The 141,797-nt window shown below is 58.3% G+C and overlaps 2 long non-coding RNA genes and 5 gene segments (V, D, J or C); all 7 read left to right on the forward strand.

The window, feature by feature from the left end:
- Positions 1 to 24,174: 24,174 nt before the first annotated feature.
- On the forward strand, positions 24,175 to 113,992 carry LOC138999217 (Ig alpha-1 chain C region-like). The segment is given in 5 exon segments: positions 24,175 to 24,187; positions 26,143 to 26,277; positions 112,539 to 112,841; positions 113,016 to 113,354; positions 113,545 to 113,992. Coding segments are annotated over 5 exon segments (1,185 nt in total).
- LOC139008765 (immunoglobulin gamma-1 heavy chain-like) lies at positions 27,506 to 83,514 on the forward strand. The segment is given in 5 exon segments: positions 27,506 to 27,582; positions 81,972 to 82,256; positions 82,532 to 82,585; positions 82,677 to 83,006; positions 83,093 to 83,514. Coding segments are annotated over 4 exon segments (933 nt in total).
- On the forward strand, positions 28,055 to 38,927 carry LOC139008751 (immunoglobulin heavy constant mu-like). The segment is given in 7 exon segments: positions 28,055 to 28,131; positions 34,076 to 34,393; positions 34,472 to 34,810; positions 35,079 to 35,393; positions 35,671 to 36,003; positions 38,501 to 38,616; positions 38,702 to 38,927. Coding segments are annotated over 7 exon segments (1,473 nt in total).
- On the forward strand, positions 28,138 to 61,145 carry LOC139008756 (Ig delta chain C region membrane-bound form-like). The segment is given in 5 exon segments: positions 28,138 to 29,954; positions 53,859 to 54,113; positions 54,439 to 54,546; positions 55,952 to 56,368; positions 60,695 to 61,145. Coding segments are annotated over 4 exon segments (1,050 nt in total).
- Positions 84,767 to 87,531, forward strand: LOC138998802 (uncharacterized). The gene is made up of 2 exons (XR_011469271.1): positions 84,767 to 84,892; positions 86,430 to 87,531. It is a non-coding gene; the product is annotated as an uncharacterized lncRNA (long non-coding RNA).
- Positions 98,953 to 101,276, forward strand: LOC138997882 (immunoglobulin heavy constant epsilon-like). The segment is given in 5 exon segments: positions 98,953 to 98,962; positions 99,612 to 99,911; positions 100,034 to 100,357; positions 100,442 to 100,762; positions 100,837 to 101,276. Coding segments are annotated over 5 exon segments (1,296 nt in total).
- An 87-nt stretch (positions 113,993 to 114,079) lies between the features above and the next one.
- On the forward strand, positions 114,080 to 117,318 carry LOC138998860 (uncharacterized). Its single transcript, XR_011469277.1, has 2 exons — positions 114,080 to 116,891; positions 117,201 to 117,318. It is a non-coding gene; the product is annotated as an uncharacterized lncRNA (long non-coding RNA).
- Positions 117,319 to 141,797: the final 24,479 nt, after the last annotated feature.

The raw sequence follows: 141,797 nt of genomic DNA on the forward strand, positions 1-141,797 counted from the left end.
ATGTTCAAGAAGCAAGAAGAAACAGATGAAAAACTCAACTACTTATGCAAGAAGCTAGAAGAAACAGATGAAAAAATCAACAACTTAAGTAAGTCCCAAGAAGAAATGAAGAGTGACATAGCTTCAATAAAAAACTCCATTGAAAGTATCAACAGTAGACTGGGAGAAGCGGAGGACCGAATTAGTGAATTAGAAGACAAGGAAGCAAAACACACTCAAACTGTACGGCAAATGGAGAAAAAAATTAAAAGACAGGAGGAGAGCCTAAGGGAGCTTTGGGACAACATGAAACGAAACAACATACGAATAATAGGGGTGCCAGAACAACAGAAAGATGAACATGGATTAGAAAACCTATTCGAAGAAATAATATCAGAAAACTTCCCTGAGGTGGGGAAGAAAAAAGTCACACAAGCCCAGAGAGTCCCAAACAAGGTGAACCCGAAAAGACCCACACCAAGACACATCATAATTACCATGGCAAATGTTCAGGATAAAGAGAGAATCTTACAGGCTGCAAGAGAGAGACGGAAAGTAACATACAAGGGATCTCCCATTAGATTATCAAATGATTTCTCAACAGAAACACATCAGGCCAGAAAAGAATGGACGGAAATCTACAAAGTGATGCAAAGCAAAGGACTGAATCCAAGAATACCCTATCCAGCAAGGCTATCATTCAAAATTGAAGGGGAAATAAGAAGCTTCACAGACAAAAAAGGGCTAAGGGAGTTTATCACCACCAAGCCAGCCATGCAAGAAATGCTAAAGGGACTGGTGTAAAAAGAAGAAATATCAAGCTCAGAAAGAAAACAGCCACACACACACACACAAAAAGAAATGGCTACAAACAAATACCTTTCAATAATAACTTTAAATGTAAATGGACTAAATGCTCCAACCAAAAGACATCGAGTGGCTGAATGGATAAAAAAACATGACCCATACATCTGCTGTCTACAAGAGACCCACCTCATTAGAAGGGACTCACACAGACTGAAAGTGAAGGGATGGAAAAATATCTTTCACGCAAATGGAAAGGAAAAGAAAGCTGGGGTAGCAATACTTATATCTGACAAAGTACATCTCAAAGTGAAGGCCATAACCAGAGATAAGGAAGGCCACTTCATAATACTAAAGGGATCAATACAACAAGAAGATATAACCCTGGTAAACATATATGCACCCAATGCAGGAGCACCCACATACATAAGAAAACTTCTGGAAGATATCAGGGGAGAGATCGACAACAATACAATCATAGTAGGGGACTTTAATACACCACTGACATCACTGGATAAATCCGCTAGACAAAAACTCAGCAAAGAAACAGCAATCCTAAATGACTCACTAGATCAGATGGACTTAATTGACATCTTCAGAACACTTCACCCCACAGCTGCGGAATATACATTCCTCTCAGGTGCTCATGGGACATATTCAAAAATAGACCACATATTGGGTCACAAGCAAAGTCTCCACAAATTCAAGAAGATTGAAATCATAAAAAGCTTCTTCACAGACCACGATGGCATAATGTTAGAAATAAACTACAATAAAAACAACCCAAAATACTCAAACACTTGGAAGCTGAATAGCATGTTATTAAATATTGATTGGGTTACCGATGACATCAAAGAAGAAATTAAAAACATCCTGGACACTAATGACAATGAAAACACAACAATCCAAAACCTCTGGGACACAATGAAAGCAGTCCTGAGAGGGAAGTTTATAGCTCTACAGGCCTATCTCAAAAAACAAGAAAAAATGGTAGTCAATCATCTAACTCTACAACTCAAAGAATTAGAAAGAGAGCAACAAGAAAACCCCAGAGTGAGCAGAAGGAAGGAGATAATAAAGATTAGAGCAGAAATCAATGAAATAGAGACCAAAAAAACAATACAGAAAATCAATGAAACCAAGAGCTGGTTCTTTGAAAGGATAAACAAGATTGACAAACCCCTAGCCAGGCTCACCAAGAAGCAAAGAGAGAGGTCCCAAATAAACCAAATCAGAAATGATAGAGGCGAAATAACAACAGACCCCACAGAAATACAAATGATTGTTAAACAATACTACGAGCAACTCTACTCCAACAAACTGGACAACCTGGAGGAAATGGACAAATTCCTAGAAAAATACAACATTCCAAAACTCAATCAGGAAGAATCTAAAAACCTCAATAGGCCAATAACTATGGAAGAAATTGAAGCAGTCATCAGAAAGCTTCCAGCAAACAAAAGCCCAGGGCCAGACGGCTTCACAGGGGAGTTCTACCAAACATTCAAGGAAGAACTAAAACCTACCCTCCTCAGACTACTACAAAAAATTCAAGAGGAAGGAACGCTTCCAAGCTCATTCTATGAAGCCAGCATCACCCTAATACCAAAACCAGGTAAAGACATCACAATGAAAGAGAATTACAGGCCAATATCCCTCATGAACATAGATGCCAAAATCCTCAACAAAATCTTAGCAAATCGGATCCAGCAGTACATCAGAAGGATCATACACCATGACCAAGTAGGATTCATCCCAGAGATGCAAGGATGGTACAACATCCGTAAATCAATAAATGTGATACATCACATAAACAAATTGAAAGAAAAAAACCACATGGTCATATCAATTGATGCAGAAAAAGCATTCGACAAAATCCAACACCCATTTTTGATAAAAACTCTCAGAAAGGTGGGAATAGAAGGATCATACCTCAACATAATAAAAGCCATATATGACAGGCCCACTGCCAACATCATACTCAATGGACAAAAACTAACACCATTTCCCCTAAGAACAGGAACAAGACAGGGATGCCCACTCTCACCACTCCTGTTCAACATAGTACTGGAAGTATTAGCCATTGCAATTAGGCAAGAAGAAGGAATAAAAGGCATCCAAATTGGAAAAGAGGAAGTAAAACTGTCCTTATTTGCAGGTGACATGATATTATACATACAAAACCCTAGAGACTCCATCAAAAAGCTACTAGACTTAATACATGAATTTGGCAATGTAGCAGGATACAAAATTAACCCCAAGAAATCTGAGGCATTTCTATACACCAACAGTGAACTTTCAGAAAGGGAGATCAGAAAAACAATCCCATTTACCATCGCACCAAAAAAATTAAGATACCTAGGAATAAACTTAACTAAAGAGGTTAAAGACCTCTACTCAGAAAACTACAGGACGTTGAAAAAAGAGATAGAGGAAGACATAAACAGATGGAAGAACATACCATGTTCTTGGATTGGTAGAATCAACATCATTAAAATGTCCATACTACCCAAAGCAATCTATACATTCAACGCACTTCCCATTAAAATACCAATGGCCTTCTTCAAAGATCTAGAACGAACTCTCCAAAAATTCATCTGGAATAAAAAAAGACCCCGAATAGCTGCAAGGATCCTGAGAAAGAACAAAGTAGGTGGGATCTCAATGCCAGATATCAAGCTGTATTACAAAGCCACTGTTCTCAAAACTGCCTGGTACTGGCACAAGAACAGACATATAGATCAGTGGAATAGAATAGAGAGTCCAGAAATTAGCCCGAACCAATATGCTCAATTAATTTTTGACAAAGGAGGCATGAACATACAATGGAGCCAAGATAGTCTCTTCAATAAATGGTGTTGGGAAAATTGGACAGACATATGCAAGAAAATGAAACTAGACCACCAACTTACACCATACACAAGAATAAACTCAAAATGGATAAAGGACTTAAATGTACGACAGGAAACCATAAAAATTCTAGAAGAATACAAAGGCAACAAAATCTCAGACATATGCCAAAACAATTTCTTCACTGATACAGCTCCTAGGGCAGTTGAAACTAAAGAGAAACTGAACAAATGGGACTACATCAAAATAAAAAGCTTCTGCACAGCAAAAGAAACCATCAACAAAACAACAAGAAAACCCACCTCGTGGGAAAACATATTTGCCAACGTCATATCGGATAAGGGCTTAATCTCCAAAATTTATAGGGAACTCATACAACTTAACAAAAAGAAGATAAACAATCCAATCAAAAAATGGGCAAAGGATCTAAATAGACACCTTTCAAAAGAGGACATTCAGAAAGCCAAGAGACATATGAAAACATGCTCAAAGTCACTAATCATCCGAGAGATGCAAATCAAAACAACAATGAGGTACCATCTCACACCTGTCAGAATGGCCATCATCAACAAATCAACAAACGACAAGTGCTGGAGAGGATGTGGAGAAAAAGGAACACTTGTGCACTGCTGGTGGGAATGCAGACTGGTGCAGCCACTATGGAAGGCAGTATGGAGGTTCCTCAAAAAATTGGAAATGGAACTCCCATTTGACCCTGTGATCCCACTACTAGGAATATATCCCAAGAAACCAGAAACACCTATCAGAAAGGATATATGCACCCAGATGTTCATAGCAGCACAATTCACCATAGCTAAGATCTGGAAACAGCCTAAGTGCCCATCAGTAGATGAATGGATTAGAAAACTGTGGTACATCTACACGATGGAATACTATGCTGCTGTTAAAAAGAAGGAACTCCTACCATTTGCAACATCATGGATGGAACTGGAGAGCATTATGCTAAGTGAAACAAGCCAGTCAATGAAGGAAAAATACCACATGATCTCACTCATTCATGGATAATAAAGACCATTACAAACTTTTGAACAATAATAGATACAGAGGCAGAGCTGCCTCAAACTGATTGTCAAACTGCAGTGGGAAGGCCAGAGAGAGTTGGGGGGCAGGAGGGAGGGGAGTAAGAGATCAACCGAAGGACTTGTATGCATGCATATAAGCATAACTAATGGACATAAGACACTGGGGGGTAAGGGAGGGTAGTGGTTTGTCAAGGGCGGGGGGGGGAAAAGGATACTTATGTAATACCCTTTGTAATACTTTAAGAGGAAAATAAAAAAAAAAAAATAAAAAAATAAAAAAAAAAAAAAAAAAAAAAAAAAGAACGAAAGACTCCAACACAAAACATGCCCACTTAGTGTAAAACTTGGAACTCACACTGTGGGGTGCATGAGATGCCTACAGACAGACACAAGCTGGCAGCCAATAGGGGCTGGGGACTGAGATATAGGAGCTGGGGATGGAGGCTAAGGATGAGAGATGAAGGCTAAGGATGAGGGATGGAGGCTAAGGATGCAAGATGGAAACTAAGGTTGGGCGATGGGGGTTAAAGATGAGGGATGAGGGATAAGGATGAGGAATATGGGCTAAGGATGAGGGATGGGAATAAAGATGAGGGATGGGGCTAAGGATGAGGGATGGGGATAAGGATGAGGGATGGGGGCTAAGGATGAGGGATGGGGATAAGGATGAGGGATGGGGGCTAAGGATGAGGGATGGGGATAAGGATGAGGGATGGGGATAAGGATGAGGGATGGGGATAAGGATGAGGGATGGGGTAAGGATGAGGGATGGGGATAAGGATGAGGGATGGGGCTAAGGATGAGGGATGGGGATAAGGATGAGGGATGGGGGCTAAGGATGAGGGATGGGGATAAGGATGAGGGATGGGGTAAGGATGAGGGATGGGGATAAGGATGAGGGATGGGGGCTAAGGATGAGGGATGGGGTAAGGATGAGGGATGGGGATAAGGATGAGGGATGGGGGCTAAGGATGAGGGATGGGGATAAGGATGAGGGATGGGGGCTAAGGATGAGGGATGGGGATAAGGATGAGGGATGGGGGCTAAGGATGAGGGATGGGGATAAGGATGAGGGATGGGGGCTAAGGATGAGGGATGGGGATAAGGATGAGGGATGGGGTAAGGATGAGGGATGGGGATAAGGATGAGGGATGGGGCTAAGGATGAGGGATGGGGATAAGGATGAGGGATGGGGCTAAGGATGAGGGATGGGGATAAGGATGAGGGATGGGGCTAAGGATGAGGGATGGGGATAAGGATGAGGGATGGGGATAAGGATGAGGGATGGGGATAAGGATGAGTGATGGGGCTACGGATGAGGGATGGGGTAAGGATGAGGGATGGGGATAAGGAGGAGGGATGGGGATAAGGATGAGGGATGGGGCTAAGGATGAGGGATGGGGCTACGGATGAGGGATGGGGTAAGGATGAGGGATGGGGATAAGGAGGAGGGATGGGGTAAGGATGAGGGATGGGGATAAGGATGAGGGATGGGGATAAGGATGAGTGATGGGGCTATGGATGAGGGATGGGGTAAGGATGAGGGATGGGGATAAGGATGAGGGATGGGGGCTAAGGATGAGGGATGGGGATAAGGATGAGGGATGGGGTAAGGATGAGGGATGGGGATAAGGATGAGGGATGGGGCTAAGGATGAGGGATGGGGATAAGGATGAGGGATGGGGCTAAGGATGAGGGATGGGGATAAGGATGAGGGATGGGGCTAAGGATGAGGGATGGGGATAAGGATGAGGGATGGGGATAAGGATGAGCGATGGGGATAAGGATGAGGGATGGGGGTAAGGATGAGGGATGGGGATAAGGATGAGTGATGGGGCTACGGATGAGGGATGGGGTAAGGATGAGGGATGGGGAAAAGGAGGAGGGATGGAGGCTTAGGATGAGGGATGAGGCTGAAGCTGGAGGCTAGGCCTGGGGCCTGGGGCTGAGCTGGAGGAAAGGACCCGGCAGGGCAGGGTGGGCACCTCCCCTCCCCCATCAGGCACCAGAGGCCTGGGGAGCCCCGCAGGTACTTCCTGAAGGGGCTGGAGTGGCCCTACCCCTGGTTCCTGAGAGTGAGTCAGGAGACCCCAGAGCAGGGGCCACAGCAGGAAGAGCCTGCAGAGAGGGGCTGAGGGGCTGAGGAAGCCTCCGTGTGCTGTGAGCCACCCCCACAAGTCCTGGAGGTCAGGACTCCCGCCCCCAAGGACAGCGCAGGCTGTACCTCCCCCATCACCCACCCGGGGCCCAGAGGCCAGAGCCTGCACCTCAGCCTCGTCCCCGACCCTGGCTGTGCCCCTCGCTGCATCTGCAGCCCCACCCTCAGGGGCCCCTCCATCTCTCCAGACCCGGGATCCTGGGACCCCGCTCTGCCTGAGTCCTGGGAGTGCGGCCCAGGACCCTGCTCTCCCTGCCCCCATGGGAGCCCCGTGGTCCTGCTCACCATCCCATGGGCTCCCTAACCCTCTCTCTGCACCAGGCCTCCCGACCCACATGCCCCCAGCCCAACCCAAATCTGTCCACACTGGACCAGGCAGAAGCTTCTAGAGTGAGACTTTATGCAAAGCCCCCGTCATGTTCAGCCCCCTCACTGGGCCCTCAGGTCACCTGTAAATGCAGCTCATCCAGCCACCTGGGCTCTCCAGGCACCAGGCCAGCCTCTGGGCCTCCACTGGGCGGTTCCTCTGCCTGGAGTGACACACGTGTACACTCACACATCCACTCATGCCCACTTGTGTACACGGACACTCATATATTCATGTACGCATGCACACACAGGTACACACACCTACACGCATGCACACACACACACACACACACAGCACCCCCAGTGACACCCAACCCCAGAACTGGGCTCAGGCTGCCCCTCTCATCCAGGGCGTCTCTGCCGCAGAGCCCATGGGACATGGGGCTCCTTCCCACGGGGGCCAGGCTGGACCGCCTGCCAAAGCCGCACACACAGGGACCTGGGGCCTCCGGAGCTAAGGAAATGCACCCAGAGAGCAAGGACGCCACCCCCATTCCTGGCTAAAGACCACAGGGGTGTGCTGAGCCCCGCACAGGCCAGGAGGTTTCTGGTCCTGCCTGTGTCACCGTGGTACAGTAGCAGCTGATCCCACAGTGACACTCGCCCGGCCTGAAACCCTCCCCGGAATGCGGCCCAGCAGCCCTGGGGCTCTGAGGTGCAGCGCCGCCCTTCCCTTCCGGCCAGGAGGTGCTCCCCCACTCACTCCCCTCCCCAGGGACGGCCACAGCCTGAGGGGGCTCCTGGGCCAGGACTTGGGCCACCGCGGCCCGGCAGGGCCCCTACACTGCCCTGGGTCCTTACAGAATTTGTGCGGGACTCAGACAGTGTGGGTATAACTACGGTGACTCACAGTGCCACAGGCCACTCATAAAACCTGCCCGTGGCCACCCAGAGCCCACGTCAGCTGGCCCAACCCTGCCCGACAGGAGGCCACGCCCGGAAGCCCAGCCCGAGGGAGCAGGCCAGGCTGAAACCTGCCCTCCAGTGCTCCCCACCAGGGGAGACAGGGGCCCAGGCCAGTCCTCAGGGTAGCCCAGCACCTCATATAACTGGCAGAGGGTCCCCCATCCAAAGACCCACGGACCCCTGGACCCTGGATCCTGGACATCAGGGGCAGACTAGATGCCCACCCAAACCCGAACCCCGAGCTCAGCCCAGACCCCCACAGGCAGGGCCCAGCAGCCAAGCCTGGTCACCAGGCACCGGCTCCACCCCGCCCGGGTCGACAGCATGAGACCCTGAATCTCCACGTTTCACCTGCCCGGCTCCCCCGGGGTGGAGGCCTGGGCTGTTCACCTTGAGCCGACCCCAGCGCCCTGAGCACTCCTCCCCGCTCCCAGCCCTGGGGTCTGCAGACCCGCCCCAGCGACTGGGAACCCGTCTGGGTCCCAGGGCAGCTCTCGGCCTCCTCGGGAGCCCTGGTGGCCCCTGGCGCGTGGGCCCCGCCTCCAGGCCCCGGTTATTGTCACAGGGTCACGGGGCACCAGTTACAGTGACCACAGTGACACCACCCATAGCAACAGCCAGGGCCAGCTCAGCACCGCCCCCAGGTGCCACCAGCACCCTCAGGCCCTTGAGCCTGGGGCCCCGGGGCCACGGTCCTCTGACTCTGGCCAGCGGACGGATGGGCTCCCCAAGCCCGAGGTCTCTGCTTTAGAGGGGGACCCAGGCCGACTCGTCTAAATGGCCCCACGGAAATCACCCGCTGCTGGGGCCGAGCAGCGTCCAGCGTGGCAGAGGGGCAGGGCGGGGCTGGGCGGACAAAACGGGGGGCACAGACCTGGCTCAGGCAGGCGAAGGCTGAGGGGCCAGCACCTGCCAGCTCGGGGCCGGGCTCAGGATCAGCGTGTGGCCCGCTCCTGACCACGAGGGAGCCCAGGGACTGCTGGGCTCAGGCCTCCTGCAAATTAACCGCCGTCCTCCCATCAGCCCCTCCTCACAGTGGAGAGACTGAGGCATAGAACAGGCCCACCCAGCCACCGATGGCAGGCAGCCCAGGCAGGCAGCCCAGAGCCCTTGGCCTGCAGGGCACCCTGCCCACCGGCCCCAGGACCCTCAGCCTGCAGGGCACCCTGCCCACCGGCCCCAGGACCCTCAGCCTGCAGGGCACCCTGCCCACCAGGCCCCAGGACCCTCAGCCTGCAGGGCACCCTGACCACCGGCCCAGGGACCCTCAGCCTGCAGGGCACCCTGCCCACCAGGCCCCAGGACCCTCAGCCTGCAGGGCACCCTGCCCACCGGCCCCAGGACCCTCGGCCTGCAGGGCACCCTGACCACCGGCCCAGGGACCCTCTGCTGAAGATGAACCTGCAGGTGAAGCTCATCTTGGCTTGTCCTTGGGAGGAAGGCTGGAGGGGTCATGACCCTGGCCAGAACCAGGAGGCAGCTGTGAGCTGTGTGCCTCCAGCCCGGCCCTGGGACAGGCCATATTGTCCCAGCATCTGTCACTGTGGGTATTGGAGTAGTAGTTACCACAGTGACTCAGCCTGTGCTCAGAACCCACCCACTGCCCTGCTCAGGGCCGGGCCGCCCTCCTGCCATCCTCCCACCTGTCACAGGGGGCTGGTGACTCCCAGTGGGCTCTGAGAAGATGCAGGAAGCCACAGAGGGAGAGGCCACCCCACCTCCCTGGTGTCCAGCACCCCAAGTGTCCACCCCTCCAGCCCAGGCCCTGCCCAGGAGGCCCCCCTCGAAGCCCATGCCCTATCCAGAGGCCAGGGCACAGGACGGAGCTCGGCCCCAGGGGAGACCCTCCCGGCCCTCGGCCTCAGACCTGGACCCATGGACAGGGAGCCAACCCAGTGCCCTCCCCAGGGCCCAGCCTCACCTCCTCCCCGCACCGACCACCCCTCCTTTTCCCACTGGACGTACCGGGACCCCTCATCGGGGGAGGGGGTGCAGTGGGTCTGGAGCTGAGTTGGTCCCCCAAGAGTGCCGTGACCCCACTCCCTTTCCCACCAACCTCGGGGTGCTGTTCCTGCTCTCAAGTCCCAGCACCCTGGCAACTCCCCGCAGCAGGACAGGCCCAGGTGCAGGGCAGGGGCTGGGTAGCAGCAGGCGGGGGGAGCTCAGCTGGCGAAACCCCGTCCGGCCCCACCCCACACAGCCTGAGGGGGATTCTGCAAGGGACCCTCTCACAGTGCGAATACCCCCACAGTGGCTCAGGGCAGACCTAAAAACTCCTCCTTGAGCTCTGCTCCTCGCCACCCCCCCGCCCACACACACACACACACAGCGCCCCCAGTGTCGCCCAGCCCCAGACCGTTGTTCAGGCTGCCCCTCTGATTCAGGGTGTCTCTGCCGCAGAGCCCATGGGACATGGGGCTCCATCCCAGGCGGGCCGGGCTGGACCGCCTGCCAAAGCCGCACACACAGGGACCTGGGGCCTTCGGAGCTAAGAAAATGCACCCAGAGAGCAAGGACCCCGCCCCCCGTCCAGGCCAAAGACCACAGGGGTTGCTGAGCCCCGCACAGGCCAGGAGGTTTCTGGTCCTGCCTGTGTCACCGTGGTACAGTAGCAGCTGGTACCACAGTGACATTCGCCCGGCCTGAAACCCTCACCGGAATGCGGCCCAGCAGCCCTGGGGCTCTGAGGTGCAGCACCGCCTTCCCTTCCGGCCAGGAGATGCCCTCGCACTCACCCCCCTCCCCAGGGACGGCCACAGCCTGAGGGGGCTCCTGGGCCAGGACATGGGTCACTGCGGCCCGGCGGGGCCCCTACACTGCCCTGGGTCCTGACAGAATTTGTGCGGGCCTCAGACAGTGTGGGTATTACTACAGTGACTCACAGTGCCACAGGCCACTCATAAAACCTACCCGTGGCCACCCAGAGCCCACGTCAGCTGGCCCAGCCCTGCCCGACAGGAGGCCATGCCCGGAAGCCCACCCCCAGGGAGCAGGCCAAGCCGTGACCCGACTGGGGGATTCTGAGCAGCCCTGAGTCACCGTGGGTATACGGTAACTACCACTGTGAGACAGGCCCTGCATGAAACTGTCCCATGGCCTCGGGGAACCAGCCCGGGTCTGAGGGCGAGCCCGGCTCCAGGCCAGGCAGTCCCAGGCTCCACGGCCGCCCCCACAGCCCGGGCGCCCCTCGGTGTCCCGCTCCATGGTGAGTCGGGGTCTGGGCCGGCCAGGGGAGGGAGGGTCCTCTCCTCACCCTCTGGACGCCGCTCTGGGGACCCTGGCCAGAGCTGGCCTTGGAGGTGAGCATCCAGGTCCTGCCAACAGCCAGCAGGCACGACCCCGCCTGTGTCATCCAGAGCCCAGAGCAGGAGCACAGACACCCCAGGCCGGGGACCCACACCCAGGAGGCCCGGAGCCCCACTGGCCCGCGCCCACCGGGACCACAGACTCCCCGCTCTGAGCTTCGCCGGGGCCGCTGGGCGGGAGCTCACAGGAGGCTCACCGGTCTCCACTCTTTCAGAAAGCCAGGCCAGGCGGCCAGCACAGAAGCTGCCGGTCAGGGGTCAGCAGAGCGGACGGCCCTTCCCTCATGGGGTCGGTCACCCAGGGGACGACCTCCACGAAGCCCTCAGGACACCGCCCTTCCCGCGTCCTCACAGGGCCTCTGTCCCGGCTCTGGGAGCTTGGCCACACTGGGCAGCGGTGCCCCAGCCCACAGCTGGGCCCTAGGAGCCTGGACCCACCACTCCACTGGCAGGAGCTCAGGGCTGCACTCACCGGCTCCCTTCCTAGCCACAGGCGCCTCACGCCCAGGTCCCAGCGGGCAGCATGGGCAGCCCCAGGCAGCTGTTCTCCAGCGGTGACCTGGGCACTGAGAGGGGGACGGCCCAGCAGGCAGGAAGCAGATAAGCTCCCCGCCAGCTCAGTCTCCAAACCACTAACCCTGGAGCCCCTTCCTGCCCCCACCGGTCCCCACACGCAGCCTGGGAGGGTTCACACTCTCTCTCACGGAGCTGCCCTTGCTCTGGGTGGGTTTCTCTGCAGTTGCTTCTGGTCAATATGTTTCTTCATCCCCTCCCAATGCCGAAAAGCTTCGTTCACCCACAAACTCATTCATCCGATGGCCTGAGCCTGGCCCTGCGTGTGACCTCGTGAGGCCCTGAGGGAGCCGCAGGGCGGGAATGGAGGGTGGGTCACCTGGTCCAATCCAGGCTGGGTCAGTCAGGGTGGCTTCCTGGAGGAGGTGTCACTTTAGCTGCAGTTGGAGCGAAGGAGCCTCCAGGGCTTGTGATGCCCTGGCTATGTAGGGACCAGAGACTCAACTGGAAGAACCGAAGGTCTGAGGTCCCTGCAGACCTGCCCTGGCACGCAGGAACCAGCTGGAACCGGAGCCAGGATCCACGATGGAGGGGGCAGAGGGCATGCAGGGCCCAGCGACACCAGCAAGGCAGTGAAACACAGCCCCCCTCTCGGTCCCTCAGCTCAGTGCGTTGCACTTCAATGCCCAGTGTCACCGGGGAATCTTCTCAGACTTGGATCCGGCAGTTCTGGGGGCGGCCCAGGCCATGCTGATGCCACGGGTCCAGAAGGACAGGATAGGGATCGGGGGCGGGGCCAGGGAACCCTTCACACAGCCCAGCCCAACCCCAGCTGGGCCTGGACAAGGATGCCGTCCCCGCCAGGACACTCCGCTCAGACAGGGCAGTGTGGCGGGAGGGGGCTGCATGGGCACCACTCCCCACTCCCCCCACCATCGGCCAGGCCACCTTGCCATCTGCCCACGTGTCCCCTGCGGTGACCCCATAGCCACCCTGAGGGCTTTGGCAGACTTTTTGTTTCCTCCTCTGTGGAGCATGGCTCCAGCGTTTGGACAGGTTCAAGCCTGGGATTGATACAAGAGGGCACAGTCCTCTCGTGGCCAAGCCCTCCCAGCACATTACAGCCAAAGGCTGTGGCTGTGAGCTTGACCTTATGGTCCAACCTTATAGTCCCAGGTGGCTGTGATGTGAGCTGTGGGAGGTGCAGCAAGTGCTGCCAAAACAAAGCCTGATAGAGTTCAGGTGCTTGTAATTGAGTAGATTCGAAACTAGAGAGAACATTGTAAACATCTTGGCCACACCCTCGCTTTGCCTGGTGGGAATCTGGCTATAAAATAAATGCACGGCTTTCAGGCTGTGGCCCTGTCTCTCCATCTGAGAACAGTGTCCCACCTTCCCCGCCCGCCCCCTCAGCTTCACCCCTGGCCGTACTAGACTTGGTTCACTCTTCCCTCCCAACTGCCCTCAGAGCCTCGGCCCCAGAGTGACACAGGCACACTCACACTCACCACACTCACACTCACCACACTCACACTCACACTCACACTTACACTCCTCACACACTCCTCACACCAGACCACACTCACATTCGTCACTCTTCACACACTCCTCATTCTCACCACAACCACACTCACTGCACTCACACTCACACTCCTCATACTCACACTCACACTCACAATCACACTCACTCACACCAAACAGTGGGCACCGCCTTCCTCCAAGTCCTGCCCCTCATCTGTGGAAGGTGCACCCTCTCCCCGATCCCTGTCACCTGATGGGCACCCTCAGGTCCTTGGGCCTCTTCCTCCTCCAGCCCCTTCTCCCAGGCCAACATTTGGGCTCCTTGGCTCCCACCACTCACCTCCAGAAGCACGGTTTGCAGCATCCTCCCACCCTCACTTCCTCCCAGCTCACTCCCTGCAGCATCCGTGCCCCTCGACCTGCCCCTTTGCCCTCCCCCAACCCTCCCCCAGGCCCTCACTTCTCTCCTTGATGTTTTGAATTGGCAGCCACAGGCAGAAGTGGGCTGTGGACCCTCAAGGCCACTGTTACAGCTCCTGCTCCAACCCTCTCTGGCAGGCCATGCAAGTGCCCCAGCACCCATGGTCCCCACACCCTTCACACACAGCCAAGGTGCCCTGGGACCCACGTCTGCCCAGTGAGATGTGAGCGGGGTCAGCAGGTGGGGCGTCCAGATTGTGGCTCGCCATTTGCAGCCTGCCCATCCTGCGCCCACCTGGGAAGGACAGCAGACCACAGTACAGACGGGCCTTCACTGCTCACCGCTGGCCAGTCTCAAGGAGAGGCAGCCACGGACCCAGAACCAACGTTCCCAGACCTGGCTCAAAACAACATCCCATAATTTCTTTAAATTCCCAGAAAAAATAACAACCCAGAGCAGTCAGTAGCAAATATGTTTTATTCGAGTCACTGGACTTTGAAACAAGCAGATGGGCACATAAGTAAGGAATCCAGCTCATTTATAAGATAGAAACGAACCTGGCCTGATTTCTAAAAACAAAAACAAAACCTTTGCCAGCACCTATAAAACACGCTTGGAGGCAAAACGTGATCTGAGCACTTCATGCCCTGCACAGTGGCGCTCACTCATGTGAACACGGGGATTGGCACCATGTGCTTCCTTACGGAGCCACCATATATACACGCACATACATTAGTATTTCATTATAAATAAGTGTACCTTCAATAGCCTATAGATACATACTGAATGTTGAACATGGGGGTATACATGTACGTGTGGGTATATGGACACATTCAGTATTCAATATGTATAATACGGACTGTTGGGGATAACATTATTTATTTAAATAAACATAAACTTTATCCAACCAAGAGAAATGGAAAGATTCCAACAGGGCCCTGGCTGGTGTGGCTCAGTGGATAGAGTGTTGGCCTGAGGACCGAAGGGTCCCGGGTCCTATTCAGATCAAGGGCATGTAACTTGGTTGCAGGCATCTCCTTGGCCTGAGCCCTGATCCGGGCATGTGCAGGAGGCAACCAATCAATGTGTTTCTCTTACATCAATGTTTCTCTCTGTCTTTTCCTCTCTTTTTCACTTTTCTAAAAAAACAATGGGAAAATATCCTTGGGTGAGGATTTTTAAAAAAAGAACGAAAGACTCCAACACAAAACATGCCCACTTAGTGTAAAACTTGGAACTCACACTGTGGGGTGCATGAGATGCCTACAGATAGACACAAGCTGGCAGCCAATAGGGGCTGGGGGCTGGGATATAGGAGCTGGGGATGGAGGCTAAGGATGAGAGATGAAGGCTAAGGATGAGGGATGGAGGCTAAGGATGAGAGATGGAAACTAAAGTTGGGCGATGGGGGTTAAAGATGAGGGATGAGGGCTAAGGATGAGGAATATGGGCTAAGGATGAGGTATGGGGCTAAGGATGAGGGATGGGAATAAGGATGAGGGATGGGAATAAAGATGAGGGATGGGTGCTAAGGATGAGGGATGGGGATAAGGATGAGGGATGGGGCTAAGGATGAGGGATGGGGATAAGGATGAGGGATGGGGATAAGGATGAGGGATGGGGGCTAAGGATGAGGGATGGGGGCTAAGGATGAGGGATGGGGTAAGGATGAGGGATGGGGATAAGGATGAGGGATGGGGGCTAAGGATGAGGGATGGGGATAAGGATGAGGGATGGGGTAAGGATGAGGGATGGGGATAAGGATGAGGGATGGGGGCTAAGGATGAGGGATGGGGATAAGGATGAGGGATGGGGGCTAAGGATGAGGGATGGGGATAAGGATGAGGGATGGGGTAAGGATGAGGGATGGGGATAAGGATGAGTGATGGGGCTACGGATGAGGGATGGGGTAAGGATGAGGGATGGGGATAAGGAGGAGGGATGGGGGCTTAGGATGAGGGATGAGGCTGAAGCTGGAGGCTAGGCCTGGGGCCTGGGGCTGAGCTGGAGGAAAGGACCCGGCAGGGCAGGGTGGGCACCTCCCCTCCCCCATCAGGCACCAGAGGCCTGGGGAGCCCGACAGGTGCTTCCTGAAGGGGCTGGAGTGGCCCTACCCCTGGTTCCTGAGAGTGAGTCAGGAGACCCCAGAGCAGGGGCCACAGCAGGAAGAGCCTGCAGAGAGGGGCTGAGGGGCTGAGGAAGCCTCCTGTGTGCTGTGAGCCACCCCCACAAGTCCTGGAGGTCAGGACTCCCGCCCCCAAGGCCAGCGCAGGCCGTACCTTCCCCATCACCCACCTGGAGCCCAAAGGCCAGAGCCCGCACCTCAGCCTCGTCCCCGACCCTGGCTGTGCCCCTCGCTGCATCTGCAGCCCCACCCTCAGGGGCCCCTCCATCTCTCCAGACCCAGGATCCTGGGACCCCGCTCTGCCTGAGTCCTGGGAGTGCGGCCCAGGACCCTGCTCTCCCTGCCCCCATGGGAGCCCCATGGTCCTGCTCACCATCCCATGGGCTCCCTAAGCCTCTCTCTGCACCAGGCCTCCCGACCAACATGCCCCCAGCCCAACCCAAATCTGTCACACTCTGGACCAGGCAGAAGCTTCTAGAGCGAGACTTTATGCAAAGCCCCCGTCATGTTCAGCCCCCTCGCTGGGCCCTCAGGTCACCTGTAAATGCAGCTCATCCAGCCACCTGGGCTCTCCAGGCACCAGGCCAGCCTCTGGGCCTCCACTGGGCGGTTCCTCTGCCTGGAGTGACACACGTGTACACTCACACATCCACTCATGCCCACTTGTGTACACAGACACTCATGTATTCATGTACACATGCACACACACGTACACACACGTACACTCATGCACACACAGCGCCCCCAATGACACCCAGCCCCAGACCGTTGTTCAGGCTGCCCCTCTGATCCAGGGTGTCTCTGCCGCAGAGCCCATGGGCCATGGGGCTCCTTCCCACACGGGCCGGGCTGGACCGCCTTCCAAAGCCGCACACACAGGGACCTGGGGCCTTCGGAGCTAAGGAAATGCACTCAGAGATCAAGGACCCCGCCCCGCATCCAGGCCAAAGACCACAGGGGTGTGCTGAGCCCCACACAGGCCAGGAGGTTTCTGGTCCTGCCTGTGTCACCGTGGTATATAGCAACTGGTACCACAGTGACATTCGCCCGGTCTGAAACCCTCGCTGGAATGCGGCCCAGCAGCCCTGGGCCTCTGAGGTGCAGCGCCGCCTTCCCTTCCGGCCAGGAGGTGCCCCCCCACTCACCCCCCTCCCCAGGGACGGCCACAGCCTGAGGGGGCTCCTGGGCCAGGACATGGGCCACCACAGCCCGGAGGGGCCCCTACACCGCCCTGGGTCCTGACAGAATTTGTGCGGGCCTCAGACAGTGTGGGTATAACTACGGCTGGGGCTCACAGTGCCACAGGCCACTCATAAAACCTGCCCGTGGCCACCCAGAGCCCACGTCAGCTGGCCCAGCCCTGCCCGACAGGAGGTCACTCCCCGAAGCCCACCCCCAGGGAGCAGGCCACGCCGGGACCCGACTGGGGGATTCTGAGCAGCCCTGAGTCACCGTGGGTATACGGTAACTACCACTGTGAGACAGGCCCTGCCTGAAACTGTCCCATGGCCTCGGTGAACCAGCTGGGTCCGAGGGCGAGCCCGGCTCCAGGCCAGGCAGTCCCAGGCTCCACGGCCGCCCCCACAGCCCGGGCGCCCCTCGGTGTCCCGCTCCATGGTGAGTCGGGGTCTGGGCCGGCCAGGGGAGGGAGGGTCCTCTCCTCACCCTCTGGACGCCGCTCTGGGGACCCTGGCCAGAGCTGGCCTTGGAGGTGAGCATCCAGGTCCTGCCAACAGCCAGCAGGCACGACCCCGCCTGTGTCATCCAGAGCCCAGAGCAGGAGCACAGACACCCCAGGCCAGGGACCCACACCCAGGAGGCCCGGAGCCCCACTGGCCCGCGCCCACCGGGACCACAGGCCTCCCCGCTCTGAGCTTCGCCGGGGCCACTGGGCGGGAGCTCACAGGAGGCTCACCCGTCTCCGCTCTTTCAGAAAGCCAGGCCAGGCGGCCAGCACAGAAGCTGACGGTCAGTGGTCAGCAGAGCCGACCGCCCTTCCCTCATGGGGTCGGTCACCCAGGGGACGACCTCCACGAAGCCCTCAGGACACCGCCCTTCCCGCGTCCTCACAGGGCCTCTGTCCCGGCTCTGGGAGCTTGGCCACACCGGGCAGCGGTGCCCCAGCCCACAGCTGGGCCCTAGGAGCCTGGACCCACCGCTCCACAGGCAGGAGCTCAGGGCTGCACTCACCGGCTCCCTTCCTAGCCACAGGCGCCTCACGCCCAGGTCCCAGCGGGCAGCATGGGCAGCCCCAGGCAGCTGTTCTCCAGCGGTGACCTGGGCACTGAGAGGGGGACGGCCCAGCAGGCAGGAAGCAGATAAGCTCCCCGCCAGCTCAGTCTCCAAACCACTAACCCTGGAGCCCCTTCCTGCCCCCACCGGTCCCCACACGCAGCCTGGGAGGGTTCACACTCTCTCTCACGGAGCTGCCCTTGCTCTGGGTGGGTTTCTCTGCAGTTGCTTCTGGTCAATATGTTTCTTCATCCCCTCCCAATGCCGAAAAGCTTCGTTCACCCACAAACTCATTCATCCGATGGCCTGAGCCTGGCCCTGCGTGTGACCTCGTGAGGCCCTGAGGGAGCCGCAGGGCGGGAATGGAGGGTGGGTCACCTGGTCCAATCCAGGCTGGGTCAGTCAGGGTGGCTTCCTGGAGGAGGTGTCACTTTAGCTGCAGTTGGAGCGAAGGAGCCTCCAGGGCTTGTGATGCCCTGGCTATGTAGGGACCAGAGACTCAGCTGGAAGAACCGAAGGTCTGAGGTCCCTGCAGACCTGCCCTGGCACGCAGGAACCAGCTGGAACCGGAGCCAGGATCCACGATGGAGGGTGCAGAGGGCATGCAGGGCCCAGCGACACCAGCAAGGCAGTGAAACACAGCCCCCCTCTCGGTCCCTCAGCTCAGTGCGTTGCACTTCAATGCCCAGTGTCACCGGGGAATCTTCTCAGACTTGGATCCGGCAGTTCTGGGGGCGGCCCAGGCCATGCTGATGCCACGGGTCCAGAAGGACAGGATGGGGATCGGGGGCCGGGGCCAGGGAACCCCTCGCACAACCCAGCCCAACCCCAGCCGGGCCTGGACAAGGATGCCGTCCCCGCCAGGACACTCTGCTCAGACAGGCCAGTGTGGCGGGAGGGGGCTGCATGGGCACCACTCCCCACTCCCCCCACCATCAGCCAGGCCACCTTGCCATCGGCCCACGTGTTCCTTGCGGTGACCCATAGCCACCCTGAGGGCTTTTTTTTTTAATTACATCTTTATTGTTCAGATTACATTTGTTCCTCTTTTTTTCCCCTCATAACTCCCCTCCTTCCAGCTCCCACCCCACCCTCCGCCCTCACTCCCCACCCACTGTCCTCATCCATAGGTGTGCGATTTTTGTCCAGTCTCTTCCCGCATCTCCCACACCCATTTCCCCTCCAAGAATAGTCAGTCCATTCCCTTTCTATGTCCCTGATTCATTATAATCACCAGTTCATTCTGTACATCAGGTTATTTATTCACTTGATTCTTAGATTCATTTGTTGATAGATGCATATTTGTTGTTCACAATTTGTATCTTTACCTTTTTCTTCTTCCTCCTCTTCTTAAAGGATACCTTTCAGCATCTTCACTAATAAAAGAGAAACATGGTAATTAGTGTACGACCGCTACCCTTTTCATTGGCTAATCAGTGAGTATATGCAAATTAACTGTCAGCCAAGATGGCGGTTAATTTGCATATATCCGCTGGGAGTGTAGCAAGCCAGGTGGCCGAAAACAAGCTGGGCGGCGGAGGTGGGAGCAAAACAAGCCAGCCGGGCGGCTGAGGGAGGCGGGAACGAACAACCTGGGCCCGGGCTGAGGGAGACGGGGGAGACGGACCGAAACAACCCGGACATCCCCTGTGGGGTCCCAGACTGCGAGAGGGCACAGGCTGGCCTGAGGAACCCCCGCCACTCCCCCCCCCGCTTCCCCAAGTGCACAAATTGTTGTGCACCGGGCCTCTAGTTTCATATAATACTGGTTTAGTGGTGATGAACTCCTTTAGCTTTTCCTTATCTGTGAAGCTCTTTATCTGACCTTCAATTCTGAATGATAGCTTTGCTGGATAAAGTACTCTTGGTTGTAGGTTCTTGCTATTCATCACTTTGAATATTTCTTGCCACTCCCTTCTGGCCTGCAAAGTTTCTGTTGAGAAATCAGCTGACAGTCGTATGGGTATTCCCTTGTAGGTAACTGAGTTTCTTTCTCTTGCTGCTTTTAAGATTCTCTCTTTGTCTTTTGCTCTTGGCATTTTAATTATGATGTGTCTTGGTGTGGTCCTCTTTGGATTCCTTTTGTTTGGTGTTCTCTGCGCTTCCTGGACTTGTAAGTCTATTTCTTTCACCAGGTGGGGGAAGTTTTCTGTCATTATTTCTTCAAATAGGTTTTCAATATCTTGCTCTCTCTCATCTTCTGGCACCCCTATAATTCTGATGTTGGTACGTTTGAAGCTGTCCCAGAGGCTCCTTACACTATCTTCGTATTTTTGGGTTCTTTTTTCATTTTGCTTTTCCGGTTGGGTGTTTCTCGCTTCTTCTCATTTCAAATCTTTGACTTGATTCTTGCACTCCTCTGGTCTGCTGTTGGGAGTCTGTATAATATTCTTTATTTCAGTCAGTGTATGCTTACTTTCTAGATGGTCCTTTATCACACCATCGAGGGTCTCATTAGATTTCCTGTACATCTCATCAAGTTTATCGACAGACTCTAGAAGCCTCTTGAGAGACCTCAAAAGTGTGGTTCTGAACTCAATATCCTCCCTTGATAGTTTTGTCCAGTTTCTTTGTCTCTGAATTTTTTATGCTTTCTTGGTACACCCCCTAGTGGTCTTTGTGCACAGTCTTGTTGTAGTTAAGGCTTAATTGTTGTAGTTAATACTAGAGGGATTTGACCTTCAGGCTGACTGGCTGTGATAATCAGCTGTGTCTGCAGTGGAAGAACTTGTGTCCTCTAGGGAGGTGCTAATCTAGCCTTTGCCTGAGGCTATCCGGCAAATGCCTCTGTGCAGGGCTTGGGCGGGGTGGGTCCCACGGGATCAACAGGGCGGAGGAAGGAGCAGTTATGGCTGCTCTCAGTCCATCCCCAGGGGCTCTGCCTCTCTGTCCCAGCAACCGCTGCAAACCTTGGAGGGACCGTAGCCAGACAGTCCTGCTTCTCCCGTTTGAGTCTGGGTCCCTAGAGACTCACCCGGCTCTGGAGCTCAGAGTCTGAGGCTCCCTCCAGATTGAAACAGACAACCGCGCCCTCAGCCACCAGCCCGCGCCGCACGCACTCCGCACCTTAGTATTTTACTTCAGCACTGCGCCTCCTCTGATTCTCGGTTCCTCCTAGTTGTAGAACTTCCACTCAGCCAACCTTCCTGTGGTTCTGGATGATGTCCGTTCCGTCTTTTAGTTGTATTTTTGAAGTGGTTGTTCGAGGCAGCAAACTCCGGCGTTAACCTATGCCGCCATCTTGGTTTCTCACCCTGAGGGCTTTTTGCTGGATTTTTTGCTTCCTCTTCTGTGGAGAGCAGCTCCAGCTTTTGGACAGGTTCAAGCCTGGGATTGATATGAGAGGGCACAGTCCTCTCCTGGCCAAGCCCTCCCAGCACAATTACAGCCAAAGGCTGTGGCTGTGAGCTTGACCTTATGGTCCAACCTTATAGTCCCAGGTGGCTGTGATGTGAGCTGTGGGAGGTGGAGCAAGTGCTGCCAAAACAAAGCCTGATAGAGTTCAGGTGCTTGTAAGTAGATTTGAAACTTGTGAGAACATTGTAAACATCTTGGCCACATCCTTGCTTTGCCTCGTGGGAATCTGGCTATAAAATAAAGACTCGACTTGCAGGCTGTGGCCCTGTCTCTCCATCCAAGAACAGTGTCCCACCTTCACCGCCCGCCCCCTCAGCTTCACCCCTGGCCGTACTAGACTTGGTTCACACTTCCCTCCCAACTGCCCTCAGAGCCTCGGCCTCAGAGTGACACAGGCACACTCACACTCACCACACTCACACTCACACTCCTCATACTCACACTCACACTCACAATCACACTCACTCACACCAAACAGTGGGCACCGCCTTCTTCCAAGACCTGCCCCTCATCTGTGGAAGGTGCACCCTCTCCCCAATCCCTGTCACCTGATGGGCACCGTCAGGTCCTTGGGCCTCTTCCCCCTCCAGCCCCTTCTCCCAGGCCAACGTCTGGGCCCCTCGGCACCCACCGCTCACCTCCAGAAGCATGGTTTGCAGCATCCTCCCACCCTCCCTTCCTCCCAGCTCACTCCCTGAAGCATCCGTGCCCCTCGACCTGCCCCTTTGCCCTCCGCCAGCCCTCCCCCAGGCCCTCACTTCTCTCCTTGCCATTTTGAATTGGCAGCCACTGGCAGAAGTGGTCTGTGGACCCTCAAGGCCACTGTTACAGCTCCTGCTCCAACCCTTTCTGGCAGGCCATGCAAGTGCCCCAGCACCCATGGTCCCCACACCCTTCACACACAGCCAAGGTGCCCTGGGACCCACGTCTGCCCAGTGAGATGTGAGCGGGGTCAGCAATGGGGCGTCCAGAGTGTGGCTCGACATTTGCTGCCTGCCCATCCTGTGCCCACCTGGGAAGGACAACAGACCACAGTACAGACGGACCTTCACGGCTCACCGCTGGCCAGTCGCAGGGAGGGGCAGCCAGAGACACAGAACCAACGTTCCCAGACCTGGCTCAAAACAACATCCCAAAATTTCTTTAAATTCCCAGAAAAAAAAAAACAACCCAGAGCAGCCAGTAGCAAATATGTTTTATTCTAGTCACTGGACTTTGAAACAAGCAGATGGGCACGTAAGCAAGGAATCCAGCTCATTTATAAGATAGAAATGAACCCGGCCTGATTTCTAAAAACAAAAACAAAACCTTTGCCAATGCCTACAAAACACGTTGGAGACAAAACGTGATCTGAGCACTTCATGCCCTGAACAGTGGTGCTCACACATGGGAACACGGGGATTGGCGCCATGTGCTTCCTTACGGAGCCATGGCATATACATGCACATACATTAATATTTCATTATAAATAAGTGTACCTTCAATAGCCTATAGATACATACTGAATGTTGAACATGGGTGTATATATGTACGTGTGTGTATATGTACATATTCAGTATACAATATGTATAATACGGACTATTGGGGATACCATTATTTATTTAAATAAACATAAACTTTATCCAACCAAGAGAAATGGAAAGATTCCAACAGGGCCCTGGCTGGTGTGGCTCAGTGGATAGAGTGTTGGCCTGAGGACCGAAGGGTCCCGGGTCCTATTCCGATCAAGGGCATGTAACTTGGTTGCAGGCTTCTCCTTGGCCTGGGCCCTGATCCGGGCATGTGCAGGAGGCAAACAATCGATGTGTTTCTCTTACATCAATGTTTCTCTCTGTCTTTTCCTCTCTCTTTCACTTTTCTAAAAAACAATGGAAAAATATCCTTGGGTGAGGATTTTAAAAAAAAAAAGAAAGACTCCAACACAAAACATGCCCACTTAGTATAAAACTTGGAACTCACACTGTGGGGTGCATGAGATGCCTACAGACAGACACAAGCTGGCAGCCAATGGGGGCTGGGGGCTGGGATATAGGAGCTGGGGATGGAGGTTACCAATGAGGGATGAAGGCTAAGGATGAGGGATGGAGGCTAAGGATGAGGGATGGAAAATAAGGATGGGCGATGGGGGTTAAAGATGAGGGATGGGGCTACGGATGAGAGATGGGGGCTAAGGATGAGAGATGGGACTAAGGATGAAGGGTGGTGATAAGGATGAGGGATGGGAATAAGGATAAGGGGTGAGGATAAGGATGAGGGATGGGGATAAGGATGAGGGGTGGGATTAAGGATGAGAGATGGGGCTAAGTATAAGGGATGGGAATAAGGATGAGGGGTGGGGATAAGGATGAGGAATGGGAATAAAAATGAGGGATGGAGCTAAGGATTAGGGGTGGGAATAAAGATGAGGGATGGTAATAAGGATGAGGGATGAGGATAAGGATGAGGGATGGGAATAAGGATGAGGGATTGGAATAAGGATGAGGGATGGGGATACGGATGAGGAATGGGAATAAAAATGAGGGAAGGAGCTAAGGATAAGGGATGGAAATAAGGATGAGGGATGGAAATAAGGATGAGGAATGGGGGTAAGGATGATGGATGGGGGTAAGGATGAGGGATGGGGATAAGGCTGAGGGATGGGGATGAGGATGAGGGATGAGGTTGAAGCTGGAGACTAGGCCTGGGTCCTGGGGCTGAGCTGGAGGAAAGGAGCCTGCAGGGCAGAGTGGGCACCTCCCCTCCCCCATCAGGCACCAGAGGCCTGGGGAGACCCGCAGGTGCTTCCTGAAGGGTCTGGGGTGGCCCTACCCCTGGTTCCTGAGAGTGAGTCAGGAGGCCCCAGAGCAGGGGCCACAGCAGGAAGAGCCTGCAGAGAGGGGCTGAGGGGCTGAGGAAGCCTCCGTGTGCTATGAGCCACCCCCACAAGTCCTGGAGGTCAGGACTCCCGCCCCCAAGGCCAGCGCAGGCCGTACCTCCCCCATCACCCACCCGGGGCCCAGAGGCCAGAGCCTGCACCTCAGCCTCGTCCCCGACCCTGGCTGTGCCCCTCGGTGCATCTGCAGCCCCACCCTCTGGGGCCCCTCCATCTCTCCAGACCCAGGATCCTGGGACCCCGCTCTGCCTGAGTCCTGGGAGTGCGGCCCAGGACCCTGCTCTCCCTGCCCCCATGGGAGCCCCGTGGTCCTGCTCACCATCCCATGGGCTCCCTAACCCTCTCTCTGCACCAGGCCTCCCGACCCACATGCCCCCAGCCCAACCCAAATCTGTCCACACTGGACCAGGCAGAACCTTCTAGAGCGAGACTTTATGCAAAGCCCCCGTCATGTTCAGCCCCCTCGCTGGGCCCTCAGGTCACCTGTAAATGCAGCTCATCCAGCCACCTGGGCTCTCCAGGCACCAGGCCAGCCTCTGGGCCTCCACTCGGCGGTTCCTCTGCCTGGAGTGACACACGTGTACACTCACACATCCACTCATGCCCACTTGTGTACACGGACACTCATGTATTCATGTACATGCGCACACACACGTACACTCATGCACACACACACACACACACATTCACACACACACACACACACACACAGGCTTCTCAACACACTGGGCTCTCACCCTCCCCCAGCCAGCGGTCAGGGCACCATCGCGCCCTCCCGAGCCTCAGGGCTGTGAGGCTGTGTCTGTGTCGCCCCCTAACCCTCCCCCGCCCCCAGGCAGAGCCTGCCCCTGAGCACACCTGGCACTTGGCCCAGGCAGCCTGTGTTCTACCTCCCCACACCTGGGCCCTCTGAGTGCCGGTACCAGCCCCTCTGACAGGAGCTGATGCAGTCCTCCCTCCCCCCCCCCTGTGGCCTGGAGTTGGGGGACAGCAGCCTGCCAGGTGTGGGTGAGGGACCCTCTCCCTGCACTGCCCTCCGGTGACCCCTCCCCAAGGACCAGCCGTCCCAGGGGACGGGGCGGGAACCACCCTGTGGAGCCCGCACCTGTGGGGGCAGCGAAAGGTAGAATTAACGAGATGTGACCAGAGAGAGAAAGCAGCCTCTGGGCTGAGACTCTGACAGACCCCGGGGGTCCCCACAGATCCGCGATGGACTGGGGGTTCCACCAGCCCCCCTCCCCCCAGCACGAGGCCTTTCTCCACTGAGAGCAGCCCAAATGCAGGGGCGGGCCATGAGAGGGTCTCGGCACAGCCTTGAACCTGCTCTTATTCCAAAGAAAAGGGAAAAGCAGGACGGGGTGTCGGGATTTCCTCTGCTCTGTGCCCCCCCGCCCCCCAACCGGGCCTGGCCCTTAGGGGGAGACCTGCCTCCACCCACCTGCCCTCACCCGCCTGGGGGTTTTGGCTAAGCCAGGAACCACAGTGCTAACTGGGTGGGGCACAGTGATTGACAGCTCTACAAAAACCTGGCACCGGACACGGACGCCTTCCTGGCCAAGGGGTGCCGCTGGGCGCTGGGGATCAGCCCGGGCAGGGTCGGCAGGGGTGAGCCAGGTGTCAGGAAGGACGTCCAAACCCCGCCCTGGGGCCTGGGGCCAGGGGCCCCGGTGGGTGTGTCTGTGAGCAGAGCAGCCTTGGTGTCTCCCCGTCTCCCCGGGGACCCGGCCGCGGGGATTTCTGCGGCCTCGGCTCAGGGCCCACTCACTGTGCTATGCTTACTTCGAGCACTGGGGCCAGGGCACCCTGGTCACCGTCTCCTCAGGTGAGTTGGCGTCTACTGTCCGACCGGACAGGTGGGGGTGGGGAGCAGGCTCAGGGGTGCCGGAGCCAGGTGTCCCTTTGGTCTCAGACGTGGGACAGGAGGAAGGGGTGCGTTTTTGGGAGGCAGGAGGCTGTGCTGTCCGCCTGCCTCCTCCCAGCCCGGGGTCCACTCGGCCATGGGCAGGGCAGCAGCCTGGGGTCCGGGGCCCGGGCAGGTTTATGTCTGGGCGGCCCGGGAACTGTGTCCCCGTGTGATGCTTTTGATGTGTGGGGCCCAGGGACCCTGGTCACCGTCTCCCAAGGTGAGTCCCCTCCTCTCTCCTCTCCTCTCCTGTCTCCTCTGTCCGGGGTAGGAAAGGACTTTCCGGAGATTTAACTTTTTTCTCTGTGTGGGGCCCCTCCGGGGGCTGCCCCTGCGGCCACTGGGCTCTCCGCTCTGCAGACGGCCTCCCGAGGGGGACGGGGCGGTGGAGGCAGAGAGGGCTGCGAGCCTCGGGGTGCGGAGTCCTGAGGAGATGGGTTTGCGGGGGTGGCTGGTGCCAGGCGGCCAGGTTTTTGCACGCGGCCTCAGGGGGCCTGGGGCAATGTGATGACTTGGACTACTGGGGTCCGGGGACCCTGGTCACCGTCTCCTCAGGTGAGCCGGCTTCCTCTCTCCTCCTCTGGTCCCGGGGCGAGACAGGACTTTCCAGAGATTGGTTTTTGTTCTGTGTGGGGCCCTGGGGGTCCCCAGCGGGGGGACAGGGCGGTAGAGGCAGAGAGGGCTGCGAGTCTGGGGGTGCGGAGTCCTGAGGAGAAGGGTTTGTGGGGGTGGCTGGTGCCAGGCAGGGCCGGGTTTTTGTACGTGGCCTCAGGGAGCCGGGGGCAATGTGACTACTTCGATGTATGGGGCCAAGGCACCCTGGTCACCGTCTCCTCAGGTGAGTCTCCCACCCCCTCTCTCTCCTCTCTCTCCTGGAGGGTTTTTGGTGCTTTTTGGGGAAAATGAGTGTGTTTGGGTCTCCGGTCCAGGAGGACGGGGCCAGCCTGGGGACTCGGGAAGGGGCCGGGGGCACCATGGCTCCCCAGGACGCAGAGGACGATTCAGAGTCTCTCCTCTGGGCTCTGTGGCCGGGGGTCTCTCTGGGTCTTGGCCACCCTTGGCCTCCGGGCCCTGTGGTCCCCTCTGCCCTCCTGGGCGCAACCTGAGGTGGACGTGAGGCCCGAGCTGGGCGCCGGTTCTTGCCCGGGACCCTGGCGCGGTTGTCACAATGTGACAACTGGTTCGAATACTGGGGCCAGGGCACCCTGGTCACCGTCTCCTCAGGTGAGTCCTCACGCCGTCCCACTGCAGCTGCACTTGGGGAGGTTGGGGATCGGGTCTGGATATCGAAGACGCCCAGGCATTTTGGGGGTCAGGAAAGGGAGCTGGGGAGAAGGTCCCCCAAGAGGGGCTGGAGACTGACCTCCCCTCCCCGAGGACAGCGACATGAGACTGCAGGGGCAACATGACAGCCCTGCCCGGCTCCGTGGGCTCCGCCGTGCCCGCTTGGGCGGGTGACCGGTCCGTCGCTGGGACTTGTGAGTCCCAGTCAGGGCTGTGGGCTCAGGGCCCAGGGCCGGGCAGCCGGGGATCCGGCTTCGCGGGGCCAGGTTGGGGGACCAGCTGGCTGAGGGGCTCAGGACCCTCCGGACCACAGGGACTTGGGTGGTCGGCTTCCCCATGGCGCCCGGAGACAGTGCAGGTCCCCGGGCAGCCTCCGGCGATGCCGGGCCAGCGCCCCCGTTTTTGTGGGGTGATGATGGAGATTGCACCGTTGTGATTACTACGGTATGGACTACTGGGGCCAGGGGACCCTGGTCACCGTCTCCTCAGGTAAGAACCGTGGCCCTTCTCGGGCCTTTCTTTTCTGCTCCTCTCGGTGGGTCTTTCTGGGCACCAGTGGCTGGGCCTCCGGACGTGTCCCCCCGGCCGGCCGGGGCCTGGGCAGGCCGACCAGGGAGGACAGGGGCCGGGGCGCAGGGACCTCAGAGCCTCTTGATTTTCGGGCGCCTTTTGGAGACTGAAATAGCGCACTTGTCTGGGAGTCACTGAGCCCCTGAAAGAGGCTGCCGGCCTGAGGGGCCGTGCCGGGGCGAGCGGTCAGGCCGGCCGAGGGCCAGCGGGGCCGCGGGACATTCTCACGGTCAGAATCGGGTGTTTGCAGAACCAGGAGCAGGCGGCTCAGGGGAACACTGTCCTCAGAACGAGGAGGCAAGTTCTCATTCTTTTCAAGTCCTTTACTTTTCTATAATCTAATTTCTTTCAAGTCCATTACTTTTTTTTAATTTAATTTAAAAATTGCCAGATTGTATTTAGACTTCTTTATTGGCGAGGAGGGCTGTGTGGCCGGGATGGGGCCGAGGCCCGAGGGCTCAGACAAGGGAGGCAGCTTCTCCAAGGAAACACTTTGCTTGCCGAGTGGAAAGACAGGGTTGGGGAGAGTGTGGCTTTATTTTATTTCATTTTATTTTGTTTTTATTTTTATTTAAATATACTTTTTATTGATTTTAGAGAGGAAAGGAGAGGGAGAGAGAGATAGAAACATCAATGATGAGAGAATCATTGATCAGCTGCCTCCTGCACAGCCCACACTGGGGATCAAACCCGCAACCAGGGCAGGCATGTGCCCTTGGCCGGAATCGAACCCAGGACCCTTCAGCCCGCAGGCCGACGCTCTATCCACTGAGCCACACCGGCCAGGGCAAGTAAAGTGTGACTTTAAAATGTGAGAGATTTTCAAGGACACTAAGGTGTTTTTTTTTCATCTTATTATTTAATTAATAATTGGAAATCGTGTCTTTCTGGAATTGATAGTGGTGCCAGTTTGGCTGAGAAACGGTGACTGGGTGCTGTGGGCCCCGATTCAGGGCTGAGATTTTGTTTGTTTTTTAATATATTTCATTGATTTTTTACAGAGAGGAAGGGAGAGGGATAGAGTTAGAAACATCGATAAAAGAGAGACATCGATCAGCTGCCTCCTGTTTGTTTTTTTAATTTTTTAAAATATATTTTATTGATTTTTTTACAGAGAGGAAGGGTCAGGGCTGAGTTTTGACAAAGATAGATGATTTTTCACTGAGCTGAGGGTTGTTCGGATGGAGCGGAGCCTGTGGCGGCGGTGGCTGGGGCCGCGCACCTGCAGCCCGCGGCCGGAAGCGGGCCGCCGGCCAGAGTCTATTTTCGGAGGCAAGGAAACACGGCTGACACATTTATAGCTTCTGGTGCTGAGACGTGGTTTCGGGGGTTTTGCCCACAAATCTAAACGTGTCGCTGGAGCAAAACAACACCTGGTGGCTGAGCTCTGAGATAAGGCGGAGGCGCGGGAACCAGGAGTTCCTCTTTTAGCATCTGGGTTTCGCTTTCCGGACTTGGCTTACCAGCTTCTCATTTATATTCATTTTCAAAGTAACATGTGTGAGACATGAAACCGCCCAGGGCCGTTTACCGGGGCCCATGTGCCTATTTTTAACCCGCTGGCCCTGCCAGTGGTCATTCTCCGCGCCGTCTGCCCCCCGCCCCCCGCCCGGTTTCACAGGGACTGTCCTGTGTCTAAGTTAGTGTTTTCTCTCCGTGAGGAAGAGGCACTTTGCGATTTCTGATAAAGTGGCCTTGTTTCCAGACCGATTTCCAAGTGTGCCTCTGAGGACAGACTGCAGGTGAACTGTGTGGGATGGCCCCGGCTTGGCTCAGTGAAGCCTCGTGGTCTGTGCACTAAGAGGAAGCCCGTCAGGTCTCCCGGCAGAAAGGAGCTGGGCGCGTTCGACTTGAACTTGTTGGGGTGGAGGTGGAGGGTCTGAGAGCGGCCGAGCCCCAGGCCAGGAGGTGCAGCCCCGGCTTCCACCGCCAGCCGGCCGCTCTCCCGCGTCCCCAGTGACCGAGTCCAAATCCTAGTCCCGAGTGAGTGAGTAGTGGAGTTGGAGGAACTGCTGCAGGACAAAGGCCTCCCCGCCTCCCCCGGGACGTTCGAGTGACCGGCAGGTGTGGTGAGAGGGGCTGCCGCTGCCAGCCCCTGGGCCACAGGGTGTGACAGCTTTGCCTCCACCTGAAGGGGGATCTGGGACCATTGGTGCCCAGTGGAGGCAGACAGCCTGTGTGTGTGACCCCTCGAGCTGCCCTGTGTGGGTCCCTCCCAGTGACCTCTCCCCAGAGAACCTTCCAGGGAAAAGTGGCCAGTGCTGCCCGTACCTTCCCGGCTGCGGACGGTGTGGCTCGGACAAGCCCGCCCTGTTGCCTTTCCCTAAGTTGTGAGCACAGCTTCGGTCTTCAGGTCATTGTCGCGCATTAGAAAGTGGCCCACGCCTTGTGCTACGGAGCAGGGTTTAGGTGGCGAGATGAGAAAAATGCATTTCCTGGCCATTTTGAGCCATGATTTTTCTCTGGAGGGAACGTGGTTAGAGCCGGCGGCTGACGCTGGGGCGCATGGCGGGGAGCCACTCTCCCATCCAGTGCTCCCCGAGCCCCACCGATGTTTACTGACTTAAAGCGAACGGGGGTGCTTTAACCAGGCTGCTGAGGGGCAGTGACTGGCACTGCTTGAGGGCCTAACGCCAGCGGGAGCAGGGCCCGGGGTGGGAGCGGGCGTATTAGGGGTGAAAGGCAGGAAGAGGCCCCGGGAAGGAACTGACCCGGACTGAGCCCAGCTGCACAGAACTCCGGGGTGAGATGCTTCCACTAAGGTGAGCAGGTCGGGTGGTCTGAGCCTTTCTGACCAGAACCACGGGGCTAAGCAGGGCTAACTGGGCTGCTCCGGGCGGCTGAGCTGAGCTGGGCTGAGCTGGGCTGAGCTGGGCTGAGCTGGGCTGGGTGAGCTGAGCTGAGCTGAGCTGGGCTGAGCTGAGCTGAGCTGGGCTGAGCTGGGCTGAGCTGAGCTGGGCTGAGCTGAGCTGAGCTAGGCTGGGTGAGCTGAGTTGAGCTGGGCTGAGCTGAGCTGAGCTGGGTGAGCTGAGCTGGGCTGGGTGAGCTGAGCTGGGTGAGCTGAGCTGGGCTGGGTGAGCAGAGCTGAGCTGGGTTGGGTGAGCTGAGCTGGGCTGAGCTGAGCTGAGCTGGGCTGGGTGAGCTGAGCTGGGCTGAGCTGGGCTGAGCTGGGCTGAGCTGGGCTGGGTGAGCTGAGCTGGGCTGAGCTGGGCTGAGCTGGGCTGGGTGAGCTGAGCTGAGCTGGGCTGAGCTGGGCTGAGCTGGGCTGGGCTGAGCTGAGCTGAGCTGAGCTGGGCTGAGCTGAGCTGAATGAGCTGAGCCGGGTGAGCTAAGCTGGGTGAGCCGGGTGAGCTGAGCTGGGCTGAGCTGAGCTGAGCTGGGCTGGGCTGAGCTGGGCTGAGCTGGGCTGAGCTGAGCTGGGCTGAGCTGGGCTGGATGAGCTGAGCTGAGCTGAGCTGGGCTGAGCTGAGCTGAGTGAGCTGAGCCGGGTGAGCTAAGCTGGGTGAGCCGGGTGAGCTGAGCTGGGCTGAGCTGGGCTGAGGTGGGCTGAGCCGGGTGAGCTGAGCTGAGCTGGGCTGAACTGGGCTGGGTGAGCTGAGCTGGGCTGAGCTGGGCTGAGCTGGGCTGAGCTGAGCTGGGCTGAGCTGAGCTGAGCTGGGTGAGCTGAGCTGGGTGAGCTTAGCTGGGTGAGCTGAGCTGAGCTGGGCTGAGCTGGGCTGAGCTGGGCTGGGTGAGCTGAGCTGAGCTGGGCTGAGCTGAGCTGAGCTGGGTGAGCTGAGCTGGGTGAGCTTAGCTGGGTGAGCTGAGCTGAGCTGGGCTGGGTGAGCTGAGCTGAGCTGGGCTGAGCTGAGCTGAGCTGGGTGAGCTGAGCTGGGCTGAGCTGAGCTGAGCTGGGCTGGGTGAGCTGAGCTGAGCTGGGCTGAGCTGAGCTGAGCTGAGCTGGGCTGGGTGAGCTGAGCTGGGCTGGGCTGGGTGAGCTGAGCTGGGCTGGGTGAGCTGAGCTGGGTGAGCTGAGCTGGGTGAGCTGGGTGAGCTGAGCTGGGTGAGCTGAGCTGGGCTGAGCTGAGCTGAGCTGGGTGAGCTGGGTGAGCTGAGCTGGGTGAGCTGAGCTGGGCTGAGCTGGGTGAGCTTAGCTGGGTGAGCTGAGCTGAGCTGGGCTGGGTGAGCTGAGCTGAGCTGGGCTGAGCTGAGCTGAGCTGAGCTGAGCTGGGTGAGCTGAGCTGGGCTGAGCTGAGCTGAGCTGAGCTGGGCTGGGTGAGCTGAGCTGAGCTGAGCTGAGCTGGGTGAGCTGGGCTGGGTGAGCTGAGCTGAGCTGGGCTGGGTGAGCTGAGCTGGGTGAGCTGAGCTGGGTGAGCTGGGTGAGCTGAGCTGGGTGAGCTGAGCTGAGCTGAGCTGGGTGAGCTGAGCTGGGTGAGCTGAGCTGGGCTGAGCTGGGCTGGGTGAGCTGAGCTGAGCTGAGCTGAGCTGGGTGAGCAGAGCTGAGCTGGGCTGGGTGAGCTGAGCTGGGCTGAGCTGGGCTGGGTGAGCTGAGCTGGGCTGAGCTGGGCTGAGCTGGGCTGAGCTGAGCTGGGTGAGCTGAGCTGGGCTGGGTGAGCTGAGCTGAGCTGAGCTGGGCTGAGCTGGGTGAGCTGGGCTGAGCTGAGCTGGGTGAGCTGAGCTGAGCTGAGCTGGGCTGAGCTGGGCTGGGTGAGCTGAGCTGGGCTGAGCTGAGCTGAGTGAGCTGAGCTGGGTGAGCTGAGCTGGGTGAGCTGAGCTGGGTGAGCTGGGCTGAGCTGAGCTGAGCTGGGTGAGCTGAGCTGAGCTGAGCTGGGTGAGCTGAGCTGGGTGAGCTGAGCTGGGCTGAGCTGGGCTGGGTGAGCTGAGCTGGGCTGGGTGAGCTGAGCTGAGCTGAGCTGGGTGAGCTGGGCTGGGTGAGCTGAGCTGGGCTGAGCTGGGCTGGGTGAGCTGAGCTGAGCTGAGCTGGGCTGAGCTGAGCTGGGTGAGCTGAGCTGGGTGAGCTGGGCTGAGCTGAGCTGAGCTGGGTGAGCTGAGCTGAGCTGAGCTGGGTGAGCTGAGCTGGGTGAGCTGAGCTGGGCTGAGCTGGGCTGAGCTGGGCTGAGCTGGGCTGAGCTGAGCTGGGCTGAACTGGGTGAGCTGAGCTGGGCTGAGCTGAGCTGAGCTGAGCTGGGCTGAGCTGAGCTGAGCCGGGTGAGCTAAGCTGGGTGATCCGGGTGAGCTGAGGTGGGCTGAGCTTGGCTGGGTGAGCTGAGCTGCCTGGGCTGGGTGAGCTGAGCTGCCTGGGCTGGGTGAGCTGAGCTGAGCTGGGCTGAGCTGGGTGAGCTGAGCTGGGTGAGCTGAGCTGGGTGAGCTGAGTTAGTGTCTAGTTGAGTCTGTATTCGTTCCCCCATCACACAACCATCCTTTGGACCCAGGACACCCAGCTCTGGGCTCCATGTGGCAGAGCCGAGGCAGTGAGGGCTGGGCCTGCAGGGGCCCCTCTCTCTCTGGCCGCTGCCTGGGGCTCTGGGTGCTGGGGCTGAGCACGGCTGCAGTGCTGAGAGGGAAGGCGGCCCTGGACTGGGCCTGGGCCGTGTGAGCCGGGATCTGGGTGCACGTGCTTCTGCGTCTGGGGACAGCGCTGCCGGGGGAGGAAGGGCCAGACCTGCCGCTCCAGCAAGAGCCACTCTCATCCCCCCAGGCTCAGAGCCGGCTCCTGTGGGTGGGGGCCGTGGCAGCCTCCCCAGACCCGAGCCTTGGCCAGGGTTCCGGCCTGCTACACTGCCTGCCCCACGGGGGCAACTGAGGGGCGACGGGGCCTGACCAGCCAAGTCTGGGAAGTCATCCTCTCACGCCCCTTTCTCTTTTGTCCCGCTCGGGTCCTCAGCGAGCACGTCTCCCCCCAACGTCTTCCCCCTCGTCTCCTGCGGGAACGCCCTGTCCGATGAGCGCCTGGTGGCCATGGGCTGCCTGGCCAAGGACTTCCTGCCCAGCCCCGTCACCTTCTCCTGGAAATTTAAGAACTCCACCGCCATCAGCAACCAGGACATCCAGAGCTTCCCACAGACCCTGTGGGGAGGCAAGTACACGGCCAGCTCGCAGCTGCTCCTGCCCAGCGCCGACGTCCTCCAGGGCACGGACGAGTATGTGACGTGCAAGGTCACACACTCCAGCAACGAAAAAGTAGTGCAAGTGCCCCTCCAAGGTGAGCGGGGCCTCCCCCCTGGCGGGCAGGCGGGCGAGGGGGGCGGGCGGCCTGGCTGACGCTGTCCCCTCCCTGCAGCTGGCGGCGAGCCGCTGCCCCCCCACGTGAACGTCTTCATCCCGCCCCGCGACTCCTTCACCGGCTCGGGCCCCCGCACGTCCACGCTCATCTGCCAGGCCACGGGCTTCAGCCCCAAGAAGATCGCGGTGTCCTGGCTGAAGGAGGGGAAGCGGCTGAACTCCGGCTTCGTCACGGACAGCCCAGAGGTCGAGCGCAAAGCCCACCCCGTGACCTACAGGGTCACCAGCAGGCTGACCATCACCGAGAGCGACTGGCTCAGCCAGATGGTGTTCACCTGCCAAGTGGAGCACCAGGGGCTGATCTACCAGAAGAACGTGTCGTCCATGTGCGGCCCCAGTGAGTGGTCCTGCCCCGAGGGTCCAGGGCGGAGACCCCCAACACACAGGTGTCCACTCGGGTCGGCAGACCCTGCCCCTGATGAGGCCAGCAGCTCCCCGAGCCTTGGCTTCCCGGAGAGGCCAGGGGCGGGGAGGGGGCCCCGCAGGGCCACTCGGGGCCGCTTGTCGGACAAGGCCCAGTGTCCCCTCCGGCTGGACCCTAGTGTCCAGGAAGGGCTCGGCCAAGTCGACGCCTTGGCCTAATTCCACCCCCTCTCCTGTTCCAGGTTCGTCCACCATCCGAGTCTTCACCATCCCCCCGACCTTCGCCAGCATCTTCCTCACCAAGGAGGCCACGCTGTCCTGCCTGGTCACAGACCTGGCCACCTATGACAGCCTGAGCATCTCCTGGACCCGCCAGAATGGCGAGGAGGTGAAAACCCACGTCAACATCTCCGAGAGCCACCCCAACGCCACCTTCAGTGCCACAGGAAAGGCCACAGTGTGCGTGGAGGACTGGGAGTCGGGAGAGAAGTTCACCTGCACGGTGTCCCACACGGACCTGCCCTCGCCAGTGAAGCACACCATCTTCAAGCCCAAGGGTAGGCCTTCCCTGCCCTTCCCGCCACCCAGACCCTCCCACGCACAGCATCCAGAGCCTGGACCCCATGGCAGGCCGGGAGCAGAGGCACACATGCACATGGACACAGGCCCACACGCACAGACATGCACACATGGACATGGACACAGAGACGCATGCACATGGACATATGCACACGGACACGCAGATACCTGCACATTCATACACTAAGACACATAGACACACATGCCCTCTACTCCCTGCCCCTGACCTGAGCTCACCCCACCCTCTCCCCACAGAAATGGCCAAGCACATGCCCTCGGTGTACGTGCAGCCGCCCAGCCGGGAGCAGCTGAGCCTGCGGGAGTCGGCCTCGGTCACCTGCCTGGTGAAGAGTTTCTCGCCCCCAGACGTGCATGTGCAGTGGCTGCAGAGAGGGCAGCCCGTGTCCTCCGACATGTATGTGACCAGCGCCCCCGTGCCCGAGCCCCAGGCCCCCGGCTTGTACTTCGCCCACAGCATCCTGACCGTGAGTGAGGAGGAATGGAGCGCCGGGGAGACCTACACCTGCGTCGTGGCCCACGAGGCCCTGCCGTACTCGGTGACCGAGAGGACCGTGGACAAGTCCACCGGTAAACCCACCCTGTACAACGTGTCCCTGGTCATGTCTGACGTGGCCAGCACCTGCCACTGACCCCGGGCTGCCCCTCAAGGGCGGTCCGGAGCCTCTGGCTGACCTGTCACTGTGTGTGCATGTATGCAAACTGGCTGTGTCAATGGGGTGGGGTGTTGCATTCTATAAAAACTAGAAATAAAAAGATCCGTTCAAAAGATGCTGGTCCGAGTGAGCAATGCTCTTGCCTGCTGGGGCCACGGCTGTGCTGCCCCCACCCCTGCCTCACCCACTGGCTTCCCACTCGCCTCTCAAAGCCCTGAGCCCCTACAGAGTGCTCACAGCAGACAGTGGCAATGCTCCCCGCCTCTCCACTGCTGCTATGGGCTCACAGGACATGGGTGTACAACACGCATGCACACATGCACACACAGAGACACATGCATGCATGCACACAGACATAAACAGATATGCACACATGGACTCAGAGACATATGCTGTGGACATTGGCACACAACACATGTGCACACATGCATGCATGCACACAGACACATGCCCAGATAAGGATACCCACAAAGGCACACAGGCACATGGACACAGGCACACACAGAGACATGCACATACATGGGCATGGACACAGACACACATATTGTGAACATAGGCACAGAAACACATGCGCATGTGCACATGTGTGCAAAGACATAGGCACATGGGTACATATACGCACACATGTACATATGCACGGGTGTGTTCACAGTGTCACATACATGTATGCACAGAGACACATGCAAAGATATGGGCATATGCACAAAGAAGCACACAGGCACACAGGCATGGACATACATGCATGAATATGAACAAAGAGACACATGCAGTGGATGTGGGAACATGAAGACATGCAAAGACATGGATACAGACACACAAATACCTACACATTCATACACACTGACACGTGCACACTCATACACACATGCACATACATGAACACATACACACAGAGGTACAAATGCACATGGATGTAGAGGCACACATGCAATGGACATGGGCACACCGGCACATGTACACATACACACATGCAAAGGCATAGACACATGCACACAGAGATACCTGCACATGCATGCATGCACACAGACACACAGTTAATGCACATTCATATACACATGCACACACAGTCACATACTCACATGGGCACTCACACAAACAGATGAGTCATGGGTGCACAGGTGTACACTGACACATGGACACATTTGCACAGACACATGCACATGCAGGCACACACATGCATATGCTCACAGACACATACACACACGGATGTCCAGCCTGTGCACCCTGGTTACTCGGTGCCTTTGCACACGCCTGCCTCTGCACCGCGCTTGCTGCAGGGCTTCCTGCCCAGCCTGCTTGTCCTCTGTCTCCCCTTGGAGGTGCACCCAGGGGCCAGCCCAGCCCAGACTCTGACCAGGGTACCATCCCAGGCCCTGGGCAGGGGCTCAGGGGGCCACCTGGCAGGTGGGCTGCAGCTCTTCGGGGCCACCCCGGCCCTGTCCAGGCTGTTGATGAAGCAGCAGGACCTGCACCCGCCTGTGAACAGAAGTAGTCGGTGTGTCCGGGAGGCAGGGAGGCTGATCAGGGGGCTCTGCCCCACAGACACCTGGCCCTGGACACACCTGGTGGGGAAAGAGACCCTCTGCAGCAGGGAGTGGGGGGCACAGGGGCCCAGGCAGGGCTCCGTCCCCAGCAGACGGCACTGCCTCCTGGGCCGCCCCCTAGACACCCCATGTTCCTGGCCCTTTGGGGTATTGGGCTCCAGATGCTGCCTCAAAGGCCCATCTGTGTTGGGGCTCCAGACCCCACTGTATGTGTCCGTCTGTCCAGCCCAGCCTCACTCTGCCCGGAGCCTCGGGTGTCTGTCAGAGCTCTTGGTCCCAGAGATATGATTCCTAGTGGGGCAGACAAGCCAGCCAGGGCCCCCCACGGCTTCCCACCCTCGCCCTCCACTCCAAGAAGGAGAGAGTGAGACTCCCACTGAGGAAGCAAGGAGGGTCCCTCGGGCCCAGACCTGTGCCCGCCCCAACTGCCACCTCCAACCGCAGGGCACAGGAGACCCCACTCCCAGCTTCATCACCCCAAGTGTCCCTGGCCGTACCTCCTCTAGGAGAACCCAAGACCCTGAATGCACTCCACTGGGTCCCCCCATCCCAGCCCTGCTGCACCCACCCCTGTGTCTGTGAACTGCTGTCACCACCCTGCACCCAGGGCTCTCAGGACAGGGGCCTCTGCCCGGCCTCCCAGCGAGCAGCTGTGGGAGCCCAGCTTGCGCCAGGCTCGGACCTGAGGCACAGCCTGAGCCCTTCAGGGCCCCTGCCTGCTGCCCTCCGCTTCTGCTGCCGCCCCCCGCTCCCCCCCGCCCTGCCCTCCTGGGGGCAGCACTGCAAGGGCCCTGGGCAGCAGGAGGATGGGTGGCCTGGGAGGGGGTTTTGGGGTGCAGCACTGAGCCCCGTGTTGTGTCCCTGCAGGGGGGGAGGTGAGCGCCGATGAGGAGGGCTTCGAGAACCTCAACACCATGGCCTCCACCTTCATCGTCCTGTTCCTGCTCAGCCTCTTCTACAGCACGACAGTCACCCTGTTCAAGGTGAGCGGGCGGGCTGCAGGGCCGGGGCTCAGGGGCACCCAGCCCCGCCCCGAGCCGTGCCTCACGCTGCCTCTGTCGTCCGCAGGTGAAGTGACCGCCGGGCAGGAGCGTGGACATAAGGAGGGGGAGCCCGCCGCCTTGCACCCCGGCCCGGCCTGCCGCTGGGCCCTTGTACATAACCCCCCTGAGCCGCCTCCAGCTTCCAGTGTGAGGAAGCTGCTTCCCTGGACACCCGCAGCCGACGCTCGGCCGGGGTCGCTGCGCAGTGTATGCTCTGTCGCCTCGAAATAAATATGTATGTTCTCTTGTGACACTGCTTCCTCGTGGAGGGTTTTTTTGTTTGTTTGTTTTTAATTCTGTTTTATTGCTTAAAGTATTACAAAGAGTATTACATATGTCTCCTTTCCCTCCCGCCTTGACAATCCCCTGGCCTCCCCTACCCCCCAGTGTCTTGCGTCCATTGGTTATGCTTATAGGCATGCATACAAGTCCTTCGGTTGATCTCTTACCCTGCCCCTCCCGCCCCCAACCCTCCCCGGCCTTCCCGCTGCAGTTTGACAGTCTGTTCGAGGCTGCTCTGCCTCTGTATCTATTTTTGTTCATCAGTTTATAATGGTCTTTATTATCCATAAATGAGTGAGATCACGTGGTATTTTTCTTTCATTGACTGGCTTATTTCACCCCAAACCACACCCGCCTGTTGCGTGAGCCTCATTCTGACGGGGGCGCGTGGGAAAGGGGGGTGTCCTCTGCCCAAGCCTGGGTGGGGGCAGATCAGCCTGAAGGACGAGGCTGAGCTGGGGGGACGAAGGCCTGGGCTCCCCAGCACCACCTCCCCGTGGTCAGCAGGGCCTCGCCCGGGGCACCCGCCGGACGCGCCTCACTGCCTGTCGCCGTTCCTGGAAAGCCCAGCCACTCCGTCTGTCCCAACCTCGCCGAGTGTCTGGGGTGTGTCCGTGGGACCCGGTGACCAGTCTAGAGCATGCCTGACCGGGAGGCAGGACAGAGGGGGAGGCGCCATCCACTCTGGGGCCAAAACAAGGCAGGTGGCAGCCAGGCCAGGAGCCATGGCGGGGCGTGAGGTGCCAGGAGGCAGGAGCCATGCACAGGGGACGTGGGGCGTGTGTCGGAGGCTCACGGGGCCAGGGGCGCACAACCGGGCGGCCATGGGCCATGCAGCGTCCAGGCCTGCTATGGTGGCCAGGGCTGGGCAGAGGCCGCCCTGGGGGAGGCCGGGCAGACCCGGCAGGGCCAGGGTCCCGGGAGGGGCCAGGGCAGGAGCCCCTGGGCCCGGCTCTGGGAGGAGGCACTTCCAGGAGCGGAGGCACCGCCTGGGCTCGCAGGGTGTCCAGGCCTGAGCGTTAGCCTGGCCCTGCGGGCTGACTGTCCCCAGCAGAACTGGAAAAGGACACGGGTCCCAGGGGAAGTCTGACAGCTTCCAGGCTCTGGCTTCGTTTCCATGAAGTGGATCCCATCGAGGCCCAGCCCGTGGGCCGCAGCGGCTCCAGCAGGGCCCAGGCAGCGCGAGGTCACGCAGCACTGCTGGCGGCTCTTACACGCTTGGGCTGGCCCGCAGGACAGCGCCGTCAGTGTCCGAAGGCCGTCTGGGAAAGCAACACTGGCCCGACGGCCTAGACCACAGACGAGCCTCCAGCCGGGCTCTGGGGTCAGATGGAGGCGGAGGCGGGTGTCCCTTGCGGCTGGCCCTCTTTCCCACCTCTGCGGCCTTGGCGCGCTCCGTGCCTCCACCGCACATCCTGCGTGTGTGTCTGTCCCCACATCCCCTTCTCACAAACCCGCAGTCACACTGGATGGGGGCCCAGCCCAACCCAGGGCACCCTCGCCTTAACTCCCTGAGCACACCCGCCATCATCCTAACGAAGGTGCCTTCGGCGGTACCAGCGGGCAGGACATCAGGATATAAATTGGGGGACACACTCAAGCCACAGCAGTCCACCCTCTGACTCCCCAAAGTCACATCTTTCTCACTCGCAGAATACCCCATCCCAACACCCCCTGCAGGCGTAACCCACCCAGCATCCCCTCTCAGCCCCAAATCTCAGCGAAACCAGGCAGGGGAGTTACGAGAGTGAGAGATCCTGGGACCAGGGGCTCCCCAGCTGCAGGGCTGTGGCCCAGACTCGGGGCTGCAGGCAGGAAGGCCCCAGGGCCGGCATTCCCACCCCAGAGGGAGGAGAGGGGAGGAAGGGAAAGGGAGGCCATGGGCCCAAGCAAGTTCAAGCCTGGAGGGCAAGCCCCATGAGATGTTTTGTAATTGATTTGGGAGAGAAACTTTGACTTGTTGTCCGGCTGGTGCGTTCACTGTTGATGGCAGCCATTCCTGCAGGTGGGAGGTGGAACGTCATTACCGTTGTCATTCGCTTCTCTCTGATGGTCAGTGACTTGGGCATTTTTTCATCTGTCTCTTGGCCGCTCGCATGTCCTCTCTGGAGAGGTGTCTACTCAGGTCCTTTGCTCATTTTTAAATTGGATTGTTTGCCTCCCTTCTGTTAAGTTGTAAGAGTTCCTTATACAGTTTGGAAATTAACCCCTTACTAGACGTGTCCTTGGCAAATATGTTCTCCCATACGGTGGGCTCCCTTTCCATTTTGTTGATGGTTTCTGTGCAGAAGCTTTTTAGTTGGATGTGGTTTGTTCATTTTTTTTCCTTTGTTTCTCTTGCCCTGGGAGATGTATCGGTGAAATTCTGCTACGTGAGATGGCTGAGATTTTACTGCCTATGTTTTCTCCCAGGATTTTGTGGTTTTGTGACTAACATTTAAGTCTTTTATCCATTTGGAGTTTATTCTTGTGTATGGTGTAAGTTGGTGATCCAGTTTCTTTTTTTTTTTTCTTTTTTGCATGTATCTGTCCGATTTTCCTGACACCATTTATTGAAGAGACTGTCTTGATTCCATTGCATGCTCTTACCTCCTTAGTCAAATATTAGTTGACCATAATGGCATGGGTCAATTTCTGGGTTCTCTGTTCTGTTCCATCGATCTATATGCCTGTTCTTGTGCCAGTACCAGGCTGATTTGATTACAGTGGCCTCGTGGTATAGTTTGATATCTGTTTTTGTGATCCGTCCAACTTTGTTCTTAATTCTCAAGATTGCTGTGGCTATTAGGGGTCTTTTTTGTTGTTGTTGTTCCATGTAAATTCTTTGAATTGTTTTTCTAGATCTGTGAACTATGTGATTCCAGCATTATCCTAATTCCAAAACCAGATAAAGACACTACAAAGGAAAAAAATTACAGACCAATAACCCTAATGAATATAGATGCTAAAATCCTCAACAAAATATTGGCAAATCAGATCCAGCATTACATTAAAAAGATCATAGCCCTGACCGGTTTGGCTCAGTGGATAGAGCGTCGGCCTGCGGACTCAAGGGTCCCAGGTTTGATTCCGGTCAAGGGCATGTACCTTGGTTGCGGGCTCATCCCAGTAGGGAGTGTGTAGGAGGCACCTCATCGATGTTTCTCTCTGATCAATGTTTCTAACTCTCTATCCCTCTCCCTTCCTCTCTGTAAAAAATCAATAAAATATATATATTTTTTTAAAAAGATCATACACCACCACCAAGTGGGATTTATTCCAAGGATGTAAGGCTGGTACAATATTTGCAGGTTAATAAATGTGATACATCACATAAACAAAATGAAGGATAAAAATCACATGATCATATCACTAGATGCATTTGACAAAATCCAACACCCATTTTTTTATTTTCTTTTTTAAAGTATTACAAATAGTAGTACATATATGTCTCCTTTTTTCCCCATTGACCTCCCCCAGGTCTCCCCTACCCCCCGGCACATGCCCTCACCCCACTCCCCCAGTGACTTGTGTCCATTGGTTGTGCTTATATGCATGCATATAAGTCCTTCAATTGATCTTTTACTCGCCCCAACGCTCCCCGGCCTTCCCGCTGTAGTTTGACAGTCTGTTCGAGGCTGCTCCACCTCTGTATCTATTTTTGCTCATCAGTTTATAATGGTCTTTATATTCCATAAATAAGTTAGATCATATGATATTTTTCTTTCTCCGACTGGCTTATTTCACTTAGCATAATGCTCTCCAGTTCCATCCATGCTGCTGCAAATGGTAAGAATTCCTTCCTTTTTACATCAGCGTAGTATTCCATTGTGTAGATGTACCACAGTTTTCTAATCCAGTCATCTGCTGATGGGCATTTAGGCTGTTTCCAAATCTTAGCTATGGTAAATTGTGCTGCTGTGAACATATGGGTGCATATGTCCTTTCTGATTGGTGTTTCTGGTTTCTTGGGATATATTCCTAGCAGTGGGATCACAGGGTCAAATGGGAGTTCCATTTTTAGTTTTTTGAGGAAACTCCATACTGTTCTCCACAATGGCTGCACCAGTCTGCATTCCCACCAGCAGTGCAGAAGGGTTCCTTTTTCTCCACATCCTCTCCAACACTTGTCATTTGTTGATTTGTTGATGATAGCCATTCTGACAGGTGTGAGATGGTACCTCATTGTTGTTTTGATTTGCATCTCTCGGATGATTAGTGTCTTTGAGTGTGTTTTCATGTGTCTCTTGGCTTTCTGAATGTCCTCTTTTGAAAAGTGTCTATTTAGGTCCTTTGCCCATTTTTTGATTGGATTGTTTATCTTCCTTTTGTTAAGTTGTATGAGATCCCTGTAAATGTTGGAGATTAAACCCTTATCGGAGACAACATTGGCAAATATGTTCTCCTATGCAGTGGGCTTTCTAGTGTTTTTTTATGGTTTCTTTTGCTGTGCAGAAGCTTTTTATTTTGATGTAGTCCCATTTCTTTATTTTTTCCTTAGTCTCTCTTGCCCTAGGGTCTGTGTCTGTAAAGATATTGCTATGACATATGTCTGCAATTTTGCTGCCTATGGAGTCTTGTAGGGTTTTTATGGTTTCCCATTTTACATTCAAGTCCTTTAGCCATTTTGAGTTTGTTTTTGTGTATGATGTAAGTTGGTGATCTAGTTTCATTTTTTTGCATGTATCTGACCAAATTTCCCAGCACCATTTATTAAAGAGGCTGTTTTGACTCCATTTAATGCTCTTGCCTCCTTTGTCAAATATTAATTGAGTATAATGTTTTGGGTCAATTTCTGTGTTCTCTATTCTGTTCCATTGGTCTATATGTCTGTTCTTGTGCCAGTATCAGGCAGTTTTGAGAACCGTGGCTTCGTAATATAGTTTGATGTCTGGTATTGTGATCCTCCAACTTTGTTCTTCTTTCTCGGGATAGCTGTGGCTATTTGGGGTCTTTTTTTATTCCAGATGAATTTTTGGAGAATTTGTTCTGGATCTTTGAAATATGCCATTGGTATTTTAATAGGTATTGCATTGACTCTGTACATTTCTTTAGGTAGTATGGACATTTTAATGATGTTGATTCTACCAATCCATGAACATGGGGTGTTCTTCCATTTGTTTATGTCTTCCTCTGTCTATTTTTTCAGTGTCGTATAGTTTTCCGAGTAAAGGACTTTTACATCCTTGCTTAAGTTTATTCCCAGGTATCTTACTTTTTTTGGTGTAATGGTAAATAGGATTGTGTGTTTTTTTTCATTTCTCTTTCTGTGAGTTCATTATTGGTGTATAAAAAGGCCATAGATTTCTGGGTGTTAATTTGTATCCTGGTACATTGCCAACTTCATTTATTAGGTCTGGTAGTTTTTTTATGGAGTCTTTGGGGTTTTCTATGTATAGTATCATGTCATCTGCAAATAAGGATAGTTTTACTTATTCTTTTCCTACTTGGATGACTTTTATTTCTTCTTTGATATCTTTGGTAACCCAGTAATTATTTAATAGCATGCTATTTAGCCTCCAGGTGTTTGATTTTTTTATTGTTTTTATTGTAGTTGATTTCTAGTTTTATGCCATTGTGATCTGAGAAGATGCTTGGTATTATTTCTATCTTCTTGAATTTGAAGAGACTTTGCCTGTGACCTAATATATGGTCTATCTTTGAAACTGACCAATGTGCACTTGAGAAGAATGTATATTCTGTGGCTTTGAGGTAAAATGTTCTGAATATGTCAATTAGTTCCATCTGATCTAGTGAGTCATTTAGGATTGCTGTTTCTTTGCTGATTTTTTGTTTAGAGGATTTGTCCAATTGTGATAGTGGGGTATTAAAGTCCCCTACTAGAACTGTATTGCTGTCAATATCTCCAGAGGTTTTTTTATGTATTTGGGTGCTCCTGTATTCTTCTTGTTAGATTGCTCCCTTTATTATTATGAAGTAGCCTTCCTCATCTCTTGTTATGTCCTTCACTTTGAGATCTAATTTGTCAGATATAAGTATTGCTACCCCAGCTTTTTTTTCATTTCCATTTGCCTGAAAAACCTTTTTCTACCCCTTCACCATCAGTCTGTGTGAGTCCTTTTTTCTGAGGTGGGTTTCCTGTAGACAGCAGATATGTGAGTCATGTTTTCTTATCCACTCAGCTACTCTATGTCTTTTGATTGGGGCATTTAATCCACCTACATTTAAAGTTATTATCGCTAAGTACTTGTTTGTTGCCATTTTTATTCTTTGCGCCTGTGTTCCTTCTTCTCTTCCTATTTCTTCTTTTTACAGCAGACCCTTTAGCATTTCTTGCATTGCTGGTTTGGTGGTAATAAACACCCTTAGTCCTTTTTTGTCTGTGAAGCTCCTGATTTCACCCTCGATTTTGATTGATAGCCTTGCTGGGTACAGTATTCTTGGATTCAGACCCTTCCTGTGCATGACTTTGTATATTTCATTCCATTCCCTTCTGGCCTGATATGTTTCTGTTAAAAAATCAGTCGCCAGTCTAATGGAGGATCTTTTGTAGGTAACTTGCTGTCTCTCTGGCCACTTTTAAGATTCTTACTTTGTCGTTGGTGTTTGCCAATTTAATTGTAATGTGCCTTGGCGTTGGTCTTTTGGGGTTCATTTTGTCTGGGACTCTGTGAGCTTCTTGAATTTGTGTGAGTTTTTTCTTCCCAATATCAGGGAAGCTTTCTGTCATTCTTTCTTCAAACAGGCTTTCTATTCCTTGCTCAGTTTCCTCTCCTTCTGGCACCCCTATTATGTGGATGTTGTTTCGTTTTGTGTTGTGCCAGAGTTCCCTTAGGCTCTCCTGTTTTTTAAGTTTTTTCTAGATGTTGCTCTGCTTCAGTATTTTTTCCTACCTCATCTTCTAGCTCACTGATGCTGTCCTCTGATTCTTCTAGTCTACTGTTGATGCTTTCTATTGAGTTCCTTATAGCAGCAATGTCATTTTTCATTTCTTCTTGGTTCTTTCTCATTTCGTCTTGGTTTTTACACATATTGTTGAATTTGTCTTCCATTCTTTTCAGCAACCTTATGATCATTTCTCTGAATTCTTTCGCTGACATATTGCCTGCCTCCATTTCGTTTACTTCCTTTTCTGGTGATGCTTCCTTTTCTTTCATATGCCGGCTGTTTCTTTGTCTCCCCATGATCTCTCTTCTCCCAGTGTCTGGTTATCTCTCTCTCTCTCTCTCTTTCTCTCTCTCTCTCTCTCTCTCTCTCCTTTCCCTAGACAAAATCTGACCTTTCCATGAGAAGGTGCAGAGCTCATCCGAGTCCACATATTTGTGCTGCTAGAGATCTGGAGTTCCTGGGTTCTCAGCTGGTTGCTGGGTGTTGTGGTTGTAGAGACTCAGGATATATAGGCTTCTGATGATAGCCACTCTCCCCTTCAAAATGGTGCAGTCTCCATGGCAGATATGGTCACTCCGAGAGAGATTTCAGCAGCAGTGAAGGTTGCCTGGTCAGAGGACCCCGGTACAGCAGTCCCCAACAGTCCCTTGGAGTATAGCTGTCCCTAACCCACAAATATACACTCCCCGTAGGTCCACATGCTCTCCTTTTGTTCTCTTCCTCTCACGCTATCTTGCAGTCTGCCTACCCATTGGCAGCCATATTCAAGGATATTATTTCTCTAAACTTGATCTTCTAAATTTCTGTAAAATCTGAACACTTCTCTCTATTCCACTGCCAAGAACTCGTTCAAACTCCAGTCTTGCCCTTCCACAGACAACTGACAGTAGAATGCTTGCTAGCAGTTCTGTCATCCACTTTTGACCTGTCCTGCTGATTGTTCACCAATCTTTGTGCTCTTGCAAGAGTAGTCACCAGGTAATGGTAAGCAATAAGGGCACAGTTCAGGCTTCCGGGGAACCTTCTCCAGCTCTAAAAGCCTCACACCCTCCAACACCCATTTTTAAAAATACATGTTTTTATTGAATTTAGAGAGAGAAGAAGAGAGAGGGATAGAGAGATAGAAACATCGATGAGAGAGAAACATGGATTGGCTGCCTCCTGCATGCCCCAAATGGAGATTGAACCCCCAACCTGGGCAAGTGCCCTGACCAGTAATTGATCTGGTAACCTCTTGGTTCATGGGTCGGTGCTCAACCAATGAGCCACACCAGTTGGGCCAGCACCCATTTTTGATAAAAACTCTCAGGGGGAACATACCTAAACATAATAAAGGCCATATATGACAAACCTACAGCCAACACCATATTCAATGGGCAAAAGCTAAAAGCATTTCCCTTAAGATCAGAAACAAGACAAGGAGGTCCACTTTCACCACTCTTATTCAACATAGTACTGGAAGTTCTAGCCAGAGCAATCAGACAAGAAGAAAAAATAAAAGGCATCTAAATTAGAAAGCAGGAAGTAAAATTCTCATTATTCATAGATGACATGGTATTATATATCAAAAAAAAAAAAACCAAAGACTCCACCAAAAACCTTCCAGATTTATTAAATACATTTAGTAAAGTAGCAGGATACAAAATTAACATCCAGAAATCAATGGTGTTTTTATACACCAATAATGAACTCTCAGAAAGAGAAACTTCAAAAAATCCCATTTACCATTGCAACAAAAATATATATTAGTAATCAACATAACCAAGGAGGTAAAAGGCCTGTGCTCAGAAAACTATAGGGCATTGAAAAAAGAAACAGAGGGAGATACAAACAAGTGGAAGCTCATACCATGTTCATGGATTGGAAGAATCAACATCGTTAAAATGTCCATGCTACTCAAAGCAATCTACGGAGTCAATGCAATCCCTATTAAAATGCTTTTTCTGTGTCCATTGATATGATCATGTGATTTTTATCCTTCATTTTGTTTATATGATGTATCACATTTATTGACTTTCAAATGCCATTGATTTCTGGATGTTAATATTGTACCAACCTTGCATCCCTGGAATAAATCCCACTTGGTGATGGTGTGTGATCTTTTTAATATATTGCTGGATCTGATTTGCTAATATTTTGTTGAGGATTTTAGCATCTATGCTCATCAGGGATATTGGCCTGTAATTTTCTTTCATTGTAGTGTCTTTATCTGGTTTTGGAATTAGGATAATGATAACACTGACCTTATAAAAAGAGCTTGCAAGTCTCCCCTCCTCTTGAATTTTTTTGAATAGTTTGAGGAAGATAGGTGTTAGTTCTTCTTTGAGTGTTTGGTAAAATTCTCCTGTAAATCCATCTGGTCCAGCACTTTTGGGAGTTTTTTTAATTACTGTTTCAATTTCATTAATTGTTATTGGTCTATTCAGATTTTCTGATTCCTCCTGATTGAGTTTTAGAAGATTGTATGTTTCCAGGAATTTGTCTATTTAGCCCAGGTTGCAAGTTTGTTGGCATAGAGATGTTCATAGTATTTTCTTACAACATTTTATATTTCTGTGGTGTCAGTTACTATTTCACCTCTTTCGTTTCTGATTTTATTTGGGTCCTCTTTAGTCTGGCAAAATGGTCATCAATCTTGTTTTTTTTGTTTGTTTGTTTTTTGTTTTTTTTTTGAAGAAGCAGCTCTTGGTTTCATTGATCTTTTGTGTTGATTTTATTAGTCTGCATGTCATTTATTTCCACTCTGATCTTTATTTCCTTCCTTCTACTTACTCTGGGCTATTCTAGTTGTTCTCTTCCAAATTCTTTTAATTGTGGGGTTAGATTGTTTATTTGAGGTTTTTCTTGTTTCTTCAGGTAATGCTATGAACTTCTCTCTCATGACTGCTTTTGCTGTGTCCCATAAATTTGGGGTTGTTGTGTGTAAATTTTCATTTGTTTCCAGGAAGTTTTTTATTTCCTCCTTGATATCATTGGTAACTCATTCATTGTTTAATACCATACTATTTAGCCTCCATGTGTTTGAATGTTTTAGGTTTTTTATTGTAGTTGATTTCTAGTTTTATGCTATTGTGATCTAAGAAGATGCTTGATGTAATTTCAATCTTCTTGAACTCGTAACAATTTGTTTTGTGTCCTAGGATGTGGTCTATCTTTGGCAATGTTCCATGTGCACTTAAGAAGAAAGTATATTCTGCTGCTTTGGGATAAAATGTTTTGTAAATGTCAATTAAATCCATCTGATATAGTGTTTCATGTAGAGTAACTGTTTCCTTATTGATTTTTTTGGTCTGGAAGATGTATCAAGTGAATTCAGCATGATGTTAAAGTCCCCTACTATAAATGTTTGCTGTCAATCTTTCCCTTGAAGTCCTCCAGCTGGTGTTTAATATTTTTAGATGCTCCTATATTGGGTGCATATATGTCTGTCTACCAGGGTTATATCCTCCGGTTGATTGATCCATTTCTATTATGTAGCGACCTTCATTGTCTCTTGTAATGGCTTTCATTTTTTTAAATACATTTTTAAGTGATTTTTTACAGAGAGGAAGGGAGAGGGATAGAGAGTCAGAAACATCGATGAGAGAGAAACATCAATCAGCTGCCTCCTGCACACACCCCACTGGGGATGTGCCTGCAACCAAGGCACATTCCCTTGACCGGAATTGAACCTGGGACCCCTCAGTCCACAGGCCGACGCTCTATCCACTGAGCCAAACCAGTTACGGCACGGCCTTCATTTTTGAGGTCTATTTTATAAGATATCAGTATTTCTGCCCCCACTTACTTTTTTTTCACTTCCATTTGCTTTGGTAATTCTTTTCCATCCCTTCACTTTCAATCTGTATGAATCTTTTGTTTGGAGGTGGGTCTCTTGTAAATAGCATATATATGGGTCATATTTTTTTTTCCATTAGCTACCCTATGTCTTTTGATTGGAGCATTTAATTCATTTATATTTAAGGTTATTATTGATAAGTACTTATTTATTGCCATATATATCCTATATAATAAAGAAGTAATATGCAAATTAAACCTCACACTGTATCACCATCACAAGATGGTGGCGCACACAGCGGGGGCGGGGCCGGCTGCTCAATGCTCCTGCTGGCGCAGTTCCCACAGCCCCGTGGGAGTCAGGAGGTCCAGCGGCCCCACAGCCCCATGGAGGGGCAGGAAGTCTGGTAGCCCTACAGCCCCATGGAGGGGCGGGAGGTCCGGTGGCTGCTCCACACACCTGCAGCTGGAGTTCCCTCATCCCTGCCGGAGGGTGGGTCCCAGTTTCTGCTCTCCACTGGGGTGACTAGGCTGGCAGGGGAGGGCATTTGGGGGCCATCAGTCTAGCAGGGGAGGGCAGTTGGGGGTGATTGGGCTGCCAGGGAAGCAGTTAGGCGTTAATCATTTATCCTTCATCCAGCAGTTAGGAGGTGATCAGGTTGGCAGGCAGAAGTAGTTAGGGGCAATCAGGCAGGCAGGCAAGTGGTTAGGAGCCAGCAGTCCCAGATTGTGAGGGAGATGTCCCACATTGGAGAGGGTGCAGGCTTGGCTGAGGGACAACCCCCCGCCCAAGTGCATGAATTTCATGCACCAGGCCTCTAGTATATATATAAAAAGCTAATATGCTAAGTGTCTGTCTGGGTAATGACGTCACATAGCAATGCCCAGCTTCCTCTCCCTAGTGATGACTAGCCTCCTTGCAGTTTCTTCAGCCCAGGAGCACAACTTGCTTTATAGCCAGGTGGAAACACTTTACACTGTAACCAAATGTCTGTGATGCGTTTTCCCGTGCCTCATCTCATTTGATCCTCACAGAAGTCCTGGAGTAGGTATAGAGGAGACTCCGTAGAATCCTATTTTCATTAGCCTGAAAATGGAGATTTGGAAAGTTTAGAAACTTGACCCAACTGAAAAGAAGTAAGAAATAGTGGACCTTGAACATGACTTCAGATTTCCTCACTGTGCAGAATATAGTCAAACACTGCTGCATTAAGTATTTTACCCTTTGTTCTCCCTGCAGGATCTACAATAATAATCTGCTTCATGTTGATATTTACTGCTGTGTTGTTGAGAATTACCTGAAAGAGAAGTTGGGGTGCTTCACTGGGCTGGAAAAAAGTTTAGCTATATCAGAAAGCAGGTCTAGTTAAGCAAGATTACATATATATATAGAAGGCTAAGTTGACTTCTGCATGCGTGATACATATAAAGCTCTCACTGGCACCAATTGCATGCGTGTGTTTCGATCTGTCATTGTCAATCATGAATTTGGTTGACACTTCTATTATAGAGAAAGGGTGAATAGCGATATTAAATATTTCTCCTAATTAATTTCCTTTCAATGTGCACAAATTTGTGCACCAGGTCCTTTAGCATTCTTGCAATGCTGGTTTGGTGGTAATAAACTCCTCTAGTCTTTTTCTAGTCTGGGAAGCTCTTTATTTCATCTTCAATTTTGAATGATAATCTTGCTGGATAGAGTAGCCTTTGTTTCAGATCCTTGCTTTTCATTACTTTGAATACTTTACCTTCTTGCCTGAGTTTTTCTGCTGAGATATAGGCTGACAGCTTTATGGTAGCCTCCCTGTAGGTAATTGACTCTCACTTGCTGCTCTTAAAATTCTCTCTTTGCCTTTAATGTTTGCCATTTTAATTATGATGTGTTTTGGTGTGGGTCACTTTGTGTTCATCTCGATTGGGACTCTGTTTCCTGAACCTGTGTGGCTTTTTCCTTCACCAGGTTAGGGAAGTTTTCTGTCATGATTCCTTCAAACAGATTCTTTATCCCTTGCTCACTTTCTTCTCTCTCTCGTGCCCCTATGATGCAGATATTATTCCATTTCATGTTGACCTAAAGTCCCACTAAACTCTCCTCAGTGTTTTAAGTCGTTTTTCCCTTTTGCTGCTCTAATTGAATGTTTTCTCCTACCTTGTCTTCCAAATCACTGATTCGATCCTCTGATTCATCAAGCCTGCTTTTAATTCCTTCCAGTGTATTCTTTATGTTGGATATACTATTCTTCATTTCTGGCTGGTTCTTATTCATGGTTTCTATGTTCTTTGTCATTGTTGATGTAGTTCCCACTAAGTTCCTTGTAGTTCCTACTAAATTCCTGAGCATCCTTATAACCGTTACTCTGATCTCTATGCCTGACAAATTGCTTACCTCCATCTCATTTAGGTCTTTTTCTGAAGATTCCTCATTTTCTTCCATTTGGGGGTTGTTTCCTTGTTTCCCCATTTTAGTTGTCTCTTTGTTTCTGTGTATTAGATATACCTGCTACAACTCCCAGTCTTTGTGGTGTTGCCTTTTGTAGTATATATCCTGTGTGACCCAGATGGTGCTGTCTCCTTGAAATCCTGAGATGGATGCCCTAGGAGTGACCCTTTAGTGTGTTATTTGGGCTCCTCTGTTGTCATTGTATCTTGATTATTGTTGTCCCATTTGTGGTCAGGGTCTCCTCTCGGGCTGGCAAACTGTGAGGCTCAACCATGACCACATCATCTGAGCTGTTGTACAGGTGCCGTCTTAAGTTGGTTTCTGCCCTTCCTTGTTTAAAAGTCTCCTCTCCAGCCAGTCTTCACCTGGTATTTCAGGATGAATATTCTCCAATTTAGTTTCAATTCCAGTTAGATTCTGAGAGGAGGTGGGAGAAAGATCTCCCTACTGCACCACCATCTTCCAATGCCCCCTCTGTAGACAATATTTATAAGAATTTATTTGAGCCCAAATGACTATAATGCTGGAAAGCAAGAACTCAAATGCTCCCCAGTTTGGGTTTTTCTAACCCTCACCTCAGATCTTCCAGCTATCCACTCACCACCCAGTTCTAAAGCCACGTCCACACTCCTGGGTATTGGTAACATCACACCCCACTTCTGGCACTACAGTCCACATTTTTTTTCTACGGTCAGATGTACCACAGCCCCATAGACCTGTGGGATTGAACAGCAGAAATTCACTGTCTCAGACCTGGAGGCTGGGAGTCTAGGTCAAGGGTCACAGGCCAGGGGTCCCAGGCTATAAGGGGGTGGCCAGGCCCTCCCCACTGCTGCTGTGGGAGCTGCTAATGTCTTCTTGTAGAGCTTTCTCCATGCGTGGCCTCTTCCAGTGTGTGTCTCTGTATCCAAGTCCCCATCCTGTGAGGACAAAGTCCTATGGGATTTGGAGTTACCTGACTCCAAGGGGACCTGGTTACTTCATGGGGAGGGGAGATAGCCCTGCTGAGAAAGCCCAAGAAAAGATGAGAACAGGGTCACCACACTCTTGGGAGAGCAAGGTGGTGGGCTCTGCCATCAGGGACCCAATGAGAGGGCACGGTGCCACTGCCCGGCCCGAAAGCCTGCATGCCAGCTAGAGCACAGGGACCTGTGGCCCTGTCCCAGTACTGACAGGCAATATGGGAGCAGAGACATGGGAGGAGGTGGGGGCTGGGAGAAAAAGCGCCATGAAAATAAGATAGAGCAGTGCCCTCAGCCCCATGTGGGCCCATCCAACTTGGTCCCCCAGGTCCCCCCAGAAAGGACGAGGAAGCTGTGAGCCAACCCAACAGAAAGCGGCCAGTCCCAGAACCCAGCCTCCATGAGTGACAGCCCTGCAAGGGTCCAGGCCTGAAGCATGTGCAGGGTGGCACCTGCCTGCACATTGGCTGATGGAGCTGTGCCCCACCTCCCCAGGACAGTGCTGAACACCCCCTCTGAGACCAAAGTCCCCGACAGGCGGGCCCCAGCAGCAGAGCCCTTGGAGGCAGGAGTTGGGGACAGGAAGGGCTGACCTCACTGCTGCTCCGGTGACGGCACACAGTCCAGCCATGCTGTGCCGGCCCTGCCGGGCAGGTGGGGCCCTCAGGCCCATCACCCTGGGCACATCCTGAACTGGGTACCCCCCACCCACCCCCCAGTGGCTCCATGGGGTGGGTTAGAACAGGAGATGCCTAGAGCAAGGGGATCGGGGTTTGTCTGGGCCTCCCCTCCAGGGCTCTGCCAGGCCCCCCAGGACCAGGCCTCTCTCTCCCATGCTGCCCTGTGCCCTGGGCAGTGCCTGGCCTCAGAAGCACCACCTGTCTGTCTTCCAGATGTGCTTGCTGTGCTCCCCATGGTCCTGGAGTGCAAGGCCCCAAAAGAAGGTGGGTCCGTGACCCTGGCCTGCTTGGTGACGGGGTCTGACTCAGCCACGTGGCACATAGGAGAACAGAAGCTGCCCGCAAATACCTCTCTGATGGGACAATTTGGGGAGAGGGTCCCCTACCTCTTCTACCAAACCTTCGGCTGGAAGCCTGTCCCGTACAGCTGCAGCACCAAGAACATGTCCAAGACCTTCCAGTGGCCAGGTGGGTGACCTCCAGCATGTCCCAGCATCTTCCAGGGCCTGACCTCAAGGACCAAAGCAGGGACTGGGCCCCGATGGGCACACAGCCACCCCTCAGAGCAGCTCGCTACCTATGCCCCACTCTGCCCTCAGCCACTCCAGCTCCAGCATTCGAACCCAGCCCCTTCCACCCCTGTCCCCAGAGTCCTGGAGGCAGCAGCTCAACCCCGGCCCCTCCCTACCACCTCCCTTACCCTACCCATGTCTTCCAGTCCACCCAGCAGCCTCTCCCCGCTGCGTCCACAATGCTCACTGACCTCAGCTGCCCACTGCCCCTCTGATTTCAGCATCTTGGAAAACCCAGAAGGACGAGGCTGAGCTGGCCACCGCTGTGACCCACACGTCACCTTTCTCAGAGAAACTCACCCCAATCACCACCACCACCAGAGGCCCAGGTGAGGAGCCCCTCTGCCAGCATGCCCCTACCCGCCTGTCCATGCCTTCGGCTGCCTCCTTCAGGCAGCCCGCCATGACTTCTCCTGGGAGTCTTCAAGTCACATTCTGGTCAGAAAGGACAGGGCCCTGAACTTACAGTTACTGAGCACCTACCACGTGCCAGGCCCTATGCTGAGTGCCGCCCAGGCCCCTCAGGCACCAGGACCCTCCGGGTCACACCGCAGGGAGCACAGGGGACAAGGAGGGCCCCGGGCCAGCACCGGACGCACCTGCCCTGTGGGCCTGGCTGAAACATGAGCTTGTCCTGGAGGCTTTTGTGGGGACTCATTACCAGAGCACCCAGGAGTGTGGAACCCGACCCCCTGACCCTCACAGAAACCCAGGGCGCCCCCTGCACGCTGGGGTCGTGGTGACGCACCCATGGTCTGCCAGCCAGGAGAGGGTCCTCATGCTCTGAGAGGGAGGCCAGTGCCGCAGGGATGTGCTGGGCAGACCTAGGGAGCCCTGGCCTGTGGTGGCGCCCCACGGCGGTCTCAACGCCCACACCGCCCGCCGGCTGCAGTCCCTCTCACGGGGGGCGTGCCTCCAGAAACACCCTGGGGAGGGCCCCTCCAGTTTCAGATGGACAGGGACACTGTCACTGTGTCCTTTACCTTTTCATTTTTATTTTTTTGTTAATCCTCACCCGAGGATATTTTTTCCATTGATTTTTAGAGAGTGAAAGGGAGACGGAGAGACAGAGGGAGAGAAACATTGATATGAGAGAGACACATCGATTGATTGCCTTCCCCACGTGCCCAAGCCAGTGTCGGGGACTGAGCCAGCAACCAAGCTACATGCCCTTGACTGCAATTGAACCCGGGACCTTTCAGTCTGTGGGCTGACGCTCTTTCCACTGAGCCACACCGGCCACGGCGTGTCCCTTTACAAGCAGGGTGCTCCTGGCCTGCTGTCAGCCTGTGGCCCGTTCACCTGCTGGCTGTCCACACCCTAGGCCATAGGAGGGGTTGCCGTACGCATGGTCCTTGAGCACCTGGCAGTCGGTCACGGCCACCAGGCCAACAGAGTCCCACCAGAACCAGAACACACTCCGGGCACCGACACAGGGACGATGTGGCCGGGGTGAGACTCAGACCCCCTCACAGCTGGGGCCAGGAGAGGCCACAGCCCCGAACACGGGCGGACTAGCAAGCGACCCCCCTCACCCACCCACTTCCCCCTCAGGCCCCGACCCCCTGAACCCAGGGGACATGAGGGATCTGGTCACCATGCCCCTGACCCCGGCCTGGGTCCCAGCCGGAAGCTGGATGCTGGACCCTTTCTCCGAGGCCAGTCCCTGGGGGCACGGAGCAGGGGGAGCAGGGAAGGAACGAGCCAGGGGCCTCCCATGTCCTCTCTCCACAGCCCTTCCGGCCACCTCCGCCCACAAGGACACGAGTCCTCCAGAGCCGTTCCATGATCCGGGCACAACCAGCCTTCTCCCCGCAGCTGCCACGGCGCCCAGCAGCCTCGCCGTCCGGGTCCTGGCCACGCCGGGCGCTCAGGCCTCTGCCGGGGAGGCCTCCTGGCTCCTGTGCGAGGTGTCGGGCTTCTCGCCCCCGGAGCTGCTCCTCACCTGGCAGGAGGGCCCGCGCCAGGTGGACTCCTCTTGGTTTGCCACCGCGGCGCCCACAGCCGAGCCTGGAAACAGCACGTTCCGCACCTGGAGTGTCCTGCGGGTCCCGCCCGCTCCCGGCCCCCCGCCGGCCACCTACTCGTGCGAGGTCAGGCACACGGCCTCGGGGAGGCTGCTCAACGCCAGCTGGAGCCTGGACACGGCAGGTGAGGCACCCCCCGCACAGGGCTGGGGGAGGGCAGGCGGGGAAGCGGCCGGCGGTCTGTGCCGCCCCCGGGACAGCCCCACCCGGCTGACTGGGTATCTGGAGTTTGCACTCGCTGTCCCCACACTCAGGGATTTGGGTGACCTGACACCTGTCCGTCCCACCCATTCCCGGTGTCCACACACTGCGTGCTGGCCCAGGAGGGCGGGCAGCGGGGGTCGCCCCCACCAGGTCCCGAGGAGCAGCCATTTCCTGTGAAGACACACTGGTCACTGGGCACGGAGCTGGCCTTCCCCGGGTGGACACGGGGTGGTCACTGCAGACGCTGTCCCCCCAGGGATGTCCGAGCCTCCCCAGGCCCCCAGGGTCCCAGAACCCTTCCCAGACCACGGCCAGCACCTCGGGAGCCAGGTCCACCCAGAAGGGAGGGCCCGACCCCATGCTGACTGTGGAGGGGACAGGAACCCGCGGGGTGGGGCCCACAGCGTCCGGGGCTCACCCTGCCCTCTGAGCTTCCTGCCAGGCCGCCCCGTCAGACACAGCACCCAGACCTTGGCCCGTCCTCACCCTCCTGGCCACCGTAGGACGGGGTGGGCATGCTGGGCTGGGCCGCGAGCAGGACACCATCCTGGAGGCCCAGCGCTCACCCGCTGACCTGCACTCCGTGTCCACAGCGCCACAGGCTGCACGGGGCTGCGGAGACGGCCTTGCCTGCCGGGCTGGTCACCAGGGATCCGGTCACCAGGCCCCAGGCCCCAGCCTGGCTCCCCAGTGGCTCTCAGTCTCCATGGCTACGGACCGCTGTTCTTTAAACTTCCATTTCGCCGAGGACCCCTGAGTTTGGAGCTTATGCTAGGAATTAATTACTAATTACTCAAAGAATAAAATGAGAAGCAACTTTGTACCCGCTTTTTATTGTTAGAACTGCCAGACTGCAAAGCCTTGGCGCTCACTCGTGCCGGCCCACCTCCCGCGCCCACGCCACCCACAGCAGGCCCCGCACCTGCCCTGCGTGCTGCTTCCCAGCCCACTTCCTGCCCGGCCCAGGGCACCCAGCCCATGGCTGGGCAAGTCCCCCTCCCAATCCCGCAGGATGACAATGCCAATCTCCAACCCGGGCGCGTGTCCTGGCTCTCAGCCCTGCCACTCGTCCGCCCGCCATCAGGACCTGGCCTCCAGCCCCCCACACATCCCAGGTCCTCACGACAGTCTCATGGGGCCCCTCCGTCCTCCTGGCCAGGCTCTCCCAACACAGGGCATCGGTGAATGCTGTTCCTTCTGCTTAGAATGCTGTTCCCTCCTCTCTTTGTCTGGTTGGCAACATCTCATCTTCCACAGCTCATCACAACTGCCACTTCCAAATATATGCTGCTTTTTTTTTCCTCCTCTTTTTTTTCTTTTTTTTAATTAAATCTTTATTGTTCAGATTATTACAGTTGTTCCTCTTTTTTCCCCCCATAGCTCCCCTCCACCGGGTTCCCACCCCACCCTCTGCCCTCACCCCGCCCCCCACTGTCCTCATCCATAGGTGCACGATTTTTGTCCATTCTCTTCCCGCATCCCCCACACCCCTTTCTCCCCTGAGAATAGTCAGTCCATGCCCTTTCTATGCCCCTGATTCTATTATATTCACCAGTTTATTCTGTTCATCAGATTATTTATTCACGTGACTTTTAGATTCACTTGTTGATAGATGTGTATTTGTTGTTCATAGTTTGTATCTTTACCTTTTTCTTCTTCTTCCTCTTCTTACAGGATACCTTTCAGCATTTCATATATTGCTGGTTTGGTGGTGATGAACTCCTTTAGCTTTTTCTTATCTGTGAAGCTCTTTATCTGACCTTCAATTCTGAATGATAGCTTTGCTGGATAAAGTAATCTTGGTTGTAGGTTCTTGCTATTCATCACTTTAAATATTTCTTGCCACTCCCTTCTGGCCTGCAAAGTTTCTGTTGAGAAATCAGCTGACAGTCGTATGGGTACTCCCTTGTAGGTAACTGACTGTCTTTCTCTTGCTGCTTTTAAGATTCTTTGTCTTTTGCTCTTGGCATTTTAATTATAATGTGTCTTGGTGTGGTCCTCTTTTGGATTCCTTTTGTTTGGGGTTCTCTGCACTTCCTGGACTTGTAAGTCTATTTCTTTCACCAGGTAGGGGAAGTTTTCTGTCATTATTTCTTCAAATAGGTTTTCAATATCTTGCTCTCTCTCTTCTTCTGGCACCCCTATAATTCGGATTTTGGTGCGCTTGAAGTTGTCCCAGAGGCTCCTTACACTATCTTCATATTTTCGGATTCTTTTTTCTTTTTGCTTTTCCGGTTGGGTGTTTTTTGCTTCTTCGTATTTCAAATCTTTGACTTGATTCTTGGGATCCTCTTGTCTGCTGTTGGATCTCTGTATATTATTCTTTATTTCAGTCAGTGTATGCTTAATTTCTACTTGGTCTTTTTACATATCCTGGAGAGTCTCACTAGATTTCTTGAGGGTCTCACTAAATTTATAGGCGGTCTCACTAGACTTATTGAGAGTCTTACTAAATTTATTGGCAGTTTCTAAAAAAATTTTGAAAAACCTTAAAAGTGTGGTTTTGAACTCTATATCCAGTCATTTGCTTTCCTCCATTTCTGTCATTTGTGACCTGTTTCTTTGTCTCCACATTTTGGCTGCTTCCCTGTGTTGATAGAGTGGCTTTGTAAGCTAGGTGTCCTCTAGGGCCCAGTGGGTCAGCCTCCCCAATTACCGGAGGTGGACACTCTTGGTGCACCCCTTTGTGGGCTTTGTGCACAGTCTTGTTGTAGTTAAGCCTTGATTGTTGTAGGTAACACTGGGAGGAATTGACCTCCAGGCCAATTGGCTGTGAGAATCAGCTGTGTCTGCAGTGGAAGAACTTCTGTGCTGGAGACACCCTTCTGGGGCAAGACTTGCTTCAGTGGGGCTTTGGTGCTCACTGAGTCTGACCCCTGAGTGAGTCCCTTATGGATCTGAGGAGTTGTAATCTGGATGGTCCCACTCTGACCACTGGGTACACTGGCTCTTGGAACTCTAAGGAGGTGCTAATCTAGCCTCTGCCTGAGGCTATCCAGCAGGAGCCAGCTGGGAAGCCATGCAAGCTGCTGTGGGGCCTGGGGGCCTTCTCTTGGAAGTTCTGGGTCTCTCTGACCCAGCTGCAGTTTGTCAGGTAATTTTCAGATTGCAAGGGGCCAGACCTTTCATATGCAAAAGCATCTGCACAGAGCTTGGGTGGGGCAGGGTCTCAGGGAATCAACAGGGCAGAGCAAGCAGCTATGGCTGCTCCTCAGTCCTACCCTAAGAGGTTCCGGGTGTCAGTGACCTGGTAATCGCTGCAAGCACCTCTGAGAGAAAGTGCCCTCAAGTTCTGCCCGATGTCAGACAGTCCAGTTTCTCCCTTATGAGTCTGGGTCCTCAGAGACTCGCCCAGAACTGGAGGTCAGAGCAGTCGGGAGCTTGAGACTCCCTCCCGATTGAAAAAGACAACCGTGTCCTCAGTTGCCAGCCCTTTCCACATGCGTCGGGTCCTCAGCTCCCAGCCCTTTCCACGTGCGCCTCCGTACCTCTGCACTTTACTTCCGCACCACAGCTCCTCTGAGTCTCAGTGTGCTTTTCTCTTTCCTTCTAGTTGTAGAATTTCCACTCAGCCAGCCTTCCTGTGGTTCTGGGTGAGGTCCGTTTTGTCTTTTAGTTGTAGTTTTGAAGTGGTTGTGCGAGGCAGCAATTTCCGGTGTTTACCTATGCCGCCATCTTGGTTTCCCCCTATATGCTTTTATATATTTTTACTGATTTCAGAGAGGAAGGGGGAGGGAGAGAGTGATAGGAACATCAATGATGAGAATCACGATCAGCTGCCTCCTGCACGCACCACATTGGGATGGAGCCTGCCACCCAGGCCTGTGCCCTGACTGAGAATCAAACCCTGACCTCCTGGTTCATAGGTCGATGTCAGCCACTGGGCCACACAGCCGAGCACGGGGGCCGAGCACTTCTGAGGGAGGCTCCTTGGCCAGGCTGCAGGGGCCGGGCCTGTGCATCTGCATCTACTCACTGCCGGCACCTCCCTTGATCTCTGGTCACACGTGTGTTGACTTATGTGTTCGTGTTTCATTCTGGTTCCCCTGCCCCATTGGTGCTGTAAGTGCCTGGTTCTGCAGTGCCGGGCACGGGCCTGGCCACAGAAATGCAGGTTTCAGTGCCTGTCTGGTGGGTGGCAGGGTGGACACTGGACTGTGTGAGCTGTTGCCTTGCATGCAACTGCCCCCGGGGTGGGGGAGGGGAGGCTGCAGGACCAACCTCACCCAGCCCACTTCCTCCCCAGGTCTGGCCCCGCCCCCCTGGGTCCCCCTGAGCATGGATGTGGACTGTGACGGCTACGCTGACCAGGACGATGCCGGCCCCCTGTGGCCCACCTTCGTGGCCCTCTTCCTCCTCAGCCTGTTCTACAGCGGCTTCGTCACCTTCATCAAGCTGAAGGGCCGGGACCCGGCCCCACTGGGCTGTGCCAAAAAGATGTCCTTCCAGGGGGCTCACTGGAGCCGGCCCGGGACTGTGCGGAGCTGGGAAACCCCGGCAGGACGGCAGTGGGCCGTGGACACCCACCTGGCCTGAGGGAGCCACCCTTGGCCCGCACAGCGCTTGCACAGGTCCCCTCAGCCACAAGCCTCCTGGGCAGGAACACTGCCCCCCAGCCAGCCCGCAGAGCCGTCCCTGAACCAGGCGCCCCTCCTGCCGCCCACTGGCTACCCCATAAACAGCTCTGTCTCTTTGCACCCGCCTCTCGTTCTGTCCTGGCCCTCAGGGCGTGTCTTGGTCCCGAGACCTGGGTGCTGAGCGCCCACTCAGCAGGGGCTGCATGGAGGACCCTGGGAGGCCCTGCTCCACCCAAACCCACATGCAGGCTCACTCTGCAGGTGCACAGGTGTGTGCGCACACACAGCTCACACAGAAGCAACATGCGCAGTGCACGCATGCAGCATGCCCCTGCCCACAGCACATGCCCATGTGCACGCATGTGCGCACACACACAAGGCACATGTGTGCCACTTTGCCGGCAACACGCACACTTCAGAGCATGTTCCCAGAACCTGTAAGTCAGGACATGGATTTGGAAGGGCTCCTCTTGTTGCCGGGCAACTTGGACACAGAGAGAAGCTGGCACTTCTCGCTATGCGGCCAGCAGCCATGGGGACCGCCACGGGGACAGCCACGGGGACAGCCTGGGGCCCAGGAGTGTGGGCACCCCCAGAAGCTGAAAAAGGCCCTGGAACCTGTGGGAGAGGAGGTGGGGGATCCAATCACACTCTGAACACTGCTCAGCGAAGCTGAGAAGAGACACGGGGGCCACTTCCCCAGCAGCTGAGGGAAAGAGCACACACACCGCTGCCGCTCCACCCGCCCCATCTCCGCTCCACCCGCCCCATCTCCGGGAGTCCCCATCAACTCCCGCCCCATCCTCCTCAGTCCCTGCCAACTACCCCCACCCCCCCTAGTCCCCGCCTACTCCCGCCCCTCCTCAGTCCCTCCAACTCCCCCCATCCCACCTAGTCCCCACTGACTCCCACCCCATCCCCCCGAGTCCCCACCGACTCCCGCCCCATCCCCCCGAGTCCCTGCCGACTCCAGCCCCCTCCAGGTGCTGTCTCTGTGCCAGTTTTATGCCCAGAGTTCGGGGTCCCCAATAATCCACCACCAGGGAGCCTTTTCCGATGCAAAAGCAAAGGGTCTTTTATTCAAGCCCGGGACTTGGTCCCCCTCCTGCCTCCATTACTGGATGCAAGAGAGAGCCCCGAGTTCCAAGAGAACAAACAACTTATAGGGCTTGGGGTCGGGCGGTGGGGGCACACTCTGACCACTGATTTGGCCGATTCCGGTTGGTTGAGTGAGGGCCAGGGCTAGTAACGCAAGGGCAGGCAGCTAGGGTCTGGTTACACAAAGACAGGGGGGTGGCTAGCATACTCTTGGCCTTGGACTAGTTTTGCCCACTTTCCCATTGGCCGAGATAAGAGCAGGCTGAGTAACTGATACATTCTGCAGCTTTTTCTTGGAAGAGGGGTTAAGGACACAGCTATCAGTCTTGTTCTGTCCTTTCATCCCCCCTTGTCTTGGAACTTCGGGCTCAATCATGAGACGGACTGAACTATCAACTGAACTACTTTTATACACCCCTTGGCAAATTGGACTAGTCTGTTAATAATGCAAGGGCTGGCTGACCACAGTCACAGCACCCTGCCGAAGCAAAGGCTGAACTGCAGCACAGACTGCAAAAGTGACAGCGTTTTATCTGCAAAACCCACAAAGTTACAAAGCCTTGTTTACGAAATTAGTTCCCAACACAGTATAGCATTATCACCTTCCTATCTACGTTTTCCTGGAACAGAGAGCACAGCATATTGAGGAGGGACCATGAGACCATATCTCAAGGCCTGACCTGATGTCAGTACCTTCCTATCTCTGTGTTCCAGGAACAGACAGCACAGAGTGCCCCGTCTGGCCAAAGTGCCAGATATGCAGCCCAGCACATTCCCCACAGGTTGTATGTCATCTCTAGAGGGTCCGAAGAGTCCTGGACTCTCTCTTTTGCCTGGGCTGTCTTAAGCCCGGTGTGACGAAGCCACGTCGGGAGCCTGTCGACCTTGACTGCCGCGGGGGTGGTCCTTTCCAGGTAGGAGTCAGTCCTTGGGTGGAAAATGTCTTTACCCAAACAGAGTCACCATGTTGGAAGGGAGGAACTGGATACAGGCAGAGCACCTCGGATGTGCTTCTGGTCTGCTTTCTGGGGAGACTGTAAAGCCTGAAAGAACTTGAGTAAACTGGTGAGATGAGTAGTTCAGGGTCTGGAAGAGTCACTAGAACCTGTAAAGGCCTCACTGGTTTTAGGGCAGCCTCCCGGGCTGCTTCATCTGCAGCCCAGTTCCCTTGTGCTTCTGGGGAGTCAGTGTCAGTTGGCCCATCGTCCTGGCTCTGCTCATGTCTGTCGAACTGCCTACTATATTACCTCAAGGATCCTGGCTCTGAATTCTTTTAGGGAAAATGGGCGTTGAATTCTCTTCTGTAACTACTTCGAGCTGAGGAGGGTCAGAAGTTTCTTTCAGAGCCAAGAGATCCTTGTTGTCTGTCACAGGGATGATGAGGCCTGGGCATAGAAGGAGGTGGGCTTGTGACCTGGTGGAGACAAACTGTAACAAATGGTCTGGTGGGAGGGAAAGAAAACATTTCAGTTTTAATAACCTCCATTGAAATAGAGTTTTTCTTCTTAAAAATTCCTCTATGGCTATCAAAAAGCCAAATCAAGATTAATTTATCTACTGTATTCAACTTGGCCTGATGTTTGCATAAACACAACAAGAATGGTAACTGACTACCTTTGCTGGAATCTCATGATTGAATCTTAATGTGCCCCATAGGGCCAGGAAGGCAAGCCATCCAGCTGCCATCAGGCCCGCCTGCAGTATCTGCTGAGTTAGGTGAATCCCTCACCTGTAGCAACTCCACCTGAGCCCACGCTCTAGGCTTTAAGCCCATCTCAGTAGCCCTCCTACTCGTTATGGCCCAGAGTGTGTGGGGGTTCCACAGGGATGCAGAGGCATCCTTATTGCTCCACTTCTACTCTTACCAACTGCCAGTGATGGTAGGGCTTGGGCCTGATGCTCCAGGGCCAGCCATCTTCAGGGCTCCAAAGCAGGATACCAGGCTTTTCCTGTGGCACTCTTATTGGCTTCAAGGCTTCAGAGCTCAGACAGGTTTCTTTAAAACATGATAGTCCAGTCAAAGTTTCCGGTTAATAAAATCACTATTGAAAACCAGTCTTATTGATTTCATGCAAAGAAATGTATTGCCATGACTTATTAAGCATTGCCAGATTTCAGAGGAATTATATAAGGAGGAAAACACACTGATATGCTCTAAGATCTTCTGATTTTTCTCGTCAGTCCTTTTTCATGGACTTTTCAGAGTTATAACAAAACAGTAACTGTTAGATTTCTTTTATCAATCCCCCCTAAGTACTTTGGCATAACTATTTACCCTCTGTTTAGGGAGGAAGAATGTAAATTATTTACTCTCTCTGGCTTACTGGCCTGTACTATTTGATTAATTTCTTTTTCACATTTCTCTTCTCCTTCTTATTACATACATAACCTTTGTAAATTTTACACTTTCAAATTAGCCTTTAAACCTTCTTTCTGTGTCCTTTAAAAATGCATAACTATGCCTCAGACCTTCCATTCCAAATAAGCCTTTCCCAGCTCTCTACAGCCGAGGTTTGAACCACTCCTGACATGGGCATGGTCACGCAGGCCTGCAAGACAGTATACAGGCTGCCAACTGTTAGCTGTCTCTTAATAGAGACCAAAACCTGATGGGTATTCTTCTTTGCCCAGTTGGGCACCTGCCCTCTTGGCAGCCAGACACCCTCTACTCTTGGGGTTCACCCCACACAGTCCCCTTCCAGGATAGCCAACATACATTCAAACCTGCAAGAGAATCAAAGGTTAATAGAACATATCAATACAATGAAACATAATATTGGCATCATGGCCGCTGCAGGCAGCCAAATCCTCCGCGACTAAACATGAGATATGGCAGGGCTATATAAACATTTTAGGGAGGTGACTAAAGTCCACTCTTTGACCTTTCTATATAAGGTAAAATCGTCCTTGTCTTTCTGAAGCCATGTCTATGAAGATGCAGGCATCATCTGAGTCTATTATACAATTTTCTGCAGGTATAGTCCTTCTCAAGTTGGGGTGAGTCCTGGGGTCGTGAACTTCTTTACCCACATCGAGTCCCCAGGCTGGAAAGGATGTACAGAATCCGAGATGGCACTGGCAGGGCATCTCAAACAAGCTTATGGGTGGCTTGTAATTTCTGTAAGAGATCACATCCAAGTAAGGGGTACAGGCATTCTGGCATGACTAGAAACGAATGAGTTACCGTGTTCTTTCTGAGGTCCACAGTCCTCTCTGATGTCCAAGGAAAAAGGCACTTTGTCCAGTGGCTCTTAGAGCTGGTGCCTTCTTAGATGGTACTGGTCCCATTGGCTCTGTCAAGACTGAATAGGCTGCTCCAGAATACACCAGGAAACTAACCGGAGGTTCTATTTATCTATAAATATTTTTAAATCTACCCCAGAATTCCAAAATTTTAACCCAACACAGAAATATCAGAGCAAATCAAAGTCTCTAGTAAACAAACAGACAGAAATTTTGTTGGGTAGGCCGATTCCACCTCTGACAGGGAGCAAACACCCTTTGGGAAAAGAACCCAGAGGCTGCTTGGGGCATTTTGCTATCAGCCAGAGCATTCAGCTTTAAATTAAATATATATATTTTTGTAGACTTCCATATTTACATGAACAAATATTTATACCTAAGTAGACATAGAAACATTAAATAAACATCCACATTTACACTTTTTCAGTGAACAAGTACTTTTACAGTCTTGGGAATGTTGGCAGATAACAGGAACACTGCCCGAGTCCCCTGATGGGGGCCTGACAAGAACAGATGTGAGGGCCTGTGGCTGGGGGGTATAAAGTCTTCATTCTTCCTCTCTCGGCACTGCTAAGGACAGGATCATTGGAGAAGTCTCTTCACCTAGGCAAGGCTGTGCTGAACCATCTGGGGCAAAAGTGGTTTCTGCTTCCATTAGAGGGACCAGGACAACTGGTAAATATAGGAATTCATGAACCACCTGATGGCCGCCTAACTGACATCGGCAGGGGCGGCAGAACAGTCTGCGGCTGTGGTCCCGGTAGCTCCAATAATGGTGACTTCCTGTCCTGAGAGGGGAGCTACCTTCTGAGTAACTACTGAGTGCTCTGCTGCTGTATCAATCATAAAGTTCACAGTCTGGCCCCCGATCTGCATTTTGACCATCAGTTCATGGGGGCCCAGTTGGAATAAGCCCAGTCTGTCCTATCAGAGTCAGCTGTTGCCAGTCCGAGGAGGTCTGCCTCAGGCGGCTCTGGCCAATAGCGGCTGGGTGGTTTGGATGGCCTTGCCAGCTTCTTCTGGCCTGCTCCTGCTCTGCCTGCCTCTTCACTCCTGCTGCTAAACTTTACTCTGTCCCTTCCTACACATGCAGAACTGGACCCAAGGCAGCGAGGTTTGAGCAATTTTAAAATTCCTTAACATACATTTTATCATTCATGTTGCAGGGAGGGACCGGGTTGGCTCCTCCTGAATAAAATAACTAATCAAAATAAGGTTTATTTTCTAACTTCATTTGTCCCTAGGTGTGGACAACAAATGACACTAATCAGATTGACATAAACGATTTAAACTTTGTTTAGGGAGGCAAATGCAAAGCATTTACTCCCAAGTGCCATTGGTTTAGGGAAGATAGGATTTCTGCTCAGTTTTCCTATTCTACTTGTCCCAGCTTACTGGTCTATTATGCATTCAATTTTCTTAAAATGTATTCTGGCACAGGAGAAAGTTGTTTTGCTGTACACAGGTAGTTTAACCCCTATATAACTGGGCTTGGACCTCTGCCCAGCTAACTGCAGTCTATAAGTTCAATATGCAGCCTCTGGTTCTTCTAACCCAACTGGATTTCGGCCAGTCTCTGAGTCAGACTCCTCCTCTCTTAGAGAATTTCAAAGTCCTGATGGCTCCCAGGTCCAGGGAGACTGCCCTTTTGTTATCCCTTAGGGCCCTGCTTTCTTGCCTTTCTACCAGTTCCCTTTGTGGCAGAGCAGCAACTAGGCCTCTTTCAAGGGAGTGCACTAGAAGGGGATATCAGCCCCTCCTGTGAGCCAGCTTCTCCGCCTAGGGTCTCCCCGGGGCCCAGCCAGAGCGTACCCCAGCAAATCCCAGAAGCCGCTGCCCTTTGGCAGTGGTATGGACTCAAGCAGGGGGTTCAGGAGCTGGGCGGCGATGGTGGCGTTGATGGCCTGGCTCTCAAGGGCTGAGTCTGCCTAGCAAAACAGTTCTAAATCACCAGGGCGGCTGCGGACTTATCTTTGTTCCTCCTCCACTTTTCTAGTGGTCTGCTAACACCCCCACCCCCCTTGTCTCAGCCCAGGCCGACTGCTTTTCCTCACAGAGTCGGCCTGGAAAGACAACGGGTGCATAGGGAGGTTTCTTGCAGACAGCAAGCCTGGAGACCATCTGAAATCCAGTTACAGATGCTTTCAGAATCCGGATGAGGGAGGAAGGGAAAGACCAGGTTATGTCCTCTATGAGGATTTTAATAAACAATTGAAAACAGCAAGTTAAACAAAATACAGTCACAGGCAGTAAATCTCTCCGTCATGCGGAGCTGTAAGCCTTTTGTCCACCAAAGAGATAAGAAAACCATGAATAACAAGTTCTTTGAAATTTGCTTCTTTGTTAATTTGCTAAGCAAATAGTCAACTTGAAAAGACTTCTCTCTTGCTTTTTTTATAAGCAATCTCAGAACTAAGCAATCTTGGAATCTAGCCAGCCTCTGTTAAACTTCTTTGGGTTGCAACCTTATACCTTTAAATTAATCCTAGATTTTTAACATTTTAACCTGATGCAGCAAAATTATACCTCAGAGTAAAGCAATTAAAAGTTCTCTACTGTCTTCCCCTTAAAGCAGGGTTTTTCCTTATGTGTACAGCCAGACAGCACAAAGTGGCTTTTGCTTTACACAGACCAGGTCCAGTCCCCCTTCTCTGTAGTAAATTGGCTAGTCCCACACAAACAAACTTTGTCCCGACCCCATGATGATCGGTGACAAGAGACAGACAAGGGAAGGGGTGACCTGTTTTCACAGATCCTCACTCAGATGCCCGCCTGACCAAAGTTGTGGAGCCACACAAAGGAGAGGAGAGGGCAGGCCCCCTCCCTCCACACTCACACACTTTCACCAGACATTCATTCAGCAAAGGCATTTAGCTACCACAACACACAGTTTTTCCCAATTCAATCCGAACCTTAAACTTTTAGCTGGCAAGTGAAATATACAGCATTTCTTAAGCAGTAACATTTTTAAGAATAAACTTCAAAAATGCAAGACATAAGTTTTTTATCATTCGAATTCAGTAAGCTTCAAGGTCCCAAGTTCCCAGCGGTTCGGGAAAACCACACCTGAGACTGGCAAGCAGGTTTGGCCCAGCTCTTGATTTTAAAACGACCATAATACTTAAAGGAGTAGTTTGAGTCTGTCTCATAACGTCCGTCCAGTAAGTCCACAGAAAACTGAAAAAAAAACACACAAACACGGACAGATACAGTCTTCCAACTCTATGGAAGCAAAACCAAAACAACCTTCCAACTCCGCAGAAGCAAAACTACAGATTAGACGATGGCCATGCGCCAACTGGCAGTAGCGACCCGCCTCGTCTCAGATTGAGGGGTTTCTGCGCCCCCCCCCTCCAGATGGAGGATCAGGGCATCCCCCGACTCCTCCCACCCGTGGTCCCCCAGTGTGTCCACCTAGACCGTTTCGGGCACTTCAGACTTCAGAAGTGAGCTCGCACAGAACAGAACAGACAACACACAGACACGTACCACGGTCAGGCAGACTCCCCGGATCAGGGTCCCTCATGGATTTTGGGGATCCCGGACATGCCCCCAAATGTTATGCCCAGAGTTCGGGGTCCCCAATAAACCACCACCAGGGAGCCTTTTCCGATGCAAAAGCAAATGGTCTTTTATTCAAGCCCGGGACTTGGTCCCTCCCCCCCCACCCCGCCTCCATTACTGGATGCAAGAGAGAGCCCCGAGTTCCAAGAGAACAAAGAATTTATAGGGCTTGGGGTCAGGGGGTTAGGGCACACTCTGACCACTGATTTGGCCAATTCCAGTTGGTTGAGTGAGGGCCGGGGGCTAGTGACTCAAGGGCAGGGTGCAGCTAGGGTCTGGTTACACAAAGACAGGGGGGTGGCTAGCATACTTTTGGCCTTGGGCTAGTTTTTCCCCACTTTCCCATTGGCCAAGATAAGGGCAGGCTGAGTAACTGATACATTCTGCAGCTTTTTCTTGGAAGAGGGGTTAAGGACACAGCTATCAGTCCTGTTCTGTCCTTTCACCAGCAGCCCAGGGTCACACTGCAGGGTCTCCTCATTTCCCCCCACCACCGCCCCCCCAGGTGCTGTCTCTGTGCCAGTGTTATGCCCAGATTTCAAGATCCCCAAGAAACCACATCAGAGAGCCAGCCAATCCGATGCAAAAGCATAAGAATCTGTATTTCAAGCTAGCTTGAGCTCCCCGTCCACCAGACTCACCGACACAATGGCAAGCCAAGTGGCTGAGAGACCGAATCCCGCGTAGAGACGGGGATTTTAGAGCGGGGGTTGGAGTAAGGGGAGGAGAAAGGACTGTGCTCTGCCGCCTGGGTGTGGCTAGCAGAGTAGGACGTAGCCCCTACCCTGGGGCAAGATGGAGGACCTAGCCCTCGCCCTTTCACCAGCAGCCCAGGGTCACACCACAGGGTCTCCTCACCACCCCTGCTCCGCCACCAAGAGCCCAGATTTAAGATCTCAGATGAGACCCCAGTGCCCGGAAGCCCAAAGGCCCTCACATTCTATCAGAAATAAGAGTGGGGTCCTTGTGGGGCCCCGCCTGCCCTGGCCTCCTGTCCCTCCTCCCCCTCTGTCCCCTCATAAGCTGTCCCAGACCCTGAGGCTCCCCCTAGTCACCCTCAGGTTTGCGTGATGTCCCAATGCCCTAATGGAGGGCCAACCTCAGACCCCCAGCTGAGCGTCCGTCCCCACCTCCCAGCACCTTCTGTGGCTCAGTTATTATACTGTCGGTTACTCTCAGTTTTCACCCAGGAAGTGGCCTCCAAGAGCACACAACTCCTCGGCTGCTTCCTCATGACCCTCCAGCACGTCAGACCCAGCAGGCAGGTAGGATCTTCCAGGCAGGTAGGACCCTGCAGGCAGACAGGACCCTCCAGGCAGACAGGACCCTCCAGGCAGGTAGAAAATGCTCAGCAAACACACACGCCTGCGCCCACACCCCCTGAAGGGAGGAATGAATGAATGAACGAACAAATGGAGAGGGCGGAGGGTGCCGGGCTGGGGCAGCATCAGGATACCTTTGGCTCAGCTACAGCCCGGGCTGCCGTCCCTGCATGCTCACCTCAGCTGCCACAGAGGCAGCCACTGTCCTGCTCTCAGGTGATTGCCTCTGAGCCCGCCTCGCCCACTCTGCCATCTCAGCAATGACCACCCGCCCCATGGACCCACGGCCCTCCGTCGCCGCTGTGTGCAGCCGGCCTCCTCTTCACCACCCGGGACACCTCCCACCAGAGCTCCCCGCAGCCTCCGGGCTGCCCCCCTCCACCCAGGGCCAGGGTGGTCTTTTGAAACCCGAACTGTCCTGGCAGCCGCATCTCAAACCCGCCGGTGGGTTCCCATCACTCCACAGCCAAGACAGAGCTCGCCGGGCCAGCCCACTCTCTCTGGCCAGGGCAGAACACCCGTGTGTCCCCTGGTCCTGCCTCCGTATCCACGCTAAGCTCCGTGGGAGCAGGGACAGGGCACCCCAGCACCCACATCCCCTGAAGGGAGGAATGAACGAATGAAAGAATTAATGGAGAGGGTCGAGGGATCCGGGCTGGGGGTTGAGGTTCTCAGAGCCTCACAGGCCTCATTGCTGGGCCTTCTGCCCTGAGCCCCGCCTTCAGGAGCCCCGTGGGGTCACAGCTGTCTCCTGGCTGTTCCCAAGGGAGCGGGTCCTGACTTTTCCCTCTGCCCTTGGATTTGCACCCTGGAGCCCCATCCACAGGCCCCTGTGCAGCCAGGAGGGAGGCCGGGCACCACAGTCCATGGACTGGGGTTCCCCTGAGTGCCTGGGTGCCTGGCTGGGCCGGGAGTCAGTCCTGGAGGTTCATTCTGTCCAAGAAACACATTTATAAATCAGCCCCAGACACCGGCATGACACATCGACACCAACGCACACCTGACCCTCACACCTTTCTGGTGCCCACAGGCCACAACCCGGCCAGGACCCCGCCTGGGGGACAGCCCAGCCGGCTCCAGGAAGCTGTCAGGTGCTTTCCAAGAGCTGGGGCCCCGTCCAGCACGACTTCCCTTTTTCATCCCCAGTAAACACCTCCTGGCCCCGCCCGCCACAGGAAATGATCTGCCTGAGGCGTGTGATGGTCTCATGGGCCCCCCATGCCCTGCAGCTCCCCCGCCACTGCGGCCTCCCCCAGGGACACCCCCTCTCAGTGCAGAAACATCTGTTTCCAGCAGTTGTGACAACAGGACACACACCCTCGCACACCTCATCCAAGGCTTGACAAGCCTGGTCGGCGGGCCCATGGCAGGACCTGGGCCAGGACTGCAGCTCCATTTCTGGCGAGCCGCTGTCCATGGTGCTGCCCCTGCCGCCGCTTGTCCGAGCCGCTGTCCACGGTGCTGCTCTTGTTTTTCTGAATGGCACAGTGTTTAGGGGAAGGAAGTTAAATAAATAGACTTGGTTTTGTTGTGTTTGGGGTTTTGGCGGGGGGGTTGTTTGTTGTTGTTTTTTTGAATCGTTTCAGGTTTACAAATGATCTAGGCAGACAGTACAAAATTCCCATACTCCAGTCCTTCTCAAATACCACATCTTTACTAATTGGTTTTTGTTTGTTTTAAAAAAAAATATTTGTATTGATTTCAGAGAGGAAGGGAGAGGGAGAGAGATAGAAACGTCAATGATGAGAGAAAATCACTGATCATCTGCCTCCTGCGCACCCCACACTGGGGATGGAGCCCACAATCTGAGCATGTGTCCTGACCGGGAATCGAACCATGACCTCCTGGTTCATAGGTTGACGCTCAGCCACTGAGCCATGCAGGCCGGGCACATCTTTACCTATTCTAAGCATCTTTGCATCGGTGGTTATGACCATTTGTTATAAACAAAGAACCAACATTAAAATATTATTGCTGTGGCCAATTTACATCAGTGGTCAGGGCATCACCCCTGTCATCAAATGGTCGCGGGTTTGATTCCCAGTCAAGGGCATATACCTCAATTATAGGCGTGATCCTCAGCCCCAGTCAGGGCATGTGCAGGAGGGAACCAATCAATGTGTCTCTCTCATGTCAATGTTTCTCTATCTCTAGCTCTATCTCTATCTTTATCCCTCTCCTCCCTCCCTTTCACTCTCTCTAAATATCAATGAAAAAAAATATCCTAATGTGAGTATTAAAAAAATAAAATAACATTTTAAAAATATATTAAATACATATTATCCATACTAGTAAAAGGATAATATGCTAATTAGACCAGACATCTTTCTGGACAAAGCCACAGTGGCAGGGGCGGAGGCAGAGGCAATTAGGGGCGAGTAGGCCAGCAGGGGAGGGCAGTTAGGAGGCGATCAGACCAGCAGGGGAGGGCAGTTACTGGTGATCAGGCTAACAGGGGAGGGTAGTTAGGGCGTGATTAGGCCAGCAGGCAAAGGTGGTTAGGGGTTACCAGGCAGGCAAGCAGGCAAGCGGTTAGGAGCCAGCAGTCCCGGATTGCAAGAGGGATATCTGACTATGGGTTTAGGCCTGATCCCACAAGGACTGGGCCTAAACCTGCAGTCAGACATCCCCCAAGGAGTCCCAGATTGGAGAGGGTGCAGGCCAGGCTGAGGGACCGCCCCCCCCTTCATGAATTTTGTGTACCATGCCTCTAGTTATTCACAAAGTCCATGGCTAAGATTGTGGCACATGCCTTACATTATACAAGTCTATGAGTCTTGGTTTGTCTTGTTTTTTAGTGTTTTTTTACAAATTTACCTTTATTGTTGAAATATTACAGATGTCCCGTTACTTCCCCGCACTGAGCCCCTCCACACCACTCCCGCCCCCTCCCCAGGCCTTCACCACACTATTGTCTGTGTCCATGGGTTATGCTTATATGCATATAAGTTCTTTCCTAAAATGTTTATTGTTGAGAGTATTACAGATGTCCTCCTTTTATTCCCTCCATATCACCCCTCCACCCAGTTCCTACCCCACCCCAGGCCTTAATATAAAATCTACCCTCTTAACAGATGTTCAGGTGCAGGCACGATGGTGCATAACTAAAACTTTATACACACTGAACAACGAAGGAATCAAAGGCTATCACTTCCCAAAAAATCAATGAAATTCCAAGGAAGATAGCAAGGAAGAACAGGAGTAGAATACCTACAAGAAAGACAAGATACTGTTTTTGTTTTGTTTTGTTTTGTTTTGTTTTTAAATATATTTTATTGATTTTTTACAGAGAGGAAGGGAGAGGGATAGAGAGTTAGAAACATCGATGAGAGAGAAACATCGACCAGCTGCCTCCTGCACATCTCCTACTGGGGATGTGCCCGCAACCAATGTACATGCCCTTGACCGGAATCGAACCCGGGACCTTTCAGTCCGCAGGCTGACGCTCTATCCACTGAGCCAAACTGGTTTCGGCAAGATACTGTTAACAAAATGGTCAGAGAGGGCACTTTCCTGTGCATAATTAAATTAAATGTAAATGGATTACATTACCCAATCAAAATGTAATATCCTCTGATGAGGATGAGCAAAAAATAAAAATAAATAAAAAAGGAGTCACAGATGCAAAGAAGGCCGTTAAGGATGATAAAAGTATCGATTCCCAAGTGGGAACAAGGCCACAGGAAGGGGTTTCTGTTAACAGGACGTTCACAGAAAGAAAAGCCTCTCTTTCCTCTGGTTCCTGAAAGCTGGGCCCAGATCCGACCCGACAGCTCACAGTTTAACTCTAGGCAAACTCAGCCTCCCCGACTGTCTTTCTTTTTTTTAAAATATATTTTATTGATTTCAGAGAGGAAGGGAGAGGGAGAGGGAGACGGAAACATCAATGAGGAGAGAGAATCATTGATCAGCTGCCTCCTGCACGCCTCACACTGGGGATCGAGCCCACATCCCACGCATGTGCCCTGACCTGGAATTGAACCATGACCTCCTGGTTCATAGGTTGACGTTTAATCACTGAGCCACAAGCTTCCCCGACTTCCTTTTGTGAGAGGATCTTTCTGGAACACATGGGCCTCAGAAACCGGCCTAGGGCATGTGCCGGGGTCCTGAGTCAGCCCTGTGTGTGGACACCGTTCGCTTTGCCATGCCCTCGCCAGCCACCGTGGCCACCCCCCATGGATCCGAATGGCAGCACCTGTGCCCAATGTCCTGTAATGACCCCAGGAGGCGTATCTTCTTGTCACCCCCCCCCCATCACTGGGACGGGCAGCTCGGGGTCCACACCAGTGACCAGCAGCAGGTGTCCCAATTCTCCAGAGCCCTGGGCGTACAAGTGGGAGTGGACTCTATGGGCAAATACCCACTGGCCTTGATACTCTCAGAGTTTCGCCAAAGTCCGAGATGGGGTGAGCCACCCAGTGCTTCTAGGGCAAACGTAAGCAGCGCCCACAGCTCGCACAGCCGGGCACCGGCAGGCTGGGCACCGTGGGGAAGAAGCCGGGTGCAGGGAGCCGGGTTGACCATCATATTTCCCTGGGGAGGGACCAGAGGACACGTCCTACCCCAAGGCTGTGGCCCCTGGCGTTTTGCACAGTGGCCATGGGCTCCTCCTGCCCCGTGCCCTGCCCCGTGCCCTGCCCTGTGCGAGGCAGGGTCACTCCCTTCCCGGGAACCCAGAGCACACAGGCTGCCTGACCACCTCTGCGGGGAGGAGCCCACAAGGACCACCCCCAGACCTTGAGGGCAGGACCTCCGCAGACATGGCCCTGGCACCGTGCAGCAGAGCCGCGGGGAGCCCGCCCCTCCCGGCCCCGGCCCTGTACCCCAGGCGGAGCCTTCGAGCCCCTCGCTGAGGCTCCTGTGCACCCCTGGACCAGGATCTGGGACTTGGGAAGAAACCCCAAACCTTGGGAGGCGGCATGAGGACTGGACGGCAGGACAGGCGGTGGGGCCCAGGGGACTGTTGGCCAACACATAACTGGACGGGTGCTCCGGGCACCTGGGCACTGGGCCTGCACATGCTCTGCCAGCCTGAAGGGCACAAGCCCTGCCCACAGACCCCTTGAAAGAAGACTTCCTGGCCCCCAGCACTTCAGGGGTGGGGCCTTTGGTGCCTCCCAGCACCCCAAGCCCAGGCCAGACCTCAGACTTGCAGGACGACCGAGCTGCGTGTGGCCCCAGATGCAGACACTGAGGTCCAAGTCCCTTGCGGTGGGTCCAAGCCCTCAGAGCGGTGGAGGGCTGCACGCAGTCTGAGCCAGAGGGACATCTTCGGGCCCCGGTGACCACCGTGAACTCTGTCCTTGCCCATCTGAGCCTGGAGGGCCGCTTCCCTCTGACCGTGGTCAGCACCATCCTTTGGTCAATGATCAGGCCACAGACGGAGCCAGAGAGGGAAGGAGGGCAGAGGCAGGGCCCTGAGGACGGCTGGCTCCTGGGAGCCACCCCAGTGGGTTGATGGGGAGCCTGGGCTGGGCTGCAGACTGTGACCTGGTGGCCTGTGCCCACACCCACGCTGCCAGGGCAGGGAGAGGTGCCAACGAGGCTGTGGAAGCCAGGGGCCTGAGAGAGAGCCCGGCCCCATGGGGGGCAGAGCACGTGACAGCGGGTTCTCACTCTGTCCCCTGGGCCCTGGATGCCCGCCTCACCCCACCCCACACACCCATGTGAGGGGCCCTCTGCTGCGTCTGGACTCCCCCAGGCCCCTTGACAGAGAAACCACCCAGAAAAAAGGGAACTTCGGGAAGCGAGCCCTGCACCAGTTTCAATCCCGTTCTTAGTCTTTGCAGGGCTGGGGCGGGGCTGGGGCGGGGGGGGGGGGGGGGCAGGGGAGTTCACGTCTCAGGGGCCCAGCTACCAAAGCCTCGGTCGTGGGGCTGTGGGCACAGCCACAGCCACCAGGAGCCACATGCAGTGGGGGCCAAGGCAGCCAGGCCGGGGGCACTGCCTCCCCAGCCCCTGCCCGTGGTGAGTGGGGTCCCCACAGAGCAGGGCCGACGAGGGGAGAATGGAACTGCCCCCAGGAGCTGAGGGGAGACCAGGCCCTCAGGGCCCCACAGAGTGACCTGAGCAGCTGGGCCAGGGCCTGAGAGAAACGCAATGAGCGGGAGGGCAGAAGCCCAGGGCTGCCTGGGCCAAGGGCAAGGCTGGGGCAGCCACGGCAGGACCACGCCCGGATGCACAGTGGTCTGAGCTGGGGAAACAGGGAGGTGGCCGGCGTGGTGCAGCGGAGGAAGAGGACACCCAGGTGGCCTGAGGGGCCTGTCCAGGCCAATGGGCTGAGTCAGACGTGGAGCTGGCAGCTCCATGGGTGTGGGCAGGTGAGAGGGTCCAGGGCTCAGGTCCAGCAGCTGCTAAGCACAGGCAGCTGACCAGCAACTGGAAAGAGCAAAGGTCCAGAGGGGCTCCAAGTGGGGAGGGTGAAGAGGGGTCAGCTCTGGGGCAGGGCAGGGTGGGCAGAGGTTGTAGGGACAAGCTGGACAGAGAGGGCGAGCAGCTGGAGGCTCCAAGGAGCAAAAGCCAAGAGCAGCCGGGAAGGAATGAGACTAGGAGTGGAGCTTCTGGGCTGAGTGCTCTGGGCTTGGCAGGAGGCCTGGCGGGAGCTGTGGGGAGACATGCAGCGCAGGTGGAGCTCACTGACCTGTAGAGCGGTGACCTTAGGGGAGAAGGGGGCAGCGGCTACGACAGGAACTTTATGGACAACAATGCAGGTGAGCAGGGGGCAGGAGGGAGGGCAGGGAGCTACCCAGGAGCTGGGTGGGAGCTGACAGAGCTATGCAAGTGAGCAGGGGGCAGGAGGGAGGGCAGGGAGCTGCCCAGGGGCTGGGTGGGAGCTGGCAGAGCTATGCAGGTGAGCAGGGGGCAGGCGAGAGGGCAGGGAGCTGTCCAGGAGATGGGGGAGCTGGCAGAGCTATGCAGGTGAGCACAGGGCAGGCGGGAGGGAAGGAGCTGCCCAGGGGCTGGGTGGGAGCTGGCAGAGCTATGCAAGTGAGCAGGGGGCTGGCGGGAGGGCAGGGAGCTGCCCAGAAGCAGGGGAAGCTAGTAGAGCTATGCAGGTGATCAGGGGGCAGGCGGGAGGGCAAGGAGCTGCCCAGGGGCTGGGTGGGAGCTGGCAGAGCTATGCAGGTGAGCAGGGGGCAGGCGGGAGGGCAAGGAGCTGCCCAGGGGCTGGGTGGGAGCTAGCAGAGCTATGCAGGTGAGCAGGGGGCAGGCGGGAGGGCAGGGAGCAGCCCAGGAGCTGGGTGGGAGCTGGCAGAGCTATGCAGGTGAGCAGGGGGCAGGCGGGAGGGCAGCTGCTGCCCAGGGGCTGGGTGGGAGCTGGCAGAGCTATGCAGGTGAGCAGGGGGCAGGAGGGAGGGCAGGGAGCTGCCCAGGAGCTAGGTGCATGTCTGGCAGAGCTATGCAGGTGAGCAAGGGGCAGGCGGGAGGGCAGGGAGCTGCCCAGGAGCTGGGCGGGAGCTGGCAGAGCTATGCAGGTGAGCAGGGGCCAGGCGGGAGGGCAGGGAGCTGCCCAGGAGATGCGGGAGCTGGCAGATCTATGCAGGTGAGCAGGGGGCAGGCGGGAGGGCAGGGAGCGGCCCAGGGGCTGTTTGGGAGCTGGCAGAGCTATGCAGGTGAGCCGGGGGCAGGCAGCAGGGCAGGAGCTGCCCAGGGGCTGGGTGGGAGCTGGCAGAGCTATGCAGGTGAGCAGGGGGCAGGCGGGAGGGCAGCTGCTGCCCAGGGGCTGGGTGGGAGCTGGCAGAGCTATGCAGGTGAGCAGGGGGCAGGCGGGGAGGGCAGGGAGCTGCCCAGGAGATGGGGGAGCTGGCAGAGCTATGCAGGTGAGCAGGGGGCAGGCGGTAGGGCAGGGAGCGGCCCAGGGGCTGGGTGGGAGCTGGCAGAGCTATGCAAGTGAGCAGGGGGCTGGCGGGAGGGCAGAGAGCTGCCCAGAAGCAGGGGGAGCTGGCAGAGCTATGCAGGTGAGCAGGGGGCAGGCAGCAGGGCAGGAGCTGCCCAGGGGCTGGGTGGGAGCTGGCAGAGCTATGCAGGTGAGCAGGGGGCAGGCGGGAGGGCAGGGAGCTGCCCAGGAGCTAGGTGGGTTTCTGGCAGAGCTATGCAGGTGAGCAGGGGGCAGGTGGGAGGGCAGGGAGCTGCCCAGGAGCTAGGTGGGTTTCTGGCAGAGCTATGCAGGTGAGCAGGGGGGCAGGTGGGAGGGCAGGGAGCTGCCCAGGAGCTGGGTTGGAGCTGGCAGAGCTATGCAGGTGAGCAGGGGGCAGGCGGGAGGGCAGGGAGCTGCCCAGGAGCTAGGTGGGTTTCTGGCAGAGCTATGCAGGTGAGCAGGGGGCAGGTGGGAGGGCAGGGAGCTGCCCAGGAGCTGGGTTGGAGCTGGCAGAGCTATGCAGGTGAGCAGGGGGCAGGCGGGAGGGCAGCTGCTGCCCAGGGGCTGGGTGGGAGCTGGCAGTGCTATGCAGGTGAGCAGGGGGCAGGCGGGAGGGCAGGGAGCTGCCCAGGAGCTGGGTGGGAGCTTACAGAGCTATGCAGGTGAGCAGGGGGCCAGTGGAGGGCAGGAGCTACCCAGGAGCTGTGTGTGACCTGGCAGAGCTATGCAGGTGAGCCAGGGCAGGCAGAAGGGCAGGAGCTGCCCGGGGGCTGGGTGGGAGCTGGCAGAGCTATGCAGGTGAGCAGGGGGCAGGCAGGAGGGCAGGGAGCTGCCCAGGAGCTGGAGGAGCTAGTAGAGCTATGTAGGTGAGCAGGGGGCTGGCGGGAGGGCAGGGAGCTGTCCAGGAGCAGGGGGAGCTAGTCGAGCTATGCAGGTGACCAGGGGGCAGGCGGGAGTTAAGGGAGCTGCCCAGGAGATGGGAGAGCTGGCAGAGCTATGCAGGTGAGCAGGGGGCAGGCGGGAGTGTAGGGAGCTGGCCAGGAGCTGGGTGGGAGCTGGCAGAGCTATGCAGGTGAGCTGGGGGCTGGCAGGAAGGTAGGGAGCTGCCCAGGAGCTAGGTGGGAGCTGGCAGAACTATGCAGGTGAGCAGAGGGCAGGCGGGAAGGTAGGGAGCTGCCCAGGAACTGGGTGGGAGCTGGCAGAGCTATGCAGGTGAGCAGGGGGCAGGCAGGAGGGCAGGGAGCTGCCCAGGAGCTGGAGGAGCTAGTAGAGCTATGCAGGTGAGCAGGGGGCTGGCGGGAGGGCAGGGAGCTGTCCAGGAGCAGGGGGAGCTAGTAGAGCTATGCAGGTGACCAGGGGGCAGGCGGGAGTTAAGGGAGCTGCCCAGGAGATGGGAGAGCTGGCAGATCTATGCAGGTGAGCAGGGGGCAGGCGGGAGTGTAGGGAGCTGGCCAGGAGCTGGGTGGGAGCTGGCAAAGCTATGCAAGTGAGCATGGGGTAGGTGGGAGGGCAGGAGCTGCCCAGGGGCTGGGTGGGAGCTGGCAGAGCTATGCAGGTGAGCATGGGGTAGGTGGGAGGGCAGGAGCTGCCCAGGGGCTGGGTGGGAGCTGGCAGAGCTATGCAGGTGATCAGGGAGAAGGGGGGAGGGTAGAGAGCTGCCCAGGAGCTTTGGAAGCTAGTAGAGCTATGCAGGTGATCAGGGGGCAGGCGGGAGGGCAGGGAGCTGCCCAGGAGCTAGGTGGGTGTCTGGCAGAGCTATTCAGGTGAGCAGGGGGCAGGCGGGAGGTAAGGGAGCTGCCCAGGAGCTAGGTGGGAGCTGGCAGAGCTATGCAGGTGAGCATGGGGTAGGTGGGAGGGCAGGAGCTGCCCATGGGCTGGGTGGGAGCTGGCAGAGCTATGCAGGTGAGCAGGGGGCTGGCAGGAAGGTAGGGAGCTGCCCAGGAGCTAGGTGGGAGCTGGCAGAACTATGCAGGTGAGCAGAGGGCAGGCGGGAAGGTAGGGAGCTGCCCAGGAACTGGGTGGGAGCTGGCAGAGCTATGCAGGTGAGCAGGGGGCAGGCGGGAGTGTAGGGAGCTGCCCAGGAGCTGGGTGGGTGCTGGCAGAGCTATGCAGGTGAGCAGGGGGCCAGTGGAGGGCAGGGAGCTGCCCAGGAGCTGGGTGGGAGCTGACAGAGCTATGCAGGTGAGCAGGGGGCCAGTGGAGGGCAGGAGCTGGCCAGGAGCTGGGTGGGAGCTGACAGAGCTATGCAGGTGAGCAGGGGGCCAGTGGAGGGCAGGAGCTGGCCAGGAGCTGGGTGTGACCTGGCAGAGCTATGCAGGTGAGCAGGGGGCAGGCATGAGGGCAGAGAGCTGCCCAAGATCTGGATGGGAGCTCACAGAGCTATGCAGGTGAGCACGGGGCAGGCGGGAGGGCAGGAGCTGCCCAGGAGCTGGGTGGGAGCTGGCAGAGCTATGCAGGTGAGCTGGGGGGCAGGCGGTAGGTCAGGAGCTTCCCCAGGAGCTAGGTGGCAGCTGGCAGAGTTATGCAGGTGAGCATGACGCAGTTGGGAGGGCAGGGGTGCCCAACAGCCAGGAGAGCTGGGGTGAGCAGGTGGGTAGAGAGGGGTCATAGGGCAGTAGGCGGAGGGGGCATTGTTGGCCAGGGGCACAGTGAAAAGGGGCAGGGTGCAGGTCAGGGGAGGACACAGCAGCCCTGTGCTGAGCCCTTTAGCCTGAGTACAAGAAGCCGAGCTCCCAGCTGGGGTCAGGGCTGAGGCCCAGGGCAAGGGGCAGGCCAGAGCGGGCAGAAATGGGATTCAAATGGACAAAGGCAGAGACTGGGGGACAGAGGCCTCAGTGCCTCTGAATGTCCAGGAAGAGGCTTGGGGGGCGCAGAGGAGGCTGTGGGGAGCAGCTGGAGGGGTGAGCCTGCAGGGCACTGAGGGGGAGGGGGCCACTGGGCTGGGAGCCCTGAGCTGCAGGCAGAGTTTGTGCAGCTGAGCTGGGAGGGAGCTCGGGGATAAGGCAGGGCCTGAGCTAAAAGGAGCCCAGGATGAGGTGGGGGTTGAGCAGGGAGGTGGGGGACAGCGGGGCAGGGCCCTGGGGCTGAGCTGAGGGGGCCACACAGGGCTCCTGGGCACTGACACCATGCAGAAGGCTGCAAGGCCAGTGCCAGGCTCCAAGCCATGCTGAGCGGGCCGGACTGAGGAAGGACCCGGCAGGAGGGCTCTGGACCAAGCAGGAGCTGGGGCAGCGAGGGGGCAGTGTGGGTGGGGTGGTGTTGGAGGGGTGAGAAGGGGCAAGTGTGAGAGACTGCTGGGTGCAGAGGCGCAGCTGGGCTCGGGGGCTGCAGGGAGGAGGGGAGGGGCTCCCATGGATGGGGCTCCAGGCGGGGGTGGGGACCAGGCAGTGCCTTGGCTGCAGCGCTGACCCAGAAGGGCAGAGGGTTGTGGGCTGGGAGCAGAGCTCAAACCGTGGGTGACAGAGGCCCACCCGCCTGAGGAAGGGCCTCCTCGCCCAGGGCAGGGCCAGGCGAGGCAACAGGACAGTGGGTTCAGGGGCCGTGGAGGCCAGGCAGAGCGAGAGCCACCAGTTAGGGCTCCGAGGCTCAGGGAGGACCCAGGGCTGGGGGTGGGGGGCTCCAGCCCAGGCAGCGCTGGCTGAGCTGCTAAGCCTGGTGCCTGTGGCTGCAGAGGCGGGAGGCCCTGGGTGGCAGAGCCGCACCGGGCAGCCGGTCTGCAGGCTTCTGGGTCTTCGGGCTTCTGGGAGCCCATGGGCCACGGGCACGGGGCTCAGCGCTGTCCCAGGCCTAGGCCCCCCGATGCCCTGCCCAGGCTTCGGGAGGGTGAGACCTGGCAGTCACGTGGCCCCTCTCTTACAGCCTCCACCACGGCCCCGTCGGTCTTCCCGCTGTCCCCCAAGTGTGGCACCACGTCCAGCTCCACGATGTCCCTGGGCTGCCTGGTCTCTGGCTACTTCCCGGAGCCCGTGACTGTGACCTGGAACTCGGGCTCCCTGACCAGTGGGGTGCACACCTTCCCATCCGTCCTCCGCTCGGGCCTCTACTCTATGAGCAGCATGGTGACAGTGCCCGCCAGCTCCTCCGACCAGACCTTCATCTGCAACGTAGCCCACCCGGCCAGCAGCACCAAGGTGGACAAGACCGGTGAGCACACACCACGGAGAGACATCTGCTAGGAGACAAACCACAGAGCAGGGATGGCTGCCCCAGCCCAGGGCAGTGGGGGGAGTGCAGACGGTCTCCCCAAGCTGGGGGAGGGGTCCTCTTGGTATCACCACCAGGCCCAGGGTGGGCACAGGCTCTGGAGCCACAGAGGCGGGTGCTGGCCTCAGACCTGCCAAACTCTGTCCCTGACCTAAGCCCCTGCCAGGGCCGTGCCCTGTAGGGCCCCGGTAACCCTCAGCCTACTCTCTCTGCAGTGCCCTTAATTCCCGGAACTCCCCCCACCAGTTGCCCGCCTCACACATGCCCACGTGAGTATCCACCCCAGGAGGAGGCCCACAGGGATTGCCTGCCCAGGGAAGGCCTGCCCAGGGCTGACCCCTGGCCACTGTCTCCCCACAGCTTGTGAGAACCCGGGAGGGCCCTCAGTCTTCATCTTCCCCCCGAAACCCAAGGACACCCTCAGTATCACCCTGACGCCCGAGGTCACGTGCATGGTGGTGGACGTGGCCCCGGATGACCTGGAAGTCGAGTTCACCTGGTACGTGGACGGCCAAGAGAAAACCACGGAGAAGGTGACGGCGCAGCAGCAACTGTTCAACAGCACCTACCGCGTGTTCAACTCCTTCGCCATCACGCACCAGGACTGGCTGAAGGGCAAGACGTTCAAGTGCAAGGTCAACAACAAGGCCATCCCGTCCCCCATCGAGAGGACCATCTCCAAGGCCAAAGGTGGGGAGCAGACAGCGGGGTGGGGGCGGGGCGGGGGGCCAGCCCTCCACCTGGGAGTGACCGTCTGTGCTGACCTCATCCCACAGGGCAAGTCCGGGGGCCGCAGGTGTACGTCCTGGGCCCACACTCGGATGAGTTGGCCAGGGACAAGGTCAGCGTGACCTGCCTGGTCAAAGACTTCTTCCCGCCGGACATCAGCGTGGAGTGGCAGAGCAACGGGCAGCCGGAGCCTGGGACCAAGTACTCCTCGACTCCGCCCCAGAAGGACCAGGAGGGCTCCTTCTTCCTGTACAGCAAGCTCACCGTGGACAAGGCCCGGTGGCAGCGGGGGGTCCCCTTCACGTGCGAGGTGATGCACGAGGGCCTGCACAACCACTACGCCCAGAAGACCATCTCCCAGAACCCGGGTAAATGAGCAGCGAGCCCGGCGCCCAGCGACCCCCCATGTACATACCCTCGGGCACCCAGCATTCAATAAAGCACCCAGCACGACCCTGGGACCCTGCGACACTGTCGTGGTTCTTTCCGGGGTGGAGGTCAGACCGGCTCGGAGGCTGGTCGGCACTGCTAGGGCGGGACCCAGAGCCTGTGGGTCTGCAGGTGCCAGGGCGGACGGCTTCTGCACGGCCAGCAAGGACTCGGTCAGGAGATGTGGGCAGGGGGCAGGAGATGCCCCTCAGGGACAGGAGGGCCCAGGAGGGTGCCCGCCTCTGAGCAAGCCCCGCTGTGGGCAGTGCCTGGTCTCCGGGTGCCTTGTCCACTGGTCTCCAAGGCTCCCGGACGTGGCTCTGTGCCCGCACAGGAGCACACTGGCCCGTGGTGTGGGACAGGCCCTTCGTGCCCTCGAGACCAGGCCTCCCACCCTCCCTCGGGCAAGGGGGCTCTATGGGCCATGTCCCACCTGGGGCCAGGCCTGTCCGCTCAGGAGGACACACACCCGATTGCCCCACAGAGGCAGAGGCGGGCAGCCCTGGGGTCCCAGGGAAGGACTGTCAGAGGCCACAGGGCACTGAGCCAGACCGTGGAAAACAAGGCTCCCACAGACCAGCACCAGCTCACATGGCCACCTTCACACACACACACACACACACACACACACACACGTGCGGGTGCGTGCACACACATGCACACTCAGACACATGAACACACAGGCATGCCCGCATGTGTGTACACATGTATGCACACAGACAGGCCTTACACTGCAGGCCTCCCACAGGCATCCTGCACAGGCCCAGACCAGAGAACAGAGCGGGTCCTGGGAAGCCCCACCATGGACACCAGCCTGCCCCACCCAATGCCCCAGGCGTCCCTCAGCAGCTCATCCCCACACTGACCAGCTCAGACACCCTTCCCCTTCCCAGGCACCCACACCCTCCCCAACACACAGGCACCCAGGCCGGCCTCGGGCCCACCCACTTTCCTGCACTCCCAACTCAGACCTGGCGCTGGCCCTTCCCAGGCAGGGCCCTTCCCTCCTGCCCTCTGACCCCAGGGGGAGCAGGCAGAGGGGCTGGTGGACGAGAGAGCAGGCTGGATTGAGGGTCAGCCCACCTTGTCCCCCAGGGCCCCGTGCGGGTGGCAGAGAGGAGAGGGCAGCCCAGCCAGGCTAAGACCGGGGCTGGAGACAGAGGACGGGGGAGCCGGGCACCATGGGCCCCACCTGGCCAGGCGCCCCCTGTTCACAGAGAGCCCCTGTGCCAGCCCCCAGGCCGCCAGCCCCCGCGGCCCCACACTGACCGCCCCCTCCCTGTGCAGAGCTGCTCCTGGACGAGAGCTGTGCCGAGGCCCAGGACGGGGAGCTGGACGGGCTGTGGACCACCATCTCCATCTTCATCACCCTCTTCCTGCTCAGCGTGTGCTACAGCGCCACCGTCACGCTCTTCAAGGTGGGCTGCCCCATGTGCCCCCGCACCACACACGCCCCACACGCCCCATGCACCCCATGCCGTGTCCACGTGTTCCACACTGTGCCCCAAATGCCCCACGCGCCCCATGCACCCCATGCCGTGTCCACGTGTTCCACACTGTGCCCCACATGCCTCAGGCGCCCCATGCACCCCATGCCGTGTCCACGTGTTCCACACTGTGCCCCACATGCCCCACGCGTCCCATGCACCGCATGCTGTGTCCACGTGTTCCACACTGTGCCCCACACGCCCCACGCGCCCCACATGCCCCACGCACCACACGCACCCCACACACACCACATACCCCACTCGCCCACACACCCCACGCACCCCATATGCCCCACACGTCCCACAGGCCCCACATGCCCCACATACCCCAGGCTGTCCCAACGCGTCCCACACCGTGCCCACGCACCGCATGTGCCCCACGCCGTCCCCACGCAGTGCCCCTCACTGCCCCTCATTGTCCCTCACTGTCCCTCACTGTGTCCCTCACTGTCCCTCACTGTCCCTCACTGCCCCTCACTGTGTCCCTCACTGTCCCTCACTGCCCCTCACTGTCCCTCACTGTGTCCCTCACTGCCCCTCACTGTCCCTCACTGTCCCTCACTGCCCCTCACTGTCCCTCACTGCCCCTCACTACCCCTCACTGCCCGTCATTGTCCCTCACTGTCCCTCACTACCCCTCACTACCCCTCACTGTGTCCCTCACTGTCCCTCACTGCCCCTCACTGCCCCTCACTGTCCCTCACTGCCCCTCACTGCCCCTCACTGTGTCCCTCACTGTCCCTCACTGCCCCTCACTGCCCCTCACTGCCCCTCACTGTCCCTCACTGCCCCTCACTGTCCCTCATTGTCCCTCACTGCCCCTCACTGCCCCTCACTGTCCCTCACTGCCCCTCACTGTCCCTCACTGTCCCTCACTGTGTCCCTCACTGTCCCTCACTGTCCCTCACTGTGTCCCTCACTGTGTCCCTCACTGCCCCTCACTGCCCCTCACTGTGTCCCTCACTGTCCCTCACTATCCCTCACTGTCCCTCACTGTGTCCCTCACTGTGTCCCTCACTGCCCCTCACTGCCCCTCACTGTGTCCCTCACTGTCCCTCACTGTCCCTCACTGTCCCTCACTGCCCCTCACTGCGTCTCACTGTGTCCCTCACTGTCCCTCACTGTCCCTCACTGTCCCTCACTGTGTCCCTCACTGTCCCTCACTGTCCCTCACTGTCCCTCACTGTGTCCCTCACTGTGTCCCTCACTGTCCCTCACTGCCCCTCACTGTCCCTCACTGTCCCTCACTGTGTCCCTCACTGTCCCTCACTGTCCCTCACTGTGTCCCTCACTGTCCCTCACTGCCCCTCACTGTCCCTCACTGCCCCCCACTGTGTCCCTCACTGTCCCTCACTGTCCCTCACTGTCCCTCACTGTGTCCCTCACTGTCCCTCACTGCCCCATGCCGCCCCCCACCGGCCCACCTGGCCCCGGCCCCGCAGAGGCTGACCTGGCCCGGCCCCCGCAGGTCAAGTGGATCTTCTCCTCGGTGGCCGACCTGAAGAGGACCATCGTCCCCGACTACAGGAACATGATCGGACAAGGGGCCTAGCCTCCCTCCCAGCAAGCGGCCGGCTGCCCGGACCCGCCCGCCGGTCCACCTGCTCCACCTGCTGCAATGCCTGCTCCTCCGCCCTCTGACCTCGCTGGCCTCTGACCTCTCCACCCTCGGACCACAGGCCCCCCTGAGCCAGCACCCCGCCCTCGGGCCTCACGGCCATCACAGGCTGCGTCCGGCCCGGGACCTGCCCCTTTGGAGAACCGAGTGGACAGCAGGTGCTCCAACCTGATCTGACGGACACTCGCCGGCCCCTCCACGCAGCCACCAAGATGCCCAGGGTCGTGTGGCCACCAAGGCCTCCAGGCGGCGTGTCCCTCCCCAGGACGTCACTGCCTGGGCCACGTGCGAGTTTGTCCTGAGGGGCAGAGGCCCGGCGCCCAGTGTGTGGGCAGCAGCAGGAGGCAGGGCTCCCGGGAGGTGCTGAGTCCCCGCCAGGAAGCTCCACGTGGGCCCGGATGGCCACTCGGGCTGCCTCCACCGGAGCACACCTCGGAGCCGGCCTGGGCCGGGCGGCTGCCGGGGCCAGGGGTCAGGGCGGTACCACCCAGGGAGGGTGGGCCTCAGCCCGCAAGCCCCTGGGGCGGGGCCTGGTGACCAGGTCCCAGCAGGTGGGACCCAGCCTCTGTGGACAGAGGGGGATGTGGGTGTGGAGGTGCAGCGCCCTGGAGGGCCCAGGTCGGAGCTCAGGCCTGAGTCCCGCCCTCGCTCTCCCAGGGAGCCCCTGCTCTGGGTGGGGGCTGAGCGGTGAGAGCTGAGAGCTGAGAGCACTGGACCGAGAAGGCCGCCCGCCATGGGGACCGGAGATGGACAGACCCCCATCCCCAGGGAGCGCCCCTCGGCACATCCCGCTGGGAAGGAGGGCGCGCAGAGATGATTCCAAGGAGATGCACCTTGTAGCTTGGGCCGCTTTCGTTCCCTGTTTAATTTTCTGGAGCCCATTCATTGTCTGTACTGGTGTGTGCGGTGTGTGTGGTGCGTGTGTTTAACGACAATAAAGGCTCCTTACACATCCCTGCCTCACGGAATCTCCCTGTGCTGGCGCCTCGTGAGTCCACAGCCCATGGAGGCGTGGGGGTTGTGGGGGCACCCACTCCCAGAGCCACGACCTGCCCCGCTCCGCCTCCTTCTCCTCGCACCCCCCCCCCTTCAGCCGGCATCCAGCCCAGCGGTGAGGGAGGCGGCCCAGAAACCAGGGGGTGCGGGAGCCCCACGGGCGTCCAGGGCTGGGGCAGGACTGGCCGTGGCCAGAAACAAGACACTGAGTGGGGGTCAGTCAGCACCCACAGGAAGCGGGCACAGCACCCAGAGACTCCCCGTCCTGGAGCCCAGGTCCCAGGGCAGGTGCTGCGGGCGGGCTCCCCGAGGCCTCCCTCCTGGGCGTGCGGACGGCCACCTTCCCCGGGTCCTCACGTGGCCGCCCCTCCGCGTGGCCGTGTCCCATCTCCTCTTCTTTCTTTTTTCTTCTTTTTTTAAGCTTCTTTTTTATTATTATTGATTTCAGAGAGGGAGAGAGAGAGAGAGAGAGATAGAAACATCAATAACAAGAGAAAATCATTGATTGGCTGCATCCTGCAAACCCACACAGGTCCTCACACACATGCACACACACACAGGTCCTCACACACATGCACACACACACAGGTCCTCACACACATGCACACACACTATTCCTTACACACACATGTCCTCACACACATGCACTCACACACACACACAGGTCCTCACACACACAAGTCCTCACACACACACAGGTCCTTACACACACGTCCTCACACACATGCACACACACTATTCCTTACACACACGTCCTCACACACATGCACACACACTATTCCTTACACACACGTCCTCACACACATGCACACACACATAGATCCTCACACACACAGGACCTCACACACATACACAGACACACACACAGGTCCTTACACACACAGGTCCTCACACACACAAGTCCTCACACACACACAGGTCCTTACACACACAGGTCCTCACACATACACACACACACACAGGACCTCACACACATGCACACACACAATTCCTTACACACACATGTCCTCACACACATGCACTCACACACACACAGGTCCTCACACACACAAGTCCTCACACACACACACAAGACCTCACACACACACACACACACTCACACAAGTCCTTCTACACAAAGGTCCTCATATACATGCGCACACACACACACACACACACACGGGCACCACCCACTGGGGCCCACTGTGCTCTTCGGGCCCCAGCCTTTCCTCAGGCCCCCTTCTCCAGTGCCCCCCTCCTCCGGTGCCCCCTCCTCCGGTGCCCCCCTCCTCCGGTGCCCCCTTCTCCGGTGCCCCCCTCCTCCCGTGCCCCCCTCCTCCGGTGCCCTCCTCCTCCCGTGCCCCCGCCTCCGTGCACCCAGCAGTTCCCGCCCTCCTCCTGCTCCGGGGCTCTCCCGAGCACCCAGGAGAGCACAGCACACTCCGTCCCACGCCCGTGGCCTCCCGCTCAGGACCCCGTGCGGCCGTCTCCCAGGAGCCCCTGCAGCCGTCTCCCAGGACCCCGTGCGGCCGTCCCCCAGGACCCCGTGCGGCCGTCCCCCAGGACCCCGTGCGGCCGTCCCCCAGGACCCCGTGCGGCCGTCTCCCAGGAGCCCCTGCGGCCGTCTCCCAGGAGCCCCTGCGGCCGTCTCCCAGGACCCCGTGCGGCCGTCCCCCAGGACCCCGTGCGGCCGTCTCCCAGGAGCCCCTGCGGCCGTCTCCCAGGACCCCGTGCGGCCGTCCCCCAGGACCCCGTGCGGCCGTCTCCCAGGAGCCCCTGCGGCCGTCTCCCAGGAGCCCCTGCGGCCGTCTCCCAGGACCCCGTGCGGCCGTCCCCCAGGACCCCGTGCGGCCGTCCCCCAGGACCCCGTGCGGCCGTCTCCCAGGAGCCCCTGCGGCCGTCCCCCAGGACCCCGTGCGGCCGTCTCCCAGGAGCCCCTGCGGCCGTCTCCCAGGACCCCGTGCGGCCGTCCCCCAGGACCCCGTGCGGCCGTCTCCCAGGACCCCGTGCGGCCGTCCCCCAGGAGCCCGTGCGGCCGTCTCCCAGGACCCCGTGCGGCCGTCCCCCAGGACTCCGTGCGGCCGTCCCCCAGGACCCCGTGCGGCCGTCTCCCAGGAGCCCCTGCGGCCGTCCCCCAGGACCCCATGCGGCCGCCTCCCAGGAGCCCCTGCGGCCGTCTCCCAGGACCCCGTGCGGCCGTCTCCCAGGAGCCCCTGCGGCCGTCCCCCAGGACCCCATGCGGCCGTCTCCCAGGAGCCCCTGCGGCCGTCTCCCAGGACCCCGTGCGGCCGCCTCCCAGGAGCCCCTACGGTCGGGCGGGGCCAGTCCGGCCACCCGGTGCCTGCGGAGCCCCCAGGGAAGGCGCAGGACCCGCCTGGGCGGAGCGGACGGGGCTGTGGCTGCGCGACCCGACCTTCCGCCTCCTCCATCCGCCTTCCTGCCGCGGCTCTGTCTGTCCGGCCGTCTGTTTTAGAGACAGTTTCAAAGAGGAGCAGGGATGCGCTGTGGGGCCCTGAACACGGACACCCCAAGGCCATGGGGGCGCGGTTAGCGGGAGCGCCCTCCCGGCACCAAGAGGATTGCGGGCTCCCTCCCGCCCGGCACAGGCCCGGCTTCCGGTCAACCCTGCGGGCGCCCCGGAGGCCGCCGATCGATGTTTCCCGCCCGCCGCCCTCTTTCTCTAAAATCGATAAAAACGCACCCTCGGGCGAGGGTTGAAAGGGAAAAGCGTGTTGCTTGTGCGCAGACACCCGAGCACACACTCGGCTGCTTCCGGGGAGTGCGTGTGGCTTGTAGGCGGTGGGGCCGGCGGGGCCGGCGGGGACGCGGGAAGGGGCCTGTGACCGACGCCTGGCTCTCACCCGGGACAGCGCGGGGAGCCTGGCGGGCGATGCCGGAGGGAGATGGAGCGCAGGAGCCGGCTGCCTGGCTGACTCGTTTGGACCCGGGATCTTGGCCAATGGACTTCGGGTCGGGATCTGGAGATCGCCCTCCATGTGGGGTGGGTCCCAAGGCCCAGGACTGGTGGCCTCCAAGGCCAGCCCTGGATGGCTTGGCTCCGTGGGTTAGCGCCAGCCCATGGGCTGAAAGGTCCAGGTTGGATGCCAGTCGAGGGCAGGTGCCTTGGTTGCAGGCTCAATCCCTGGCCTTGGTCAAGGCGAGCGTGGGAGGCAACCATTCCATGTGTCTCTCTCACATCGATGTTTCTCCCCCTCCCTTGCACTCTCTCTAAAATTCAGTGGAAATGATAGCCTAAGGTGAGGATTAACAGCAAACAAACAAGAAGACATGGTACCCAGGCGCTGGGGAGGAGGCCGCGTGCAGACAGAGGCGGAAGCTGGGGTGTCCAGCCCCAGATCACCGCCCCCCCAGCCCCGGCTGAGCGCCGCCCACCCGCTCACACCCAGCTGATTATGGCTTCCAGATGCGCTCGAACTCGATCCTGTGGTTTTAAGGCACCACACTGTGGCGGAGCTGCAGGCACTCGGCACTCGGACGCTGGCAGCTGAGTTCTCCAACCTCCGAAGGCACAAGCCTGAGGGGAAGTAGCTGATGGACTCGACCTTGGAAACCAGGAATGTCTGTTAAATAGCAAAGATCTGGACGCAGCCCCAGGGCCCATCAGCAGACGAGTGGACAAAAAGCTGTGGTACATCTACACCATGGAATACTACGCAGCAGTAAAAGAGAAGGATCTCTTACCCTTTGGGACAGCATGGAGGGACCTGGAGAGTATCGTGCTAAGTGAAATAAGCCAGTCAGAGAAAGACAAGTGTCACAGGACCTCACCCATATCTGGAATCTAATTAACAAAATAAACTGATGAACGGGTGGAGACCCAGAGACATGGAACAGAGTGTGAAATCTCAGAGGGAAGGTGGGGAGGGAGGGAGGGTGGGTGGTGGGTGATCAACCAAAGACCTTGTATGCATATGTGCATGGCCCATGGACACAGACAGTGTGGGGTGAGGGCCGGCGGCGGGGACGGGGGTGGTCTAGAGGGGGGGTCAATGGGGGAAATGGGGACATGTGTAATACTTTCAACAATAAAGATTTTATAAGTAAACAAATGGATTTCTGTTGAATGAAGGACGTGATAAGCAACGCGAAGGGATGGGGACTAACGGGGAGAAGGTCGTCCCACGTTTAACAGTCACCAGGGATCAGCGTTCGGAATGGCTGCCTTGCGGGTTCCCAAGACCCTGCCAATGAGCTCGCGTGTCTCTTGTGTCACACATTCTTCGAAGGGCTCCGGTCATTGGACGCGGGACCCATCCCAAATCGAGTGTGATCTCAAGATCCTGAACTGAATTTCATTGACAAAGACCCTGTTTCCAAACAGTCAACGGGGCAGATGGCCGCCAGCGCCATAGGCTCCCCTACTCCATCTCCCGTGGGTGTTGGCGGCCTCAGGATGTAAAACGCCAAGAACACCTTTAGGAAACGAGGTGAGGACAAGCCTGCAGACTCACAAGCTCATAGCAATGGGAGCGCATTAGCAATGGGAGCATTGGTATCAGGACAGGAGGCGCGCTGCAGCCTCCAGGTAACGCTTTTTGGAGATTGGGACACAGTTCCCTCCCGGGAAGGCAGGGCCCACATGCAGGGCCACCCTGGGGGCAAAGGATGGCAGGAAGCCTGGGGTGGCTCTGTCAGTGCCAAGAAGGAGGTGGGCCCGGGGAGACACATGCACATGTGCATGTCACACAGCTGCAGGCACCCACACACATGTGTACACATAAATGAACACAGGAAACACATAATACAGACACATGCATCCACACATGTGCACAGAGAGATCTGTTCATGTCACACAGATGCACACCTGTATGCACACAGCAAGGCACATTCATGTCATACAGACGCTTACACACGTGCACACTGAGAGACACATGCATGCGTGTCTCAGAGACACACCCACGTGTGGTTATATACATGCCCGCACATAGAAAGGCATGTGCATCACACTCGTGCACACGTGTGTGCACTGGAGACGTGCATTGTGCGTGCCGCACCGAGTCACACACTCACATACATGTGCACAGCTGAGACAGCTCGTTTAGATGCAGGCTCTGTCCTGAGTCCTGAAGGACAGGAGCGACGGGGTGGGGCCACAGCAGGGCTGCCGAGGAGGCTGGGGCACGTGCCTGCTGGGTAAGGGACATCTAGGCCCAGCCCTGGAGAGGGGGTGGCTCAAGGGCGATTCCTCAGGGCTGGGCAGGGAGACCGCCCCAGGGAGGAAGGAGCAGCAGACCCGTGTGCTCAGAGCCGAGTGGGAGACATTCTCCTCCAAGTCCAAGGGCCAGCAAGGCAGCCCAGGCCGGAGATAGGGCCACCTCCACAGGCCCTCGCCCACTTCCACAGGCCCCTGCCCGGCGCCAGCAGCCCCGCGCCATCTGGGAGGTAAGGAGAAAGCCAGGAAGCTGGCCTGGCGCGGAGGCCCGGGCCCCATGTGCCCACAGCCCAGGGAGAATGGACAGGGGTGCCGGGGACCAGGGCAGCTGAGCGGAGCCCTAGCCCCACACATCCCCACGTGTGAAGACTGCAGGGTCGGGCACCACCAGCCAAGCCCACCAAGCCGCCCAGCTGGGCTCTGCCTGCTCCAGGCCCGTGGTTTCTCTCAGAATCACAGGCTCTTCCAAGGAATTTCATATTCCCCACTGCCTCCCGCACAGCACCCGTCCCCGGAGCCAAGCGTGGGGTGTGACAGGCCAGGACGGTCCGCCCAGGGGCCGAGGCTCCTGCTGTGTCCTGCGCTGTGCACCTGTCAGCCCCCCGCCCAGCCTTCCATGCAGCAGCCCTTTCGGGGTCTCCCCAGGCCACAGGGCCTGACAGAGCCACCTGCACACAGCCTCTTGCATGGGGATGACTGGCCCAGGGGATGGGGTGCTGATGTGTCCTCTCTAAGCCTCTGCACCCCACACTGACGAGCTGGACCGCCAGGTTCCCTTGCATGTGGGGGCCGGCCACAGGGGTTCTGAGGACACGGAGGTCTGTGGGACACGTCCACAGCGGGAAGGCACAACCAGAGCGTCGACAGTGGGCCGGCTGCTCCAGAAAATCAGAGTCGATGCCATGGGCACCTCCAGGCCATCCCTCTGCCCCACACCCTTGGTGGCCACGCACAGCAGGGCGGTGGCACAGTGGCCCCAGGCTTCAGCGGCTGGAGGGGTCTTGTAGCCAACCTCACAGTCACCACCAGCCTCCCCCCAGGCCCCTCCGGCCCCCACGGGCCAGACCACCGGTCACAACCCTGACAGGGACTCCAGCTCCAGGACATGACATGGGAGCAGCTCATGGGTGATGGTCACCCGCCAGCATGTGCCAGGGCCCAGGGAGAGCCAGGGTCTTCCTGTCCCTAACAGCCTGTGCCCTGCACACGCACCCCAGAGCCCGCTCCTCCAGGGGCGAGACCCATGACGGCGGGCAGCGTGCCCACGGGAGGCCCTGTCCGCATGTCGGTGCGTGGCCCACCAGGCCTCCACTCTCAGCACAAACACCCACAGCCCTTCCCTCCCAGGGAGCAGGCCGCGCGGGCGGAGGAAGGGACAGGGCGCGGGCAGGAGAGCACCTGCGTGGGGACCTCGCTGGCGGCAGTCGCTCCATCGACTTCCCAAGAACAGAGAGGCGGGAACTGCCAGGGCTGGGGCCGGGGGTTCCCATTCCATTTTTAGCCGAGAGCAATGAGGCAGAGCTCCCCTCCCCCCGCCACACTGGCTGGACGTAAAAATAACAACAATGGTTTCTACAGGTTGAGCTCCCCGGCCTGGGAGCCTTTCCCTGGAGCCACGGGCGGTGGGGATGGGCCACGCCGTCGCCACACCAGTCACCTCGCCAGCCAGGCACCGGACCAAGGCCCCAGCGTTCCAGGTACCTCCGCTCCGGGGCTGGTCCGGGCAGCAGTGAGGGACAGGCCACCCAGGCTACTGCCTGGAAGAGGACACCTGGATGCCCACCCAGCCTGGCCCTGGCCTCCTGGTCACTGCTTACCGCTCAGCTGTCCCTCCCCTGAATGAGGACACAGGGAAGCAGGACCAAGACCAGAGCCAACCTGGAGGAGACAGGGAGCCAAGAGCCTCCGTGGAACAGGCTGGGCAGGGCCCAGGCCCAGGGCAGGGAACATGCAGAGGGTACGGGCAGTGGGCTGCGCGGAGATCAGCCAGGAGGAAACAGCAGGCCAGCCTGGGGCACAGCCTCTGGCCAGGGCTGGGCTGAGTAAGGGGTATGCGCTGGGCTAGGCTAGGCCAAAGGTGGCTGAAGTGGACAGTTGTTTAAAGGGAGATGAGGTATCCTTGGCTCAGCTGGGCCAGGTTGGTCAATCTGGGCGGTGCTCGGCCATGCTGGGCTGAGCTGGGCTGGACTAAGCTGGGCTGGACTGGGCTGTTCCCTGCTGCACTTGAGCTTTAGCTGAGCCAAGCTGAACTGAGCTGAACTGGGCCCACCAACCTCATGGGATGGGATGGGATGGGATGGGCTGAGTGAACTGGGCTGAGCTGGGCTGACTGGGCTGAGCTGAGCTGAGTGACCTAGGCTGAGCTGGGCTGAGCTGGGCTTGGCTGGTCTGGGCTGAGCTGAGCTGAGCTGAACTGGGTTTAGCTGAGCTGGTCTAAACTGGGCTGAGCTGGGCTGAGCTGGGCTTGGCTGTTCTGGGCTGAGCTGGGCTGAGCTGGGCTGGGCTGAGCTGGGCTGAGTGAACTAGGCTGAGTGACCTGGGCTGAACTGGGCTGAGCTGAGCTAAACTAGGCTGAACTGGGCTGATCTGGGCTGTACTGAGCTGAGCTGAGCTGAACTGAGCTGGGCTTTGCTGTATTGGGCTGGGCTGAGCTGGGCTGAACTGAGCTGACCTGGGCTGAACTGGGCTGAGCTGAGCTGAGCTGAGCTGAGCTGAGCTGGGCTGGGCTGAGCTGGGCTGACCTGGGCTGAACTGAGCTGGGCTGAACTGAGCTGAACTGAGCTGGGCTGAGCTGAGCTGGGCTGAGCTGGGCTGAGCTGGGCTAAGCTGAACTGGGTGGAGCTGGGCTGAGCTGGGCTGAACTGGGCTGAGCTGAGCTGGGCTGGGCTGAGCTGAGCTGAACTGAGCTGGGCTGGGCTGAGCTGAGCTGAACTGGGCTGAGCTGGGCTGAACTGGGCTGAGCTGAGCTGGGCTGGGCTGAGCTGAGCTGAGCTGGGCTGAGCTGACCTGGGCTGAGCTGAGCTGAGCTGGGCTGAGCTGACCTGGGCTGAGCTGGGCTGACCTGGGCTGGGCTGAGCTGAGCTGAGCTGGGCTGAGCTGACCTGGGCTGAGCTGGGCAGAACTGGGCTGAGCTGACCTGGGCTGAGCTGGGCTGACCTGGGCTAAACTGAGCTGGGCTGAACTGGGCTGAGCTGGGCTGGGCTGGGCTGAGCTGAGCTGGGCTGAGCTGAGCTGAGCTGAACTGAGCTGGGCTGGGCTGAGCTGACCTGGGCTGAGCTGGGCTGAACTGGGCTGAGCTGGGCTGAGCTGGGCTGGGCTGAGCTGACCTGGGCTGAGCTGGGCTGAACTGGGCTGAGCTGGGCTGAGCTGGGCTGTGCTGGGCTTGGCTGGTCTGGGCTGAGCTGAGCTGAGCTGGGTTGAGCTGGGCTAACCTGGGCTGAGCTGGGCTGAGCTGGGCTGAGCTGAGCTGGGCTGAGCTGAGCTTAACTGGGTTGAGCTGGGCTTAGCTGAGCTGAGCTCGACTGGGCTGAGCTGGGCTGAGCTGAGCTGAGCTGGACTGGGCTGAGCTGAGCTGTGCTGAGCTGAGCTGAGCTGAGCTGAGCTGGACTGGGCTTAGCTGGGCTTAGCTGAGCTGAGCTCGACTGGGCTGAGCTGGGCTTAGCTGAGCTGAGCTGGACTGGGCTGAGCTGGGCTGAGCTGAGCTGAGCTGAGCTGAGCTGGGCTGGGCTGACCTGGGCTGAGCTGGGCTGAACTGGGCTGAGCTGAGCTGAGCTGGGCTGAGCTGACCTGGGCTGAGCTGGGCTGAACTGGGCTGGGCTGAGCTGAGCTGAGCTGACCTGGGCTGAGCTGACCTGGGCTGAGCTGGGCTGAACTGGGCTGAGCTGAGCTGAGCTGAACTGGGCTGAGCTGGGCTGAGCTGGGCTGAGCTGAGCTGAGCTGAGCTGAGCTGGGCTGGGCTGACCTGGGCTGAGCTGGGCTGAACTGGGCTGAGCTGAGCTGAGCTGGGCTGAGCTGACCTGGGCTGAGCTGGGCTGAACTGGGCTGGGCTGAGCTGAGCTGAGCTGACCTGGGCTGAGCTGACCTGGGCTGAGCTGGGCTGAACTGGGCTGAGCTGAGCTGAGCTGAACTGGGCTGAGCTGGGCTGAGCTGGGCTGAGCTGAGCTGAGCTGAGCTGAGCTGGGCTGGGCTGAGCTGACCTGGGCTGAGCTGGGCTGAACTGGGCTGAGCTGAGCTGAGCTGAACTGGGCTGAGCTGGGCTGAGCTGGGCTGAGCTGGGCTGAGCTGGGCTTGGCTGGTCTGGGATGAGCTGGGCTGAACTGGGTTGAGCTGGGCTGACCTGGGCTGAGCTGGGCTGAGCTGGGCTGAGCTGGGCTGAGCTGAGCTGGGCTGAGCTGAGCTTAACTGGGTTGAGCTAGGCTTAGCTGAGCTGAGCTGGACTGGGCTGAGCTGGGCTGAGCTGAGCTGAGCTGGACTGGGCTGAGCTGGGCTGAGCTGAGCTGGGCTGGGCTGGGCTGAGCTGGGCTGAGCTGAGCTGAGCTGAGCTGGACTGGGCTGAGCTGGACTGAGCTGAGCTGGACTGGGCTGAGCTGGACTGAGCTGAGCTGAGCTGGACTGGGCTGAGCTGAGCTGGGCTGAGCTGAGCTGAGCTGGACTGGGCTGAGCTGGGCTGAGCTGAGCTGAGCTGGACTGGGCTGAGCTGAGCTGAGCTGAGCTGGACTGGGCTGAGCTGGACTGAGCTGAGCTGAGCTGGACTGGGCTGAGCTGAGCTGGGCTGAGCTGGACTGGGCTGAGCTGGACTGAGCTGAGATTACCTGAACTGGACTGGGCTTAGCTGGGCTTAGCTGAGCTGAGCTCGACTGGGCTGAGCTGGGCTGAGCTGAGCTGAGCTGGACTGGGCTGAGCTGGGCTGAGCTGAGCTGAGCTGGGCTGGGCTGAGCTGGGCTGGGCTGAGCTGGACTGAGCTGAGCTGGGCTGAGCTGAGCTGGGCTGGGCTGAGCTGAGCTGGGCTGGGCTGAGCTGGGCTGAGCTGAGCTGAGCTGAGCTGGACTGGGCTGAGCTGAGCTGAGCTGGGCTGGGCTGAGCTGGGCTGAGCTGAGCTGAGCTGGGCTGAGCTGGACTGAGCTGAGCTGAGCTGGGCTGGGCTGAGCTGGGCTGAGCTGAGCTGAGCTGGGCTGAGCTGGACTGAGCTGAGCTGAGCTGGGCTGGGCTGAGCTGGGCTGAGCTGAGCTGAGCTGGGCTGGGCTGAGCTGGGCTGGGCTGAGCTGAGCTGAGCTGAGCTGGACTGGGCTGAGCTGGGCTGAGCTGAGCTGAGCTGGGCTGGGCTGAGCTGGGCTGGGCTGAGCTGGACTGGGCTGGGCTGAGATGACCTGAACTGGACTGGGCTTAGCTGGGCTTAGCTGAGCTGAGCTGGACTGGGCTCAGCTGGACTTGGCTGAGCTGAGCTGGACTGGGCTGAGCTGGACTGAGCTGAGCTGAGATGACCTGAACTGGACTGGGCTTAGCTGGGCTTAGCTGAGCTGAGCTGGACTGGGCTCAGCTGGACTTGGCTGAGCTGAGCTGGACTGGGCTGAGCTGGACTGAGCTGAGCTGAGATGACCTGAACTGGACTGGGCTTAGCTGGGCTGAGCTGAGCTGAGCTGGACTGGGCTGAGCTGAGCTGGGCTGGGCTGAGCTGAGCTGGGCTGGGCTGAGCTGAGCTGGGCTGAGCTGGGCTGAGCTGAGCTGAGCTGAGCTGAGCTGGGCTGAGCTGAGCTGACCTGAGCTGGACTGGGCTGAGCTGGGCTGAGCTGAGCTGAGCTGAGCTGGGCTGAGCTGAGCTGACCTGAGCTGGACTGAGCTGAGCTGGGCTGAGCTGAGCTGAGCTGAGCTGGACTGTGCTGAGCTGGGCTGAGCTGGGCTGAGCTGGAATGGGCTGAGCTGGGCTGAGCTGAGCTGAGCTGGGCTGAGCTGAGCTGAGCTGGGCTGGACTGGGCTGAGCTGAGCTGAGCTGGGCTCGGCTGGGTTGGCCTGTGCTGGGCTCTGCCTGGTCCCACAGGGTAGTGCTGTTTTCTGAGATCCTCCTGACTTGGCTCAGTTGTGCTAAATGTACCCCATCCATGAGGAAGGTTGTCCTTAGCTGGCAGGTGGAGATGGATGAGGTAGAGTGCATTTGGTTTGACTTTGTAGTCAGAGATAAGATGAGTTTCATGGCTTGAAATGTTCTATTCTGGGCTCACCTGGGCCAAGATGGACCCAGGTGGGCTCCCTGGAGCTGAGCTGGACTGGGCTCAGCTGGGCTGGCTGCACAGAGCTGGGTCCGGGTCCAACGGGCTGAGGTCTGGGGTTCCCAGGCCAGGGGACGGCAGGCAGGGTCACTGCTGGGGGCGGGCCTGAAGTGGGCTCCCTCCGGTGGTCAGCAAGGAAGCCTGGCTGGTCAGTGAGAGGTGGGGTGAAGGGGCATCCTCAGCTGCAGAGCGTCCAGCCCAGTGAGCAGGAGGTGGGGGTGGGACGGGCCACACTCGTGATTCCTATGGGTTGGGGGCCTCTGGACCCCAGGCCTTGGCAGGGGGGCTGAGGGTGGGGGCAGAGGAGACATCTTGCTGATCCCTGGGGTGTCGGGGTCCCTGCTCCCCAGTCGGGGGGGGGGGGGGCGTGATGGCTCTGAGCCTCTGCTGCTTGAGGAGCGGAGAGCTCCCTCATGGGCGGGTGGCATGTGCTGCCCTCAGGGCTGAGGGGTCCAACGAGGGGCGGGGGCAGCAGCAGCTTCGGGCGGCACAGGCTTCTGGGAGGAACCACGAGCCAGGGCTGCTCCGTGCCCCGGGCTGGAAGGAGGGCCCATGATCCATCCCAGACTCCCGGGGCCCTGGGAGAGGCTGCACTGACGGGGCCCCCGTTCCATCCCGCAGCCTCCGTGCAGCACCCATCCGTCTTCCTCTTGGCCCCCTGCGCTGGGGGGGCCACCTCCGTGACGCTGGGCTGCCTGGTCAAGGACTACTTCCCGGAGCCCGTGACCGTGACCTGGGACGCGGGGTCCCTGAATACGAGCGTCTTGACCCTCCCTGCCGTCAACTTGAACTCCAGCCACTCCACCACCAGCAGCTACGTGACCGCCTCTGGCGAGTGGACCAAACAGACGTTCACCTGCAGCGTGGGGCACGCCGGGTCCGATCCCATCAACAAGACCATAGACATAGACCTTGCGCCAGGTAGGCCGAGGCCAGCAGGCGAGGAGCGGGCCGGGCAGGAGGGCGGCGGAGGGGGCTCGGAGGCTCAGAGAGGCCTCCGTTGACTGTAGACAGAGATGAGACGAGCACTCCTCTGTCCCCAGCGTGCGCCACGAACGTCACCCAGCCCACCGTGAGGCTCTACCACTCGTCCTGCGACCCCAGCGGCGACACCCACGCCACCATCCAGCTGCTGTGCCTCATCACCGACTTCACCCCGGGCGACCTCAAGGTCACCTGGCTGGTGGACGGACAGAGGAGCGAGAACCTGTCCCCGACCACCGACCCCCCTCGGCAGGAGGGCGCGCTGGCCTCCACCATCAGCCGGCTCAACATCAGCCAGGGGGAGTGGGTGTCCCTGAAAACCTACACGTGCCAGGTCAGCCTGCACGGCTGCACCGTTAAGGCCCAAGCCCGCACCTGCCCAGGTACAGCCCTCCCTGCACCCACACCCGCCTGTCGGGCTGGCAGGGGCCGGGCACAGCCTCACACAGCCCCTCTGCACCCTCCAGAGTCCGAGCCCCGCGGCGTGAGCGCCTACCTGATCCCGCCCAGCCCCCTGGACCTGTACGTCCACAAGTCGCCCAAGGTGTCCTGCCTGGTGGTGGACCTGGCCAGCCTGCAGGGCATGAAACTGCAGTGGTCCCGGAAGAGCGGGGCCCCCCTGACCGGGGCCACCGAGATCAGCAAGCACCACTTCAACATGACCTACTCGGTCACGTCCACCCTGCCCGTGGACGCCAACGACTGGATCGAGGGCGAGACCTACGAGTGCAAGCTGACCCACGGGGACCTGCCCCAGGCCATCGTGCGCACCATCGCCAAGGCCCCCGGTGAGCGGCCGGGCCGAGGGGAGGCGGGCGGGCCCCCTGGAGCCGGAGCCGGCTGACCCCACGCCCGTCCACAGGCAAGCGCGCTGCCCCCAAGGTCTTCGTGTTCCCGCCGCCTGAGAAGGAGCAGGGAGCCCAGGACACAGTCACCGTCACCTGCCTGGTTCAGAACTTCTTCCCCGCGGACATCTCGGTGCAGTGGCTGCAGGACGGCACCCTGATCCCCAGCGACCAGCACACCACCACGAAGCCCCTCAGGGACTGGGGCGCCAGCCCCGCCTTCTTCGTCTTCAGCCGCCTGAAGGTCCCCCGGGCCGACTGGGAGAAGAGGAGCAGGTTCACCTGCCGAGTGACCCACGAGGCTCTGCCCAGCTCACAGACCCTCGAGCGATCAGTGTCCAAAGGCCCTGGTAACTAATGCCCTCCCTCCTGCCCCCTCCAGGGCTCCCGCTGGGACGGAGCGGGGGCTGCCGCCCCTGCCGCCCCTGCCGCCTCTGCCCCCTCTGCCCCTGCCCCCTCTGCCGCCCCTGCCCCCTCTGCCCCTGCTGTCAATAAACACTTAGCAGTGCCAGCTCCGAGCCCAGGTGCGCTCGTTCTTGGGGGGTGGCTGAGGGACTGTGGTGACTGGCACAGAGGAAAGGACTCCGAGAGGGGCCGGGAGGCTTGGGCGGGGCTGAGCGGGGCTCTGTCCACCTCCCTCCCGCCAACCCCACATGCATCCTGCCCACTCCAAGGAGCCTTGGGAACCAGAGGGCGGGCCCAGGGAGGACCATGGGGACCCAGCTCAGCCCACAGCCCCTGCCTCTCCGGAGGCCCTGGGGGCCTTGGTCTCCACCCCGGGCTCCTGCTGGCCCCTCTGGACACAGACCAGCTCCCAAGCCCCAGGCCCAGCTGCACACACAGGCCCTGTGGGTAGAGGGACGGGCTGAGTGCGATGCCCACCAGGCGCCCACATGCAGGGAGCCAGACAGCCCCCAGCCCCCGCCAGCCCCACGGCCATCCCGAGCACCATGGGCAGGGACAGGCCCCAGCCCCCGTGGCCCAGCACCACGCCCACCGCACCCTGACCCTCACCTCACTCCACCCAGACGGTCCCACGGACAGGCCAACCCTCACAAACACGCCCGTGGGCTCACACGCAGTCACGCCTGCCGTGCCCGCCCTGCCCCCACACAGCCTGCACTGACCCAGCAGCACCACCACCGCCACCCTCCGTGCCCCCTGTGGTCAAACGTGTTCCTGGGCAGCCTCCCTTGGTCTACCCCGTACCCAGGCCACCCCGAACCCTCGCTGCCCATCACGCCTGGGCCACAGGACCCAACACGGGCATGGAGAGGACCCCCTCAGCTGGGAGCCCAGCAGGCCTCCCCCAAACCCTCCCTGCCAACAGCATCCACAGACGGACAGACACATACATGGACACACACACACACACACACACACACACACACTGATGCACAGGACACACACACACGAACACACACAGACACCTACACACAGAGACACATAGACACAATGCACAGACACACACTGACATACTAACACAGAGAGGCACGCGTGGACACACACATGGATACATGCGCTGACACCTATGGACACAGACACACAGGTGCACACATGCACCTGGGAAATGGGCGCCATCCCACAGCCCAGAGCCTGGAGCTGCAGGGATCAGAGTCAGGGACCAAGTCCACCCCTACCCCAAGCTCCTGTGTACGTCTAACAGCCCAGACCCCCCCACTCCGTCCTGTGCACACACACATGCATGTGCGCACACACGCACACACATGCTTGCACACCAGCTAGCAGCACCCATGAGCACGGAAAGCAGTGAACACCACCAGCCAAGGACACAGCCCAGAGGGACCAGCTGGTGTGCTCCCGCGAGCCTGGCGCCTGCACGTGGCACGCCTCAGTGCTCAAAGGAGGCCGAGGGACAGCGGTGGCCGCCCAGGCCAGGGGCAGCTCGAGCCCCACATGGCCAGGCCAGCCCCTCGGAGCGACGGCCCAGGCCGCGGGGCTCAGAGCCCCCTGCAGGCTCAGGGCAGCTGCTATGCGCAGTTTAGAGGCATCTCCGGGCGGCAAGCGAGAAGCTGAGCGAGTTCAGGGCTGGGTGGGCACCATCCTCCCGGGTAGGGGGTGGGCAGAGCAGGAGCTGGGGTCCGAACGCAGCCTGAGGGATGGAGGGAGAGAAAAGGTGCCACAGGGGTGGGGGCAGCGGGCTGCGGCCTTCCCACAGGCCACCCTGGGCCAGGCCAGGCAGGGCTCAGACCCCAGCCCTGTAGGTGGGCCGGCTGCTCCTGACAGGGACTGCCTGAGCCCCGGGCATCAAGGACCAGGCCTCAGGGCCCTATGCTGCCCACACTGAGGGGGGGCTGGCTGACCCCCACACCCAGGCTTTGGGCTGGCTGACCCCCACACCCAGGCTGGGACTGACTGACACCCACACCCAGGCTGGGGGCTGACTGACCCCCACACCCAGGCTGGGGGCTGACTGACCCCCACACCCAGGCTGGGGGCTGGCTGACCCCCACACCCAGGCTGGGGGCTGGCTGACCCCCACACCCAGGCTGGGGGCTGACTGACCCCCACACCCAGGCTGGGGGCTGGCTGACCCCCACACCCAGGCTGGGTAATGACTGACCCCCACACCCAGGCTGGGGAATGACTGACCCCCACACCCAGGCTGGAGGCTGACTGACCCCCACACCCAGGCTGGGGGCTGGCTGACCCCCACACCCAGGCTGGGGAATGGCTGACCCCCACACCCAGGCTGGGGGCTCACTGACCCCCACACCCAGGCTGGGGGCTGACTGACCCCCACACCCAGGCTGGGGGCTGGCTGACCCCCACACCCAGGCTGGGGGCTGGCTGACCCCCACACCCAGGCTGGGGAATGACTGACCCCCACACCCAGGCTGGGGGCTGACTGACCCCCACACCCAGGCTGGGGAATGACTGACCCCCACACCCAGGCTGGGGGCTGACTGACCCCCACACCCAGGCTGGGGGCTGGCTGACCCCCACACCCAGGCTGGGGAATGACTGACCCCCACACCCAGGCTGGGGGATGAATGACCCCCCCACACCCAGGCTGGGGGCTGACTGGCCTGCGCCCACAGAGCTGGACCTGCAGGACGTGTGCGTGGGGGCGGCCGAGGGTGAGGAGCTGGACGGACTGTGGAGCAGCCTCTTCGTCTTCATCGCGCTCTTCCTGCTCAGCGTGACCTATGGCGCCTCCGTCACCCTCTTCAAGGTGGGACCCTGTCCACTCCAGGGCCGGGGAGGGAGGGAGACCGACGGGCAGGACCCCTCACACACGCCCTCCTCGCAGGTGAAGTGGGTCTTGGGCGCCGTCCTGCCGGGGCCGCCCCAGGTCACCCACGACTACGAGAACATCGAGGACCCCGCGTGGCCGACGGCCTGGGCCCGGAGCAGCTGAGCGGCCTCGCTGCCTTCCTCCCCCGGCCTGAGCGTCCCTGAGGCCGCCGCTCTGCCCCAGGCTGGCGGGAGCAGACACACCTCCAACGGGGCCGGGGCCGGGACCCAGCCACAGCTCACGGGCATCCGGAAGGTTCCAGCTCAGGCCCAAGGCCCAGGCACCCCGGGGAACCCACCAATCACGGCCCTACTCCCACCCCATCTGCCTCCCTGAGGGGCCCGGGCTGCACCCATGGGGGCGGCCACTCTGGGCTCCCCTCTGACCCCCAAGGTTGGAGCCGCTCCCATTCTTACTGGACAACTCCTGCACCACAGGGAGGCCTAAAGCCACGGCCTGGCCCACCGCCCCGAGTCCAGAGCCAAGCCCGGACTCAGCCCAGTCCAGCCTGAGGTGTCCCTCCCCGACCTCCCTCCCAGGTCTGAGGGCCCTGCCCCTGGGGCCCTGGGCCCTCTGCTCGCCCTCCCTGCCTCCACCCACCCGGTCCTGCAGGGTGTGGAGGCTGAGAAGCCCCTCTGGGGAGAGGCCCTGGGACCGTGTGGGGCTGTGGGCAGGGCCCCGCGGGAGGAGAAGGGCTCCCAGGAGCAGAGAAGGAGACCCATAGGTGGAGAAGGGGTCCCCCAGGTGGAGAAGGGGTCCCCCAGGTGGAGAAGGGGTTCCCTAGGTGGAGAAGGGGTCCCACGGGCGGTGAAGGGGTTCCCTGGGCAGAGAAGGGGGTCCCAGGGGAGGAGAAGGGGTCCCCCAGGTGGAGAAGGGGTCCCATGGGTGGAGAAGGGGTTCCCACGGGATCCACACAGCAGCCACTCAGTCCAGCGGCCCCAACCCCATCCACCACGGCCTCATCCCAGCTCCCCCTCGGGCTTGGCAGTCGGTTTCCTTCCCTTTGGGTTTCTCAGTAAAGTTATTTTTTTATAAATTCCAGGCCCCCCGAGTGCGCTTTGGGGGCGGTGCCTGTGGCCCCGTGGGGGTGGTCAGATGAGGGGCACAGGGCACTGCTGGGGCTGCAAGGGGCCCTTCGACACCCCCAGAAACACCCGCTTGGCCCCATCACACCCCTCGCTGGTCTGCAGCCCAGCTCGCTGCCCCTTCCCACACTGACACAGACGCCAGCACCCCACACCGACCCCCACTGTCAGTGCCAGCCACGGGGACGCAGCTCCCAATCCCCAGGCAGGGCCAGGATCAGCTCCCCCATCCACCCACCCGCTGAGCACACACACGGGCCGTCCTCGGCCCCCGTCCTCCCCAGACAGTCCGGGAGACCTGGTGAGCTGTGTGGGGCCGTCTGCTCGAGAAGAAACCAGGTGAGCCCAAGAGACGGCCCCCGTGAGATGACCAGAGGGCCAAGGGCAGTGGGGCACCAGCCGTGCCTCCCAGGTAAAGAGCCAGTGCCCTGGTTGGGGGACCTGCCCCTGGGGGTCTCTGTGCAGCCGCTGGAAATGGCAGAGAATGCATGAACACATGTGACGAAGGGCAGGGTTCTCTCACATACAAAGAGCACTCGGGAGCCAATAAAAAAGCGCAGTGAGCAGCAGGTCCTTCACAGCAAGAAAAACCAAGTGGCCGAATGGGAAGAGCAGCTCAGTAACTAGAAAAGGTGCCACGGGAGGAACGGGTCTGCCCTGCTCAAGGTCGCACCCTGTCTGGGGCCGGGACAGCATTAAGGCCACTCTGCAGGCCCACAGGCCGCCTTGCCAGCGTCCAACGCCCAGGATCCCTGGACGGGAGACTCCAGACCCAGCCCCCCATGGCCCTTCAGAGAGCCTGGCTCCGTGGGGGGCCCGCATCACAGGGACGATGCGGAGGAGGATGGAACCGCCAGCGCGCAGCCTGCCCGGCTCAGACCTGGGCACCCGACCCCATTGGAGTAGAGCGGCCACATCCAGGCAACTCTGAGGCCTGTCCAGAGACGCTGAGGACTCGCCAAGCAGGGCACCGGGGCAAGGGCACTGAGGTCAGGGGGCCTTCAGGCTGCAGCCCACCCTGCTGTGCACTCACACAGGCTCACTCCACACACACTTGGGACACAGACTCACACTGTCACACCCTCAGGGGCACACACACGAACAGACACACAGATGCACACACAGCCGCAGGGAGCAAGGCCCAGCCCACCCCCTCGCACGGGCTCTCGGGCAGGGGGAGCCTGGTGCCCTCCTGCCCTCCCCTCGTCTCCTGCCCTGGGAGCCCCCGGCCAAGCTCAGCGTCCTGGCTCTCTGACTTGCAGCCCAGATCATGAGACACCCCATGGGCCCCAGAACAAGGACAAGGGCTCAGCTCACATACGGTGAACTGCGTCTCTGCCAAGCCCAGGAGGGAGGAGGGCGGGTCACCCCACCTGCGGGCCACCCCACCGGGCCCCCCACACACACACCTGGGCCCAAGCATGGCCGGGCAGGGAGAGGACAGGACCACACCCAGGCCTCAGGCCCTGCCACCTGCCTCCCAGCCCTCCCAGCAGCAAGAGGCTGCCTCCCGTGCCCCTCCCCCCACGCCCTCCACTGTTAACCCCCACAGTGGCCTGAAGGGTGACCCCAAAGCTGGGTCCACATCCACCGGTTGGCGAGCGTCGCACCCCGTGGCCCCCAGTCCGCCGGCTGGCGAGCATCGTCACCAGAGAGGAGAGGAGATGCGGACACAGAGGAGACTGGGCGCTGTGGGGCCTCCGGACGGAGAATGAATTTCTGTTGTTTGAAACCACTTCGCCTGTGTCCTTTGTCATGGATGCCGCACGGCCGGCACGGCTTGGCCACGCAGAGGCCCCCTTCCCAAGAAGCCGGGAGGACCCGTCCCCAGCTCTCCCCTCCCAGCGGGACCCTCGAGCAGCCTGACAGCAGCCCCAACAGACGCCTCCTCTTCTGCAAGTCACACTCCGGTCTGCACCCACAGTGGGGCCATGCCATCCCTGTGTGAGCCTGGCCGCGTCCCCCCGCCACCCCCACTGACCTCCTTGGTTTCCTCCAGGCCAGGCACAGTGCCAGCCATGAGGCCCCATCACGGGTCCCTTGCTGGTGCCCCCTGCCCCCTGGGGACCGGCTTTGGACCCCCTGGAGGGGCATGGCCTGGGGGTTCCCGGGCAGGCAAGAAGGCCGAGCCGGCCCTAGCTGGTTTGCTCAGTGGATAGAGCATCAGTCTGTGGACCGAAGCGTCCCGGGTTCGATTCTGGTCAAGGGCACATACCTGGGTTGCAGGCTCCTCCCCAGCCCAGGCCCAGCGATGTGTTTCTCTCACATCAGTGTTCCTCTCTGTCTCTCTCTCTCTGTCTCTCTCTCTCTCTCTCTCTGTCTCTCTGTCTCTCTGTCTCTCTGTCTCTCTCTTCCACTCTCCCTAAAACTCAACGGAAAAATATCCTGGGGTGACGGTTAACAACAAAAGAAAGAAGGCGGAGCTGCCGGACCCTCATCCCACGCAGACAGCGCTGGTCCCGCTGGTTCCGGAAGCTGTGCGGGGGGCATCGGGTCAAAACCCAGGCGCCTGGGACACTGGGGTCCTAGAAACACCCAGAGGTTCTGAAGCGCCCCAGGGTCCCACCTCTGTCCACCCTCTGTCTCCAGCTCCGCCTGCCCGGGGCCCCTGACCCCTGTGGGGAGCTGACCTCCCCGGCGCCAGTGTCACTGACCAGCAGGTGCGCTGTCTGGCTCGGACAGTCAGCACCTTCTGCAGGTGAAAAAATGACTGACTGGTAAACACAGGCGCCAGCCAGCCCAGCTGCCCTTGTGTGTCCAGGCCGGGCCACCTCCTGGGAATGGGGGTCACGGGTGGGGGGCCCAGGGGGCCTGTGGGAAAGCCCAGGAAGGGGAAAATGGGCAGATGTGGGCCGAGGCAGCACGTGCTGCTGGACCTGCAGGGGGACCTCACGCCCACCCTGGCTTCAGGCTGGGCCCCAGATGCTCACAGTCATGCTGGGCCAGGGTGGCTCTGCCTTCTTGCCCACCCTGTGCCTGCTCACCGGGGGTCACTCAGGGCCAGCCCTGTGCCCGGGACCCGTCCCCCCTGGGGCCACCTCAGCCTGTCCCTCGGCTCCCACTGCACTGCCTCGGCCTCTGCGTCCCTGCAGCTCGGCCCCCGGCCCAGCCCCATGAGCAGCCACCCGAGCCAGGACCCACCGCCAGACCAGGCTCCTGAGGGTCACAGCCCAGGCCACACACACCTGGCCTTGCCACAGCCAGACCACAGACCAGACATGACGTGCAGACGGGCAGCCCAGACTGTGGGACAGGAAGTGGCGAGTGACCCCATCTAGGGTCATGACAAGGTCTGAAGCCCCTCCCCAGACTGCCCCTCAGTATCATCCTTCCCCAGAGCGAGCGAGAGCCAGTAGGGGCAGGGGTCTCTGCGACACACAGCCTCGGGCAGGGCAGCTGGCCAGGGGCCTGAGGTTCTCCGCCTTGGACCCTCCAGCAGCCTCGAACAGGTGGGTCCTGGGTGCTGCCCCATCTCCTCCTCATCAGGCACTCTGAGCCGTCCTGGGACCAGGGTTGTGGAGAGCAGGCACCAAGACAGAGGAGAGAGAAAAGGCAAACAGGACCGAGAGCCAAGAGGACCCAGGGCAGGATGCTCTACCCGGACAGGGATGAGCTGGGATACTGTGGCCTGGGCTGAGCAGAGCTAAGCTGAGCTGGGCTGAGTGAACTGGGCTGACCTGGGCTGAGCTGGGCTGAGTGAACTGGGCTGAGCTGGGCTGAGCTGGGCTGAGTGAACTGGGCTGAACTGGGCTGAGCTGGGCTGAGCTGGGCTGAGCTGAGCTGAGCTGGGCTGAGCTGAGCTGGGCTGAAGAGTTAACTGGGCTGAGCTGGGCTGAGCTGAGCTGGGCTGAAGAGTTAACTGGGCTGAACTGGGCTGAACTGGGCTGAGCTGGGCTGAGCTGGGCTGAGCTGAGCTGGGCTGAAGAGTTAACTGGGCTGAGCTGGGCTGAGCTGAGCTGAGCTGAGTGAACTGGGCTGAGCTGAGCTGAGCTGAGCTGGGCTGAGTGAACTGGACTGAGCTGGGCTGAGCTGGGCTGAGTGAACTGGACTGAGCTGGGCTGAGCTGAGTGAACTGGGCTGAGCTGGGTTGAGCTGGGCTGAGTGAACTGGACTGAGCTGGGCTGAGCTGAGTGAACTGGGCTGAGCTGGGTTGAGCTGGGCTGAGCTGGGCTGAGTTAACTGGGCTGAGCTGAGCTGAGCTGGGTTGAGCTGGGCTGAGCTGGGCTGAGTTAACTGGGCTGAGCTGAGCTGAGCTGGGTTGAGCTGGGCTGAGCTGGGCTGAGTTAACTGGGCTGAGCTGAGCTGAGCTGAGCTGGGCTGAGTGAACTGGACTGAGCTGGGCTGAGCTGGGCTGAGTGAACTGGACTGAGCTGGGCTGAGCTGAGTGAACTGGGCTGAGCTGGGTTGAGCTGGGCTGAGCTGGGCTGAGTTAACTGGGCTGAGCTGAGCTGAGCTGGGTTGAGCTGGGCTGAGCTGGGCTGAGTTAACTGGGCTGAGCTGAGCTGAGCTGGGTTGAGCTGGGCTGAGCTGGGCTGAGTTAACTGGGCTGAGCTGGGCTGGGCTGAGCTGGGCTGAGCTGAGTTAACTGGGCTTAGCTGGGCTGAGCTGGGCTGAGCTGAGCTGAGCTGAGCTGAGCTGAGCTGAACTGGGCTGAGCTCGGTTGAGCTGGATTGAGCTGGGTTGAGCTGAACTGAGCTGAGCTGGGCTGAGCTGGGCTGAGCTGGGTTGAGCTGGGCTGAGCTGGGCTGAGCTGGGCTGAGCTGGGTTGAGCTGGGCTGAGCTGGGTTGAGCTGGGCTGAGCTGGGCTGAGCTGGGCTGAGTTAACTGGGCTGAGCTGAGCTGAGCTGGGCTGAGCTGAGCTGAGCTGGGTTGAGCTGAGCTGAGCTGAGCTGAGCTGGGCTGAGCTGGGCTGAGCTGGGTTGAGCTGGGCTGAGCTGGGCTGAGCTGGGCTGAGTGAACTGGGCTGAGCTGGGCTGAGCTGAAGTGAGTGAGCTGAGCTGAGCTGGGCTGAGTGAACTGGGCTGAGCTGGGCTGAGCTGAGCTGAGTGAACTGGGCTGAGCTGAGCTGAGCTGAACTGAGCTGGGCTGAGTTAACTGGGCTGAGCTGAGCTGAGCTGAGCTGGGCTGAGCTGAGCTGAGTGAACTGGGCTGAGCTGGGCTGAGCTGAGCTGAGCTGGACTGAGCTGGGCTGAGCTGAGCTGAGCTGAGCTGGGCTGAGCTGAGCTGAGTGAACTGGGCTGAGCTGGGCTGAGCTGAGCTGAGCTGGACTGAGCTGGGCTGAGCTGAGCTGAGCTGGACTGAGCTGGGCTGAGCTGAGCTGAGCTGGACTGAGCTGGGCTGAGCTGAGCTGAGCTGAGCTGGGCTGAGCTGAGCTGAGTGAACTGGGCTGAGCTGGGCTGAGCTGAGCTGAGCTGGACTGAGCTGGGCTGAGCTGAGCTGAGCTGAGCTGGGCTGAGCTGGGCTGAGCTGGGCTGAGTTAACTGGGCTGAGCTGAGCTGAGCTGGGCTGAGCTGAGCTGAGCTGGGTTGAGCTGAGCTGAGCTGAGCTGAGCTGGGCTGAGCTGGGCTGGGCTGAGTTGAGCTGGGCTGAGCTGAGCTGGGTTGTGCTGGGTTGAGCTGGGCTGAGCAGTGCTGAGCTGAATGAGCTGAGCTGAGCTGAGCTGGGTTGAGCTGAGCTGAGCTGAGCTGGGCTGAGTTGAGCTGGGCTGAGCTGAGCTGGGTTGTGCTGGGTTGAGCTGAGCTGAATGAGCTGAGCTGAATGAGCTGAGCTGAGCTGAGCTGGGTTGAGCTGAGCTGAATGAGCTGAGCTGAATGAGCTGAGCTGAGCTGAGCTGGGCTGGGCTGAGCTGAGCTGAGCTGGGCTGAGCTGAGCTGGGTTGTGCTGGGTTGAGCTGGGCTGAGCAGGGCTGAGCGTGACTGAGCCGAGCTGAGCTGAGCTGGGCTGAGCTGAGCTGAGCTGGGTTGAGCTGAGTGAACTGGGCTGAGCGGGGCTGAGCTGGGTTGAGCTGGGCTGAGCTGAGCTGAGCTGGGCTGAGCTGGGTTGAGCTGGGTTGAGCTGGGTTGAGCTTAGCTGAGCTGGGCTGAGCTAGGTTGAGCTGGGTTGAGCTGAGCTGAGCTGGGCTGAGCTGGGTTGAGCTGGGTTGAGCTGGGCTGAGCTGGGCTGAGTTGGGCTGAGCTGGGTTGAGCTGAGCTGAGCTGGGCTGAGCTGGGCTGAGTTGGGCTGAGCTGGGTTGAGCTGAGCTGAGCTGGGCTGAGCTGGGCTGAGTTGGGCTGAGCTGGGTTGAGCTGAGCTGAGCTGGGCTGAGCTGAGCTGAGTGAACTGGACTGAGCTGGGCTGAGCTGAGCTGGGTTGAGCTGAGTGAGCTGGGCTGGGCTGGGCTGGGCTGAACTGAGCTGAGTGAACTGGACTGAGCTGGGCTGGGCTGAGCTGGGCTGGGTGAGCTGAGCTGAGTGAACTGGGCTGAGCTGGGTTTAGCTGGGCTGAGTGAGCTGAGCTGAGTGAAATGGGCTGAACGGGGCTGAGAGGGACTGAGCTGAGCTGGCTACCAGGGGCGAATGGGAGGAGGTGGGTTCAGTATGGATCACGTCCAGAGCCAGTACCCCACCCGGGCTGCCCCCTGTGTTTCTCAGGGCACATGAGGGCCATGCAATCAGAGGTCCCTGTGCCCTCTCTTCTCCCACCACGTCCCTGCGGGAATCGGGAACAGACCAGTGGTGTCCTGTGTGCCCAGCCTGTCTGGGTGGGACACCTCAAAGGGCTGGTTTGGTCGAGTCTCTAGTCTCCAGAGCTTCGTAGGCCCTGCAGTGGGCCTCTGTTTGCTGGGGCTGCGGTGGTTTGCAGAGGGGGCTGGTTAGACTGGACTCTGACCAGGGAAGTCTGAGTGGCCCACGGAGGCCCAGGCCCCTCTCCTCTGCGCGTTCCCTCCAACACAGCAAGGCTGGCCCTTGGGCAGGCCAGCTGCAGGGCCAGACCCCTCGGTGCTCACCTGTGTCCCCCTCAGGGCTCACCTTTCATGACCCCCAAACTCTGGGAGAGACATGGCCACGCCCACTGCACAGAGGTAGCTGAGGCCCCAGCGGTGCACACACACTCAGCTGGTCCATGGAGAGCCGTGTAGATGACGTGGCTCCATCTGCACGTGGCCTGTGTAAGGAGCGTGTCCCGGTCCACGTGCCGGAGCTCTGAGCAGCGTGTCCAGAAACAATGCGGCTGGACTCAGCGGCCAGTCCCAACCCCAGTGACTGGCCTTCGGGCTGAGTGACCTGGGGCAGTCACTCGCCCTCTCTGTGCCTGTTTGCCCAGGGCAGAGGGGCGGTGGGCATCGTCCCATTCACGTGGGGCTGTCAGGGGTCTCACAGCGTGTCCTGTGTTGCAGCGAACCCCACCAGCCCCACGCTCTTCCCACTGAGCCTCTGTAGCACCGACTCAGCTGGTCACGTGGTCATCGGCTGCCTGGTCCAAGACTTCTTCCCATCGGCGCCCGTGAACGTGACCTGGGGCAGCAGCGGACCGGGCACCTCCATCCAGAACTTCCTCCCCGCGCTCACCTCCCGAGGCCTGTACACCATGGTCAGCCAGCTGACCCTGCCGGCCGACCAGTGCCCAGAGGGCGCGACCCAGAGTTGCCAAGTGAAGCACAACTCCAGCCCCATCAAGACCAAGAACGTGCCCTGCAAAGGTCAGAGGTCGGGCCAGGGCAGGGTGGGGGCACCACCACACCCACCGGGGCTCCCCTCAGACAGCAGTGGGCTCAGGCAGAGCCCCCGCAGAGGGCAGGCGAGGGTGGGGCTGGAGCAGGACGTGGGACGGGGATGTGGGGCCAGGGGCACTGAGGGCTCTGCCTCCCTCTCAGGTATTTGCCCGACGCCGACGCCGCCCACAACATGCTGCGAGCCCCGCCTGACCCTGCGCCCGCCAGCCCTCGAGGACCTGCTCCTGGGCTCCAACGCCAACCTCACGTGCACGCTGAGTGGCCTGAAGAAGCCCCAGGGCGCCAGCTTCAGCTGGAACCCCACGGGTGGGAAGGATGCCATCCAGGAGGCCCCGCAGCCTGATGCCTGCGGCTGCTACAGCGTGTCCAGTGTCCTGCCCGGCTGCGCCGAGCCGTGGAACCGTGGGCAGACGTTCTCCTGCACCGCCACCCACACCGAGGCCAAGAGCCCGCTCACCGCCACCATCGCCAGAGCCTCAGGTGGGCCGGGCCCCGCCCCAGGGGCGCCCCAGCACCCCACGGTGGGCCAGGCGCACGCCTAAGCCTGCCTGCCCCAACCCCTGGCGCCCCACTCACATTCTACAGAGGGAAACTGGGCGCAGGGCACCCAGCGGGCAGAGGGGCTCTCCCCTCCCCGCCCACACCCCTGACCGGCTCCTCTGTCCCCCAGGGAACACCGTCCCACCCCAGGTCCACCTGCTGCCGCCGCCCACGGAGGAGCTGGCCCTCAACGAGCTGGTGACGCTGACGTGCGTGGTGCGGGGCTTCTACCCCGGCGACGTGCTGGTCCGGTGGCTGCACGAAAACCAGGAGCTGCCCCGAGGGAAGTACCAGACGTGGAGCCCCCAGCCCGAGGCCAGCCAGGGCAGCGCCACGTTCGCCACGACCAGTGTGCTGCGCGTGGACACCGAGGCGTGGAAGAACGGGGACAACTACTCCTGCATGGTGGGCCACGAGGCCCTGCCCCTGAGCTTCACGCAGAAGACCATCAACCGCCTGGCGGGTAAACCCACCCACGTCAACGTGTCCGTGGTCTTGTCAGAGGTGGACGGCACCTGCTACTGAGCAGCCCGCCCGCCCGCCCCGCCCTTAAATAAACTCTGTGCTCGCCCAAAGCAGCCACCCTCCCTCCAGCACCTGTCTTGATCCTCTCGGCAGGGCACCTCGAGGTGCCCTCACACCCGTGCGCTTGTGTGTGTGTGTGTGAGCGTGAGTGTGAGCACGTGAGTGTGAGCATGTGAGTGTGAGTGTGAGTGCGTGGTGCACAGTGATTGAGGCCAAGCTGGAGTGAAGCCTGAGGCTGGCAGAGCCGTGGGAGGCAGACACGGCTCAGTGGGCCCTAAGGGCATGGTCACCACGGATGGTCCCGCTCATCTCAGAAGCCGCCTCGAGGCGTAGCGGGAGGGAAAGCGGCGGAAGGGAGCAGAGCGGCCAGGGCAGGGTCTGCGCCACCTGCCGGGGCCAGGGCGTGAGAGGAATGGCATGGAAGGAGGGCCGGATTCCAGGGCCCCTCACCCCTGGGTAGGCACCACACAGAGATGAAGGCCAGCCCACTGACTCACAAAGAAAGGGCACCACACACAGAAGGTGCACATGGGGGTGCACACATGTTCTCTATATGCTCACACTCACATGGGTGCACACACAAATTCCCTGTGCTCACACTCACATGGGTGAGCACACACATCCCCCACATGCTCACACTTACATGGGTGAGCACACACACACACACACTGAGCCTTGCAGGTGCAGGAAGTTCATGGCCTGGGCCCAGCTTCGGGAAGGCAAGGGAAGTCCCCATCCAAGTCCCCAGTGGGTTTTCCCCAGGCCCAGCCCATTGTCCCAGGTCCCTCCTAGCCCCAAACCACAGGACGGGGGCAAGTGGGGGGTGGCCAGAAAGACAGCTCCCACCAGGACCCCTCTCAGCTTCTGTGTGGGGCCTCTGGCAGGGGGCGTGCAGGGGGAACAGAATGGAAAGGGAAGTCCCATGACCACCTGGGACACTGGGCCCCAGAGCCCCACAAGGGGGCAGCGAGGCCCTGCTCTTGTCTTAGATACCTTCTGGGCCTCCCCAGGGGACCTGGCCTTAGGCTACCTCTGTTCCCAGGGCCAAGGTGGGGTAAGAGCTCCCAACAACCCTGCCCACTGCTCCCCTCTCAAGGGTCCAGTCACCCAATGGCAGTAGGGAGAGCAAGGTGTTGACTGGGGAAATGCTGCCATAGTGAAGGTGCCCCAGCCACCAGGAACCCAGGACCTGCCCGAGGAGGAGCTTCCTAAGGAGACCGGGAAAGGAGGAGAAAGCAATAGATGAGGGGCTGAGCCAGCAGATGGACAGATAGGTGGATGGACCATAGGACATACGATGGATGAAAGGATGGACAGATGGATGGAGGATAGATGGATAGATGGATGGATGATGGATGGATGGGTGATGGATGATGGATGAATGGATGATGGATGGAGGATGGATGGATAATGGATAGAGGATGATGAGTGATGGATGGATAATGGATGGATGATGGATGATGAATGCTGCATGGAAGATGGATGGAAAATAGATGGATGATGGATGGATGGATGATGGATGATGGATGGATGGATGATGGATGATGGATGATGGATGATGGATGGATGGATGATGGATGATGGATGGATGGATGGATGATGGATGATGGATGGATGGATGATGGATGATGGATGATGGATGGATGGATGGATGATGGATGGATGGATGATGGATGGATGGATGGATGATGGATGATGGATGATGGATGATGGATGGATGGATGATGGATGGATGGATGGATGGATGATGGATGATGGATGGATGATGGATGGATGGATGGATGATGGATGATGGATGGATGGGTGGATGGATGGATGATGGATGGATGATGAATGGATGGATGATGGATGATGGATGGATGGATGGATGGATGGATGATGGATGATGGATGATGGATGATGGATGATGGATGGAGGGTGAATGGATGATGGATGAAGGGTGATGGATGGATGGATGGATGGATGATGGAGGATGGAGGATGGATGGATGATGGATGGATGATGGATGGATGAGTGAATGGGTGATCAGTGGGGGAGTAAATGGGTGGATGGATGGATGATAGGTGGTTGGGTGGGTAGATGGATGGATGGATGGCTGAATGGATGAATAATTAGATGTATCAGCATGTGACAAGCAGGTCCAAATTCCATTTAGCATGGCAGTCTGTGCCCTAGGATCCTGAAGCCAGCAGGGCTGCCTGGCCTTCACTGGGCCCTCCTTCATGCTCCTTGTAGCTCATCAGCTACATTCCCTGGGAGGGTGACAGAGGGCCCTGGTCATGTCCATCCAGCCCTCAGCACATGAACCACAGCCCCAGATCCACGTCTCAAAGTGGGGCAGCTAGAAGGTGGGCTCGTCCATCCTCTCCGGCCCCTTCAGGGCCCAGGCCGGCTCAGCCCAAGAGCAGGAGTGTGGTGAGGACACAGATAGGCCTTGGGCTTGAGCTCTCCTTGGAGCAGCAAAGATGGTGCCCACCCTCCTGCCCTGCCAGCTCTCTCTCCCTAAGGCGGCCTGAGATGCTCCCAGACAGAGGCCCTGTGGGCGTCTCCAGAGCCGCAATGGCTCCAGCACCTTCTCCAGGGACCTGCCACCTCATCCTCTCTAAGGCAGCCTCGCCTGTGAGATAAGGAACCACACTGCTGTGCCCCGACCCCAGAGGTGCGGGGAGGGAGGGCGGTGGCTCGGCCCACACCCACGAAGGTGCATGCTTTGCAGGCTCTCAGTGTCTTGCAGGTTGCCAGGAGCTGCTTCCCTGCGTGATGATAGACCTGCCACAGGAGAACCTGGAGGAGGACGCCCTGGGAGCCAGCCTGTGGCCCACCACGGTCACCCTGCTCACCCTCTTCCTGCTCAGCATCTTCTACAGCACAGCACTGACCGTGACAAGCGTCCGGGGCCCACCCAGCAGCAGGGAGGGCCCCTCGTTCTGAGCAGGAGCCAGCCAGGCACAGGTGGGGGCGAGGAGACAGCGTGGTGGGCTAATGGGGCATGGGGCACCTGGCTAGCAGGGAAGCATATGCTACAGGGGGGTTGGAATCTGAGGGAGTCGTCCCTCACAGACACCAAGGACATGGGCAGGCCGGGGCCTGGAGCACAGATGTCACCCCTACAGGGTCAGGGAATCTGCTTCCCACCCGGTGCATCCACTGCAGGGTTCCATCCAGTCTGCCCTGAGCCAGCCCAGGGCTGAGGGTGGGGTGTTGGCAAGGACCCTGCCCCCTCAGGATCGACCCCAGGCCCTGACCCTCCAGTGTTTGCAGGAAGGAGCATGGAAGAGACTCCCAGAGCCCAAGCGGACACCAGAGCCAAGCCCGGCGTGGAAGCACCCGCCCATCCCCACACCGGCCTTCCTGGTACAATAAACTTGTGACCAACACAGACATTCTCTGACTCTGAATGAGGGGAGGGGGCAGGGGACAGGGGGCGGAGGGGGAGGTTCAGAGAGTAGGGTACCAGCCTCATGCCCCACGGCAGGTTGACAGTGAACATGGAGACGGGGGCCCCTGGCAAGGCCACCAGACCAGGTCCTACATATGGCACAGGTGTGAGCAAAAGCAGGTCTCACCAAGGGGAATATAAACAAGATCCTCACAGGAAGTGGGCCGGTTCCCTTGTCCTGATCACTGAACCCTGGTCCTGATCACTGAGCCCTGGTCCCTGGTCACTGAGCCCTGGTCTTGGTCACTGAGCCCTGATCAGTCACTGAGCACTGGTCCCAATCACTGAGCCCTGGTCCTGGTAACTGAGCCCTGGTCCTGATCACTGGGCCCTGGTCCTGATCACTGAGCCCTGGACCCGATCACTGAGCCCTGATCAGTCTCTGGGCCCTAGTCCTGATCACTGAGCCCTGCTCCTGATCACTGAGCCCTGGTCCTGGTCACTGAGCCCTGGTCCTGATCACTGAGCCCTGGTCCTGGTCACTGAGCCCTGATCAGTCTCTGGGCCCTAGTCCTGATCACTGAGCCCTGGTCCTGATCACTGAGCCCTGGTCACTGAGCCCTGGTCCTGGTCACTGAGCCCTGGTCCTGTCACTGAGCCCTGGTCCTGATCACTGAGCCCTGGTCCTGGTAACTGAGCCCTGGTCCTGTCACTGAGCCCTGGTCCTGATCACTGAGCCCTGGTCCTGGTAACTGAGCCCTGGTCCTGGTCACTGAGCCCTAGTCACTGATCACTGAGCCCTGGTCCTGATCACTGAGCCCTGGTCACTGAGCCCTGGTCCTGATCACTGAGTCCTGGTCACTGAGCCCTGGTCCTGATCACTGAGCCCTGGTCACTGAGCCCTGGTCCTGGTCACTGAGCCCTGGTCCTGGTCACTGGGCCCTGGTCCTGGTCACTGAGCCCTGGTCACTGAGCCCTGGTCCTGGTCACTGAGCCCTGGTCCTGTCACTGAGCCCTGGTCCTGATCACTGAGCCCTGGTCCTGGTCACTGAGCCCTGGTCCTGTCACTGAGCCCTGGTCCTGATCACTGAGCCCTGGTCCTGGTAACTGAGCCCTGGTCCTGATCACTGAGCCCTGGTCCTGGTCATTAAGCCCCGGTCCTGATCACTGAGCCCTGGTCCTGGTCACTAAGCCCTGGTCCTGGTCACTGGGCCCTGGTCACTGATCACTGAGCCCTGGTCCTGGTCACTGGGCCCTGGTCCTGGTCACTGAGCCCTGGTCACTGAGCCCTGGTCCTGATCACTGAGCCCTGGTCACTGAGCCCTGGTCCTGGTCACTGAGCCCTGGTCCCTGAGCCCTGGTCCTGATCACTGAGCCCTGGTCCTGATCACTGAGACCTGGTCACTGAGCCCTGGTCCTGGTCACTGAGCCCTGGTCCTGGTCACAGAGCCCTGGTCCTGGTCACTGAGCCCTGGTCCGGATCACTGAGCCCTGGTCCTGGTCACAGAGCCCTGGTCCTGGTAACTGAGCCCTGGTCCTGGTCACTGAGCCCTGGTCACTGAGCCCTGGTCCTGGTCACTGAGCCCTGGTCCTGGTCACTGGGCCCTGGTCCTGATCACTGAGCCCTGGTCACTGAGCCCTGGTCCTGGTCACTGAGCCCTGGTCCTGTCACTGAGCCCTGGTCCTGATCACTGAGCCCTGGTCCTGGTAACTGAGCCCTGGTCCTGGTCACTGAGCCCTGGTCCTGGTCACTGGGCCCTGGTCCTGGTCACTGAGCCCTGGTCACTGAGCCCTGGTCCTGGTCACTGAGCCCTGGTCCTGATCACTGAGCCCTGGTCACTGAGCCCTGGTCCTGATCACTGAGCCCTTGTCACTGAGCCCTGGTCCTGATCACTGAGCCTTGGTCCTGGTCACTGAGCCCTGATCAGTCTCTGGGCCCTAGTCCTGATCACTGAGCCCTGGTCCTGGTCACTGAGCCCTGATCAGTCTCTGGGCCCTAGTCCTGATCACTGAGCCCTGGTCCTGGTCACTGAGCCCTGGTCACTTAGCCATGGTCCTGGTCACTAAGCCCTGGTCCTGGTCACTGGGCCCTTGTCCTGTCACTGAGCCCTGGTCACTGAACACTGAGCCCTAGTCCTGGTCACTGGGCCCTGGTCCTGGTCACTGAGCCCTAGTCACTGATCACTGAGCCCTGGTCCTGATCACTGAGCCCTGGTCACTGAGCCCTGGTCCTGGTCACTGAGCCCTGGTCCTGATCACTGAGCCCTGGTCACTGAGCCCTGGTCCTGGTCACAGAGCCCTGGTCCTGGTCACTGAGCCCTGGTCCTGATCACTGAGCCCTGGTCCTGGTCACTTAGCCCTGGTCCTGGTCACAGAGCCCTGGTCCTGGTCACTGAGCCCTGGTCCTGATCACTGAGCCCTGGTCCTGGTCACTGAGCCCTGGTCCTGATCACTGAGCCCTGGTCACTGAGCCCTGGTCCTGGTCACTGAGCCCTGGTCACTGATCACTGAGCCCTGGTCACTGAGCCCCGGTCCTGGTCACTGAGCCCTGGTCCTGGTCACTGAGCCCTGGTCCTGATCACTGAGCCCTGGTCCTGGTCACTGAGCCCTGGTCCTGATCACTGAGCCCTGGTCCTGGTCACTGAGCCCTGGTCCTGATCACTGAGCCCTGGTCACTGAGCCCTGGTCCTGATCACTGAGCCCTGGTCACTGAGCCCTGGTCCTGGTCACTGAGCCCTGGTCACTGAGCCCTGGTCCTGGTCACTGAGCCCTGGTCCTGGTCACTGAGCCCTGATCAGTCTCTGGGCCCTGGTCCTGGTCACTGAGCCCTGGTCACTGAGCCCTGGTCCTGATCACTGAGCCCAGGTCACTGAGCCCTGGTCCTGGTCACTGAGCCCTGGTCCTGGTCACTGAGCCCTGGTCACTGAGCCCTGGTCCTGGTCACTGGGCCCTGGTCCTGATCACTGAGCCTTGGTCACTGAACACTGAGCCCTGGTCACTGATCACTGAGCCCTGGTCACTGAGCCCTGGTCCTGGTCACTGAGCCCTGGTCACTGAGCCCTGGTCCTGGTAACTGGGCCCTGGTCACTGAGCCCTGGTCCTGATCACTGAGCCCTGGTCACTGAGCCCTGGTCCTGATCACTGGGCCCTGGTCCTGGTCACTGAGCCCTAGTCACTGATCACTGAGCCCTGGTCCTGATCACTGAGCCCTGGTCACTGAGCCCTGGTCCTGATCACTGAGCCCTGGTCACTGAGCCCTGGTCCTGATCACTGGGCCCTGGTCCTGGTCACTGAGCCCTGGTCACTGAGCCCTGGTCCTGTTCACTGAGCCCTGGTCCTGATCACTGAGCCCTGATCCTGATCACTGAGCCCTGGTCCTGGTCACTGAGCCCTGGTCCTGTCACTGAGCCCTGGTCCTGGTCACTGGGCCCTGGTCCTGGTCACTGAGCCCTGATCAGTCACTGAGCCCTGGTCCCGATCACTGAGCCCTGGTCCTGGTCACTGAGCCCTGGTCCTGGTAACTGGGCCCTGGTCCTGGTCACTGAGTCCTGATCAGTCTCTGGGCCCTGGTCCTGGTCACTGAGCCCTGATCAGTCTCTGGGCCCTGGTCCCCATCACTGAGCCCTGGTCCTGGTCACTGAGCCCTGATCAGTCTCTGGGCCCTGGTCCTGATCACTGAGCCCTGGTCACTGAGCCCTGGTCCTGGTCACTGAGCCCTGGTCACTGAGCCCTGGTCACTGAGCCCTGGTCCTGATCACTGAGCCCTTGTCCTGGTCACTGAGCCCTGATCAGTCTCTGGGCCCTGGTCCCCATCACTGAGCCCTGGTCCTGGTCACTGGGCCCTGGTCCTCATTCCTCGGCTAGGGCCGGGTCTTATTTCCACCTGCTCTGCTTCTGAATCCCTATTGTCATCCTGCATCACTTTATCTCAGACCCTGAGTCTGGCCATCACGCCCTGGGTCCAAGCACTGACCCTCTGTAGGAAGTGACCCACATGGAGGACGGGGAGGCTCCCAGGGGACCTGTCACCCTCTTGGTCTGGGCACTGGGTGGTGATGAAGGGATGACCCACCACATGGACTCATCCTCTCCAGGTTTCCAAGGGTGTGGGTGCCGGGCCCAGGCGGCCCGAGCTGGACCCTGTCCGTGAGGGTCTCCGGGCGCAGAGGCCACCATGGGAGAGAGCTTGGGGCACGGGGTGGGGCAGGAGGGGGAGGCATGGGTGTTTGTGTTCTCTTGTTTTTCTCGTTCTTCTCAAGACTCTGGTACCGCATCACCTGCTGAAACTTCCAAAATTACCCCTCGGGCAGCTGAGTCATTGTGAGCCTGCTGGCCAGGTGTCCCAGCCAGAGCCCGCGGTGCTGAGGTCTCGCCCCAAACTGAGAACTGGCCAGGTGGTGGGGCCTGGGCAATGGGCCGAGCCCAGAGGCGCCTTCTAGAGCAGGAGGCCCCCGTGGCCTGCAGAATGCCCCCACCCACAGCAGCTCCCACAGAACCGGGTCAGCCAAGCTCACCCCAGACCAACCAATGTCAGCAGGTCAGCCAGGGTCAGGCCTCAGAGAGGCCAAGTTCAGCCAACATTACACATAGGTCAGCCCAGCATCATCCAGGGTCAGCCTGGGTCAAGCAGGTCAGCTCAGGGTCAGCCAGAGTTGGCCTGAATGGTGCCCGGATGTGGGTGGACCAGCTGGCCAGGGAGACACCAGGGTGTCCCAACGCCAGGCCCACTGGTCTCGGCCACCATGTCATGAAGGGTCAGGATGGCCTCATTCCTTCCTCACATGTCACCTGGGAACCTTCTGGAAGGAGCAATCTCGTCACCATCTGGTGACTGTGGAGCCACCACCGGGCCTTACAGAAGCCGAGGTCAGCCAGGCCCGGCTGGTGTGGCTCCGTGGTTGACCATCGAACCAGGAACCAAGAGGTCGCCATTCTATCCCGTCAGGGCCCAGGTCTGAGTTGCAGCTTGATCCCCAGTGGGGGGCGTTCAGGAGGCAGCGATCAGTGAGGTTCCTCTCTCATCATTGATGCTTCTCTCTCTCTCTCTCTCTCTCTCTCTCTCTCTCCTCTCTCTCTCCCCCTCTCCCTTCCTCTCTCTCTAAAAATCAATAAAAACATATTTAAGAAAAGAAAGAAAGGAAAGGTCAGCCAGGGCCTATGAGCTCCTCCAAGGAGCCCCCACACCTGCTGTTCCGACGTCACTGTTTGACCAGGTTCTTGGGCGTCTAACGGCCACAGGCCTCTGCAGCCTGCAGCCCTCCCAAGCCTGCAGCCACCACACCACCAGGCCCAGTGGCATTTCCCGCTGCTGGGGCCTGCACCCCACGCATCCGTCCCTCCCGCTTCCCCTGTGTTGGGCCCACAGCCGGGTGCAGAGCATGGGCACAGCCCTGGGACCCCAGCAGACATCCCTGTGGGCCCCAGGCCTGGACAGTCATGACCCACAGGGCTCATGGCAGGGCCCACAGCCCACACCCAGGGACACTGCACCAAAGTCAGAGACAGAGAAAGACAGGGACAGAGACAGACAGAGACACAGAGACAGACAGAGACACAGACAGAGACACAGACAGAGACAGACAGAGACACAGACACAGACACAGACAGAGACACAGACAGAGACAGACAGAGACACAGACACAGACAGAGACACAGACAGAGACACAGACACAGACAGAGACAGAGACACAGACACAGACATAGACAGAGACACAGACACAGACACAGACACAGACAGAGACACAGACAGAGACACAGACAGAGACACAGACACAGACATAGACAGAGACACAGACACAGACACAGACAGAGACACAGACAGAGACACAGACAGAGACAGACAGAGACAGGGACAGACAGAGACACAGACAGAGACACAGACACAGACATAGACAGAGACACAGACAGAGACACAGACAGAGACACAGACAGAGACAGACAGAGACACAGACACAGACATAGACACAGACAGAGACAGACAGAGACACAGACACAGACATAGACAGAGACACAGACAGAGACACAGACAGAAACACAGACACAGACAGAGACAGACAGAGACACAGACAGAGACACAGACACAGACAGAGACAGAGACAGACAGAGACACAGACACAGACAGAGACACAGACAGAGACAGACAGAGACACAGACACAGACATAGACAGAGACACAGACAGAGACACAGACAGAAACACAGACAGAGACAGAGACAGACAGAGACACAGACAGAGACACAGACACAGACACAGACACAGACACAGACAGAGACACAGACACAGACAGAGACAGACAGAGACACAGACAGAAACACAGACACAGACAGAGACAGACAGAGACACAGACAGGGACACAGACACAGACACAGACACAGACAGGGACAGACAGGGACAGGGACAGAGACAGAGACACAGGGACACAGACACAGACAGGAACAGACAGGGACAGGGACAGAGACAGAGACACAGGGACAGACAGGGACACAGACACAGACAGGGACAGACAGGGACAGGGACAGGGACAGGGAGGCAGAGGTGGGAGACACAGAGCCAGGCCAGGAGAGGAGGACCCATGGGACAAACAGACACCGAGCGAAAGGGCAGTAAAGGGAGCAGCAGGCCCAGGAGCCAGGTGTGGGCCGCACACACACACACACACCACGTGCACAATCAGCCACTCCTCCCTGCACACACAGAGCATTTACACGGGTTCCCAACCACTGCCTGGTCTCCACACTCAGACCACATGTTTCACATCCAGAGATGGACAGACACTCACACCCACACATTTACTTATGGGCACACTCTCACACACTCACTCATCTATCACACTCACTCATACACTCATTCTCACACACTCACTCTCACACACTCACTCATCTATCACACACTCTCACACATACTGACACACTCAACTCATCTATCACACACACTCTCACACACTCACTATCACACACTCACTCATCTATCACACTCACTCATACACTCACTCTCACACACTCACTCATCTATCACACACTCTCACACACTCACTCTCACATACTCACTCATCTATCACACACTCACACACTCACTCTCACACACTCACTATCACACACTCACTCATCTATCACACTCACTCATACACTCACTCTCACACACTCACTCATCTATCACACACTCACACACTCACTCTCACACACTCACTCATCTATCACACACTCTCACACACTCACTCTCACACACTCACCTGTCACACATTCTCACACACTCACACTCACACACTCTCACAGTCAGGCTCTCACACTCACACTCTCACAGTCATACATTCTTGCTCACACTCTCACACTCCTACTCCCTCTTACACTCACTCTCACACTCACAAAGTCACATATTCACATGCTCTATCACACTCACACACACTCTCACACACTCAACTCATCACACACACTCTCACACACTCTCACAGTCATATACTCTCGCTCACACTCTCTCACACTCACACTCCCTCTTACTCTTACTCTTATACTCACAAAGTCACATTCACACAGTCACATGCTCTATCACACTCACACACACTCACATTCTCAGTCACACACTCTCTACCATTCTCACACACTCACAATCACACACTCTCACAGTCACACACTCTGACTCTCACACTCACACACTCTTGCACACCCACATGCTCACTCACACTCCCTATAATGCACAGTCCCCCTTTGGCTAAGGGAGACCCAGGGAGGCTCACTCCGGCCTGGCTGCTCCCTGTGGGGGTGAACATGCCGAGTGTGGGGTCCACCAGCCCCTCGGCTCACTCCCCAAGTGCCCGGGCCTGCCTGGGGTCTCCTCTGGGAGGGGCGTGTGCTCTGTGCTGGAGGAGGACCCCACGCACGAGTGGAGTGGGAGCCGTGGGGGAGTCAGCAGAGCTGGGAGCGGCTGAGCCAGGCAGAGCCGGTCCTGTGTGGGGTGGGGGCAGAGCAGGCCGGGCCCACCTGCAGCTCCGGGTCTGGCCCCCGAGGTTGCTGGGGCGCCCACCAGCCCTCTGGCCTGTGCAGGTTGTTGTGCTGGCGAGGCAGCCTCTGGGCCTCGGGGAAAACCCGGGACAGGGGCTGGAGGGGGCCTTGGAGCCACGGCACCAGGGGAGGCGGGAGACCTGGGACAAGGGCTCCCGGACCCCAGCCTGAGGGCCCGGGGCTGGGGCAGGACCCCCACGACGTGCTGGCAGCCGGGGGCCGGGCTGGCTGCTCCTGGGGATGGTGCCCGGGACAGTCACAGAGCAGGACACCAGCCAGCTCTGCCTGACAGTGATGGGAGCTGCCAGGTTCCCAGGGTGGAGGGAGGGCCTGGGGGCCGGTGAGCAGCGGCAGTGGGCAGGCGGGGGGACAGAGAGGACAGAAGGCCAGGGGGTGACCAGGCCTGAGGGTGACTGAGCCCAGGCACAGGTGTGGCCCTGCCCTGACCGTCCCCTGGCTGCTGCGAGGACAAGAGGCAGAGGGAGGCGGGAGCCTGGGGGGGGCCACCGCGTCCCAAGGTGGGTCCCGTTTCTGCCTCACGCGTCCGTGGGAAGCTGTGGAGAGAGGGGCCCTGGTCCGTGTCTGGCGCTTGTGGGACGTGGATCGCTCTGGAAAGAGCAGGGAGCCTGGCCCTCCTGAGAGTCCCCGGTTTCTGGATAACAAGCTGGTGCCCCTCAGCCTCGGCCGCCACCCCCACGGGCAGCCCCCGGGTCTCCTCCAGGCCGCTCCTCCTGGCACCTCCCAATGTTGGCAGTGACACCCCATCTGCCAGGGGCACCAGCCTGCTTGGCATCCACAGACACCGGAGGTGTGCCTGCCCCCTCGGCACCCTCACTGGTCACTCGTGTGCGCCCCCACGGCACCCAGAGCTTTGGAGCGAGGGAGTCTCGCTGTCACTCTCCCACTGCCCAGCCTGGGTCCTGGCCACGTCCTGGCTGCCAAGGGCACGCTGAGCCCCGGCTGCTCACGGCCCAGCCCCAGCCACAGCCACATGGTTCCTGCTCTCGTCTGGTCCCCGTCGGGGATGCTCGGTGCTGAGCCACCACCATGGGGGCTGGGGGCTGGGGGCTGCACTGTCGGGGTCTCTGGGCCCCATGCCAGGCTCCAGGCCCACAGGGCCCACCCCCCCCCCATGCCACCCTCCCCCAGGCAGGTGCAGGGGGCTCCTCTCAGTTTCTCCCCAGTGACTCATTCAGGACAGATGTGTCCCTGAGGGTACATGCAAATGGCTGTTTGTTCCACACGAAAAACTTCTTTCTCACCCTCAGAGGCTGTTCCAGAAATAGCTCGGCCAGTTCCCCACCTGCAGCCCCGTGTAAGCCTCCTCCCTGTGCCCCCACCCCCCATGGCCAGGCCGCCAGTCTCAGGGCTCAGCGACCTCCCCCCAGGGCAGAGCCCCCAGCCCCCCAGGCCCCGTCAGTGACCAGGCGACCCCCTGACATGGTGACCTCAGTGAACTGAACGGCTCCTAGCTGGTCTCCACCCCTGTGACCCAGGCCCGCGCTGCAGGCGGGCGTCCAGGGGGCAGAGGACAGGGCTGCTGGGAACACCAGGGACCCGGCCTGGCCCATCCACAGGCCGCCGGGCTCGGCAGGGGGCTGTCCCCGGGCCTCCCGCGATGGGCACGGTGGGCCCAGGCGGTGGTCAGGGCCTGAGCTCCCTTCACCTGTCGCCTCCCAGGCCCGGCCTGCCCTGGCCTGTCCTCCCCCTGCCCCGGCCCCAGCCTGGCCTGGCCCTGGGCACACTTGTTCCCACCTGAGCTTCTGGTTCCATCTCCCCGGACCCTCTCCTCGTCCCTGCTCCTCGCCTTCTCATCTCTCCCTGTCTCTTTGCTTCCCTCTGTCTCCCTGGATCTCTCTATCTCTGTGTCTCTCTTTGTCTCTGTCTCTCTCCATTTATTTGTCTCTCTGCCTCTCTGTCGCTCCGTGTGTCTGTCTGTCTCCCTCTCTGTCCGTCTCTCCCTCTCCACTGTGTCCCTCCTCGTCTTAACCTGGAGAATCAGGGAGGGTCAGGCTCCTCCGCTCTTTCCAGGGTGATCCCTGCTCCACAATCACCAGACGGCTCCCAGCTGACGTGTGAGGAAGGAGTGAGAGCAAGGGTCCAGCCCGACCCTCCATGACAGGGTGGCCGAGGCCAACGGGCCTGGCCTGGACCCCTGGCATCTCCCGGGCCGGCTGGCGCGCCCACTGTGGGCGAGTCTGGGGGCCACGACCAGACAGCCATGGCCAGCGGCTGCCCACACCCACACCTGCAGCTCTGAGGAGCGGGCTGCCCCAGTGCCCACCACCCCGTCCAGGACGGCAGGCGGGGAGCAGGGCCCGCACCCCAGGGCGAGGTGGCAGGGAGCGCGGGCGGGTCTGTGTGACACGAGGTGCTGTGACTCCTCAGAGTGACCAGGACGTGCTGTGCCCAGGCTCCTGGCCTCAGACACCAGCCGCGGGCTGCAGGCGAGGCCAGGGCGTCTGAGCTGCTGGGGCAGGCGGGCACGCTGGGCACCCCACCCAGTGTTTCCAGATGGGCCTTCAACGTGCCGACCAACACAGAGGAGGGCCTGGCGGGACACGGACACGCGTGACATTGACACACCAGCTGTGGGAGGCGGACAGACGGGGCCCAACCTCCCCACCTCCACCTGGACCCCAGGCACCTGGGCTCAGTCAGGGCAAAGCCAACGTCCCCCCCTGAGGTGCCCACTGGCCCTTGGCCCCTCCTCAGGGCCTCTGCCCCTACCCAGCCTGCCCGCTCCAGCTGCACCGAGCCCCCAGGATAAGCCTGCCCCCTCCCCCAACCCTCCAGTCCACACGTGGCCCCACCAGGCCCTCCCTCCACCCTGGGAATCCTGGCAGCACCCATCACTGCCAGGCGGTGCTGGGAGTTCTGCTCTGTGACTGTTCTGGCACCATCCCCAAGGCAGCCGGCCCGGCCCCCGGCTGCCAGCACCTCATGGGGGTCCTGCCCCAGCCCCAGGCCCCCAGGCCCGCAGCTGCCAGCACCTCGTGGGGGTCCTGCCCCAGCCCCAGGCCCCCAGGCCCGCAGCTGCCAGCACGTCGTGGGGGTCCTGCCCCAGCCCCGGGCCCTCAGGCTGGGGTCCGGGAGCCCTTGTCCCAGGTCTCCCGCCTCCCCTGGTGCCCTGGCCCCAAGGCCCCCTCCAGCCCCTGTCCGGGTCCAGGCAGGCCCGGGTTTTCCCCCGAGGCCCAGAGGCTGCCTCGCCAGCACAACAACCTGCACAGGCCAGAGGGCTGGTGGGCGCCCCAGCAACCTCGGGGGCCAGACCCGGAGCTGCAGGTGGGCCCGGCCTGCTCTGCCCCCACCCCACACAGGCCCGGCTCTGCCTGGCTCGGCCGCTCCCAGCTCTGCTGACTCCCCCACGGCTCCCACTCCACTCGTGCGTGGGGTCCTCCTCCAGCACAGAGCACGCGCCCCTCCCAGAGGAGACCCCAGGCAGGCCCGGGCACTTGGGGAGTGAGCCGAGGGGCTGGTGGACTCCACACTTGGCATGTTCACCCCCACAGGGAGCAGCCAGGCCGGAGTGAGCCTCCCTGGGTCTCCCTTAGCCAAAGGGGGACTGTGCTTTATAGGGAGTGTGAGTGAGCATGTGGGTGTGCAAGAGTGTGTGAGTGTGAGAGTCAGAGTGTGTGACTGTGAGAGTGTGTGATTGTGAGAGTCAGAGCGTGTGAAAGAATGTGACTGTGGGAGTGAGAGTGTGTGTGAGAGTTTGTGAGTGACCATGTTGTGTGAGAGAGTCTGGCTGTGAGGGTGAGTTTCTGAGTGAGTGTGAGAGGGAGTATGTGACTGAGAGTGAGCGCGTGTGTTAGTGTAGGTGTGAGAGTGAGTGTGAGAGAGTGTGAGACAGTGTTGCTCTGAGAGTGTGAGGGTGTGAGTGTGGTTATGTGAGGGTGTGTGTGGTTATGAGTGTGTAAGTGACTGAGAGTGTGAGTGTGTGAGTGTGAAACATGGGAATGAATGTGTGTGGGTCTCTATGCTCATCTGTGTGTCTGTGTTATGAGCGTGTGGAGGGTGAGGTGAGTCCGGGTGACGGTGTGGCTGCTGGTGCTGTGTGTGTAGGAGGGTGTGGTGGTGTGTTTCTCTCATGTTGTGCGTGTGGCTGCTGGTGCTGTGTGTGTAGGAGGGTGTGGTGTGTCTCATGTTGTGCGTGTGGCTGCTGGTGCTGTGTGTGTAGGCGAGTGTGGTGGTGTGTTTCTCATGTCTGTGCGTGTGGCTGCTGGTGCTGTGTGTGTAGGCGGGTGTGGTGTTGTGTTTCTCATGTCTGTGCGTGTGGCTGCTGGTGCTGTGTGTGTAGGCGGGTGTGGTGTTGTGTTTCTCATGTCTGTGCATGTGGCTGCTGGTGCTGTGTGTGTAGGCGGGTGTGGTGGTGCGTTCCTCTCATGTCTGTGCATGTAGCTGCTGGTGCTGTGTGTGTAGGCGGGTGTGGTGTTGTGTTTCTCATGTCTGTGCATGTGGCTGCTGGTGCTGTGTGTGTAGGCGGGTGTGGTGGTGCGTTCCTCTCATGTCTGTGCATGTAGCTGCTGGTGCTGTGTGTGTAGGCGGGTGTGGTGTTGTGTTTCTCATGTCTGTGCGTGTGGCTGCTGGTGCTGTGTGTGTAGGCGGGTGTGGTGGTGTGTTCCTCTCATGTCTGTGCATGTAGCTGCTGGTGCTGTGTGTGTAGGAGGGTGTGGTGGTATGTTCCTCTCATGTTGTGCATGTGGCTGCTGGTGTGTGTGTGTAGGCGGGTGTGGTGGTATGTCTCATGTTGTGCATGTGGCTGCTGGTGCTGTGTGTGTAGGAGGGTGTGGTGGTATGTCTCATGTTGTGCATGTGGCTGCTGGTGTGTGTGTGTAGGCGGGTGTGGTGGTGTCTTCCTCTCATGTTGTGCATGTGGCTGCTGGTGCTGTGTCTGTAGGCGGGTGTGGTGGTATGTTCCTCTCATGTTGTGCGTGTGGCTGCTGGTGTGTGTGTGTAGGAGGGTGTGGTGGTATGTCTCATGTTGTGCATGTGGCTGCTGGTGTGTGTGTGTAGGCGGGTGTGGTGGTGTCTTCCTCTCATGTTGTGCGTGTGGCTGCTGGTGTGTGTGTGTAGGCGGGTGTGGTGGTGTGTTTCTCTCATGTTGTGCGTGTGGCTGCTGGTGCTGTGTGTGTAGGAGGGTGTGGTGTGTGTTCCTCTCATGTTGTGCGTGTGGCTGCTGGTGTGTGTGTGTAGGCGGGTGTGGTGGTGTCTTCCTCTCATGTTGTGCGTGTGGCTGCTGGTGCTGTGTGTGTAGGAGGGTGTGGTGTGTGTTTCTCATGTCTGTGCGTGTGGCTGCTGGTGCTGTGTGTGTAGGCGGGTGTGGTGGTATGTTCCTCTCATGTTGTGCGTGTGGCTGTGCTGGGAGTGGGAGTGGGTCTGTGTCTGAGGCACCTGCGCTGAGGCCCCAGCTGCCCCTGAGGTGAGTCCCGGGCCGTCCCAGCCGCTCCCCACACACGAGCCCCACCCAGGCCCTGAGCCCCCACGTGCCCCATCCTGGGTGAGGCCTCTGCTTGGAGCTGGGAGTCCAGGGGCTCTGCCCAGACATGGGGTGCTGGGCAGCCTCACCCCACTAAGTGCATGTACGTCAGACATGACTGTGTGGAGACACACGTGGATTCACACCCAGGCATGTGCACGTGCCTGCACACAGAGACATGCGAGCACACTCAGGCACGTGTGCACGCACACTCCGACAAGTGCATACACCAACATGCACGTGCAGACATACACGCACACGCATGCACACATAGGCCTGAGAATGGGCCGCACACACCTCCCCAGTGCTGGGGACGCCCTCCCAGCCCCCGTGCACCGTGCTGCCACGTCATGAGTGTGTGTTGGTGTCCTGTGCTGGGGGCAGGGCCGCCCCCGCCAGCCCCGTCACTGCCCAGGGGCTGGGAGTCACTGCTGCAGAGCGGGAGGCCTGGGACCTGGATGGACCTGGGCCTGGGTGATGACAGGCAGCCTGGGTGGGAGGGGCTGAGTCTCCTGGGAGCCCCACTGTCCACCTTGCACACCCTACACACCACACACCACACACACCACACCACACACCACACTGCCTGTGCACACACCTGTACACACTCCTATACACCATACACCACACACACCTACACACTACACACTACACACCACACACCACACACCACACACACCTACACACTACACACCACACACTACACACCACACACACCACACACTACACACACACCTACACACCACACACCACACACTACACACCACACACACACCTACACACCACACACCACATACACACCACACACCACACTGCCTGTGCGCACACCTGTACACACTCCTATACACCATACACCACACACACACCTACACACACACACCACACACCACACATCACACACCACACATCACACACCACACACACCTACACACCACCCACCACCCACACACCACACACCACACTGCCTGTGCACACACCTGTACACACTCCTATACACCATACACCACACACACACCTACACACTACACACCACACACACCTACACACCACACACCACACACACACCACACACCACACTGCCTGTGCACACACCTGTACACACTCCTATACACCATACACTACACACACACCTACACACTACACACTACACACCACACACACACCACACACTACACACGCACCTATACACCACATACCACACACACACCTACATACCACACACCACACACCACACTGCCTGTGCACACACCTGTACACACACCTACACACTACACACCACACACATACCTACACACCACACACTACACATCACACGTACACCACACACTACACACACACCTACACACCACATGCACACCTACACACCACACACTACACACCACACACTACACACCACACACACACCTACATACCACACCACACACCACAGTGCCTGTGCACACACCTGTACACACACCTACACAGCACACACTACACAGCACACACATACCTACACACCACACTGCCTGTGCACACACCTGTGCACACGCCAGCACACATCCATACACACGGCACACCCACATCTGTACACACCTACGCACATCTTAACACACACCTACACACACTCCTCTACACTCACTACACACTACACACTACACATACCTATACTCACTGCATACCTACTTGTATACATATCTGTACACGCATTTACACACCACACACCTACACACATCTGAACACACACCTACACTCCACACACCTACACTCACTAACACTACACACGCACACACACGTGTACACACATTTGTATACACAGCTACACACCATGGACCATGCTCCCCCCTCTGGCCCCTGTACTCTCGCGTGCCCACACGCATGCTCACACCCACATGCATGGCGGGCCGTGTGGGGTTCGAGCTCCCGACCTGGCCCAGGGAAGGCTCCCAGGGGCATGTCTGTGCCCAGAGCCGAGGACAGAGCCGTGAGGCCGTGGTGCCAGGGCTGTGGCCACATGGAGTGGGGGAGGGTCAGCTCCTGCCCCTGAGCAGCCAGTGCTGGGCCACAGCACATCGTGTGTGTGTGTGGTTGTGTGTGCACATGAGTGTGTGACTGTGGAGTGGGTCCACTTTCCATCTGCCCCATGGCCAGCAACTGTGGTTCTGGAAGCTTCTGTGGAGCAGGGCAGGGGGCCACACTCAGGGCCGCCCGCAAGGACAGGGCCGGGCTGGGAGTCCTCACGCTGCCTGGGATGGGGTCGCGTCGCGCACCTAGGCCCCGGGATCCCTGCCCCCACGGGGGAGGCTGGCCCGCGCTCCCCTCCCCCACCCCCCATCTGAAAAACAAGCTGTGGGCCAGCTCCTTCCCCCACACACACAGGCACAAACACACACACGCAAATATTTCTAAAAACGCCGAGGCGGGAACCGCAGCGCAGGTGGCCGGGGTGGAAAGCCCCGTGCATTTGCCCCTGGGACCACAGCAGCTGAGCAGACCCGGCATTTGCATTGGGCGGAGGGGGGTGGGGGGGATGGGTGCGGGCAGCTGTTTGGGAGGATTCCTGACTATCCTCCCCGTGCTGTGCCCCCCAGCTGCCCAGGCCTGTGCAGTGGCCAGGCCGAGTGACCAGGCCCAGAGGCCTGCCTGGAGGAGGGGGCCTCCCGCAGGGAGATGAAGCGCAGCTCCCATGAGCAGGTCTCCTGCTCCCTGGGAAGTGGACTTTGCAGGCTGCAGGGACAACACCCCGACCCTCAGCCCAATCTCACCCCCTCACTGGCCTGCACTGCCTCACAGCCCGTCCTGCCTGGGCACAGCCGCCAGCCCTCCATCCTGCTGGCCCAGGAAAGTGTGTAGAGGCCTGCTCCACGGCCAGTCCATCCCCCCCGAGGCCCCACAGGGCCAGCCCAGGGCAGACCTGACCCTTGTGCCGTGTGGGCTGTGCAGGCCCCTGAGACCCCACCCTGCACATTGAAACCCTGGAGGGCCAGCAAGGCTTTGGGGCCAATGGCACAGGCAGCCCTGAGGGGGCCCTCGGCTGGGGACGGGGGCAGGGGGTCCCCACCAGGCAAGTCCTTGCCACCCCACCCCTGCAGTCGGCCCAGCCTCCAGGGAAGGCTCTGGAGCTTAAGGAGGGGTTTCTCGAGGACCCCAGGTGTAGCCTGGGTGACAGGGGCCAGTAGGGCTGCCCCTCCTTACACACAGTGTCCCATACACGGTCATGCAGTCTCACCGTCACACAGAGAATGACAGCACACGGATACAGGTGGACACACACAGAGACACAGGGAGACACAGAGAATGGCAGTCACACAGATACACACAGGCACACACACAGACACACAGGGAGATAGACACACAGAGACACACAGACACACACAGATACACACAGATACACAGGGAGACACAGAGAATGACAGCATACAGATACACACAGACACACAGGGAGATAGACACACAGATACACACAGATACACGTGGACACACACAGACACAGGGAGATAGACACACAGACACACACACAGAGACACAGGGAGATAGACACACAGACACACACACACAGACACAGGGAGATAGACACACAGACACATACAGACACACACAGATATACAGGGAGACACAGAGAACGGCAGTCACACAGATACACACAGGCACACACACAGACACACAGGGAGATAGACACACAGAGACACACAGACACACACAGATACACACAGATACACAGGGAGACACAGAGAATGGCAGTCACACAGATACACACAGGCACACACACAGACACACAGGGAGATAGACACACAGAGACACACAGACACACACAGATACACACAGATACACAGGGAGACACAGAGAATGACAGCATACAGATACACACAGACACACAGGGAGATAGACACACAGATACACACAGATACACGTGGACACACACAGATACAGGGAGATAGACACACAGACACACACAGATACACACGGACACACACAGAGACACAGGGAGATAGACACACAGATACACACAAATACACACAGACACACAGAAATACACACAGAGACACACAAATACACACAGACACACAGAAATACACACAGAGACACAGAGAATGACACACACAGATACACGTGGACACACACAGAGACACAGGGAGACAGACACACACAGATACACGTGGACACACACAGAGACACAGGGAGACAGACACACACAGAGACACACAGAGACACACAGAGATACACGTGGACACATACAGAGACACACAGGGAGACAGACACACAGACACACACAGATACACATGGACACACACAGAGACACAGGGAGATAGACACACAGACACACACAGATACACATGGACACACACAGAGACACAGGGAGATAGACACACAGACACACACAGATACACGTGGACACACACAGACACAGGGAGATAGACACACAGATACACACAAATACACACAGACACACAGAAATACACACAGAGACACCGAGAATGACAGCACACAGATACACGTGGACACACACAGAGACACACACAGGTACACGTGGACACATACAGAGACACACAGGGAGACAGACACACACAGAGACACACAGAGACACAGAGACACAGAGAATGACAGTCACACGGATACATGCAGACACACACAGAGACACAGGGAGACAGACACACGGGGACACACGGGGACACAGGGAGACAGACACACGGGGACACACGGGGACACGCAGGCATTGCCATACAGATGTACCCACAGACCCATGGGCTCGAGCACACATGTGGACACATGTGGCCTCTCGGGTAAACAGTGTTTACACTGACAGACAGATACACAGACCCACCCAGACGGGCACCCAGGCAACCTCCAGCCACACGCACGCTTAGAGGCTCACACTCAGCCTGTGGACATGGGCACTCACACACGGGGTGCCTCTGGGTGGAGGGGCCGGGAGGGCACAGGTGCTCTTGGTGGCTCTTGGATTGTGTGTCTTGGTTTGGGGCCCTTTTCTGTCAGAATCTGACATTTCACAATAAAAGGGGTTTTTTCTTTAAGAGAAGATCCTGGGTGGACAGGAGTGCAGGGCAGCCCCATGGGACCCTCAGAGACTCACATGGAGTTGGAAGCATAAGTTCCCCCACACACTGAGTGAGTGAGTGTGTAAGGATGTGAGTGTGTGTGTGTATAAGTGTGTGGGGATGTGAGTGTGTGTGTGTGTGTGTGTGTGTGTGTGTGTGTGAGTATGGGGTTGTGAGTGTGGGTATGTGTGATGTGACTGTGGGTGTGGGGTGAGTGTGTGTGTGTGAGAGTGAGGGTGGGTGTGAATGAGTGAGTGTGTAGGGTTGTGAGTGTGTGTGTGGTGTTGTGACTGGGTGTGGGGTGAGTGTGTGTGTGTGTGAGAGTGTGTGGGTGTGGTGTGAGTGAGGGTGGGTGTGAGTGAGTGTGTGGGTTTGTGAGTGCATGTGAATGTGTGTGTGAATGAATGTATGGGGTTGTGTTGTGAGTGTGTGGTGTTGTGAGTGTGAGTGTGTGTGAATGTGGGGGTGAGTGTGGGTGTGGTGTTGTGAGTGCATGTGAATGTGTGTGTGTGAGTGTGGGGGTGAGTGTGAGTGGCGTGTGTGTGTGAGTGAATGTGTGTGTGTGTGTGAGTGTGTGGGGTGAGTGAGTGTGAGTGGCGTGTGTGTGTGAGTGAATGTGTGTGTGTGTGTGTGAGTGTGTGGGGTGAGTGATTGTGAGTGGGGTGTGTGTGTGAGTGAATGTGTGTGTGTGTGTGAGTGTGTGGGGTGAGTGATTGTGAGTGGGGTGTGTGTGTGAGTGAATGTGTGTGTGTGTGTGTGAGTGTGTGGGGTGAGTGAGTGTGAGTGGGGTGTGTGTGTGAGTGAATGTGTGTGTGTGTGAGTGTGTGGGGTGAGTGATTGTGAGTGGGGTGTGTGTGTGAGTGAATGTGTGTGTGTGTGTGGGGGGGGGGTGAGTGATTGTGAGTGGGGTGTGTGTGTGAGTGAATGTGTGTGTGTGTGAGTGTGTGGGGTGAGTGATTGTGAGTGGGGTGTGTGTGTGAGTGAATGTGTGTGTGTGTGTGTGAGTGTGTGGGGTGAGTGAGTGTGAGTGGGGTGTGTGTGTGAGTGAATGTGTGTGTGTGTGTGTGAGTGTGTGGGGTGAGTGATTGTGAGTGGGGTGTGTGTGTGAGTGAATGTGTGTGTGTGTGTGTGTGTGTGAGTGTGTGGGGTGAGTGATTGTGAGTGGGGTGTGTGTGTGAGTGAATGTGTGTGTGTGTGTGAGTGTGTGGGGTGAGTGATTGTGAGTGGGGTGTGTGTGTGAGTGAATGTGTGTGTGTGTGTGAGTGTGTGGGGTGAGTGATTGTGAGTGGGGTGTGTGTGTGAGTGAATGTGTGTGTGTGTGTGTGTGTGAGTGTGTGGGGTGAGTGAGTGTGAGTGGGGTGTTTGTGTGAGTGAATGTGTGTGTGTGTGTGTGTGAGTGTGTGGGGTGAGTGATTGTGAGTGGGGTGTGTGTGTGAGTGAATGTGTGTGTGTGTGTGTGTGAGTGTGTGGGGTGAGTGAGTGTGAGTGGGGTGTGTGTGTGAGTGAATGTGTGTGTGTGTGAGTGTGTGGGGTGAGTGAGTGTGTGGGGTGAGTGAGTGTGAGTGGGGTGTGTGTGTGAGTGAATGTGTGTGTGTGTGTGTGTGTGTGTGAGTGTGTGGGGTGAGTGAGTGTGAGTGGGGGGTGCTCACGGCCTGGGCCACGTGCTGCCCTCCTGCCCCGCCGTGTCCCCTGTGGGGCAAGTGCACAGCTGACTGCGGGTCCCTGGGCTGGCTGTGCAGCTGTGTGTGTGGGACCGGCCCCGGCTCAGCCTGACACAGCGGGTCCTTCCTGGGAGTCTGTGCTGTGCGGGTCCCGAGTCCCCAGAATGAAGAGCTGAGGAGGCCTGGGCCCCCCGCTCCTCCGAGATCCCCACGGGGCCCACGCAGCCTCCCCGCCCGAGATCCTCTGGGAGTGACTGCGTCTTGGAGACCATGTGAGCCCGTGTGTGCTGTGTGAGCCGTGTGAGCCCGTGTGAGCCCACATGAGCTTGTGAGAACCCGTGTGAGCCCATGTGAATCATGTGAGCCCATGTGAGCCCGTGTGAGCCCATGTGAGCCCATGTGAGCCCATGTGAATCATGTGAGCCCACGTGAGCCCATGTGAGCCCATGTGAATCATGTGAGCCCACGTGAGCCCATGTGAGCCCATGTGAGCCCACGTGAGCCCATGTGAGATCATGTGAGCCCATGTAAACCCGTGTGAGCCCGTGTGAGCCCATGTGAGCCCATGTGAGCCCATGTGAATCATGTGAGCCCATGTGAGCCCATGTGAGCCCATGTGAGCCCATGTGAATCATGTGAGCCCATGTGAGCCCATGTGAGCCCATGTGAGCCCATGTGAATCATGTGAGCCCATGTGAGCCCATGTGAGCCCATGTGAATCATGTGGGCCCATGTGAGCCCATGTGAGCCCATGTGAGATCATGTGAGCCCATGTAAACCCGTGTGAGCCCGCGGGCCAGGAACCCGGGGCCCACAGTCCAGCTGCCTGGGCCTGTCCCCTTCCCTGGACCCCACTCTGACCCCTCCCTGCTGGCCTCCAGGCCCTTGACTCTCCTCTGCCTCCTGAGGATGGTTCCAGAACCCAGGCGACCGGGCCTCAATGCCCTGCGGTGACGCCGGGCCCGGCCCTGCCTCCTCCCTCCACAGCCCCTCAAGCACCTGGGCCCCAGCTCCCACCCAGCTGTGGAGGGTCTATGGGCAGGCTCCACGCGTGGGGCTGGGAGGGTCTATGGGCAGGCTCCACGCGTGGGGCTGGGAGGGTCTATGGGCAGGCTCCACGCGTGGGGCTGGGAGGGTCTATGGCAGGGGTGGGCAAACTTTTTGACTCGAGGGCCACAGTGGGTTCTTAAACTGGACCGGAGGCCGGAACAAAAGCATGGATGGAGTGTTTGTGTGAACTAATATAAATTCAAAGTAAACATCATTACATAAAAGGGTACAGTCTTTTTTTTTTTAGTTTTATTCATTTCAAACGGGCCGGATCCGGCCCTCGGGCCATAGTTTGCCCACGGCTGGTCTATGGGCAGGCTCCATGCGTGGGGCTGGGAGGGCCCAGTCGCCCAGCCGAGGGCAGCAGGTGCTGAGCCACCACTGCTGCCCTGGTCCCTCCTGCTGAGCCCAGGAAACCCCTGGTCACAGCGGATGCCCTGGCTGAGCCCCTGCACCTGGTCTTGCTGCCGTGGCGAGGGCATCCTGACTCTCCAGGGCCTCCCACTCAGAGGCTGAGCCCCCTGGGCCCATGCCCCCCACGCTCCAGGGCCCTCGGGGTGCCTCTGGGTGGAGGGGCCGGGAGGGCGGCTCAGCCCGGGGAGGGCACAGGTGCTCTTGGTGGCTCTTGGATTATGTCTCTGGGTTCAGGGCCCTTTTCTGTCAGAATCTGACATTTCACAATAAAAAGGGTCTTTTCTTTAAGAGAAGATCCTGGGTGGACAGGAGTGCAGGGCAGCCCCGTGGGACCCCTCAGAAGAGGCAGGGGCGGGGGCCCTGGGACTGGGAGGGCCATGACGGGGAGAGAGGCTGGCAAGTGGGGGCCTGGGGGCTGATGGGGACAGTCTCGCCCTCCTGACCTCCCTGCGCCCCCAGGAAGGGGCCCCACTCACCAGCTGGAGCCCCCTCCCACCCCTTCCCATCCTTCCAGACCTGGGGGTGGACGTGGCTAGGGAGGAGGGTCTGGTCCCTCCTGGGACTTTCTCGCCAGCCCCAGGCCCAGCCCCTGCCCCCAGACAGTCGGGCTGGGTGTGGTCAGGAGGGCCGAGGTCAAGGGACTGGCTGGAGGAGAGGCCACGTCCTGCCACTGGCCCGGGGCTCAGCGCTTAGGGAGGGGCTGCTGTGGTCAGTCCCAGGGCTGCCCCTCAGAAGACCCCAGGCTCGTGCGCCAACGCCCACACGGGACGGCTGCAGCTGAAGTGGAGGGAACCAGCCCCTGAGGCGGGGGGCGGGCGGGCCCAGGAGGGTCCTCGCTGGGCAGAGAGCAGCCGCCGTCATTCTGCACACGCCCACGGGACCTCTCGAACTGTGACCTCCTGGTTCACACACCCCCTGACCTATGCTGGCCGGGTTGGTCACCTGTGTTTAGGACTCACTGGAGCCCTGGTCCCGCAGTGAGGTGCAAACTCGAGGCCACGCCGACGTCCCCACGTGCAGGGCCTGGGTCTGAGGGCTGCACCGGGGGCACAGTCGCCCTCACCCCCGAGCCTGCGGTCCTGCCGTCCCCTGGGCCCCACCCTGTGCAGCGACTGGACCCCCGGGGCCCCTCTTTTTCACAGGTCACCGGTCTAAGCAGAGGGACAGTGTTACGTCTCTTTAAGTCCAGTGTTTCTGGGGATTCACAAGGACAATGGCCAGGGAGCCGGCTCTGCTCAGCGGTGCAAACAACCCAACCCCAGCTGCTTCTCCTGCTTCCCCTGCTGAGGCCAGAGCCACTTCCACAGCGGGCCAGGGCGTGGCTGACACTGTGCAGCTAAGCAAACAGCCAGCACACACAGAGCAAACACACAGCACACACACAGCACACACACAGCACACACACAGCAAACACACAGCAAACACACGCAAACACACAACACACACACAGCACACACAGAGCAAACACACAGCAAACACACAGCACACAGCAAACACACAGCACACAGCAAACACACAGCACACACAGAGCAAACACACAGCAAACACATGCAAACACACAGTCAACACACAGCAAACACAGCCAACACACAGCAAGCACACAGCACACAGCAAACACACAGCAAACACACAGCCAACACACAGCACACACACAGCCAACACACAGCACACACACAGCACACACACAGCAAACACAGCCAACACACAGCAAGCACACAGCAAACACACAGCACACACAGCACACACACAGCACACACACAGCACACACACAGCAAACACAGCCAACACACAGCAAGCACACAGCAAACACACAGCACACACAGCACACACACAGCACACACACAGCACACACACAGCACACACAGCACACACACAGCACACACACAGCCAGCACTCACACAGCCAACACACAGCAAACACACAGCACACACACAGCACACACAACACACACAGCACACACACAGCACACACACAGCAAACACACAGCACACACAGCAAACACACAGCAAACACACAGCAAACACAGCACACACACAGCCAACACACAGCACACACACAGCACACACACAGCAAACACAGCCAACACACAGCAAGCACACAGCAAACACACAGCACACACAGCACACACACAGCACACACACAGCACACACACAGCACACACAGCACACACACAGCACACACACAGCCAGCACTCACACAGCCAACACACAGCACACACACAGCACACACACAGCACACACACAGCACACACAACACACACAGCACACACACAGCACACACACAGCACACACACAGCACACACAACACACACAGCCAGCCAATGCCGGGCTGACAGCTCTGTCACCGTCCAGGGGGCTGGACAGGAGAGGGCACTCGCAGGGGAACATAGGACCTAGGTCACCTGAACAAGTCCCAGGGATTTAGAACATGTACCCAGCAGGTGGGCACACACAGGTAGACCATGGACACAGGCCCACACATGTGTGCAGGTGTGACAGCCTGAAAAGAACCCCTGAGGGGAGGAGGAGGTCCCACAGACCCTGCAACCTGCAATGTGAGGCCCCTGTCACCGGCTGACCTGCCCCTGGAGGCCCGAGTGGCCCGGGCCCAGGCTGTCTCCCTGGCAGGCACCAGGCACCCGCCTCCTGCCCCACTGGGTCCCCACCGTGGAGGTGCCCAGGACAGGACAGGGGCCCAGGAGTGCGGTCCCCGAGCTGTGTCCCAAGCACCCATCTCAGTGTCCAGGGCCCAGGGCCCCCCAGGTCTCCAAACACTGCCCTGAGGGTGGACGCTCACCCCAGGCACAGCCAACTCAGCCCCATGGCCGTGCTATTGTGGTGAGCTCAGCC

This window comes from Myotis yumanensis, unplaced genomic scaffold, assembly GCF_028538775.1.
Source record: "Myotis yumanensis isolate MYYU_CA2020_CCGP unplaced genomic scaffold, mMyoYum1.0.hap1 SCAF_1, whole genome shotgun sequence".
In the NCBI taxonomy this organism is placed as follows: Eukaryota; Metazoa; Chordata; class Mammalia; order Chiroptera; family Vespertilionidae; genus Myotis; species Myotis yumanensis.